Source organism: Canis lupus, chromosome 5 (genome assembly GCF_003254725.2).
Source record: "Canis lupus dingo isolate Sandy chromosome 5, ASM325472v2, whole genome shotgun sequence".
NCBI lineage: Eukaryota > Metazoa > Chordata > Mammalia > Carnivora > Canidae > Canis > Canis lupus.
In genome coordinates, this window is record NC_064247.1 from 51242442 (window position 1) to 51344538 (window position 102097).

General features: G+C 37.8%; 1 protein-coding gene across 3 annotated transcripts; it reads left to right on the forward strand.

Moving 5' to 3' along the window:
- The first annotated feature begins 5142 nt into the window (after positions 1-5142).
- OMA1 (OMA1 zinc metallopeptidase) lies at positions 5143-77079 on the forward strand. Of its 3 annotated transcripts, XM_025427800.3 has the most exons (10): positions 5182-5246; positions 6482-6573; positions 14514-15032; positions 18479-18707; positions 21462-21635; positions 21736-21843; positions 24727-24855; positions 29678-29752; positions 58372-58521; positions 76627-77079. In XM_025427800.3, exons 3-10 carry the CDS (start codon positions 14533-14535, stop codon positions 76837-76839), a joined length of 1578 nt encoding a protein of 525 aa, XP_025283585.1. In that variant the 5' UTR covers positions 5182-5246; positions 6482-6573; positions 14514-14532; the 3' UTR covers positions 76840-77079. The 3 variants fall into 3 exon arrangements, with proteins under 3 accessions (XP_025283584.1, XP_025283585.1, XP_025283589.1); XM_025427799.2 differs by lacking the exon at positions 6482-6573 and having other exon boundaries at positions 5143-5246; XM_025427804.3 differs by lacking the exon at positions 6482-6573 and having other exon boundaries at positions 5193-5246; positions 14514-14791.
- The last annotated feature ends 25018 nt before the right edge of the window (positions 77080-102097 follow it).

Genomic DNA, 102097 nt, shown 5'->3' on the forward strand with positions numbered 1-102097 from the left:
AAATGGAGACACATGTCAAGTTTTCTGGATTGATAGAGTCAACCTTGCAAAAGTATAAAATTCCTCAAAGTTAATCTAAGTTTAAAAACAGAAATAACAAAATTAAAATCCCAGTGCACTGTTGGGTGGAGAGGACTTGAAAAGTTGTTCTAAAATCCATCATGCATATGGGCAGCCCAGGTGGCTCAGGGCTTTAGTGCCACCTTCAGCCCAGGGCGTGATCCTGGAGTCCTGAGGATCCGAGGGATCAAGTCCCACGTCGGGCTCCCTGCATGGAGCCTGCTTCTCCCTCTGCCTCTCTCTCTTTCTCTCTCTTTCTCTCTCGAACAAATAAATAAAATATTAAAAAAATAAAAATAAATAAAATCCATCATGAAAATCAAAGGTATTAAGAAGAACCAGAAAGTATTTGAAAATGAAATTTATATTGTAAACTTAGAATGATTAGAATCAGGCACTAATGTCAGAACAAAGGAACAAAAGAGAACACCCCAGAAGCAGAGAATATAGCATATACCAGAGTGGTGCTTCAAGTCAGTCAGACAAAGATGGGTTCTTCAATAAACTCTTGGGACAGCAGTTGCCTTAGTGGTCCTCACCATGGGCATGACACCTGCATGTATCTTTCGTAAAAGCTCCACTGGCCTGATAATTCAGAAAATATTTTAAGTTATATTTTCTTGCCTGACCTTGTACTTAAATAAATTTCTGATAGAGATTTAAGAAAGAACAAAGTCATTAAATGCCAGAAGAAAATATTGGTAAATACATGATGTTGGGCTTGAGATAGACTATCAATACAGTCTCAAAGACAGAAATCACCATGAAAAGATGGATAGATTTGTTTATATCAAAAAATTTTTTAAGTTTGTATATCTGCATATGTAAATTAACAAGGTTGAAAGACAAATACCAAGCATGTTGTTTATTACATAAACGACAGACAATTCTTAAACATATAAAGTACTTTCACAAATAAGATGAAAAGGAATACTTTATACAAAAATGGGTTAAGGCATGGACAGAATATTTGCCAAAGAAGAAATCCAAATAGCATATAGCATGGAAAAAATGTTTACATCATTAGGAATCAATGGAATGCACACCAAAAGGACAGTGAGAAATCGTTCATCCTAGCAAAGTTTTAAATATTGGAAGTAATTTTAATCTTGCATTTCAAGGATGTTGCATACCAGAGTGTTAACAGTGATTAATTATCTTTGGGTAGTGAGTTAAAGGTGCTTTTCTCTTTTTTGTTTTATTTTTTCTTGGTATTACTAGTCTGGCTTGCAATAAAGGAATAATAGTTTGTGCTGACTCTTAGAAAAATGCTCAACTGAAATCTCTGGAGAACTCATCTCTGGGGAGTGAGCAAAGGATGCATCGAAGCAGTGACCTTCCTCTTGGGCCTGGCTTGCAGTTGGCAACCCATATAGCATCATCTTGGCCCCCAACTTCAGGACCTGGGGCCCGGTGGCTGCCATTTGGACAAGAGGCATGAGACCAAGACAGGGAAATCGCTCAGTAAGCTGGAGCATAACAATCCAGGAGGCAATTTATGAAAATAATACTCTAGAACTTGGTGTGACTATTCTCTTCAAGCCAAAAAAAAAAAAAAAAAAAAAAAAAAAAAAAAAAAAAAAAAGTTAAAGGCATCTCTGTTCATGTTCTGTGGGAAGAAAAGCTGGGTTGCCAGAGAAGAAATAAAGTAAGTGGAGCCCATGGATGAAGAAAATGCTGAGCTAGTTTTGTTGAAGTAGAACAGGGAAAGGAAGAAGCTACAGTTGTCTACACTGGGGTGATTTCAGATTCAGAACCTGTCAATTTCATCATTTGGAACTGCCTGGCACATGTTCAAGAAAAATGAAAGTTCACTTTAGTCAAGGTACCACCTGTCCATTGCAGCCAAATTTGTGACCCTTACCAAATCCTGTGGCCATTTTGCCTGGCTTGCAACCTGAATCAAATCGAGATCAGCAGAGAGCTGCATGGTCTGTTGAGCTTCTGTCTACACGTGGTTTTAAAACAATTTGAGCTTCACAATTCTTCAGTTACACTCCCTTTACCTCAGGATTCAGCTTCTGGTACTTCCTCTGGGAAGTGTTGATGAAAGTCTTTCTGTATCCAAGCATCTTCTACTTCTGGAGAAAACTGAGTTACCTTGGGTTGGGTTGCCTGGAAACAGACTCTGAGATTAAGTCTCTGTGTGCAGGGTTTTTGGATGCGATGGAGGGGTCATCGGAGATGACATCTATAAGTAAAGGACAGAGAACTGGGCAAAGGGAGAAGTGGTGCTACTCAGCCAATCCTATGGAGAGCTGTGGAGCTGGAGTTGCCTTGCTGGGTTGTCCTCAATTGAGGCACAAGGGCTTGTATCTCCTTTGTATCTCCTAAATCCATCAGTCACCGGATGCATGTTGTCCCTGGGGAGAAGGCATATTCTTGGATGAAGCAGGTTATATCAACCTCAGCCAAGGGAAGTCTCCAGGGAAGAAGGCAGCTGAATTGCCCTCGCAGACTGTTGGGGAAGAAAACAATGTCCTGAGGGAAGTGGGCTTGCTGGAACCAGAAGACAGACAGAGGGTTATACTCCACAGGAGTCCCAAAGACAGACCATACACAATGGCAATGAGAAATGTCCTCGTGAGAGAGGTATCATCATGCCTATGAAGTTCAGAGGGGGCTCTCTTCTGCAGGCCTGGGATGATGGGAAGAGAAGCAATCACAGGGCTTGGGTTGGTAATATCTTGGTTGGTAATGACAGCATCCTGAAGCAATAGAAACCAGGTGGTGGCTTTAACACGAGAAGCCTGGAGGCTGTAATTACTATAATAGCTGGCAAGTTAAGAGGGGCTGCACAGGGGACCTGATCCTCAGAGGCTTTTAAGGTATTTAATAGTACAAGGTGTCTCTAGGGGAAAAATAGACAGGCAGCCAGTAGGGTGCTGCTTAATATCTATTCAAAAAGAAGGCAAGAATAGAGAAGCAGGAGTCTGACAGTGGTTGCTCTAATAAAAAGGTCATGCTTCTTGCTGAGTTCTCAGATCTGAGTCAATCTTCAGACCAAGACCACAGAATCCATTGACTAAAGAGGGGGTTGGGTCCTTAGGCAACCTGCAACCCTGCAACCCTGAAACAAACATTTACTACAGTGATTACTCTATGGCCTATGACCATTTTCACAGCTAACTATATGTTGGGGAAACAAACACCCAGAAATTTTGCAGGACTTGAATGAGTCTTGTTACCCAGAAACCTAAAGTGTTATCATGGCCCCTCTGTAAGAGTGGGGACTTATGGAGGTCAGGTAATAAACAGAGTCCTGGATAACATCCAGCTTACCTTGAGTCCATGGGAACATAGACCCATCCACTGGTCTTACCTCAGCCCCTGAGTGCATAATTGGGACTATATATTGAGAGCAAGTTTCACATTATGTCCCTGGTCTTGAGTTCATGGTAGGGAAAACCAAGTGAAAGCCACTAAAACTGCCCCTTCCCTACTGAGTTGAGATAATCAGCCAAAGCAATATTTCATCCAAGGGGAAAGGATGATGATGGTAGAGATTAATGCCACCATTAAAGACCCAAAGGATACAGGGTAGTTGTTCCTCTCACATCTTCATTTAATTTGCCAGTCTGGCCCCTTCAGAAAGCAGGAGAATAGTTTATAGACAACTGTGGATTTAACTACATAGTAGACCTGATCATAGTCATTGTACCATTTTGGTGATCTGTCTTAATACAGTCCAAAGGGATCTGGACCACTTGCACATCCCAGAGAACTGCACCCCATCTGTTATACTGATAACAACATGCTAACCAGGCATCCTGAGCAAGAGATAGCTCGTATATTGGAACATTTGGTGAGGCACATGCACTTCAGATAAACCCATGAAGATTCAGGGACCTGCCACTTCAGATTTTTTGTTTTTTTTTTTTGTTTGTTTGTTTTGTTTTTTTAGATTTTTGATTTATTTATTCATGAGACACACACACACACACACACACACAGAGGGAAAGACATAGGCAGAGGGAGAAGCAGGCTCCCTGTAGGGAGCCCGATGCAGGCCTCAATTCCAGGACCCCAGGATCACGACCTGAGCTGAAGACAGATGCTCAACCACCGAGCGACCCAGGAGTCCCTGCCGCTTCAATGTTTAGGGAACCAATGGTCAGGGATCTGCCAGGATAGTTCCTTCAAAGTAAAAGACAAGTTTATAAAACACAAATAAGGGAGGCAAAGAAAACATTGCTTATAATCTTGTAAATCCTCTAAAACTGTTTATAGTGTTTATCAAGATGTTTTTCATCATGCATTGAAAATACATATAACGAACTGCTGTAGCATCATACCACTATCTGATACCTTGTTTATTTACCTGTTTGCTTGCTGACTGCCTAGATTTCCTCTCTGGGATACAAGCTCCAAGAACGTCACATCTCTACCTGGTTCCCTGCTGTACCCCTGGCACCTAGAACGCCCTTGGTGCTGGCTATTTTTTGGTGGCATAAATGAAACATACTCTACACATTGTTTTGTGGCTAGCTAGTTTCCAGTAACTTCCAGATGCTTCAGGTTATACTTCATTGTTCTCGAAATGTGCCATTTCAGAGGTCACGCGAAAGCAGAGAATTCTCTCTCCAAAGACTACTTCTATCATTGCAACTTCACAACCAAGAAGCTTTCGTCCTTTGGCAGCCCTCGAGTCTCCTTCGCTTTGGCCAGGACTGCCTGAGAATCTTGAGCAGTCGCAGCTTTGCCTGGATCATTCTTTTTTTTTTTTTTTTAAGGCAATATATAATGCTTGCTTATTTATTTATTTATTTATTTATTTATTTATTTATTTATTATTTATTTATTTATTTATTTATTTATAGTTGGAGTTCAATTTGCCAACATATAGCATAACACCCAGTGCTCATCCCATCAAGCCCATCAAGGATCATTCTTTGGAGGTCCTGAGAGTCAGGACAGGAGTGAGGACCAGCCAGCGCCGACCGCCCAGCCCGCAGCCACGTCCCTCCTCCGGCCGCGCGGGGGCGCCAGCGCGCCACAGTGGCTCCCGGTCCGCGGCCGCGGGGAGGGCCACTCTGGGCGGGTGTGGCGACTGCCCGCGGTGGGCGGAGCCAAAGGCGCCCGGGCCCGGGCAGAGGGCAGGAAGTGAGGGGGCGGGGCTTCTGGGGCGCGGTGTGCGCTTGCGCGGGAGCCCGGCCGGAGGAGTCTCGGCGTTCGCCGCTGCTGGGGTCTGTCCTGGCGGGGACGCCTCCGCCCTTGGTTTAGGAGTTGGGGTGGGAGAACTTCCAGGGGGAGGCTGAGGGGGGCACTTGGGGGCAGGGGCGTCCGGCGTGGGCGGGCAGGGGGCAGGGGGCGAGGGGAAGAGGAGGGGGGGAGGGTCCAGCCTCGCCGCCCCCATCCCCCCCCCACCCCCCCCCCCCCGGGGATGCGCTGCCAACCTGGGAGGTGTAAGCGCGCAGGGGGACTTGGTGTCGGGGGGTGCCCAGCCTCTCCCCTCTGCCTTCCTTTCTCTTTTGCGGCTCCTTTTTTATTTTTAAAATTTTTAAAATTTTATGTATTTTTTATTTTTAATTTTAAATAGTATTGACGCAGCGTGGGGTGCCTCGGACCGACACCTTCACCTGCGGAAAACCGCTTCTAGCGGCCTAAAGCGACTCGGGGGGCGGGTGGGGGGGGGGGCCCTGCCCCTGCCCCTGCCCCTGCCCCTCCCTTAGCTTCGCAAAGTCTCCTACCTAAACCCTGAGCAGCGAAGAGCTGAGCACGTCCGCGTCTCTAAACGGTTCTAGGCAGTTGTGATAATTTCTTCACGAACCTGTCTGCAAGAGGTCACTTTAAAAAGATTTATTTTTTTATTTTTTATTTTTTTAAAGATTTTATTTATCATTCATGAAAGACACAGAGAGAGAAAGAGGAGAGATACAGGCAGAGGGAGACGCAGGCTCCACGCAGGGAGCGCGACGCAGGACTCGATCCCAGGTCTCCGGGGTCACGATCTGGGCTGCAGGCAGGTGCTCAACCACTGAGCCACCTGGGCTGCCCCGCCCCCCCCCCCCCCCCCCAAAGAGTCACTTTTTATGGCTGTTAAATAATGCCACTGGCCTGTGTAGAACAGAGCAGCAGTTTAACTGCACCATGGAGCCTCAATGAGAAATTTTAGTCCAGGGTTGGGGGGGTTGCGATGAAGACCCCTCATTTAGAATTCAGGGATTGATCAACTATCACCACTGCCACCGATGCCGTGTGGCCCTCGCTCCCGTGATGCAGACTTAAAACATGCATCAGCTCGGCCACAGGGAAGGGGTGCGGTCTGACATTTGAAAGCTTGAAACCCAAGTCTGTCGCCCTCTTATTTATTTATTTATTTATTTATTTATTTATTTATTTATTTATTTAAAGGCTTTCCATCATGTGTACACTTTGCTTGAATGATTAAAGTACATGTCCTTTTTTTTTTTTTTGCCAGTCTGACAGCTGTTTCCATAGAAACTAGAGAAGAAATAGTCATTTTCAGCAGAGTTGTGAAAACCGTCTTCCAGGCTTCAGCCGTGAGCACCAGTGAGTGCTGTACTCACTCATTCTGAGACGGTACTTAAAGGAACTCAGGATCTGACATGTTCTTAGGCTAACCATCCAGATTGTTTAATTTTCCTCACCTCGTTAATTTTGCCGTCTTAGAGGTTTGCCAGCTATGTTTGTTGGCCTGCCACGGTTCTTTGAAGAGGATGTGTCAACCCTGATTCTTTTTTAGGCTGGGTATAGCCTGGTGTTGGCTCTTGGAAGGTGTATAAATAGATTTCTTTCCCCTTTCTTGAGGATAAACCATGCATCGCAAAATATCAGGCACTGTTTCTGTTCTAAATGACGCTTGATTGTCAGTGATACAAATGAAAATGTTTTTAGTTATGTTCATGTGATGTTTGGAGCTTTTGCTTATACCTTCTGGGAGAGACTATTTTTTTTTTTTTAAAGATTCCACATAAGTCTTGAGGGATGATCAAGAGTTGCTTGCTGTAATTACAGAGCTAAGCAGTGTAATAAATGTGCATAGAAATAGAGATGAGAGCTTTTCTGAGGGGTGTCGGTAAATCAGTGGGTCTGGAGCTTAGGAATGGGTAGGAGCTGGGGGAAGGTGCCTGGAGAAGTAGTGGGAGGTGGCATCATGAGAGGCCTGGTCTTCCATGTAGAGGAGTTTACTGAAACCAATAGAAACTGTTGGAAATTATAAAAATAGTTGCCTTTTTGGTTTTGGGGCTTATAAGAGTAATAATACATCCTAGTAAACATTTAAACAGCACAGAAATACATGAGATGAGAATACTAAATCCTTTACACCTGCCATTTTGCCACTCAAAGTAATCACAATGAATGGTTTGCTACGTTTTACTTTAGATTTTTAATTTCTATTTGTATATACTAGCATATTTCAGCATTACTATTTTTTGCAAATTGGGCAGAGATTTTTGTCTTCTTTATTTCCTGTGGTATCTCCAGCATCCAGAATGGCATGTGATATGGCATGTAGGAGGCACTCATTAAATATTTAATGAATGAATAACATCATTCAGAGGTCAAAAACTGAGTGGGATCTGGTGTATGTGTTTGGCCAAGGTGTTTAAAAACTTTGTTTTCTCTTGAAGTTTGTTGCCAGCATTTTAAAACTGATAACTTTAATAAAAAGTTTGAATTACTGTCTTTTCTTGAAAATATTGAACTGTTTGGTAACACTAAGCTCAAGTTCCATTACAATTGCACCTTCCTTGTATGGGCATGAATTTACGTTTATATCAGTATGGCTTTGCCTGGACCCTACAGACTGGACCCAACAGTGCACTGTTGACCACAGTAGCACTAGTCACCGATGGCCATTTTGTTTTAAATTAACTAAAGTTAATTAAAAATTCTGTTGCTCAGTCACACCAGCCGCATTTCAAGCGATATAGTACAGTAGCCATAGGTGGGAGATACCATATTGGACAACACAGACACATTTCCATAATTGTAGACATTTCTGTTGTGCAGGGCTGGTTTACACATCTGAGTTTGCCGTTCCTGACCTACAGAATTCTTGCAAGTAGCATTTGTTGTTATTTTTAAGGTTTGTGTCTCTTTGTCATTGCACAAATCTCCTTTTAAAAATGGCTGCATAGTATTTAGCATTGTAGGACTTCATCTGAGTTGTGGGAGTAGGATTCTGTTGTCTGATTTTGCATTTTAGAAAGACTGCTTTAGTTCTTGTTTGGTGGTGAGAAATGAACTAGGCAGATAGGAGGAGTTGGTTGTTTAATAGGCAGAGACATTGGAGGGTATGTAGTAATCTACAGCCTAAAGCCACAGAGCCCAGGAAGGGCTAGGTTGAGATAAATTGACATGACTGATTTAATGTGGATTGAGGTCTTTTGTATGGTAAAGTCACTGCAGAGATAATCCAGTACTAATCTGGAACTGATTCAGTGTTGAAAAGTGGGAATTCAGCTTTGCAAAGTCTAGAAGAAACCCTTAGCTAGTTCTAGTAAGCAGCATGTATAATATTAAAATGTTATCAGCTTACATGTAAAACAAGTGTAATTTTTATGCCCTGTAATTTTTTTTTTAAGATTTTATTTATTTATTCTTGAGAGACACACAGAGAGAGGCAGAGACATAGGCAGAGGGAAAAGCAGACTCTCTGTGGGGAGCCGGATGCTGAACTCGATCCCCAGACCCCTGGGGTGTGATCTGAAGGCAGACCCTCAACAGCTGAGCCACCCAGGCGTCCCTGCCCTATAACTTAAGTTTAAGTTTCTTAGATACAGAAACCCTTTGAGGGAGAATTGTTTGAGGAAGAAAGTAAAAGGTCATAAAGCTCAGTTAAATTTAGGAAGTACAATGGATTCTTGGGAACTAGGAAAGTATGAATCTTGCTCCCTCTCTTTCTTTCCCTGAGGCTTCATGATCTTTTATTTTATGCACATTGATTCCATTGTCCTTTTTGTTGATCCACTTCTCTTTTGCAAAGGTTTTTGTTTGCAGTTCTTGCTTGCAGATTGCTTTGTGTTACCATGACACCAACTATAACCCCAGTTTATACATGCCCTTACTCCTTTGCCTGATACTGCTTCACCAAAAGTCTTTTCTACGTCAGATATCCTAGCTCTGTGGCCAATGGCAGGGGTCACTGGGGAAGAGTGGCAGTCGGCCTATCCCTTAAATTGAGGTTTTAGGATGCCCTTATAAAAGGGGAGTGCGATTGAGCAAGTGTCTGAAGCTTACCTCCTATAGTAAAAGAATGTGGATTTGTGTTGTTTTTGCAGTTTGACTTCTAGCAGGTGACTTTTTTTTTATAAAAAAAAGATTTTATTTATTTATTCATGAGACAGAAAGAGAGACACAGGCAGATGGAGAAGTAGGCTCCCCGCAGGAGCCCGATGTGGGACTGGATCCCAGACCCTGGGGTCATGCCCTGAGTCAAAGTCAGACAGACGCTCAACCGCTGAGCCACCCAGGCGTCCCTGACTTTCTGTTTTTAAACCTTCAGTATACTTTCCCATTTGAAACCGTTTTTTCTGCATCTGCCCAAATGGCCTAAAAAATAATAGTTGCCTTGAACTATTCTGCTATTCATGGATGTCCTTTCTTTTTAAAAAATTTATATAGTGCATAACACTTAATGAAGAACTATATTGTCTGCTACTAAGTAGTCTTCTTAGGTACCTGTGCCCTTCTCAATTAGATAACATCCATGAGGGCAGGGATTGGATTTTATGCTGTATCTGTAAGTCACAAGTCACCTAGCCAACGAAGAACCTTACTAGCTACTAAAATTTAGTTTTGAAATGATTTCTAGGCTTCGGTTTGATTCAAAAAAAGAAAAGAAAAAACCTAGAAAGTATCTTGTTAATGACATCAGATTATTATGTGTCAAGTTTGGACTCTGATTTAAAATGGATAGTAATTCCAAAAGGTTAACTTGGAGTTAATGTTTACTTAGCATGCCCTTTATTCACATTATATGTTAATAATGCAAGGGTGAAATGTATAAAGTATATAAAAGTTTTGAGTGACTTTCAAATAGTTTGCTGTATAGTTAATACGGTTTTTTAAAACTGGTGTTCTTGGGATCCCTGGGTGGCGCAGCGGTTTGGCGCCTGCCTTTGGCCCGGGGCGCAATCCTGGAGACCCGGGATCGAATCCCACGTCGGGCTCCCGGTGCATGGAGCCTGCTTCTCCCTCTGCCTGTGTCTCTGCCTCTCTCTCTCTGTGACTATCATAAATTAAAAAAAACAAAACAAAACAAAAACTGGTGTTCTGAAGCATCTTTCTAGATAATATTGTCTAGTTTGAGTTAGATTTACATATTTTCCTCCAACTTTTATTATGAAGATTTTGAAACAGAAAAACCAAAAATATTTATTTATTTATTATTATTTATTTATTTATTTATTTATTTATTTATTTATTTATTTATTTTCCCCGAAAAAAATTTTAATGAACACATGCATAACCACAATTTAGATGGATGTTAATATTTAACTGCATTGGCTTTATGGGGTGTGTGTTTGTGTGTGTGTGTGTATTTGTTAATACAATTTGGAAGTAAATTTTATTCATCATAAAAACATACTTCAGTAAGTACTCAAGTGTAAGATATTCACCTACATAACCACATCATTATCACCTAATAAGCAGTACTTAACCTAAAATAACCTAAAAGTAAATCCATGTGCAAATTCCCCCAATAGTACCAGTTGTCCTCTAAAGCTGATTTTTTTTCCTTCAAACCAAGATCTATTCAGAGTCCATACATTGCATTTGATTGTTCTTTTTTTAGTATCTTTTGAAAAATAGCTTAAGTGATGTATAATTGATGTAAAATGAATTGTACGTATTTAAGCTGTGTATTATAAGTTTTGTCACATGTGTACACCTGTGAAACTAACACCACAATCAAAATAATGAACATACTCATTACCTCCAAACTTTGTAATTCCTTTCCTGATCTTCTTTACCTTCCTGTCCTCAAGCAATCATTGATCTCTCTGTAACTATAAATTATTTTGCGTTTTATACAGTTCTTATTATAGAGCTGGAATCATAGAATTATGCATGTTTTTGGAGGAAGTACGGTCTGGCTTCTATCACTTGATAGTATATAGAGATAAAATTGCTTTTGTATATTGCTTTTGTATCCTACCCCCTTGCTAAACTCCTTGTAATAACTTTTCTGTAGATTCCTTTGGATTTTTTATATAGATGGTCATGTTATATAAGTATATATAGGCATAAAGACCATTTAGCTTTTATGTTTCTTGTCTGGATGCCATTTATTTAGTTATGCATTTATTCTGTTCTATTGTTGAGGATCTCCAGTACAATATTGCATTTAAGCGGTGAGAGCAAACATCCTTGCTTTGATCCTAAACTTAGGCAAAAAGTATAGTCTTTAACCAATAAATATGCTGTTGGTTATAGTTTTCTGTAGATGTCTTAGTTTACTGAGAGGGTTTTTTTTTTTTTTTTTATCAGGGTTGAATGTTCGATTTTATCAAATGCTTTTTCTGTATCTACTGAGATGATCATGTGTTTCTTTTTCAATAAATAGGGTAGATTACATTGATTTATGAATTTTTTACTCAAATTTCCATTCCTGGAATACATCTCAGCTGGTCATGATGTAGTCTTTTTATGTATTGTTAAATTTAATTTTCTAAAATCTTTTTTTTTTTTTAAAGATTTTATTTATTGATTCATAGAGACAGAGAGAGAGAGAGGGAGGGAGGGAGGCAGAGACACAGGCAGAGGGAGAAGCAGGCTCCATGCAGGGAGCCCGACGTGGGACTTGATCCCGTGTCTCCAGGCCCCGGGCTGCAGGCGGCCCTAAACAGCTGCGCCACCAGGGCTGCCCTAAAATCTTAAGTTTTGTGTCTGTGTTCATGAGAGATACTACTCTATCGTCTTCTTGTAATTTTTTTCCTGGCTTTAGTATCATAGTAATGCTGATCTTATGGAATAAAATGCAAAGTATTCCTTTCTTTTCAGTTTCCTGGAAGAGTTTGAATAGAATTATTATTAATTCTTAAATGTTTGATAGAGTTGCCCAGTGAAGCTGTTTGGGCCTGGAGCTTTCTTTGTGGGAAGGTTTTTAAACTATGAGTTCAATTAAAAAAAATAGATATAGGGCTCTTCAGATGTATCCATTTCTTTCTGAGTTAGCTTGGTAGTTTTTGTCTTTCAAGGAATTGGTCCATTTCATCAAGGATGTCAAATTTAAGATTTTCTCTTCCACTGGTTTTAAGAAATTTGATTAAGATATGCCTTGAAGTAAGTTTCCTTTGTGTTCATTGTTTGTGTGGCTTTTAAATTTCATGGATTTGTAGGTTTATAGTTTTCATCAAAGTTGGAAAATGTTGGCCACTATTTTTTTAAGTTTTTTTGTTTACCATCCCTCCCCTCTTTTCAGGGACTCCAGTTATACATGCATTAGGCCACTTGAGTTATCCTATACTTCACTGATGCTCTGTGCCTTTTTTTTCCCTCTTAGTTTTCTTGGTTTCTATTGATATGTCAAGTTTACAAGTCTTTATTTCATTGTTACGGTATCTGGTATCTAGTCTGTTAGTCTCATCCAATGTAATTTTCTTGTTTAAATTTTTTTTTTTTTTTTTTTTTTTTTTTAGATTTTGTTTATTCATGAGAGGTACACAGAGAGAGGCAGAGACATAGGCAGAGGGAGAAGCAGCTCCCTGAGGGAGGAATCTGATGCAGGACTCAATCCCAGGACCCCAGGATCACGCCTTGAGCCAAAGGCAGATGCTCAGCCACTAAGTCACCCAGTCGTCCCTCATCCAATATAATTTTCATCAAAGACATTGTAGTTTTCTTGTCTAGAAGTTGAGTGTAGGTCTATTAAAAAAACATATTCCATGTTTCTACTTTAAATTCTCAGATTTTTCTTTTAAGTTTTTAAAGACATGGAATGTAGTTATAATAACTAATATCCTTACCTATCAATGCTGTCATTCATGTTACTTAGGAGTGAGTTTTTATTAATATTTTTCATAATCATGGTTCACATATCCTATATCTTTGCTGCCTGGTAATTTTTAATTATAAATTGTACCTTATTAAATGGTGTTTTTTTTTTTTTTTTTTTTTTTTTTTTATACTTGTAACTAATTTTGAGCTTTTTTCTAGGATGTGGAGAAGTTCCTTAGAAACAGTTTGATCATTTTGAGTATTCTTTTAATCTTTGTTAGGTAGGGTCAGAGTAGCTTTTAGTCTGGGACTAATTTTTCTCTGATGAGGTAAAACCCTTCTGAGTACACTGTCTGGTGCCCCAGGAATTCAAAGGTTTTCCACTTTGAAAGATAGAAATTGGCACTACACTCTGCCCTCCTTGAGCCCTGAATTTTGTTCCTCTAATCCTGTCAGGTGATTCTTTCCCATCTCCAGGGACTTTCCTAACATGAGTGCCCTGTTTAGAACTGAGATGAGTACTGGAGGCAGATTTTCCTGCACAACACCCTCTGGAGTTCTTTCCCTGCACAGTCTTCTCTTGTATTCCATTATGTGGGGTCTAGCTACTGTGGCCTGCTTGAACTCCCAGCTTCATCTCTCCAATTTAGGAGTGCTGTTGGGCTGGGCTAGGCTTCCCCTCTCTACATAGTGGCCTGGAAACTCTCCAGGCAGGAAGCAGGGGCAATTGTAGGGCTCATCACATTTGTTTCCCATCACTCAGGGGTCACTGGTCTTCATTGTCTAACGTCTAATGTGTTGAAACCATTGTTTTATTATTCTGTTTGTTCAGTGGAAGGATAAGTCTGGTTCCTTTTATTCCATCTTGCCCCCATTCCGAAGTGTGAGGATTATATTTGAAAGGATCAGGTTTCTATTTTAAAAAATACATTTTAAAACTTAGATTTTACTATTCCTTTACATGCTTTTTCCTCCTACTTACTGCCAGTTCCTAAAACCTGTGGTTATTTTTGCTTAATCCATTTCTTAATTCCCCTATAATTTAGCTGTTAAAATAAAAACAGACTTCCCCCAACTAAAACTCAAAAACGAAAAGAAAAAAATCCCAAGTTTCTAGAGTATGTGTCAGAGTAAAAAAAAGTGGGTAAAACCTGCTTGTTTTGCATTGCTGACAGGCATTACTGAGGGATGGTGGTGGAAACCTAAGGTAATTCAGTCTGAGATGTGTTAAGGAAAGAACAATTGACACACCTGTTTCTTTTTTTTTTTTTTTTAATTTTTATTTATTTATGGTAGTCACACAGAGAGAGAGAGAGGCGCAGAGACACAGGCAGAGGGAGAAGCAGGCTCCATGCACCGGGAGCCCGATGTGGGATTCGATCCCGGGTCTCCAGGATCGTGCCCTGGGACAAAGGCAGGCGCCAAACCGCTGCGCCACCCAGGGATCCCGACACACCTGTTTCTTAAGGGTTATGTTCCAGGCTTTGTAAATAAGTATTTTCCAGAGATATTTATAACTTATTTTTTTTGTGTGTGTGTTCCAGATAATCAAGGAGAAGAAAGATGAGCTTCATCTGTGGACTGCAATCTGCTACTAGAAACTGTGTTTTCTTCCGAATACATTTGCTGACCAACTGGAGAAGATGTAACACACTAACTGTGACCTCACCAGACTGTCATCAAGTACAAATTAGTCAGATAGTTAATAAGTGTCAGGGTCTGGAAGTGAATCAGTGTGATAGGTTGACTTTTCTGCCTGAAAATTTTTATTTCTGTAGGACTTTTAATAACAAACGACCGAAATGCCTCTTGAGCACGAGATGTAAGGAATTTGGGATGGTTACCCCAAACTGTACTGCGTGGAATGGCTCTTTTTCGAGACAGCTACTGATAAAAGAAGTTGCAGGAGTTCCTGCCCTTTCACTATTGCATCCTTTAAACTGTCTTCCCAAAAGAGACACCAGGAGTTTCCACACTTCTTCTCGGTTTCAAGCTGCTCCAGTTCCTCTCTTGTTGATAATTCTTAAACCAGTGCAGAAACTATTTGCAATCATTGTAGGCAGGTAAAAAGCTTTTAAAAAATAAACTTTTATATTAAAAACTATATTTTTTATTATAAACTATACTTTTAATGAAAACTTGTTAGATTTCCCATTTTCCATATTTAGCTCAAAATTAAGTTTCTGAACAATTGGTTCTACCCAGTTTTGTTAAGTATGATTTAGTAATCTTTTTTTTATGATTTAGTAATCTTGAAATAATTTACTGCATATTATTTTTTTAAAGATTTTATTTATTTATTTATTTATTTATTTATTTATTTATTGACAGCGCAGGGGGTAGAGAGAGAGAGAGAATCCTAAGTATACTCTGTGCTGAGCATGGAGCCTGACACAGGGTTCGATCCCATGACCCTGAGATCAAGAACTGAGCCAGATTCAAGAATAGAATGCTTAACTGACTGAGCCACCCAGGTGCCCTAATTTATTGTATATTATAGTATAAAAATATGATCTCTAAGAAATTTTATAGACACTTTTTAAAGGATTTATGTTTATGATTATAAGAATGAGAAATGTTGGTTATGGCTTGTGTGTAAGAACAGTAACAAACATGTTAAGTTTATGGAATCTGAGGCAATGGGTCATGAAACTGAAGAACTTCACTTATTTAAGAATGGGCTCCTTCCTAGCCAAGTTAACACTTAATTGCTATTTATTTTTCTTTTATTTAAAATTTTTTAATTAATTTATTCATGAGAGACACACAGAGAGAGGCAGAGACATAGGCAGAGGGAGAAGCAGGCTTCCTGCGGGGAGCCTGATGTGGGACTTGATCCTGGGTCTCCAGGATCACACCCTGAGCCAAAGGCAGATGCTTAACCGCTGAGCCACCCAGGTGTCCCTAATTAGTATTTATTTATTTCTTCTATTTCCAGCACATCTTTGTTATTTTCTCTTGGGTACTCCTTCATAATAATTACATTTTTATAGCTAAATAATACTTTAATTTAAACCTTCTCCCCTAAATAATCTTGTTTTCTCTTATTTGCTCCATGAAGATTGAAGAAAGATAAAGTTAAGCATTGTTTCTTCATCAAGCTTTCTTATATTTGAAGACAGGCCCTTTCTATGGGCCCTTCTGTGCCTTCCTCCTCCCATACTAACCAAACCAATTTTCTTTTTATCAGAAATTGAGAACTTGTACTCTCTAATGTATTGTGTTCCTAAGATTTGACATTGGCACTCAGAAAAAATACAGCTGTGTTAGCTCTTTTTTTTTTTTTTTTTAAAGATTTTATTTACTTATTCATGAGAGACAGAGAGAGGCAGAAACACAGGCAGAGGGAGAAGCAGGCTCCACGCAGGGAGCCCATGTGGGACTCGATACTGGGTCTCCAGGATCAGGCCCTGGGCTGAAGGTGGTGCTAAACCGCTGAGCCACTGGGGCTGCCCCTGTGTTAGCTCTGAATGTAAGTAATGGCTATCAAAGAAAATCAGAGCTAGCCTACAGTTAAAGCAGTAAACATTTTATGCAGGACTGTTGCAGTAGGGGAAGAGACCTAAGTATAGAACCAGAGTTAATTTTGAATACAGCATGGGTAAGTGGGAATTTATAGCCAAGGTGAGGTTTGGTGGATGGAAAATTAGTAAGAGAAAATATCAGGAGTACAGGGTGGTTCTCCCTGACCTGACCCTACGAGGCTTTTTGCTGAAGGCAGGTGAGGGTCAGACATCACTTGGAGGCTGGTGAATGATGAGGAACCTGATCAGATTCTGCGGATAATCAGATATGAAGGGTGGGGGTTCTGGCTAAACTGATTTAGTGGGATTCTTGCTGAAAACTGGACAATGAAGAGATGAGATACAGAAGTCCAAAGGTGAGGCCTAGTTGAAAAAAGTTCAGGGGAGCCTGAGTAGAATCTGATGGAAGAGAGAATCTTTGTCACAACTCAGCCCAGGTTCTTAGGCCAATGGCTCTTTTCATCCTTTTTAATCATTATTTTTAACTTTTTGTTGTTTTTACTATTATAATGACATTTTTAAAGCTGTGTTATCATCTTAATTTTAAGCAGAAAATAAGTCACATATAGTTAGTTTTTTTTTTTTTTTTAAGATTTTATTTATTTATTCATGAGAGACACACACAGAGAGGCAGAGACACAGGTAGAGGGAGAAACAGGCTCCATGCAGGAGCCCAATGTGGGACTTGATCCCGGGTCTCCAAGAGCACTCCGTAGGCTGAAGACGGATGCTCAACTGCTGACCCACCCAGGCATCCCTATAGTAAGTTTTAAATAGGAAATAAGTCTCTTCAGCTTGAAACACTTTGAGGTATTTTAAGTGTATCACTTAATAAAATTAAGATAACTTGAAGTTATTTTATAAGATGAATTTTGTCAAGAGAATGATGTATGTATCTTAAGTTTTTGTTGTGATTTCACAGATGAACTTATGAGGAAAAAGTTTGTCCCAGAGTTGAAAACATTGCTTGTCAAAATGTCTGCGAACCCTGATAACCAGCAGAGAGTATTGTTGCCTGGTAGGAAGTGGACCTCCTCATGTGTTAGCTATACAGTCTCTTATTTCCTTATTTTTAAAAAAGACTTTATTTATTTATTGATTCATGAGACACATAGAGAGAGAGGCAGAGACATAGGCAGAGGCAGAAGCAGGTTCCCTGCGGGGAGCCTGATGCTGAACTCAATTCCAGGACCCCGGGATCATGCCCTGAGCCAAAGGCAGATGCTCAACTACTGAGCCACGCAGGTGTTCCTGTTATTTCCTTATTTACAGTGTTTATGCTCTTCTCCTTTGTCGCGTTCTTGGGAGAATAGTGGGTTTTTTTTGCTAGTGAGCAATAGTTATTTCTAAAACTCAGTGCTGAGGTTGTTTCCTTAGTACCTTGCTTGAAGTCCTGGCAGATTGTGCCAGAATTCTGATGACTAGTAGGGAGGATCATGGTTAGAGGTATAGATTATTGTACCATAACCCCCTCAGAAGCGTGTTAGGGCAGTTCATCCCTATTAAGTGGTTAAGTACTCTGACTCTGGAGTCACACTGTCTTAGCTGGTTACGTCTGCAACCTTGGACAAGTTGCTTTGCTCAGTATTCTCTTCTGAAACAGGGTTAATGTGAAGGTTAAATGAGATGACCTGTATATAACGACTAGAATAGTAGTTTGCATGTGGTAAACAGTCAATAAATGTTAAACTAATGGTAGTTGTGTAAAATTGCTACTCCTTTAGTGTTCATCTTTAAAAAACTTAAAATTTAAGTGAACATTAGAATTTTTTTTAACATTAGAATTTTTAATTATAGTTCTATATAACTGATTACTTTTTCATTATTTAGCCAAGAATTGTATAAATTGAAAAAAATTCATCTACACGGAGAAATATATCACAAAAATTCAAGTGTTTGATGACGTAAACTCCTAGCATAAGATTAAGTTTTGGTGATATGTGCTGATACTATTGTCAGAACTTTGAATTTTTTTTTTGCTCTAGGGGCATAAGGAAATGGTGGCAGGCACTTCCTCCTAACAAGAAGGAGCTATTTAAAGAAAGTTTAAGAAAGAATAAATGGAAGTTACTCCTTTGTTTCAGTAGTTTTGGATTGCTCTTTGTAGTGTTTTATTTTACTCACCTGGAAGTCAGTCCTGTCACAGGAAGGAGCAAGTTACTATTATTGGGGAAAGAACATTTCAGACTTTTATCAGAATTGGAATACGAAGCAGTAAGTAGTATGAATTGTTTGTAATTGCTTAATATAATACTCAAAGCGGGAAAAATTTCTTAAGTATGAAAGAGGCACTACTTTTTTGTTAGTCTTTGATAGAAAATTAACATTTTCCTGAAAGGCCTCCAACCTTTCATACTCAGTATTCCAACTGCCTACCTTGCTTTTCTTCTCATTTCTTCCTTCTCATGACATGTCACCTTGAATGTCACTTTCTCAGGAAAGCCTTCCTTGATTATCCAGACTGGGTTAGGCAGGTTGGCTACAGTAGGCTTTGAGGGTATACTTCATACAGACTAAATTATAAATCAGCTCATTTGTTTTTTTTTTTTTTTTTTTTTTTTTTTTTTTTTAATCAGCTCATTTGTAATTGTGTCCAGTGGTGGCTATATTGGGGTCAGGACTCCTACTTTTATTTTCTTGCTTTTTTTTTTTTTTTTATTAAAGATTACTTATTTATTCATAAGAGACACAGCGAGAGGGCAGAGACATAGGCAGAGGGAGAAGCAGGCTACATGCAGGCAGCCCGATGTGGGACTCAATCCTGGGACTCCGGGATCATGCCCTGAGCCAAAGGCAGACGCACAACCACTGAGCCACCCAGGTGTCCCACCTACTTTTATTTTCCTTGCATACTGTGCTTTTCTTTTAAATCACTTATCATGAGGGTAACAACAATTATTTGCATAATTATTTATTTGCTGATCTGTCTCCTTTGTTAGACTAAGCTCTGGGAACAGAGGCCCTGTCTGTTTTATCATTTTATCTTAAGTACTAGCACAACATACAAAGTAGTACTTAGTATGTATTTTTTTGGATAAGTAGGTATGTAATAGAATTTTTATACCTTGAAAGTAATGTAGAATAAGATTTTTTCCCCAAAAACATCATTTTTGGCAATTTATTATATTTTTTGAATGCAAATTAAAGTTGTAATTCAGAAGTCTTAACTCCTTAGCAAATACAAGTTAAGCATTTTATACCACTAGTGAGTTTCTTGAGGATAGATCCTCTTTGACCAGTTCTTAGTGCACACATAGTATGTGCTCAATTAGTATTTGTTGAATTAAAGTCTCGTAGTCTCACTTGACAGCTTTGGTGTGGCTAAATCTTTGTATTTTTAAATTTCAGTTCAACTTGAGTTTGTCCGTGGAAAGTTACCATTAAAAAAGAAATAACAATGTGTTTTCACTAAAAAGATTGTTCTCAGTAAAGATAAGATGCATCTCTTCTAGTTGAGTTTATACAGAGATTGGAGATGTTTCTTAGAGTAGTCTTGTCTGAAGCAAGTTTGAGGAAAATGTTGTGGAAGGATTGAGTGAGATAGGCCTAGTGTTAAATCAGTATGTCTTCTACCATTTATATCATTTAGAAGCTTTAAAAAATTATATATATGTTTGTATGTGTTCTTTTTTAAAAGATTTTATTTATTTATTCATGAGATACAGAGAGAGAAAGAGAGAGAGAGGCAGAGAAATAGGCAGAGGGAGAAGCAGGCTTCCCTGCAGGGAGCCTGATACAGGACTTGATCCCAGGATGCTGGGATTGTGATCTGAGCCAAAGGCAGACGCTCAACCACTGAACCACCCAGGTACCCCTATTCTTTTTATTTTTTAATCTACAAATGTAATAACTTGCTTGATATGAAAATTCAGGGATGCCTGGTTGGCTCAGCAGTTGAGCTCTGCCTTTGGCTGAGGGTGTGATCCTGGAGACCAGGGATCAAGTCCCACATCGGGCTCCCTGTATGGAGCCTGACTGTCCCTCTGCCTATGTCTCTGCCTCTCTCTCTCTGTGTCTCTCATGAATAAATAAATAAAATCATTAAAAAAAAAATTCAAGCACACATTTTTATACAGATATTATAAAGCACTATAATTCTATATAATTTTGTTTCATCCACTTCAGAAGGGTTAATATATAATGTTTTTTTGTTGTTTCAGTTTACATTGGTGACTTACGCTTTTTAAAAATGCTATTGATAAAAAGACTGTTTCAGATCCCAATTCTACAAAATCATCTTTTTTTTAAATACATCTCAGGGAAGGTTATCAAGTTCTTGATCCGCATGTAAAAGAAGTTTTACATTTTATGGAAATTAAAGTAATATTTTCAAAACATCTTTAATTTTCCTAGACTTGAAAGGGTTTCTTATGGAATATAGCTTCAGAAAAAGTGTCTTCATTTGGTGGCTAGTCTTACTCAACATCGTATAGAGGAAATTGCATGCCCATTAGTTTTAAAATTTCAGTAATTTCCTTTCATTCTGTGTGAATGAAACACTTTAAAATTAATGAAATGTCTTTTTTTTTTTTTGGTAGAAGTTTAAGTTTTTCAGTAAGTATATAGGGTGTTTTTCTATTCAGTGGGTTATGAAAGTAATTTTCTTTTGTATTACACTTCCTTATGTGAAATCTCTGTTCCCCAGGCAATGTTTTGTTTTCTGAAATATTTAGGAAAGTAGAAATCATACTTAAGCATTTTCTTTCTTTATAGACTAATAGAAAAAGATGAAAGTTTTATTTCAACCAATTTATATGAAAAATATTGGTTAATAGAATTTATTCCATTTGCATTGCCTTTGCATGAATAATTCAATTTAAGGATTTGAGTGTTTAGAATATGTAGATTTTACATAATTAAAAATTAAAATGTTCAACAGTAAGTAGCTATATAACTCTTCATAAAGCAATATAAACATTTTGTGGAGCTAAAACTCCTTAAAATAAAGATGACTTTTTAATCTTTCAGTGGATGGAAGAATTTAAAAATGATATGCTCACTGAGAAGGATGCCAGATACCTAATGGTTAAAGAAGTAGTTAATCATTTGATTGAATGCAATAAAGATATTCCAGGGGTCTCTGAGATCAATTGGATTATCCATGTGGTCAATTCTCCAGATGTAAATGCCTTTGTGCTTCCAGTAAGTAAAAGTACTCACACTAAATTTTTAATTGTTAAATTTAATGTCCTTGTTTTTTTAAGGTGTTCCAGTTGCTTACATTATTTTCTTTATGGTACAGAATGGACAAGTGTTTATCTTCACTGGACTTTTAAATAGTGTGACTGATAGCCATCAACTTTCCTTCCTTCTGGGCCATGAAATAGCACATGCAATACTTGGGCATGCTGTAAGTACCTAGAATGAATGTTTAGTTCTTGAAATACTGCTTTGAAGTTAGCAAGTCAAATCTTTTAAAACTGAATCTTTTCAGTTTTGTTTTTCTTTAAAAGATGGAGTTTTAGTTTTTAGTCATTGACTATGTTATCTCAAAAAATAAGATTGGCTAATTTTGAGAATTTTTATAGTCTAGTATTTGATACCTGGATAATTAGTGTTTCTCTTATTTTTTTTTTTTTTTTTAAATATTTTATTTTTTTATTTTTTTTTTCAATTTTTATTTATTTATGATAGTCACAGAGAGAGAGAGAGGCAGAGATACAGGCAGAGGGAGAAGCAGGCTCCATGCACCGGGAGCCCGATGTGGGATTCGATCCTGGGTCTCCAGGATCGCGCCCTGGGCCAAAGGCAGGCGCCAAACCGCTGCGCCACCCAGGGATCCCAATTAGTGTTTCTCTTAAATACTATTTTTATCACCTGTGTCTTTTGCAAAGAAGTAATTATTCTCAACCTCTAATTATTTTAAATTAGATTTTAAACTTCCCATAATTATTAACATACTTGTAGTCTGTTGAGAAAATTAACTATATGAAAGTGATATGACTATTTAAGTGGTTAAATCCTTTTTCTTGCTTTTTTATTCATTCTCAGAGGATGGCTTGGAGCATTTCTGAAAATCTCTGGAATGATATGTCATATATAATTAATGCAGAGTAATAATAATGATACCTTGGCATTTTACAGTTTGCTGAGCTTTTAAATACAAACCTTCTCAATTATAATTTTAATACCATCCTCATTAACTACGTATTTAACATCCCTATATTACATATGAGGAAACTCATGTTTAAAAAGATTCTAGATAACTGGAGTAATGTGTCCAACTGGCGAATTGGGACTTTAATCCAGTTCTTCTGTTTGCAAATCCAGCACTGCTTGCTTTTACTGAAGTTACCTGGATATTGGCAGCACCTTTTTTTTTTTTAATGGATCATAGAATTCAGGTTGATTTATTTTCCTGTGAATACACATCTGTTTGACTTGATGGGTCCAAAAAAACCAATGTATTTGTTTACTCATATATTAGTATTCATTAAAAATAAGCATGTCTCTTTTGTCCACATTAATTAGAGAAATTAATTAGAAATATTTCCTGATTGAAAACATGAAGATAAATAGTGAAAGGATCATGAAATATTATGTTGGAAATGCAAGTAACATTAATTTTAAATGAAAATGATAATGTTATGAATTGCTGTAAAAATCATCTCAAATCCTGTCTATTCCTTAAAGAATTAGTAAATTGAAGTGGGCCACGATTTTACTTTTCTGAAGCATAAATAGGAGTTATCTCCTTCATTTCTTCTGTGGTACAGAAAAATGTAAAAAACATTTTCCGTAAACAGATATGCAGAAGAATAAATCAAAATAAATGGTCTTTCAAGAAAGGGCTTCATCGCTGCAAAATCAATCAATTTTGGTCACTTTAAAAAACATTTAAGAGATGTTCATATTCTGTATCTTTACTTTTCTGGCCTCTATCTCAGTGCCTCATTCAGCACACTGTTGTCATTCCTATCAGTGGAGGAACGCTAATTAGATAAGATATAAAAAGAAAATAGCGGCCTTAAAAATTGAAAATAGTTATTAGTATTTCTTTGTAGAGATCTTAGCCCTTATCAGCACTATATTTTCTCTTTTAGCAGTCTCCAGTTTGATTCATTATAGCCTTCAGTGTTTTTTTTCTTCATTCCACAAATACATATTTAAAAAAGATTTTTAGTTTTCTAAAACTAATAGGAATTATATTCTTTAATAATTAATAACAAGGATTTTATCTTCAATAATAACTTTATCTTTTGTAGTTTTACTCTTTTGTGCTAAAATAATTCCATAATTGTTTTTCATGACACACAGTTTGTATAATGAAGCAAAGAATGCTTTGTGAAGGCAGATTATATTAAGAGAAGTGTTCTATGTGATTATTTTAAGTTGTCAGCCATGTTTCATACATTCAAGTAATGATTCCTGTATGAACAATGTCAGCATTATATTAACATTTATTTATCAACTTAAATAGGGAACAGTGAACAATTCAGTATGTTAAACTTGTAATTGGAAATTACTACTCAAAACAACTATTTTAACTAAAATTGGTTATTACTGTAAATAAATATAAAACTTCACAGAAGTTGATTTCCTAGTGAGAAATATCAGAGTGATAATTTTGCAGACTTGCCTAAATGAAACATTTGGTCTTAAAATCCAAAAGACTTTTATTTAAAATAAATTTCCAATCTTCTTCTGAATTTTCCTTGTTTTAACTATTTCATATGTTAGGTAGTGTTTAGTCTGTCCAAAGGTATAATCATAATGAGCACATTTGTTCGCTTTAAAAACAATTTAATGACTACATTAGAAACTAAAACTTCCTGGGGTTTGATTTCTAGTCCTTTTACTAATAGCTTTGGGAATTTTGACAATTCTTTTAGTTTCTCTCCATCTTAGTTTCTTTATCAAATAGGGATAATTGAACCTATTTCACAAGATCTTATTATACTTATTAATATAAGAACCATAGGTTAATGAACTTATGTTCATATCTTTGAACCTGTCATTGTTCAGTTTCATCTATATGATGTAGGTGGCTCAGTAAATGTTAGCTGAATGAGTGAATATATATAAACATGTAAGCAAGTATGTAAGCAAGGGATGGAATAAATAAAGCACATGAAGAAAAAGAACATGTGATCTTAGTTGGTGAAGGTCAGTTAAATGTAATTATTTAGTGTGATTATACATGATGAACTAGAAGATGTAGGTATATGCTGTCTTTTTTTGTACATATTCTCAATTTATTAAATGTAATTTTCATTATTTTGATTATTCTCAGGCAGAAAAGGCTAGCTTGGTTCATTTATTGGATTTCCTAGGTCTGATTTTTCTCACAATGATTTGGGCCATTTGTCCTCGAGATAGTTTGGCACTTTTGGGCCAGTGGATACAGTCTAAACTACAGGAGGTAAGTATGAGACAGTAAGTTGAATTTGTAATGGCCTGTGATGAGGATATTTTAAATATTACTCTAAAGTAACAGATACCTATTTTCACATACCATGAAACATAGCTACTAAATTTTAGTGTCTTATGTTTTCTCATTTTTAATAGGTCTATATTTTTTAAAGATCTATTTATTCTAGAGAGTGAGCATGGTCGCCATGCACACACACACACATGAACAGGGTGAGGGGTAGCAGGAGAAGTGTTAGAAAGAGAATCAGATTCCCCATTGAGTGTGCAGCCGATGGGGTTTGACCTCACTACCCACAAGACCATGACCTGAGCTGAAACCAAGAATCAGAGGCTTAGTTGACTGAGCCACCAGGGTGTCCCTTTAGGGGATATTCTTATTAATGAGCATTCAAATTAGAAAATACAACATCTTTTAAATGATGTGGGATAGAGGGTTACAAAGGCTTAGCAACTTTTGGCTAACATGATATGGAGGGGATATAGTTATTGGTCTTTTTTTTTTTTTAAGATTTTATTTATTTATTCATGAGAGACACAGAGAGAGAGAGAGAGAGAGAGAGAGAGGCAGAGACACAGGCAGAAGGAAAAGCAGGCTCCACGCAGGGAGCCCAATGTGGGACTCGATCCCGGGACTCCAGGATCACCCCCTGGGCCGAAGGCAGGTGCTAAACCACTGAGCCACTCAGGGATCCCCCTAGTTATTGGTCTTAAGGAGAAAAAAGCCTTGTCACAAATCCTTTCCCTACTTCTGTCACTTTGCGTTCAGACTTTTCATTTTTGTCTCTCATAGTGACTGTGGTGTACTTATTAGATAACTTCCTTCCCCAAATATTTACATTCTGATGGGGAACTTTTAAAACCTGTAAACTTTTATGGGCATGATGTTGCTGAAGCTGCCCTCATCTCCTTCCTCCCAGTTAAACTAGAATTACCTGGAAAATACCAAAAGGGTAGTTATATTAGGTGTTTGTTAACTTTATTTTTAGTGCTTATGTATAATGATAATCGTTGCAAAATTTATTGAGGTCATTTTGTTCAGCACACTTCACAACTGAAAGTAGGTCTTGCAATCTTGATAATTGCTTTAACTATAATTAATTATTTTATTTCACATCTTTCTTCACATATTTCCTCCTGTCCTAGGAGGTTTGGTTATTCAGGAACAATCTGTTATTTGTTTATTTAATGATTTGTGGAGCACCCATCATTGTGCCATTTGGGTGCTGTTTAAATCTAATGTGTAAAATTCTTTGAGACAAATTGCTTTTGAAATCGGATAACTAAGCCTTTTATCCAGCGTTACCATATTGTTTGGCTGCTTCAATTTATATTGAAATAAAGGTTCTTAAAAGGAAAAAAAAAAGAATGGTTATTGTTTAGGTTACAGGATCTCGTATTTTGAATTTTATTTCTGTTATTGATATGCTGGGTAAGTCATAGGAGTTTGTGTAGTTTTCTCCCCATTAATTAGTATGTAGATTTTTTTTTCTGTGATGTAATCTGAAGATTCTGTCCTAAGAAAGATAACTTGTAGCTGTTTCTCTCTTGAAATATTTGATGAATCCTGCCACTTCGTGTAATTCTTTAATAATTAAACTAAAAGTAGAGATCACTTCTCTTTGAATGTTTTTTCCCTAAATCAAGGCTCCTCCAGTTATTTTGGTGATAAGGATATGTTTCTCTAGAAGCCTTGCTCCAAGGAGATGCTGATAGTGAAGTCATAAAGGGAGGGGAATTGGCTGACATTCATTTGCCAGAAAAAGGAAGAAACAGGGGACTTTACATAACCATTGGGGGGTCCTATTTTTGTAACATTAAAAGATTTGGGTATAAGGTAGCAGTCCTTATAGAGTGCTACCAGGTAGAGTTTTGAAAACTATTAGTAATAATTATGGTAGCTGTTTATGGAGTGCTTATCATATGTTAGGCAGTAGGTACACACTGTAGATTAATTATGTACAGGGGTTAAGAATATAAACTGTGAACAGATAGACCTGTTTTTGAATTTAGGCTCTGTTAGTCCTAAATTCTTTTTTAAAAAAATACATATTTTATTGGAGTTCGATTTGCCAACATATAGTATAACACCCAGTGCTTATCCCATCAAGTGCCCCCCTCAGTGCCCGTCATCTAGTCACCCCATTGGCCTTCCTGCCTCCCCTTCTGCTATCCCTTGTTCGTTTCCCAGAGTTAGGAGTCTCTCATGTTTTGTCTCCCTCTCTAATTTTTCCCACTCATTTTCTCTCCTTTCCTCTATAATCCCTTTTACTATTTTTTATATTCCCCGTATGAGTGAAAGTAGACCTAAATTCTATATAACTTGGGTAGATTACTTTACCAATTGTAGGCCTCAGTTTCTTGGTCTGTAAATTGGCATAATACTGGCTAAACTCAAAGCACTGTTATGGGTTTAGTGATGCATTTTAAAGTAAGATCCCTCAACCTAAGCACTATTGACATGTTGGGCTAGATAATTCTTTGTTGTGGGGAATTGTCCTGTGCATTGCAGGATGTTTAGTTAGCCTCTAAACATCTGACCTCTACCCACTAGATCCCAGAAGCACTTTTAACCGCCATCCTTCCTCCCCTACAGTAGTGACAATCAAAACTGTCTCCAGGGGCACCTGGGTGGCTCAGTCAGTTAAGTGTCTGACTCTTGATCTTGGCTTAGGTCATGATCTCAGAGTTGTGAGACTGAGCCCCACATCAGGCTCTGTGCTGGGTATGAAGCCTGCCTAAGATGCTCTCTCTCCCTCTGCCCCTGCACCACCTGTGTGTACTCTCTCTTTCTAAAGAAAAAAAAAATGTCTTCAAACATTTCCAAATGTCCCCGGGGGCAGAATCATATCCAGTTGAGAACCAGTGATTATAGAACGGTTAGCACAGGCCTTAGTACAAAGTACGGACTCAATAAATAGGAGCTGTTATCATTATTTGCTCATTTTATCCTGTCTGTAACCCCTGGAGGTTGGTGCTGTTGCTACTCCATTTTACATATGATACTACTGGGCTTAGAGGGGTTAAACAATTAGCCAAGGGTTCACAGTTAATAAGTGTCAGCATTTCGACTTGAGTGTAAGATTCTGTCCTTTTAAAGACAATGTTTTTAACCAGTTACACTATCAGTAGATTTGATGGAAACCTGCAGATTGCTCGTTGAAAGTGAAGACTGATACATAGTTCATCAACCTAGAAAAGACCTGATCATGAAGGAAGAAAGTCATATCTGGTAGTCATATACTGTGGATCAGATTGATTATATTATTTCTGGACATCATTGACGTGTAGCTACCTCTGAAAAAGTATTTCCTCTATTAATAACTCTGTTCTCAAAAGTTCTGACTATTGATCCCTCTCCTACAAATTTTAGTACTTACTGAAAATAAGAATTTAACTGGAAAGCATTCACATAAATACAAGTAATTAGGAAAGTTAAAAATACGATAGCTATTTATATTTTTTTATTGAAGTTGGAAGAAAATTTTGTTTCCCTAACCAATACCTCAAAAAGAAAGATGGAATTAAGATAATTTATCAAGGAAAGAAAATTCTGCTATTTGGTTAATTTCCTAACTGAAATAAATTCTCTAGTGGTGTCAGTGGTTATTATATAGCTATATTTTTTCAATTTTCTTTTAAAACTGCACGATCAGGGGCACCTGGTGGCTTAGTGGTTGAGTGTCTGCCTTTGGCTCAGGTCCTGATCCCGGAGTCCTGAGATTGAGTCCCACATCAGGCACCCTGCAGGAAGCCTGCTTCTCCCTCTGCCTATGTCTCTGCTTCTCTGTGTCTCTCATGAATAAATAAGTAAAATCTTAAAAAAACAAAAAACAAAAACGATAAGATCAGAATGTTCCTTGGCCATATTAAAAGCTTGCATTAATAAGCTTTCTTAGAGGATCCTCTACACAGTAGGTAGAGGTTGTAATTGGGAAAATAGAAGTACAGGGATCCCCTGCTTTCTGAAAGTTCTTGTTATGTCACTTTCAGGCTTTTTTCATAAAAGCAAACATACTCTTTGGATTCTTTTGGTTAGTGAAAACAGGTACTAATGTAGGTCTTTAGTAAAAGCAAAGTAGAGTGAGGCAAACTTTTGGAAAGTGGGGGATACTTGTAATGTAGTATTCCTCTCCCATTATCCATGGGGTGAGGGGATGGTGGGATATATTTAAGACCCCTAGTGGATAGGCTTAAAGCCTCAGATAGTATCCAATCCTATATATACTATGTTTTTCCCTATAAATACATATCAGTGATAAAGTTTTAAAGTTAAACACAGTAAGAGATTAACAACAATAACTAATAATAAAATACAAGTTATTAACCACACACTGTAAAAAAAGTTATGTAAATATGGCCTCTTTCAAAATATCTTACTGTACTCACCTGCTTGTGATGACATGAGATGAATGGTGAAGTGAGGTAAATGATGTAGGCATTGTGGCGTAGCATTAGGCTGCTCTAAACCTGCCAGTGTGTCAGAAGGACCTTGTGCTTCCAGACCCCTGTTAACTGTGGGTGACTCAAACCATGGAAAGTGAAACTGGATAAAGGGGACTACCATACTCTCTGTGATACTATAGACTCTTCTGTAGTCTGTAGGCATAATTTTTTAAATATTCTTTTCATGTTTTTAAAATATTAATCTGATGGAAGGAAATAAAGGCTGCCCTTTGAATGTTAATCATGGAGAGTGTAAAAACTCTATCCTAAATGTTCCATGAAATTAATTTTAAAAATCTCACTTTGGCACTCCTTTTGTTGTAAGATAAATATCCTTAATAGAGCTTCTCTTTCTTATCTCTTCTTAGTATATGTTTGATAGACCGTACAGTAGAACATTGGAGGCTGAAGCTGACAAAATTGGACTACAGCTAGCTGCAAAGGTAAAATGCTCAGTAGTTGAGAAAACAGAATGTCCTTCACACAGTACAAGATAAATGTACGTCATCTTAATGAGCTGTGGCATGAGCCAAGAATGAGAGTTGGGCTGTATGAAATTTGTCATTAATACCTCTTTAAATTTGTGCACACTGTACACTGATAGACTATCTTTATTTTACTCCTCTCCTTTGTTTCACTGATCTAAGGGTACTTTTCGAGTAAAGTCCTGTATAATGTTCCCCCCCCCGACCCCCTGAGAAAGGTTTATCGCTATGATCCTAGATGAACAAATTGAATTTTTACCATTTAAATAAACAGTAGAAGGACAGGCTTATTACTCTGTATCTTTAAGACTGCTTTTGTTGCAGCAAATGACTGACCTTTGCTAGCCACAGAAAGCAACTCTAGGCCTTTACTATGATTTAAGATGGCTTTGTTCATGTCTCCTTTATAAGGGCACTGCATGCCTGCCTGCTATTTTTATCATTTGTGATAACTGAGCATTGTTAGTAGAATTTAATATTGGAAGTAAAACTGCATTTTTTAAAATGGTTAAAAAACAATGCCACTTTGTACATTAAATTCAAATTGTACTTGATTCTTTGTTGTTTCCAGTAGTTATTAAAAGTCCTAGCTATTAAAAATCACTATTATTTGAAGTTCTTATTATGAGTTTTATGGATTTAATTTCATAAATGAAGATACTGCTCATTCACAAAAGCAAAAGTAGTTATTTGAATGTTATATAATGAAAGTTAAGTGAATTATCTCGCTGTTTAGATTAAGAAGTTCCTGAATAGTGGGCCACAGATTGGCTATAACAAGAGTTTCCTAACTTTAATGTACTATAGTCTATGGAATTTTCTCTTTAAGGTATGTTTTATGTTCTGGTTAAGAAACCTTTGCCTATTTCAATAAATTGTTACTGTTTTACTTCCAAGAAGCTTATTTTATTATCTTTTTAAAATATAATATTAGGAAGAAATCTAAATTGTTTTTTTTTTCCCATGTAGATATCTAATAGCCTCAGCACTGTTTATTGAAGAGTTATCTTTTCCCCACTATACTTCAGTGCCCTCTGTTGTAAATGTGGGAGGCTATAGAGAAGTCCATTTCTGGACTCCCTATTGTGTTCTGTTGTCTTTGAGCCAATACCACACTGTCACTGTAGCTTTGTAGTTAAGATGTGATATTTGATAACTTCTGTCCTCCAGTGTGGTTCTGCAAGATTGACTTGGCTATTCTTAGTCCTTTTCCTTTCCATGTAAATGTCAGAATCAGCTTATCAAATTACACACTTCTACAAAAACATGCTTGGGATATTGATTGGAATTGTGTGAATTTGGGGATGGTTGAGTACTGTTAATAATATTGAGTCTTCCAGCCCATGAGGAATATATTTCTCCATTTACATAGATGTTCTTAGATGTTTCAGCGCTGTTTTCAGATGGTGTGTGTGTGTGTGTGTTTATAGGACTTACACATCTTTTGTTAAATGTACTGCTAAGTGTTTGACATTTTTTGATGTTATCGTCAAGTATAACTTAAAAAATAAACTTCCTATGTATAGAAGTGCAATTTATTTTTTATAAACTTGTATCTGGCAACCTTGCTAAAGTCACTTAATTCTAATAGTGTGTAGATTCTTTTAGATTTTTTTACATACATGTTTGTGTTACCTGTGAGTAATGACAACTTTAGTTCTTCCTTTCCAGTCTGTGTACTTTCTTTTTTTACCTTATTGCAATGGCCAGAAACTTCAGTACTTCAACTTCAGTTGATGGTGAGACTTTTATTTCTTCATGCCCTTAGGGGGAGAGCATTCAATATTTCACCATTCTGATATCTGATATAAGTTTTTTTTTTTTGTAATCTGACTTTTTAGAAGAGTTGCCCTTCTATTTCTAATATGCTAAGAGAATTTTTTAAAATTATGAGTAGCTGTTAAATTTTATCAAATTCATTTTTTTGTATTGAGTATATAATTTTTCTTCTTTAACCAGTAAATCTGGAAAACTACATTTATTTTTATTTTACACATTAGGACAACTTGCTATTTTTGAAATAAACCGATTTTATCAATTATATTATCCTTTCAGTATATTACTGAAGTCGGTTTGCTAATGTTTTGCTTATTAGAATGTTTGTATCTCCATTCATAAGAGATACTGGCTTAGAATTTTCTTTTCTTGTAATGTCCTGTCATGTTTTGGTATCAGGATTATGTTGGCCTCATAAAATGAGTTGGGAAGGGTTGTTTTTCTTTTCTCTGGAACAGTTTGTATAATATTAGTGACATTTATTTTTTAAATGTTTGGAGATTTCATGAGTAAAGCCATATGGACCTACACATTTCTTTGTGGAATGGTCTTTAGTTATGGCTAATCTCTCTAACAGATACAGAACTATTCACATTTTTCTGTGTTGTGCTAGCTTTTTAAAAAAAATATTTACTTAGAGAGAGAGAGAATGAGCAAGGGAAGGGGCAAAGGGAGTGAGAGGGAAAGAAGCACACTCTGCACTGAGTCCATCGCAGAGTTTGATCTCATGACCCTGAGACCATGACCTGAGCTGAAATAGAGAGTTGGAGGCTTAACCAACAGAGCACTGAGGTGCCCCAGTTTTGTGTCAGTTTTTATAAGTTTTGTTTTTTATAGAAACTTAGGTTTTATTTAAGTTCTCAACATTATTGGCATAACATTTGTCAATATGCATATATATCCATATTTGTATTTTATATATTTTTTATTGAAGTATAGTTGACACACAATATTGCATTAGTTCCATGTGTATAAAACAGGGATTCGACAACTCCATATGTTATACTCACCGTAAGTGTAGCTACCGTCTGTCACCATGCAATGCTGTGACAGTACCATTGACTGTATTTCCTATGCTGTACCTTTCATCCTGTGGCTTATTTATCCCATAACTAGAAGCCTGTATCTCCCACACCTTCATCTACTTTGCCTGTCCCTCATGCCCCTCTCTTTTGGCAACCTTCAGTTTGTTACCTTTAGTATATTTTTAATGTCTGAAGGATATTGCATTCTATATATGTATTTTATTTATTTATTGAAAATCTAATTCAGTTTTATTTAAGGAGTTTCACATGTTGTGATTCCTTCCACTGTCAATCACTTTAGTTCTTCCAGAGTTTAAGTCATAATCTTCAAGGTAGCCCTTTTCTAAAGTCATGTGGTGTGCCTGGGTGGCTCAGTCAGTTAAGTGTAGAACTCTTAACTTAGGCTTAGGTCATGATCTCAGGGTTGTGGGATCAGACTCTGCGTCAGGCTCAATAGAGAGTTTGCTTGAGATTCTTGTTCCCTCTCCTTCTGCCCTTCCTACTCTTTGCTCACACACTCTTTCTCTCTCTCTAAAAGTAAGTAAATGAATCTTTAAAAAGATGCTTTGCTCAGTCCACAGTTCTTTTAGTTGGGCTTCTTTGATCTCCACTTGAATATGCACGTGCTTCAGAAATTCACCAGCTGTAATTTTTGGGATCCAGTGTCTTCAAGCAGTTTCCTTTAGGGCCACAGTTAGGGTCTGAGTAGATGGATCTGCCTAGTTCTCCATTTCAGACACCCTCTAAACGTGAATAAGTTCAAACTGTATTCACTCCTAAACTGTCACACTCTAGAATAGTAAAGATTGTTGGGATATGCCAATATCTAAGATTAAAATAATTTGTTAGTTCTTTCATAGTATTAGCAGATCTGTCTTGTGGTTCTTTCCCACAGATAACTCACGTTTCAGCATGTATATTTTCTGTCACGTCTTGTGAGCTCACTGATCTTACTTTCACTTGTGTCCATTCTGCCATTAAACCTGACTTTTAAATTTTAGTTATTATACTATTCCATGCTAGAATTTCTCTCTGATTCTCTTATAAATTACAATTCTCTGGGGAAATTCTCTATTTTGTCATAATTTTATTCATATTTTTTTGAATATGTTAATTGTAGCTTTTTTTTAAACATTCATGTTTATTAACTATTTGCATTCTCTCTGGGTCTGTTTCTATTGTTTGTTTTTTGCCTTTGGTCTTGTTCTTGATATGCTTGCTCATTTTTGATTGAATCCTGGACATTTCATATAAATAGTACTATTGGCTCTGAATGATAATTTCTTCTGATAATGGGGATTCTCCCTTTAGCCTGGAGGACTAGAATAGTCCAGAGTATTTCAGTCAGTCAGAGCCTGAGCTGAGACTTCATAAGTTTAAATTTACCTCTACTTCACCTTCATTCATAAAGGTGTTGCTGTTCAGGGAAGTCTACTGAGGCATGTAGTATTTGCTAAGTTCCTTCTGTGTAGTGGTTTTTGCACTTCAGTTTTTCATTTGCCAGCACCATGAGACTGTTGAAATGTCTACTCAGTTTTCATCCATTTTAAGTGTCCTTTGCAGCTTAAAAATTGATAGGACACCTTGGTGAACTGACATCAGGTGGTGTGTTTGCCTTCCTATGTTTCAGATCTTAGCTTCTCAAGTTTGGCTACCTTGTTAAGCCTGAAGTTTTGGCTCTCTAGCCCTCCTAGACAGCTGAAAAATCTCCTTAGTCACCTCTTTCTGCATGAATTTCTTTAGAGTTCTGCTTATATTCTCAGCCTCTGGCTCTTTACTGCTTAGAATTTAACAAATTTCTTTGAAAGCAAGAGCAACTCATAGATAAGACTCTCCTCCCTGAGCTTTCCTTCTGGGATTTTTGCTTTTCTAGTCTTGGCTGACTTGGTAACTTTCCAATACCTTTGAACAAATATTATTTATACTTTATCCAGATTTAAAAAATTTTTTGTTGAAGTATAATTGGTATGGAACATCCTTTTGATTTCAGGTGTACATCATATTGATTCAGTATTTTTATACATTACAAAATAATACCCATGAGAAGTGTGATTACCATCCATCACCAAAGTTATTACAATATTATTGGCTGTATTCCCTATGCTGTACATTATATCCCCATGACTTATTTATTGTATAACTGTTAGTTTTTACCTCTTAATCCCCTTCACCTATTAGATTTTCTAATTATGTTTGATAGTAACATTGTTCTGCTATAATTTATTTACTCTGTCACTGCTAGAAGAGGCAGTCCCTAACTTAGTCTTTTTAATAGCTACCTAATATTCTGTAATATCAGTAAGTAATTTAGTTATGTATCTATTCATGTGCTTTTGGATTATTTCCAGGTCTTTTGTCATTGTTTAAATTGCAAATTGGCATCCTTGTACACATATCCTTATGTTCCTTGAGCTTTTTATAGCAGGGTGGCATTGCTGACATGCCATTTTTATTTTTAAAAGATATTCTCAATTATTATAGAACATTATGGCAAATCTTAATAGTGACATATCAGAATACCATTTTTCTAATACCCACATCAGCACCATTTTAAATATCTTTAATTTTTGTTAATTTGGACAAAAAATGGAATCTTGTTGCTTTAAAAAATTTGCATTTTCTTGCCTAGTAGTAAAGTTGAGAATATTGCTTCATTTTTTTTTTTTTTTTTTTTATTGCTTCATTTTTATTGACTATTTTATTTCTTCTTTTGTAGATTGCCTTTTTTAAAAAGTTTTTTCTGCATAGATTTTTAAAATACATATTCTAGGCCCTACACTTGGAAATTCTGAATCAGTAACTAGATGATGAAACCCTGAATCTCAATATGTTTAGGAACTTCCAAGTGATTGTGCTCTCTAGACAGGTTTGGAAATTACTACTTTGAGTGATCAAATGTCAATTTTATGTTTTTGGATGACTCGGTAAATTAAATTTTCTGTTTTATTTGAGAAAGAAGAATGAAATTAGAAAATTTAGTAAATATTGATATTCCTTTGATTACTTTAAAATATATAAGCTATATATTTTTTAAGAGAATATATCTGGGTAGATAAAACTATGATTCATTTTCTAAAGCACATTTAAATATTATGGACAAGGTGACTTTTGCCAGTTGTGACATCATACTTAGTTCAAAGGAGAAAATGATACTGCTTACAGATGTTAAGTTATGAATCCATAGTGATACCAGTAATATCTTTGTTATGGAGCCCTTAGGATATAAAAAACGCCATGTCTGAGTATAAGTATTCATTTCCTATCAAAAGGAAGGAACAGTGTAAGAACCTCAGATATTATATTGATACTACCATTTATTCTGTAATATCACCTGTTTTGATGATAATGTCATTATCTGTGATTTAACACCATATTCTAATACCATGTTTAGTATGCTATATATATTGTCTGATCTAATCCTTTAGTAACTCTGTGAAATAGTGATTAGTATCATTATCTCCATCTTACTGATAAAGGAACTGAAGCCCAGATAGGCTGTGTTACCTTCTTACAAGTACAAAACGGTAAAGCCATGACAAACCCAAGTGTGTATGATTTCAAAGTCTGTGCTCCAGTTTTGTTTCTGGTGTTATCCCTTTACCACAATTACATTTCTCAAGCTCATCTTGTTTCCATGTTATTATATCCCATGCATGCTTTTCCATCTTTATGTTGTTCTTTTAGTAGCATTTGACACTATTAACCATACTCCCCTTTAAAAATATGTATGTATTTGTGTTTTTAGCTACACATTTCAGTATTGTATAGAAAGTAGTTTAATATTAATATTGTAAACTCATAATGGGAAATAACAGCCTTTACTGCCCCTCTACCTTATACCCTGAAGTGAAAGTCACCTTAACTTTAGCTGTTTACCTTTATGTTTTCACATAATGTGTTTATTAATTTAATTTCTTGACTGATTAGGTTTAGACAATTCATTTCTTGTTATGGAAGATTTAATCTTTTATAACCCAGTTAATGTTTTTATGTGTTTATTTGCTATCTGTGCCTATTCCTCCATGGTTAAGTATTTTTCAGTTTTTTTTTTTTCTTCATACTCTACTAGGATTGTGTTTTCTTACTGTTGACTTTGGAGTGTTCTTTACGTATTCTGGATACAGTCATTAGTTGTATGTGTGATTTGAAATTGTTTATTCCTTATCTGTGGTTCATCTTTTTAAACAAAGTTATGTGTGCTTTCTTTTCTATTTTTTTCCAGAGAAAACATTTTTAATTTTGATGAAATCTAGTTTAAGATACCCCCAAGGAAACTCTGCTAATTTCTCAGGCGAACTTCTTTCTGAAACCTTAACCCACAAATTCCAACTACTCCTGTAGCCCTAAACTCTTGTCTTCTAACTCCTTAGCTTAGCCAAACTTACCATGTTCTGCTTGGGTTTCACCCCTTTATATTGAGATCAGGAAACTGCCTCTAGGCAGAGAGCAGGAGCAAATCTGGGGATCTCAGTACTCAGTGTTTCTCTTTTTTTCAAGAATGACAGTCTTGTCTTGCCTTTTGTCCAGTACCTGAAAATGTTTGCTTCATGTAATCTGTCCATTTTTATGGTTATTTGTGGTGGGAGGACAAGTCCAGTGCCAGTTATTCTCATGAATGGAAGTGTATACACCCCCACATTCGTAGCTCATGATTGTCCATATTTTACACAAATACACTAAGAAACTTCTCAGAAGCTCTGCATACATAGGTTGGGATAGTGGACTCCACTGTAAGATGAAAAGACAGTGAGCTAGCTCTATCTTTGGGAATTTCTACATGGAATATATGTAGGCCCTTTCTCTGTGGCTGTTCAAGTGTCTTTGCGGAAGAATCCTATAAAATTGGCTGTTGTTATTTAGGGGATAGAAAGGGAGAGGGAGGTGGGGTTATCCTTTTATTGGTGAGACTCTTCCTTATTCTCTTTGTGAATCTTACACCTCAGCCACTTTCTCTTGAGTACCAAATATGGAACCTTTCTGGAGTCCCCATGATGTGGGGCTGTCAGCTGCCAAAGAAGCAATATGTATAGTGATAATGAGCGAGCTCAGAAACTTGACTGCCTCAGTTTGAGAATCTGCTTTGCCAGCTCTAGAGTATTAGCTGTGTGATCCTGGGTGAATTTTTTTATCCTAGAATTTCTATACCTCAGTTCTCATCTATAGGACAGGAATAGTAATAAGACCTATGTTATAGAATTAATATAATTAAAGTCCCAAGAGCACTAATCTATCTTCTAATCATTTATATTTAAATGTATGCCTGTGTTTCAGCTGTAGTCAAAAAATTAAAAACAAAACAAACATATAACTGCCTGTTACTTCCTCTTTCTATTTCACAAGTATCCTAAACCTAATATATTCAAAATATCCTTGATTTTCCTTCACATCTACTTCTAGTCATCCTTTCCCCAATAAATATCCACCTTCTATTCAATTGTTTTTGAAAAACATCTGGAGTCCTTAATACTTCCTTCTTTATCATTCACATTGAATCTATTACCACGTGTTGGTAGTCATGTCTATAAAATATATCTCAGTGTTTCTATCTCCACCATTAGCATTTTACCTGAACTGTGCCAACCTCATGCCAGCTTTCATTGGCTCCAATCACATTTTCCTCTACTTTGCCATAAATTATAATTAGGTCCAGTCAGCTAGGATATTTACTTTCTCAAGGTAAGACCTAAGAGGACACTGGCCAGCATTTGCCATGAGATTTTTCAGATTCTATTTGATTGGCACTTTTTTTCCCATATTTGTTAATATATGCTATTAGAAGACATCTTTTTTTTTAAATTTTTATTTATTTATGATAGTCACACACACACACACACACACAGAGAGAGAGAGAGAGGCAGAGACACAGGCAGAGGGAGAAGCAGGCTCCAAGCACTGGGAGCCCGAAGTGGGATTCGATCCCGGGTCTCCAGGATCATGCCCCGGGCGAAAGGCAGGCGCTAAACCGCTGCGCCACCCAGGGTTCCTAGAAGACATCTTTGAGACCTAGGTGACACTCTTTAAATTGATATACATAGCCCTTCTTCAGTCTATTATGTTGATTTCTGTTTATTAATTCAGTGTGTACTTAATGTGTATGTATCATTTTCCAGGATGTAGGGATTATATAATACCTTTATGGAGGTCAGAATTTGAGTAAAAAGCAGAGACATTCAATAAGCAATTTTGTAGTTTAAAGTATTGTGATAGAAATACATAGGATCCCCTGAAAAAGTAGAGCAGAGATGTAACGTAACTAGGGATGAGAACTTGGCCTAGAGATTAGACTGAGAAAGAGATGCTTCTAGCAGACATCTGAAAGCTAGGTGGTAATTATGCTGGTGAAGATGTCGATGGGGATATTTGTGGCATGGTGGACAGCATGTTCAATGGCAAAAATAATTGCTTAGTCTAGTAGTTAAAAATGCAGTGTGCTAAAATGTGGAGTTCAAGAGCACCAATGTCAAGAGATAAAACTGAAAGTTAGAGACTTGTTAGCAATTTTCAGAATTTTATATCTTACCCAGCATAGTGGTTGACACCTTGAACTCCAGAGTCATACTGACCTGTGTTTGACCTCTTGTCTCTTTCCCATGATTGTCAGCAAATCACTTAACCCTTCTAAGTCTCTTTTCTAGTCTGAAAAATGGGAATAATGATAGTACCTACCTCTCGTGGTTACTTGATTCTTACTTGTGTCTTGTATCCTCTTTTTGGACATTGATGCATCAAACTTTCTTAACTTCTTGCCATTTAATATTCAAATCACAGAGCATAATAATCTTATTCCTAATTCTGTCCTTATTAGTCAACCTCCTCATTATAGCCTGACTTCCTTTGTACCATGCCTAAAAGGGAGAGAACATGATGACTAGAGGACACAGATGCCCTGTACCCTTCGTAGTTTTGGCAATTATAGTTATTGGCACATATTAATAAGTTGATATTCTGCTTTTATATCAGCCTTGTGAACTTGGTTAATAGGAACTGTTTCTGTGAGATTGAACTATTGGTCAGTCATGTGCTATCTATCCCATTAGATTTATGAGATTTTATGGCCAAGGACTAAACAGAATATGGAAAATTCATTAAAATCAAGTTACTCAGGATGCCTCTTTGAAAATAGGCAGCTTGCTGCCTTTAGAGTGCTCTCTAGTTGCTCTTTGTTATTGGGTGTGAGTTTATTTTGTGTTTTTATAGTTTTATTTTGTGTTTTATATTTTTATAGTTTTAATTTTTCATTTATAAAACATTTAATTTATCATTATATAAATTATCAGAAAGACTAATACAAGGTTGGTAAAAACTGGTGACTCACAGAGTAATTACTAGTAGATGTCCTTACTAGCTGGCAATCAAATTACATATTTGATTTTGTATGTGTCTGTATTCTGTGTCATTATAAAGATAATTTGACACTTCACAGTCATTTACATAAATGGCTGATTTCACCAGCAGCTAAATCATTTTTATTTTTTAGTATCTGTTTCTTAAATATGAAAAAGGAAACTGATTTTGTTTCAGTGGTTTTAATGCAGGAGCAGTCTTTTTTAGTAGGGCACTTCTTGTGATTGTCACAATGTTTAGGGTAGTAGAGATTTCTGGTGTTTAATTGGCATGGGATAGGCACTGGAAGCAGGGATCTTCAATACCCTGTAATGGCCTAGAGCCTTCCAAATGGTAGAGTTGTCCAGCCCCCCAAATTTGTAAGTGTTCCTGTTGTGAGATGCCAGATGGATTTTTCAAGTAGCCTGCATAACTATGCAGAGAGCACCATCTAGTGATGGAAACAGGTAATAAACAAAATCTATTTTCATGGCAGAAATAAAATCAAAATTCTAAACTTTCTGTAAATAATAGGTAAAAATCATAGACTTTTGGAGCAGGAAGGAAAGCTGGAGATAATCTAATCAACCTTCTCTTTTTACAGATAAGGAAATTAGGGTCCAAAGAGGTGAAGTGATTTGTCCCATAACATGCACCTAGTTAGGAAGAACCCATGCTAGGATGCAGGTCTCAGAGTTTTCCAGGTTGGTAATCTGAGCCTTTGTCATAGCATACTGACTATTTTTGTATTCAGTTTGGGTTAATATCTTAGGTGCTTTGCTTAGTGATTAAAGATTAAAAAACAGGAAATGAGGAGAACATCTCATTTACTAGGTGTGTTATAATGTAAATTTTCATAAAGCATACATCATGTGTTACATATTATTTGAACTTCATTATATCATGTAGACAAATGAGACAAGCTTTGTGTATTCACTTAATTTTTTAGTTGCAATGATTTTAACTCTGTTGAATCTTATGATAGAACTTTAGGATAGGGAAAATATGTACATGAAAGTTTGTTAAAACTTTATTGTATTGATGAACTGACATGTTGACAATCAAAAGATGCAAAAAACTTTAAAATGAAATGAATTTACAAAATGATTGAAGTCTTCTTATTTCTCTTTATTAGGGCATATAAAATAGCTTTGGTAAGTCCAGGTTTTTTTGTTTTGTTTTTAATGAGGTATTGAGAATGGTTTAGCTGAAACCATCTTGATGCTATGTCACATTCATTTGGAAAAGAGCAATTTTTAAGTATTGACTGGAAAATGTTGTTTGGACAAGAAATGGGTTCTACCATAAAGTGAGCTTTAGTGAGTGATGTCTTCAGAGGTATTGGGAAAATGATAGTATGAAAGTGAGAGACTGGGAGAGCTGGTTTCCTGGTAGATGGTGGTGATAGTGATGACAGCAGTGCTGGTAACACTGATGATGCTATTCACAACAACAGCAATACTGTTAACTAACGTCCCTGTACGTGAGGGGCCCTGTTTTGTTTGCGTGTGTTAACTCTGTAATTTTCCTAACAGCCCTGTGAACTATAGGTGCTGTTATCATCCTCATCTTATAGATGAAACTGAGGGACAGAGAAGTTAAGTAACCTGACAAAGATCTCTCAGTAAGATTTTTCCCTCCTAGGATAAAAATACATGTTTCTGAAATGGAACTTTCTATGATATTGTAATGCACCAGGAACAATTTTGGTTTTCTGCAGCACTGCCCCAAAGATAATCGTTTGAAAAAGTGTTTGGTCTCTCTAAATAGCCTCAGTATATTCTTCTATCTCTAGGAGTCCAGCTACCCTTCTGCCACAGTCCTTTGTAGTATTATCTCAGGTGACTATTTTACCCACCGCATGTCTGTGTGAAATACAGGAGAGGATGTCACAAGGACTGACACAAGTGTAGGCTGTTAACGGCATTCTGAAAAATGACTCAGAACTGCTAATGTCAGATTTTACCCCTTAGGGTTATGGCTGGCAGGAGTTTTGTTGTAGAGTCTATCTAGAGTCTATCTGGGTGAATAGAAATCAAAATTCAGAGCTACCTTTATTGTTACATTTCTAATGAAAATTTTGGCTACAGGTAGGATATACTAGGTCTGGATTTATTTATACGTATTTTTTCTGGTATTGTTTTGACATTGGAAAATATTCAAATATAAGAATAGCTCTTCTACTATTCTACTCCTATGAATATCATATCCCACTGAGTTTCTAATTGAATAGTAGCAAATTCTTTTTGCATTAATATGTCCCTTAATGCATATTCATGCATGCTGATGTTATAGGCTGAATTAAACTAAATCCTTCTTTAATTGTAAATTTGTGATATCATCACTTATGACCAGACCTAACATCTTGCAAAATTGGTTGCTCACCGGGGGAAAGTAAGAGTAGAAATAGTATCTACTGTGTTCCGGGTTAGACTGACTACTTTAGAAGAGTTACCACATTTAATCCTAATGATCTACTGCTTTCATTTCATTTTGAAAAATGAATCTGAGATTCCTGGAGACTAAGTTATTGGCCCAAGGTCACAAACACTTCAACCATTCTACTTCTGTTCAAATTGTGACCCTGTCACTTACTAGTTATGTTACTTTCAACAAATTACTTGATCTCTGTAGGCCCTGGTTTCTTCCTCTGATCTGTAAAATGAGTGTAATAATAGTACTTACTCTCAAAGGTTTGTTATAATGATTCAATGGGTTAACATTTGTCATACGCTTGGAATAATACCTGGCATTTAGTGCCACGTAAGTCGTTATTAATTAAACAAAATAAATAAGTGGTATTTTGAACCCAGTCTTTCTGTTTCTAAAATCTGTGCTCTTCCCATTGTCCCAGTATAATGCCTCAAAAAGTGTTCCAGGACCAATGTATTTTACTTAACGTATTTTCTTATATTTCCCTTGGCCAACTGTAACCATTTCTAGTTCTATTTTAAGAAGGAAACCTTGTCTAGGAATTATCCCATCTTTTCTTAATGTACTTTCAGACACTTTGTAAATGCAAGTTCCTTACTTTGTGATAATTTTTAAAAGTTTATTTTAGAGAGAGAGGGGGAGAGAGAGCACCCAAGTAGGGGGAGGGGCAGGGGGAAAGGGAGAGAATCTCAAGCATACTCCATGCTAAGCTTGGAGCCTGATACAGGGCTCGATCTTGAGATCACAACCTGAGCCGAAATCAAGAGTTGGACACTCAACCGAGTCACCCAGGCGCCCTGCTGTAATTTTTATTGAGAAAAATGAATTAGGTTTGTGATAGGCTGAATATTTTTTTAATATTTCTGTTTTGATATATAATTATCATTATCTTTTTTTTATTGTGGCAAGAATATTTAACATGAGATCTACCATCTTAACAAATTTTTAAGTGTGTAATACAGTACTATTAACTATAGGCTGTGTTGTACAGCAGATCTCTAGAATTTATTCATCTTGTATAACGGACGCTTTCTGCCTTTTGAATGGCAACTTTCTTTTTCTCCCTATTCCCAGCCTGTGGCAATACCATCTATACTCTGCTTCTGTGAGTTTGACTATTTTAAATACCTCACATAAGTGGGACCATGCAGTATTTGTCCTTTTGTGACAGGTTTATTTCACTTAGCATAATACCTCAAAGTTCATCCATGTATTTGCATATAGCAGAATTTCCTTCTTAAAAACTGAATAATATTTCATTATATGTGTATGTCACTTTTCTTTATCCATTTTTCCACTGATGGGTGTTTAGATTGTTTCTGTATCTTGATTGTTATGAGTAATGCTACAGTGAACAGAAGAGTGTTGATATTTCTTTGAGATGTCAGTTCTTTTATATAAGTACTCATCAGTGGGATTGCTGGATCATATAAAAGTTCTATTTTTAATTTTTTGAGAAACCTACATACTCTTTTCTGTAGTGGCAATACTATTTTACATTTCCCACTGACAGTGTGCTAGGGCTCCACTTTCTCTGTGTTCTCACCAACACCCTCCCCCTTTTTTTTAAATCATAGCCATCCTAACAGATGTGTGGTGATCTCTCATTATGGTTTTGATTTCCTTTACTCTCATAGTTACTGATATTGATGATTTTTAGATATACCTATTGGTCATTTGTACATTGTTTTTGAAGGACTATCCAAGATTTTTGCCCAATTTTAATTATTTTGTTTTTTGTTGTTGTTGTTATTGAGTTCTAGGACTTCCTTATATTAAATATTAACCATTTATTAGGTGTATCATCTGCAAATCTTTTCTCCCATTCTGTAGGTTGCCTTTTCACTCTATTATTTCCTTTGTTGTACAGAAGCATTTCCATTTGATGTAGTCTCCTGCATCAGTTTTTGCTTTTGTTGCTTGTGCTACGGTGTCATATTAAAGGAGTCATTGCCAAGACCAGTGTCATGAAGTTTCCCCCCTATGTTTTCTTTGAGGAGTTTCATATGTTTCAAGTTCTGTGTTTAAGGTTTTAATCCATTTGGTTTGATTTTTGTCTGTGGTGTAAAGTGAGGGTCCAGTTTCATTGTTTTACATGTGGATATCCAGTTTTCCACTTAATGAGGAGACTGTCTCTTGCCCATTGTATATTTTTGGCACTTTTGTCAAAGATGGCTTGACTGGATATGCTTAAGTTTATTTCTGGGCTCTCTATTCTGTTCAAATGGTCTGTATGTCTGTCTTTATGCCAGTATCATTCTGTTTTAATTACTGTAGCTTTGTAATATATTTTGAAATTAGGAAGTATGAAGCTTTTACCGTTGTTCTTCTTTCTTAAGATTATTTTGCCTTTTTTGGGGTCTTTTGTGGTACTTTGTGAATTTTAGGATTTTTAAAAATATTTTATTTTATTTTTTTATTTGAGATATAGAGAGAGCATGAGCCAGGGCAGAGAGAGAGGGAGAAGTGGGTTCTTGTTGAGCAGTTAAGCCCGTTTGCCTTTGTCTCAGCGCATGGTCCTGGGGTACCAGGATCGAGTCCTGCATCGGGCTCCCTGTGGGGCTTCTCCCTCTGCCTGTGTCTCTGCCTCTCTCTTTCTGTGTCTCTCATGGATGAATAAATAAAATTTTTAAAAAACCCAAAAAACAAAAAACCAGCTCTTAGTTTTTTTATCTTCCTATGATTATTATTATTATTACTATTATTTTAGTCTTTATTCCATTTATTTCTGCTCTGATCTTTATTGTTTCCTTTCTTCTAATTTTGGACTTGCTTTGTTCTTTTTCTAGTGCCTTTAGTTGTAAAGTTAGATTAATTATTTGCTATTTTTCTCATTTCTTGAAGTAGGCCTGTATCACTATAAATTTCTGGCTTAGAACTGATTTTTTTGTGACCTAAAGATTATGAACTGATTGTGTTTTTGTTTTCATTTGTTTTCAAGTATTTTTAAGTTTCCTCTTTGATTTCTTCATTGACCCATTCATTGGTTCTGTTGTAGCATGTTGTTTAGCCTCCACCTGTTTGTGTTTTTTTTTCAGTATTTTTCTTGTAATCGATTACTAGTTTCATATTGTTGTGATTGAAAAGATGCTTAATAAAATTTCAACCTTATTAAATTTTTTGAGACTTGTTTTATAGTGTAACATGTGATCTATGCTGGAAAATGTTCCATGTGCACCTGAAAACAATGCGTATTCAGCTGTTTTTGGATGGAATGTTCTCTATCTACCTGTTAGATCCATCTGGTAATGTGTCTTTAGAGTTATTGTTTCTTTATTGATTTTCTGTCTGGATGATCTGTCCATTGATGTAAGTTGGGTATTAAAACCCCCTAGTATCATTATATTATAGTCGACTTCTCTCTTTATATCTGTTAATATTTGCTTTATATATTTAGGTGCTCCTATGTTGAGTGCATAGCTATTTACAATTGTTACATCCTCTTATTGGATTTATCCCTTTATTGTTATGTAATGCCCTTCTTTATCTCTTATTATAGTCTCTGTTTTTTTTTTTTTTTTTTTTTTTTTTATAGTCTCTGTTTTAAAGTCTGTTTTGTCTGATACAAGTACTGGTAACCAGCTTTTTTTTTTTTTTTTTTTTTTTTTTGGCTTATCTTTGCATGGAGTATCTTCTTCCATCCCTCATTGTCAGTCTTTTTTTTTTTTTTTTTAAGATTTTATTTATTCTAAATAAAGGAAAAGGAAGGATATAAACTTCCAATTATGGAATGAATGAGCCAGAGGGAAAAAAGGCATAGCATATGAAATACAGTCAATGCTATTGTACCAATTTGCATTCCTACCAACAGTGCATGAGGGTTGGTTTTACCCCATATCCTCACAATACTAGTTATTTCTTGATATTTTATTTTAGCCCTTCTTATAGGTATAAGGTGATATTTTCATTGTGCTTTCTATTTGTGTTTCCCTGATGATTAGCAATGTTGAGCATTTTTTTCATGTGTCTATTTGTATGTCTTCTTTGGATAAAGGTCTATTCGTGTCCTCTGCCCATTTTTAAATTGGATTATTTGGAGTTTTTTTGGTGTTGAGGTATATAAGTTATGTATTTTGGTTATTAACTCCTTATCAGATATATCATTTGTAAGTATCTTCTCCCATTCAGTAGATTGACTTTTTGTTTTGTTAAGAGTTTCCTTCTCTGTTCAAAAGCTTTCTGTTTTAATGTAGTCCCAATTGTTTATTTTTGCTTTTGTTTCCTTTGCCTTAGGAGACATATCTAGAGAAATATTGCCGTGGCCAGTGTTAAAGAAATTACTGCCTGTGTTCTCTTCTAGGGTTTTTATGTTTTCAGGTCTCATGCTTAGGTCTTTAATCCATTTTGAGTTTACTTTTGCATATGATATTAGAAAGTGGTCTGGTTTTATTCTTTTGCATCTTGCTATCTAGTTTTCTCAGCACCATTTATTGAAGAGACTATCTTTTCTATATTGTATATTTTTTCCTCCTTTGTCATAGATTAATTGACCATATATCCACGGGTTTATTTCTGGACTTTTCTATTCTTTTCCATTGATCTATATGTCTATTTTTGTGCCATATCTTCATTTTTAAATTCTTTTTTCTTTTTCCTCTTCAGCTTGGTTGCTCTCAATTTTCCAGTCTTTCAGATCTCTGATCTGTTCTTTTATATCCTCTAATCTGCTTTTTATTCCCCCTAGTGTATTTTTCATTTCAGTTACTGTATGCTTCAGCTCTGATTGGCTCTTTTTTTTTATATTTTCTATTTCTTATTGAAGTTCTCACTGAGTTTATCCACTTTTCTCATAGTGTGGTGAATATCTTTATGACCATTACTCTGAACTTTCTCATATCAGATAGATTACTTATCTCCATTTGATTTAGTTCTTTTTCTGGGGTTTTGTTTTGTTCTTTTGTTTGGAACATATTCCTCTGTCATCTTATTTTGTCTTATTCTCTGTTTGGTTTCTTTGTATTAACTAGTCAGATATGTCTCTTGGTCTTGAAAGTAGTGGCATTACGTAAAAGGTATCATGTAGTGCCCAGTAGCTCAATTCCCTTGGTTACCAGAACCAGGTGTTCTATGGGTATCATCTGTGTGTGCTGCATCTATTCTGCTATTATGGCTAAACTGTGAGTACTGATGATGTGTTGGTGGCTGGAGCTGGCCTTAAGCCTGCCTGTCAGCAATGACTGACTGAAACTACTGTGGGCACACTGATGGACATGGCTTGCCTCTGATACAGCTGGCTGAGGATTGGCTGTAGTCACCATGGGTATGCTGGTGGATGGGGCCAGCCCTAAACCTTGCTGTCTACTGTGATTGCTTGGATGCCTTGGTGGGTAGGGATTGCCACTGGCATAGCTGACTGAGAAACCTGGCAGTAGATACTGTAGGTATGCTAGAGAGTGGCATTTGCTTCTACCCTCCCCTGGACAGGAGTCACATTAGAGGAGCACTGCTCCTGACCAGGCTGCTTACTGTATGGCAGGGCAAGTGCTGCTTTGGAGGAGTGACTACTGGGATAAATCTGTAGGGGAGTGCTGCAATGGGGCAAGTGATACCAGCAAGGTGATAGAAAGTGTCAGAACTGGCTCCTGCAAGCATCCAGATAGCAAGGCTAAAAAGAGGGCAAGAAAATGGAGCCTGTCGTCACTTCTGTTCCCAGAGAATTCTGCAGACTTCTGCCTCTGTGGCAAAAATCCTAAAATTAGACTGTAAATCTCCTTCATGTGTAACAAAGACACTTTTCAAATGGGTGCTTCTGTGCTGGGTCTCTGAGTAATATAGTGCAACTGGCCTTTTAAGCTCAGTGACGTGGTTTCCTATAGCCTTCTGGTACCCTTGGAGTTAAGCCTTGTTGATTTTCTTTTTTCTTGTTTTCTTTTTTCTTCTTTTTCCTTCCTTCCTTCCTTCCTTCCTTCCTTCCTTCCTTCCTTCCTTCCTTCCTTCCTTCCTTCCTTCCTCCCTCCCTCCCTCCCTCCCTCCCTCCCTCCCTCCCTCCCTCCCTCCCTCTCGCATGAGAGAGAGAGAGAGAGAGAGAGAGAGAGCGCGCGCGCGCGCGTGTGCGCGCGTGTGAGAGAGCAAGCACAAGCAGCTGGAAGGGCAGAGAGAGAAGCAGGATTCCTGCTGAGCCGAGAGCCTGATGGGACCCTGGGATCATGACCCAAGCTGAAGGCAAATGCTTAGTTGACTGAGCCACCCAGGTGCCCCAACCCCTGTTGATTTTTAAAGGTAGATATTATGGGGATTTGTCTTCTTGGTTTAGGTCCTTATGGCTTGAAGTGCCCAGGGTTGGGCCTAATCCCAATTCTTCCTTTTCCATATTTGTTATTTCTCCTCTTTACTGGTTGCTGTGCCAGAGGTTTGGTTCACTACAGTGTCTATGCCCCTCCTTCACTTCTTGTTGTAGCCTTCTTTTTATGTTTTTAGCTGCGGAAGATCTGTTCTGCCAGTCGTCAGGTCATTTTCACAGTTAGTAGCAATACATGAAGTTGTTGCCTTGATATATCCATGGCAGGAAATAATCTTAGGATCTTCCTCCTCTGCCACCACCCCCCCTACCACTCTTCTGTTGTACAGTTCTTTCAATGTGCTGTTGGATTTGGTTTGCTGTTAGTTTGCTGAGGGGTTTTGAATCTGTGCTTATCAAGATATTGGATCTATAGTTTTCTTAGTGTCTTTGTCTGGCTTTGGTAGCAGGATAATGCTGACTTTGCAAAATGATTTTGGAAGTATTCCCTCCTTGTCAACTTTTTTGTGTGAATTTAACAAGAATTGGTGTTAATTCTTCTTTAAATGTCTGATGGAATTCATTTGTGAAGCCATCTGGTTCTGGGCTTTTCTTTTTTGGTAGATGTTTTATTCCTGATTCAATCTTCTTTCTTGTTTTAGGTCTTGTCAGATTTTCTGTTTCTTTATGATTTGGTCTCAGTAGATTATATGTTTCAAGAATTTATCCCATTTCTTCTAGATTATCCAGTGTTAGGGCATGTAACTTTGTAATGGTCTCTTAGGATCTTCTTTATTTCTGTGACTTTGGTTGTAATGTCTCCTCATTCATTTCTGATTTTGTTTGAGTTTTTTCTCATTCTTTTTGTCTTGCTAAAGGTTTGTTAATTTATCTTTCAGAAAGTCAGCTTATTAATTCATCAGTTTTTTCCTATTCCTTTTTCTATTCTCTTTTTTGTTTATTTCTGCTATAGTCATTTCAAAAAGTAAGCTCTTATTAGTTCATCAGTTTTTTCCTATTCCTTTTCTATTCTCTTTTTTATTTCTGCTATAGGCATTTCAAAAAGTCAGCTCTTATTAGTTCATCAGTTTTTTCCTATTCCTTTTCTATTCTCTTTTTTGTTTATTTCTACTATATAGTCTTGGTATTTCCTTCCTTCTACTAACTTTATATAACTTTTTTTTTTTTTTAGATTTTATTTATTTATTCATGAGGGACACAGGGAGAGAGGCAGAGATGTAGGCAGTCTCCTTGTGGGGAGCCTGATGCAGGACTTGATCCCAGAACTCCGGGATCATGACCTGAGCCAAAGGCAGATGCTCAACCACTGAGCCACCCAGGGGCTCAAATGTTCTGTAGTTATTCTATTTTAAGCTTATAATAACTTCAGTTACATACAAAAATTCTATACTTTTACTTTTTATCCCCCCCACTTTGTTATTGATTTCAGTTTACATATTTTTATATTGCATATCCACTAACATATTCATGTAGTTATTTTTAATACTACTGACTTTAAACTAGAATTAAAGTGATTTGCCTACTACTATTAGAATATTATAGTATTCTGTACTTGTATACATATTTACTTTTACCACTGAGTTTAATACTCTCAGTGCTTTCATATTGCTGTTTATAGTTCTTTACTTTGAAGAGTTTTCCTTATAAAATGTTTCTTGTAAGGCAAGTCTAGTGGCAATAAAATCCCTTAGATTTTATTTGAGAAAGTCTGTTTTTCATTTTTGAAGGACAGTTTTGACACACTATTCGTGGTCAGCAATTTTTTTCTTTCAGCACTTTGAATATGATATTCCAATCCTATCTGGCCTCCAAGGTACCTCCTGAGGAAACCATTGATATTTTTATGGATGTACATATTGATTCACTTTTCTTTTTTTTTTCCAAAATTCTTTCTTTGTCTTTGACTTTTTAAAATTTGCTTGTAATTTATCTAGGTTATTGATTTCTTTGAGTTTGTCTTTCATGGAATGCATTGGGTTTCCTGCATCTGGTTATTCATTTCCTTCCCCTGAAGTGAGAAGTTTTCACCTATTATTTCTTTGAATAAACTTTCTGCCCCTTTCTCTCTATTTCCTTTTTTGGAATTCTGTAATGCATATATTGGTCTACTGGATAGTGTTCTATAACTGCTTAAGTTTTCTTCAGTCTTTTATTTATTTTTCTTTTTCCTTTTCTGGATAATTTCTGGTGACTTGTCTTTGAGTTCACTGAGCCTTTCTGGATCTAAGTCTGCTATTGAAATCTTCTAGCAGTAAATTTTTCAGTTCATTTATTTTTCAGTTCTAAGATTTCTCTTTAGTATTTTAAAATATTTCTTTTTTTTTAATTTATTTTTTATTGGTGTTCAATTTACCAACATACAGAATAACCCCCAGTGCCCATCACCCATTCACTCCCACCCCCCGCCCTCCTCCTTAAAATATTCCTATCTCTGTGATAGTTCTCACTATTGTTTATGTATTTCTTCCGACCTGGGTGACTATCTTTATGAGGGTTACTTTGAATCTCTCAGACAAATCATATATATGTTTCATTAGGGTTAGTTTCTAGAGATTTAAGTTTTTCCTTTGGGACATATTTCCCTGGTTATTCATTTTTCTTGACCCTGAGTTGGTATCTTTACATTAGAAAAACTTTTCAGTTTTCATGGACTGGCCTTGTACAGGAGAAGGTCCTTACCAATTAGCCCAGCCAGGTATTTTGTGGACTTCAAATCTTCATACCAGTCCAACCCCCTGTCTTTGTTCTTAGTGGAACCCAGACATCTAAAGTTTGCCAGTCTCTGAGGAGCCTGGGTTGCTCAGTCAGGTCAGTGTCCAGCTCTTGATTTTGGCTCAGGTCATGATCTCAAGGTGATGCGTTTGAACCCTACATTGGGCCTCTGTGCTGGGTGTTGGAGCCTGCTGAAGATTCTCTATCTCCCTCTCTCTCTCTCTGCCTTTTCCCCTCCAAAATAAATAAAGTATACCAGGTCCCATCAGTACTCTGAGATAGGTGAGATAGTAGGCAGTTTCTCAGGCATCATCCAGAAATGTTGGAACATTAGACCAATGGTTCACTTTCTCTCTTTCCCAGGGAGGAGAAGCTCAGTTCTGGGGAATTTTGCCTCTCAGTCTGTGTTGAGGGATTGTGGCAAGGAGCTGTTCCAAATTGTCCTACTGGCTTTGATATGTCTGGTTTATGGTGGCCCAAGGTGCAGGAGCCTCTGAACTAGTTTCTGAATTTCTCAGGAAGGGAATTTATAATCCCTACCCTCAACACAGTGCCATACAATTTGAAGGAAACCTCAGTTCCCAGCTTCTCCCTAGTGAAGGAAGAATTGGACCGTGTGTCCAACATTCCAACTTTTCCAGGGCTGTCCAAGGAACTGGCTTCTTTTTTCAGAGCACTGACAAGATGCAATATAAGCTAGGCCTGGAGGCTGGTGAGAGTAAGGATAGCAATCTGAAGTAGCACACAAAGAGTTGTAGTAGCCCCTCCCATAGCTCAACACAGAGCAGTGAATGCCAAAATTCCCCAGTAGACCAATATATGCAGCCATAGTTTTTACTGCTTCCCATTATAGCAAGCCCTGCCCCTCTGGCCAAAGTGACTTCCAGGGGACTTAATCATCTGGTAACATTCCTCCCCCCAGCTTTCCCACTTCATTTTTTTTTCCACTTTTTGGTGAGGGGAGCCAGATACTAAAGACTAGAACTTTCTAAAACAACTGCGTATTTGGGGAAAATTAGAAAGTGACTGCACATGCTTAGAAAAATCCTGAGGAGACAGATTTATGCCACAGGCAAACCCTAGGCACAGAGACAGCAGTAGTCAAAAAGAAAAAAAAAAGTAATAACAAAACAATAACAAAAATAACAAACTTTGAGGAAAGAGTGGAATCTGATATCCAGTGTTACATTATTAAAACAATTAGACTTAAAACAATTGTCTTAAAGATGCTTAAAGAACTAAAGGAAGGCATAAGTCAAGAAAACGAGCAAAGTGTAAATATCAGCATAGAGATAGAAACCCCAAAAAAACTAACAAGAGATTTTGGAGCTGAAAAATACAACAAAGATGTAAAATTCACTGGACAGATTATTAAAAGGGAGATTTGACAGGCAGAAGAATCAGTGAACCTGAAGATAAGACAATGGAAATTACCAAAGCTAAGAAACAGAAAAAAGAAAAAAAAAAAAGATTGATTTAAGAGACCTGGAGGACATGATTAGGAGGACCAACATATACAATGTGGGAGTCCCAGGAGAAGGAGAAAGAGAGACAGAGAGAGAAAGAGGCAGAGAGAATATTTTAAGAAATAATAGGTGAAAACTTCCCAAATTTGATGAAAGACATGAATATAAATGTCCAGGAAGCTCAGTGAACTTCAAGAGAGATGAACCAGGGAGACCCACACTGAGATATTTTATAATTAGACTTTAAAAAGCCAAAGACATAGAGCAAATCCTGAAATAGCAAGAGAGAAATGAATCACATTTAAGGGAGCCACACTAAGATTATCAGTAGATTTCTTATCAGAAACTTTGTGGTCCAGAAGACACTGTTTGCTATATCCAAAGTGCTATAAAAGAATATAACTGTCACCAAGAATCCTATGTCCAGCAAAACTGTTTTTCAAAAGGGAGAAATTAAGATACTCTCAGTAAAAAAAAGTTGAGGGAGTTCATGACCACCAGAACTGCTTTGTAAGAAATGCTCCACGGGGTACCCCAGATGGCTCAGTGGTTTAGCGCCGCCTTCAGCCCAGGGTGTGATCCTGGAGATCCAGGATTGAGTCCTGCATTGGGCTCCTTGCATGGAGCCTGCTCTCCCTCTGCCTGTGTCTGTGCCCCCCCTCCCCTCTCTCTCTCTCTCTCTCTCTCTCTCTCTCTCTATGTATCTCTCATGAATAAATAAATAAAATCTTAAAAAAAAAAAAAAAAAAAGAAGAAATGCTCCAAGGAGTCAGGTGAAATGAATGGATAGGAGACAGTAACTCAAAACTTTATGGAGAAATAAAGATCTTAGTAAAGGTAAATATATGGACAATTTCAAAAGCTAGTATTATTGTAACAGTTGTTTGTAACTATGCTTTTTTGTTTCTATACAATTGTATATTGTAAAATAATTTCTTTATTGTATTCTATACAATAAAGAAAATACCTTTAAAGAAAAAAAAAAACAGTAGTATAAAAGCTTGTAAGCTTTTTTACTGTAAGGTTAGTTTGTAACTCCAAATCTTGTTTTCTGTATAATTTGGGAGATTAACACATTTAAAATAAGTATTTATTATTATTATTATTTTGGTTATACAATGTATAAAGATGTACTTTTGTTACATTAGAGACTGAAGAGAATGGGGACAGAGCTGTGAAGAAGAGTTTTTATATGTTACTGAAGTTGAACTGATATAAATTCAAATTCGACTTATAAACTTAGAGGATGTTAAATGTAATCCCCATGGTAATTACAGAGAAAATAGCTATAGAATATGCACCAAGGATATGAGAAAGGAATTTAAACATTTCACTACAAAAAAAAAAAGAACTAAACAAAGAATATAGTATTGTAGGAAATGAGGGCAAAAAAAGTAGAGGACATATAGAAAACAAATAGCACAGTGTTAGAAGTAAGTCCCTCTTTATCACTAATTACTTTAAATGTAAATAGATTAACTTTCTAGTCAAGAAACAGATTGCTAGAATGGATAAAAATACATGATCCAAGTATATGCTGTCTATAGTAGACTAATATGTGATTCAAGGACATAAACAGGTTGAGAGTGAAAGGACTGAAAAAGATATTCCATACAAATACTAACCAATAGAGAGTAGGGGTGGCTATACCAATATCAGACAAAATAAACTTTTATTAAGAAAGATTACAAGAGACAAAGAATGGCATTATATAGTAATAAAAGTTTCAAACAACAAGAAGATATAACATAAAGATTTATGTACCTAATTACATACTGTCAAAACATATGAAGCAAAGACAAGACTAAAGGAAGCAATAGTTATAATAAGAGTTGGAGACTTCAGTAGCTTACTCAGAATAATGGATAGAACAACTAGATAGAAGATAAATAAAGGACTTAATGCAGGAAAACGACTAAGAGATTCTTTATTCCAAAATAACAGAATGTACACATTCATCTCAAGGTCATATGGGATATTTTCTAGGATGGATCATATGTTAGGCTACAAATTCTCATTGATTCAGGTATATATCATTGAGTGTGTCTTCTCAGATCACAGTGGGATGAAGTTAGAAATAAATAACAAAACTGGAAAACTCAGAAAATTCTGGAAATTAAACAGTACACTTTAAAAAAAAAAGATTTTTATCTTTTTAAGTATAATCTCTACACCTAACATGGGGCTCAAACCTACAACTCCCAAGATCAGGAGTCTCATGCTTTTTGACTGAGCCAGCCAGGTACCCCAAAACAGTACACTTTTAAATAACCAATGGATTGAGGAAAAAATCACAAGGAATTTAATAAAAACTAGACAAAAACAAAACAACAAAACAACATACAGAAAGTTACGGGATGCAGTGAAAGCAGTGCTGAGTATGAAATTTATAGCTATAAATGCTTACATTAAAAAACAAGAAAGATTTCATATAGAGAGCCTAACTTACAAATTAGTGAATTAGAAAAAGAAGGAAATAGTAAAGATGAGAGCAGAGATAAATAAGAAATAGAGAATAGAAAAACAATTAGAGGAGAATCGTTAAGATCAAAATTTGTTTTTTTAAAAGGTCAACAAAATTGCCAAAGCTTTAGCCAGCTGAACTAAGAAAAAAGTAAAGAAGACTCAAATTACTGAAGTCAGAAATGAAAGTATAGAGATTACTAATGATTCTATAGAAATAAAAGGTTTATAAGAAAGCACGATGAAAGTTGCATGCCAGACATTGGATAACCTAGAAATTAACAAATTCCTAGAATCAAAACCTTACCAATCCTAAATCATGAAGAAATAGAAAATTTGAATAGACCTATAACTAGTAATGAGATTGAATCAGTTATCAAAATCTAAGAATAAAGTCTGATAGCATTCCTGGTGGATTCTACTAAGTATGTAAAGATGAATTAATATTAATTCTCAAACTTTCCCAAAAGATTGAAGAGGAGGGTATACTTCCTAAGCTGTTCTTTAAAGTCAGCATAACCCTGATACAAAGACAGACACTCCAAGCAAACTATAGACCAATATCCCTTAAAAACATTGATGCAGAAATCCCCAACAAATACTAGCAAACAATTCAGTAGCATTTTAAAAGAATATGCTCCATGCCAAAGGGAGATTTATTCCTGGAATGCAAGAATGGTTCAGCATATAAAACTTGATCAATATAATATGCCACATCTAACAAAAGGAAGGGAAAAAGAAGCTTCACATGATCGTTTCAATTGATGTAGGAAAAAAATTGAGAATATTTAACACTTTTTCATGATTAAAACTCAACAACATAGGAATGGAAGGAAACTACATCAACGTAATATGAAAAACCTACAACAAACATCACACTCAGTGGTAAAATACTGAAAACTTTTTCTGTATGTCGGGGGCAAGAAGACAAGGATGCCCACTTTCACTTCTATTCAACATGGTACTGGAAGTTTGTAGTTAGAGCAAGAAAAAGAAGTGATAGGTATCCAAATTGGAAAGGTAGCAGTAAAATTATCTTTGTTTGCAGATGATATGATCTTATAGGTAGGAAAGCCTAAAGACTCCAAAAAAAGCTGTTTAATAAATTAATTCAGCAAAGTATCAGGATAGGTGTCAGCACTCAAAAATTCATTTCTATATACGAACAATGAACAATCTGAAAAGGAAATTATAAAAGCAATTTCATTTACGATAGCCTAGGCAAGAATAAAAGATTTAGGAATTAAGTAGGTGAAACACTTATGTAGTGACAACTAAAAATTCATTGCTGAAATAAAACATAAAGAAATAGACATCCTGAGTTCATTGACTGGAAACTTAGTATTTTAAAAATGTTAGTAGTACCCAAAGTGATCTATAGATTCCACGCAATCCCTATCAAAATCCTGGTGACTTTTTTTTTTTGGTAGAAATAGAGAAACCAAAACCAAACCTAAAATTCATATGCAATCTTAAAGGACCTGAATAGCCAAAATAACCTTTTTTTTTTTTTTAAGATTTTTATTTATTTATTTATTCATGAGAGACACAGAGAGAGAGAGACAGAGATACAGGCAGAGAGAGAAGCAGGCTCCATGCAGGAAACCCGATGTGGGACTCGATCCCAGGACTCTAGGATCATGCCCTGGGCCGAAGGCAGAATCTCAACCGCTGAGCCACCTGGGCATCCCCTAGCCAAAATAATCTTGAAAAAGAAACTGGAGGACTCACACTTTAGATTTCAAAACTTACTACACAGCTACAGTAATCAAAACTGTGGCATTGGCATGAAAGATGTATAGACCAATGGAATAGAATAGAGTGCCCAGAAATGAACCCTCACATATATGATCAAATAATTTTTTGTCAAGGATGGAAAGTGGGTAAAAGTCTTTTCAACAAATGGTGCTGGAAAACTGGATATTCTCAAAAGGAATTAAATTGGACCCTTACATAATACTGTAAACAAAAATTAACTCAAAATGGGTCAAGAATCTTAAGTGTAAGACCTAAAACAATAAGACTTTTGGGAAAAAAAATGTAGGACCAAAGCTTTACACATTGGGTTTGGTCATGATTTCTTGGATATGACACCAGAGGGACCGGTAACAAAAGAAAAAAATAGGCAAATTGGACTCTATGAAAATTTAAAAAATAATTTTGCATCAAAAGACACCATCCACAGTAAAAAGATAACCCACAGACTGGGAGAAAATATTTGCAAATCATATATCTGATAAGGAATTAATATCCAGAATACAGAGAACTTTTAAAACTTAACAACACAAAAGATCTGATTGCAAAATGGACAGAAGACTTGAGTAGACATTTCTTCAAAGAAGATATATGAATGCCACTAAGCACATAAAAGATGCTCAACATCATTGATCATTAGATAATGCAAATAAAAACTATAATGAGATACTACTTCATACTCATTAGGATGCCTACTATCAAAATGACAGAAATTAACAAATGTTGGTGAAAATGTGAAGAAATTGGAACTCTTGTACATTGTTTGTAGAAATATAAAATGGTAAGCCACTGTGAAAATGATACGGTAGTTTCTCTCTCTCTCTCTCTCTCTCTCTCTCTCTCTCACACACACACACACACACACACACACACACAGACAAATTCAATTACCGTACAATCCAGCAGCTCCCCTTCTGGATATATTTCTCAAAGAATTGAAATCAGGGCCTTAAAAAGATATTTGTATACCCATAGCAGCATTATTCACAGTAGCTAAAATGTGAAAGCAACCCGTGTCCATGGACCAATGAATGGATAAGCAAAATATGGTATGTACATATGAGATATTGTTCATTCTTAAAAAGGAAGGAAATTCTGCAGTATGCTATAATACTGGATGAATCTTGAGGATATCATGCTAAACGAGTAAGCTAGTCACAACAAGACAAATACAGTATGATTTCCACTTGATGAGGTACTTAGAGTAGTTAGAATCATAAAGACAGAATCTATAATGGCCTTCACCCAGGACAGGAGTGAGAGGAGAATGGGGCATTATAGTTTAATAGAAAATATTTTTAAAACACAGTGATATAAAGATAAATTTAAAAAATGTTCTCAAAAAAATTCTTATAACTAATTTTTAAAAATTAATTCTGGTTTTAGGCTTGTGTTGATGTCAGAGCCAGTTCTGTGTTTTGGCAGCAGATGGAATTTGCAGATAGCCTTCAAGGCTATCCCAAGTTGCCAGAATGGTTATCCACACATCCTTCTCATGGAAATCGAGCTGAGCGCTTGGATAGACTCATACCTCAGGTGAGCTAACCCTGTATAAGGCAAGACCTTGTTTTTACTATATCATTTATTTTTAATGCAGTTGCTTCTTGTACTTAGAAAAATTGAGTTCTACTCTAGCCTGTCAAATATTTTGATCACTATAATTATGGATTATCACTTTTCAAAGGCTTTGACTGATGAGTAAAAATCCTGCTTGTCCACAAGTATTGGAGAATAAATTGCAGTTCAGTTGACTTCTTGGTGGTGAAGATTTAATCTTTTTAGAATCATACCTTTCAATTTTAAACTGATTTGGGGAAACTCTATAACTCAACATATTGATCATAATTTAGTCTTTTCTTGGTGATTTAAGCTTTGTTAAAAAGCTTGTTAAAAATACCAGTTAAAGAATTGTGCAGAATTTTGGGATCAATTAATTATTAATTTTGATAGTGATGCTAGAATTTGTTTTCTTAGAAAAAAATCTCTTTGTATTCATTTGCTCTTTGGTTATTTATTTGTTTGAGAAGATACACTAAAGCATGTGCTATTTGGCACTCTTTCTTTTTTGGTAGAACTCCTGAATGGATCAAGTTGAAGCAGTTTTCTCTGAATTAGTTGTTACTATCTTCTGAAAATCTTTTTGACTTAGCATCATTCAAAATGTTTTATGTAGTTATCAGTACAAAATGGACGTCAGATATCTTTAAGCCAGGCTACATCTCTCTTCCATTTCACTTGAATTAAATTTGCTGGTTGGTTTTAAAAGCAGAATATTCTTTAGGATTTTAAGAATTGGTATTGGTCTGTTTGCTAAGGGATAAAAACAGATGCAGGTGTATTATAAAAGTATCTTTCAGTATGACTTCAAATTCAGCTTAAGAAATATTGGGTACCTACCATAAGAAAGAAATGATGCTAGTAGGTACAGGGGACACAAAGAGGAATAAGACATGGTTCTCGATATTTTCATGCTAAGATAAGTACAAATTGATTCTTAATATAACAGGGAATGTGACATCATAAGAAAAGTAGAAATGTAGTGGAATGCAATTTTTTGGAATGAGAAACAGTCACAAGATTCATTCATTCATATAATCAGTATTTGTTAATACTCACTTCTAATCTTCTACTTTGTGTTCTATTGCCAGAGAATGAGCAAGGACAAAACAAAACAGTCTTTGCTTTCTTGGAGCTAACATTTTAATTAGATAATTCAGATAATAAACAAGCAAACATACTTGTAGTATATCAAGTAGTGATAAGCATGAAGGAGAAATATAAAGCAGGCGAAAGGTAATAGAGAGGGCTGGGCAGCAGAGAAGGTTTACTAGTCTGTGTTCATGTGTCAAGGGTGTCCTCACTGAATAGAATCTGGAAAAGCCAGGGAGCAAATCCTGTAAATATATGGAGGGAGTCTTTTAGGCTAAGGAAGTAACAAGTGCACAGGACCTAAAATGAGAGTATGTTTGGTGTGTCCAGGGAATAGCCAGGAAGACATGGAGGCTGAATGGAGTAAAGGAGGTGAGGAGAGTGGCTGAGATGTAGGGGGACCAGACCATTAAGGGTCTTCTAAACCATTGTAAAGACTTAACTTTTGTTTCAAGTGGTGAGGAAGGCTAGTAGAGGGTTTTCAACAGAGGAGTATTCGAATTCAACCTGACTCTTGTGTTTTTTAGTGATCACTGGGGCTCCTGTGTGGAGAGTGGACTATAGTGCGTCAAGGGTGCAATCAGGGAGACTATTTAAGGAGGCTCTTGCAATAATCCTAGTAAGACATTAGAGAGGCAGAAGAGAGCGAAAGAAGTGGTCAGATTTTGAATATATTTTGAAAGGAATGATGACAACTTCTCTACAGTTTGGGCATACTTTGTACCTTTCATGAGCATTGAGGATAGCCAGACATGGGCTCTTAAGACCTTTCCTAAATATATTTCGATTTATACTCCTTATTTGGAGAAAAAATATTTGAGAAAGAAATAGCAGTGAAATTTACCTGATATAATATATAGTAATCATTCATCTTAAAGGGCAACATAGGACTGGGATCATATGTATTTCATTAGTAATGATGTGTACTGAAGCTCACTGGCTCTGAGAGTCAGTCTTCTTAGTGCTACCTAAGACCCAGAGACATTGTACTACTCTGGGAACTTTAGCCTATCTCTAAAGTCATAATAACCACATGGTTTTCTTTTAGAATTTCCTTTCTTTGCATTTTTGCTCAGTGAACTTCTAAAAATATATGATTTACTTAAATTGAATAATGAATTCTAGCCAACTTTCTTCATCTGAAGCCTGTCCTAAATTCTGTAAAAAATGTGGTTTAGAGAAATCTTCAGAATAATAATGAATTGATTAGTAAGGACGAGGAAAAGTGGTTAGAGAAACAAATATGTTATTTGGGAACCAATGATGAAAAACACTGGGAGATTTTTTTTCTTCTAAAAATAAACTATCCTAGTTCAGAAACTTAATTTGAAAACCTCATATCATTTCTTATATTTTCCCCCCAAGTGATTAAATTCAATTTGAAAGTAATAAGACTCTACTACAATATTGGGAATAATTCAGTGGTTGAAGTGAAGCTGATAGTGCAAGAGTATATTGTTAATTAGAATACATAGTCATAATTCAGAGGTTGGAATTCCCTATCATCAACAGTCTAATTTCTGTAATGAGAGAAAGTGATTTCTCAGGCAGTATATAGAATTATGTGAGTCTATAGCTTTTGTTGTTGTAGCTAAATTTTATTTAAGGTTTTTTTTTTTTTTTTTGTCATCGTTGTTGTTTTTACTTCTGTAAGTACAGTGTTCTATTCTGCCTAAAGTTCCTGTCCTTTGTGTTGCTGACCATATGCCTGAAGTGTTGTACATCTCAAAGGTAGTTAGGAATACAGCACCAGAGCACAGAGAAATCTAAGTGAGAGACGAGGATTTCAGAGTCACCTGAAAAAGGTGATAGTTGAAGCAGAGTAGATGAGTTCACTTAGGAAGTAAACAGAGAAAAAATCCTGGACAGAGTTAGCAGTATAAAGTAGTTTGCATATTTAACTGGTAGGAAGAAGATTGAGCCTGTAGTAAATCAGATTTATAGAAGGAGAAAAGATCAAGAAAATCAGGAATGTAAGATTCTTTAGTTCTATGAGAACAGAGATGATTTTGATTTTTTAAAAAGTTTAATTTATTAAAGATTGTGTATTTACTACTTTTTATTGGATTCCTTGAATGTAATCAAAGAAATGCATTCTTTCCTGCCATAGTATATCAACATTTAAGATATTTTAAATCTATACTTTATGCATTCCACAAATATTTATTGGTTATGTGTTATGCCAGACCATAGTTGTTACAGGTATCATGAAGAAAAAACACAAAAAACCCCGCCCTTGTGAAGCTTATGTAGTAAAGGGAGACAGACAATAAATAGCATTAATTAGTAATGTATAGAATGAATCACTGATATATTGTGTACTAGTTAGTAATGAATGTTAATAAGGAAAATAATGTAAGAACGATATATTTAGTCAACTTAGGCTGCCATAACAAAATACCAGAGACTGGGTGGCTTAAGCAACAGAAATTTATTTCTTCATAGTTCTTAAGGGTAGAAGTCCAAGATCAGGTTCTGTCTTAAGCAATAGCAATTAATTTTTTCACAATTCTGAAGGTTGGAAGTCCAATAATTTTCCAGCAGATTCAGTTTCTGGTGAGATCTTTCTGGCTTGCAGATGGTTGCCTTCTAGAACATTGTGCCCTCACCTGGTGGAGAGTGAGTGTTTTGGTGTCACTTCCTTTTCTTATAAGGGCATGCTAATCCCTTCATGAGGGCTCCACCCTCATGACTTCATCTAAACCTAATTACCTCCCAACGCCCTATCTCCAAATACTGTCATGACATTGGAGGTTAAGGCTTCAACATAAGAATTTGGGGCAAGGGGGAACCATTCAGTCCCTAATGGATAGGTAAATTGTGAGCAGAGGTGGTCGAGGTCCTGGAATAGCTGTTTGAAATGGGGTTCGTCAGAGAAGGTTTCACTGAGAAGATGGTATTTGAAGGAAAAAATGTAATAAAGAATGAGCCCTGTGGCTTCCTAGGAGAACACCCTTCCAAGCAGAAGAAATAGTACCAGACCTTGAGGTAGGAGTGAGCCTGGTGTATTTGAGGGACAGGGACAGCAAGGAGACCAATGTAGTTGGATGCAGTAAACAAGGGAAAGTGGAGAGTATGGGTTTTGTAGCCAGTGTAAGGACTTTGGCTTTTGCTCACAGATGGGACACCAGTGGAAAGTTTTGAGAAGAACACTAAAGGAGTAATGGGATTGACTTAATGTTTGGAAAGAATGTAATCTCTAGCTCCTACAAAACACTAAAATCATATATATATATATATATATATATATATTTTTTTTTTTTTTTTTATTATAGTCACAGAGAGAGAGAGAGAGGCAGAGACACAGGCAGAGGGAGAAGCAGGCTCCATGCACCGGGAGCCCGTGCGGGATTCGATCCCGGGTCTCCAGGATCGCGCCCTGGGCCAAAGGCAGGCGCCAAACCGCTGCGCCACCCAGGGATCCCTAATATCATATAATTTTGAAGTGTTTTAATATAGTATGTTTTTCAGAAAATAGACTAGTTCCTCATTTTGTTTTGCTTTGAAAATCAAGAAAATCCCCCCAAGTTAGAAAGAAGTATACCCTTGCTATTTTTTTAATGTGTATTCTGAGATAAAGCATTTGTAAATTCCTAGTTAAATATAATCCTGTGATCCACTAACATTTAAAAATGATAAATATAGGGTTATAGTATTAATAATATTTGTGGTTAATAAGATGATATGCTGTAATTTTATTTACTTGAAATAATCAGTTAAATTTAGGAAACAAATATACCACGCATTTTGGTTACCATAACAACTTAGGTGAAAAATTGAAGAACAGATGTTATATCAACCTGTTGATGTTTAATGGTATGACAGTTTTAAAATTACACTTAACACTGTTCAGATTTTAAATTTATGTATAACATAAGTTGTCCTTGAAAGAAATCCCTTATTTAACTTTCTTTCTATAAAGATTGTTATAAAATATGGATGAATAGATGTGAATAAAGGAAATGGTATGATAACCCAGGATAGAGATTTACTTGAAAGATTTATTTCACAACCGAAAGCATTTAGACTGAATTTTTCTGTTTCTCATTGCCTTACTCTCTGCCATCTTTTTCTTGGTTGGGGGAAGGAGATAGAGAATGATAGAATGTATAAGAAAAACATTTAATTTGGCCTTACTGTTCCTTAGGGTTATGTTATAATAATTTTTAATAGGATTTATTTTTTAATAACTCTTAGAACTTTCAATGTTAGCCTTATTTGTAAACTCGTGTTTAAATTTTGATGTTCAAATTTACTGCATTCAGTTTTTATAGATACTGGCAGGCTGTAAATGCATTCATTTTAATCTCATTTTATCTTGAATTCTTTAAACTTTCAGGAAGCTGGAGGTTGAACTCTTGTAAATCATTCTTATGCATTTATAATTGGACAAAGTAAATGCATAAATCATTAATATCATACATCTCATGAGTAGAAAATAGGAGTGTTTAACATTGAAGTGAAATGTTGTTGGCCAGTGTACACAAACATACACTGTTCACCTTACAGAATTTCATTTTGTCTGACATGGAGAGTGTTGAGGAAAAGGCAAATATCTTAGCAGCTACTGTAATTGAATTGGCCTCTGAATCATATAAAGCCAGGAAGCCTGACAGTAACATTGTCTAAAACCTTAAAAAAATATTATGGTGCATGTGATGTGTATCTACTTGAGGCTGAAGTGAATGGGCTATTAGAAAAAAATGCTTTTAGGGGGAAAAAAGTATGATATTTTTAGAAAAATGTGTTAAAAAATAGAGGTGATTTTTTTTTTCTCTTGAAATGACTTGTTTTCTACTTTCAAAGGAAGCTTTTAATCTAATTATAAAGCTTCTCTGGCCATTAATTTTTTTCTCCTCTTTTCTTTTTTAAAACCTAATTAATATGGCTTATTTTTTATGAATAAGTAATTGCTGTTTTACTTGATATTTAGTGCCTAGAAGAATCCTGATGTGTACTATCAGTTGTTTTTATAAATACTTCAGTTGTTATTGGGAATAAATACAGCCATTTCATAATATATCATTCTCCTATGCCAGGAGTGGTTGATTATAAGATTTATTTGAAAACTTCTTCTTATTTATCATTCAAGAGGAAAATTGACCTGTGTCAAGGTGGCCTTAATTTAAAAATTTTTCTATTTATTAAAATTTTTCATTATTTATAATTAATTTTAGACCACTTCAAAAACTAGTCAGACTCCAATATCCATTGCAGTTTATGAAAGGAACTGAAATATATTAGAAGGCAATTTTTTTTTTTAGGATTTTAATTATTTATTCATGAAAGACACAGAGAGGCAGAGACATAAGCAGAAGGAGTAACAGGCTTCCCTCAGGGAGCCCAATGCAAGATTTGATCCCTAAACCCCCAGATCACTCCCTGAGCTGAAGGCAGATGCTCAACCACTGAGCCACCCAAGTGTTCCCGAAAAAAAATTTTTAAGGTAAAATCATGACTTTTTTTTGGTAAAATCATGACTTACACAAAAATAAGATGAGGGATCCCTGGGTGGCGCAGCGGTTTGGCGCCTGCCTTTGGCCCAGGGCGCGATCCTGGAGACCCGGGATTGAATCCCACGTCAGGCTCCCGGTGCATGGAGCCTGCTTCTCCCTCTGCCTATGTCTCTGCCTCTCTCTCTCTCTCTCTCTGTGTGTGACTATCATAAATAAATAAAAATTAAAAAAAAAATAAGATGAACAAAATCTGAGATTTTCTTTACCTATTAATCCTGAGACAGCCAGTAATATGTTATAGCCAGCTCACAGGAGAATTTCAGAACCATAGGTATATAGACAATCAGGAATGATGAACCAGCTTTACAGATAGATGCAAAACTGATGTATTCATGAGGCAATGATCAATTGCATTCCACCAGACAGTTCACTTACATTTCTAAAGACAAGTATTATTTGCATCGTTATTAGTTTTCTACAACTTAGGGAGTTGTAAAACAGCTCTAAGGCCTTGAAAGGCAGAGGTGACACTTGATAGGATATCCAGTGATCCTTTTTGCCCATTTCAAAGTCTTTTACAGTTTCTTCTGTTTTTATTTTCTTTTGTCATCCATTTGCTTTTAAGTAAAGACATTAAATCAAATCATCCTGACAGGCCAATATATAAACAGAAGTTTTTGTTTTGTTATTTGTAAGTAGCCACATAGCGTTTTCCTGGCTGTATTACTATTCTGTCTCTTAAAGTAACAACCTACTATTCTCATTCATTTCTGTTAAATTTGTTTCTGTTGAGTTTTTGATTGAGGTTATTGATGCATTTTAAAATCCTAGGCTTTTTTTAAAAAAAGTACATGCTTGCCTACAGAAATTAAGGGAGAGAGCTTGAAGTGCAGTACAAAGAGATTGGTTTCATTTTTCAGGATGTTGGGGAGAAAAAAATTGTATCTACCCTTCAAAGATTCTTCTGGCTGGTCTAAATTAAATTGACATGAGATAGACTAACAGGAGAAAAACAGGTTTAATTTTGTACATATGGAAACCCCACATTCATGAGATGTTCAAAGACAGGTAAAATGAAGTACATATGCCATTCTGAGCTAAGGAATGGGATAAGCACCCTGGGCTTCAAAGGGGAGGAGAGCATTTCACAGGGCAGTTAGAAGAGCAGATGTTTGGTAATGAGGTGTTTGCCCTGCCATATAGATGGGTCACTCAGATAAAATTTATTTCCAGTAATAACTCTTACTCTGGGAAACACCCCCAATTTATATTCTTTTAGGTAGTTAAGAGAGGAGCAGAATCTTCTCTTGAGCCCACAGGGGTTGTTGAATGCCTTCAACTCAAAATAGTCCACATACTAAAATGGCACATTTTAGGGAGACTTTTTCTGCGCCCCTTCAAGGAAAAACATTTAAACCTCTCATGAGTTATTTCAAACTCAAGGTGTAGATGTAAAATCAAGAATGAAGTCACAGAAATGAAGAAATGACAGGTGAATGGAGGATAGAGAGGAAAAACATCTTTAAAAATTTTTTTATTATAAATCTTAAAAACACATGTAAAGATAGAGAATAATTTGAATAATTAATGAATCTCCATTTCCCCCTTATCTTTGTTAGTATCAGTCTTTTTATACTTTTACTTCATTTGAATCTTCTTATTTTTTCCCATTAGTATTTTAATAAATGCTTGACATGATGCTTTCTCCCCAATTACTCCAAAATACATTTTAGAAAGTAGTATCATTTTCATCCACAATTATACTATTATCATTCTTAAGAGAATTTATAGTAATTCCTTATTAAAAATAAATATCCTGTCCATATGCAAATTTTTTGTCTCAAAATACAGTTTTACCATTGGTTTATTCAAATTCGAATCCACCAAGTCCATGTGTTGCATTTAGTTGTTTTGTCCCTTACATCTCTGACTTCAGAACAGTGCCCCCCTCCCTTTTGTTTTGTTTTTAAACATACCATTGACTTGTTGAATAAATCTAGTTTCAACATTCTTTATTTATGTGATTACTTTTTTGTGATATCGTTTAACTGCTGTTAAAAAACAAAGTTCAACTGAGTAAATTTAAAGACCAGATTGGCTTTATTCAGTGATTTGTGAATTAGGCAGCAGCTGGTCTAGCAATAGAAAGGAGCTCCAAATAACTGAACAAAATGGGAGACTTCTATAAGCAGAAGAGGACAGGGACAAGGAAAGAGGGGTTACCCATATTTCTTTGGGGGTTGAAAGGGATCTACTGGAAGATTACCTTACTAAATGCTGACTGGGAAATTCTAGATTTACTGGTTTAAGATTCCATTTCTGGAAGAGGTTCAAACTGCAGTTAGGTTAGCTATTAAGTCTTGGTTTGCTAATGTGGGGCTTACCACAAATGAGTCTGTTTTGGGACTGTTGCTCCTCTCTTCTTTTTTTAACACTTGTTTCTCTGTATACCTGTAAACAGAAGTTAAATTTTGGCAGGAATATTTTATAGGCAGTGTAGCTATGCTTTATATTGTTTCACATCAGGATTCTTTTAATTTGGCTACTCCACATTTAATGATGCTACATTTACCTAGGGGTTGGATGGTGATAGCCTGCCTGGTCCTTCTCTTGTCAACATGATTTTCCCTTGTATGGCCAGCAAGTGATTGTAGGTTAATGATTTAGCGCTCTGTAAATATCCAGTTTTTCAGCAACCTGAGAAGTTTTTTTGATTGAGGGGAACTGTCATTGTCCTCTGTCTCAAAAGGCTAACCTGCATGTGTGTCTTCAGGAGGAATCTATGTAAAAAAAGAAAGAAGGGAATCAGAACAGCCAAATCAAATCTAATGGAAGAAAAGATGTTACAGCCACATTTTTCTCCTATTCAAGAATAGATTTAAGAGATAGATAAGAGATTTAAAAAAAAATAAGAATGACAGTGAGTACATAAAGGTTGAAAAGAAAGATGATTGTAGGTTATTGTATTTAAAAGATATTTTGTGTGTGAGTGTCCTTAACTAATAATATCACAAGGACCCTCATCTAAACTAAATCTAAGAATAACAACAGAAAGCCTCTGAAATGCCCATTTCCTTCCTGTAAGGTAAGCTTCAAAGAGTAGAAAAATCTAAAACAAAAACAAAAACAAATTTCAGGTATAATTTAAAAGTTTTCCTGCTTAGGAGAGGATAGCCTAGGTGCCCCCCTGAAGCTGGCATGAGAAGGCTGATTTAACTACATTGAAAGTGACAGAAGAAGAAAGAATGACTTCTAAGATACATCTGTTCTGGAAAATTGCTAAACTTATGAATACAACAAACAAGCTGTAAAACTTTCAGTGAAGGCTGTAAAGAGCAGAACTGATGCCCCAAGCAAAGGCTCGTTGATGCTAGGTATAAAGGAACATAGCACAACCAAATTAAAACACCCAAAGCTAAAAAATAAGTCTAAAAAAATGAAGGAACACTGAAAAGACACAGGAAATCAAGCTACATAAAACTGTGGAAAAGACGACCAGTACCTTCATTTATGTCTTAATTTCGTTGACTGTGTTTTCTATAACACATCTCATTTAGATGTGTTATAGATTTAGATAACATTTCTTAAGATGGATTTTTAGAACCCCAGAGCATCATGCCTGAGATGCCCTGAAATGACAATGCCTAGACATTTAAATTGTCAAGTGTTTAATCTTCATCACAAAGATAGGATTTTATAAGTTGCCAAGTATAAAGAGAAAATATAGTCACATATGAGTAAGAATGACTTTACATCTTACCTTTTAGACTTTGGAGAAGTCTAAGCATTTACGGGAAAAGAAATAAAGCCAAAAAAAAATAGTGGCAGTAATACACTTTGGTATGCTATCTAGCCAAACCAACTTTTCCTTCTTTAAGATAGAAGATCCCTTAATACATGGAACACATAAAACAGTGAAGTACTTAGTAGCTAGCAATTCTCTTTGCAGAATCTATGATGATAAAAAATAGAATTTATAGTTTAATCTGTTTACAAATGATTATGATTCTAGCTTGCCCCGGGCTATTCTTAGAAAACCACAGATAGAGTAAGTAGTTAATAAAGAATTGAATTGAAAGTATGAAAAAATAAGATTCAACTGACACAAAAAACTAAATGCTACGAAAAAGATGTATTTTTTTCCCCAAATGTACATACATCTTCAGAAAAATACTGGTCTTAAATTGGACAAAAATACATATACTTAATATGAAAATATTATGGTTAAAATTATCAGAACATAGTACATTAAAATTAATATAACAAAAATTAAAATATGGTCACCCACATGAAAATTAAAATAAAATTCTTGTGTGTATAAGACAAGAAAGAAATGCATAGACAAGAAGAGCATGCCTTAGAATCAAAGAAAATTGTAATGGTTGTAGTTATATTTTCATGGATTGCTGTCAAACCTATATGTAAAGAAAAAAATTATCAATTTTATGTCTGTATTAGTAAAAGAGAAAAAGAGAAAGGAAATCAAGAAATATAGTGTACCTCAGACAGGGAAAATAAAATTAAGCAGAAATAAACAAAATTATAATAGTTGATTGTTTCAGAAATTTTGTCAAAGTGAAAATTACTAAATCAGTTAGACAAAGAGGATCAGGAGAAGAGCTACGATAATTAACATACAGGAAAACCAAAATACTTGAGAGAATGTTATTTTTAGGTAGATGATGTTAATTAATGGCTCAGGTCAAAATCAGAAGTAATTAAAGTGTGTGCATGCATGAGCATGTATGTGTGAGAGAGAGAGAACTGCCAGAGTGGATATAGCTAGAAGTAGAAATTGTAACTAGAATGTACCTCCTCAAATTAATTTTTGAAGAAAGAGGTAAGGTATAATTAAATCAAATAAATAAAAACAACTGTATCAGAAACCCAGAGTCATAACAAATTAGCAAAGGAAAGAGCACCTAGCCCTGATGGGGATTTACTTTGGAGAATTTTTGAAAGTTTAAAGAACAGTTATTCAGTGAATAATTAACTCTAGCTTCAAAATATAGAAAGGGGCATTGTTAATTATCTGATTCATTTTATGAACATTTTGTTTTGACAAATTGATAAAAATACCACCTTTAAAAGAATTTATGGACTGGGGTCATTAACCAGCAAACAGTACAGTACTAGGTGACAATAATTATTTACTTGGAGCAAGTAAATTATCCTCAAATACATGGGTAGCATAATAAAAGCAGTGCTGTTAACACAGAGGAAGGAACTCAGGACTCATTTTTTATTCCTTCTCTATATCTTGTCTACTGCCCCTTCTCCATCACCATCATCCCTTACCTGGTTTGACTGCAGTCATATCCTATTTTAATCTTTTCCATTTTCCACCTCATCCCCCAACAGCCTGTTTGCAGTACAGTAGCCAGAATGATCTTTTAAATGTCATTTCCCTACATAAAACCTTTTAGCAGCATCTCTTGAATTTAGAATAAAAATCCCGACTCCTTGCTCAGCCTTTAAGTCAGGTAATTTGGCTGCTGCTTCCTTCTTCAGCTTTTTCACATGCTCCTCTCCCCCAGATTGTCCTGGATTCCAGTTCTTTCATACTGAGCTTGTTTCCTCCTCACTGCTCCCCTGCTGACTCTGCAGCCTGAAATATTCTTCCCTCAGCTCCTTACACAAATGCCATCTCCCTTCAGAAATTTTCCTTGATTCCCCCAGTTTCAAATAGCCCTTCCTCTGTGCATTCTCTAACAAAGTTCTCGGTTTTGTCTCTTCACACACTTAACTAAAATGCTCTTGTTGACTTGCTTATTGTCTGACTCCTCCTCTTAAGAATGTAAGGCCCTTACTCACTGCTATATCCTTAGTGCCCTTGACAGTGTCTGAGATGCTTAATGAATATTTGTTACATGATTGCATGATAGGTCATTATAGGCAAGATAACTAAAATAATATTGGGTTGAAAATAGAAAAATAGGGCAGTGCAGTTGAGTAGCAGTTACATTCCCTCATGGGAGTTTAGCATATAGAAAACTAAGAATTGATAATGGGAAAAGGATGCTTAAGTAGTATAAAAATAGCAGTGGTCTTGGGAGCTTTGGGTTTTAATTCTGACCTGCCTACCTAATTTTGCAGAAGTTATCTAATCCAACCTTCAGGTTCTTCATCTGTAAAATTGCAATAACATTATCTCTTGGCTGATGTACGTACTTGAGTGTGTGTGTGGGGGTAAGGTCCTGCTTCCTTCCCTCTTTCCTTCCCTCCCTCTCTTATAAGGCACTTCAATAATAAACATACTCCATTGGGACCAAGATTTCAAAAGTGCTTCATACCATAGCACCAGTTGAGATAACGTAAGTAAAATACCTGGCACAGTTCAGGGCACATAGGAGATGAACAGTATGGTAGTTTCTTCCACCTCTAGTGGGAATCTGTAGGCTAACCGATTCTGTAGTTAACTCCAGTCTTCCTTGGGATTCTTAGAATTTGTGTGTGTGTGTGTGTGTGTATATTTTTTTTTTTTAAGATTTTATCTATTTATTCATGAAAGAGAGAGAGATTGAGAGAGAGAGGCAGAGACATTAGGCAGAAGGAGAAGCAGACTCTTCATGGGGAACCTGATATGGGACTCAATCCTAGGACACTGGGATCACGACCTGAGCCAAAGAGGGACAGACGCTTAATCACTGAGCCACCCAGGTGTCCCAGAACTGTATATTTTTATTATTAGAGTACATTCTTGCTTTCTCTTAGACTCTCAACTCTTGAGAGTGTCTTCCCTATGACATTTATCATAATGATTTATTCATAGCTTGTGTTCTATAGGTGTTTCTTTAAAATTCAGCATGCATTTATTAAGTGCCTGTTATGTGCAGTGCATAAAGTTAAATGTAGAAAACAAAGTAAAGGCAATGGAAGGGCATATCCTTCTAGTTGTGTATAGTGGGAAAATATTGCTCACTTTTAAAGAGATATTTAATAAATGTATTTAATAAGACAGATTTGAATTTATAAAAATAAAATATGTTGACACCCTGAAATTTGGTAAAATAAATGTGGAAAAAAAGGAAAGTAAGAAATAAAAATATTTCACCAACATAGGTGATAAAATCTTACTATGCAAAATAGATGAAATTTGATAGAAATGTATGTGGTTTGTAATAGGGTTTTGTTAGATGGAGGAGAGAAACAAATCACACATGTAGAAATATTAAGAGAAAACCTTTATGAAAAATAAAAAAAGAAAAATACATAGTTTTTCTAGCAATTAAGCATAGCTTATACATCTCAAAAGGACATTTATTTAGTAAAAAATGTATTTAAGAAACAAAATATGGTGCAAAAAAAACTAGTACAAAAGCATTGTATAAAAGCATCAAAAGCAAAAACAACAAAAGTGGGTTTTAATCCCTTTTTTTCTAAGCCCTTTCACTTTTATGCCCCTCTTAATTTTTTTTTATTAGACTGTTTTTAAGAGCAGTTTTAGGTTCACAGCAAAATGTCATGGAGGTACAGGAGAGATTTCCCATATACTCCTTGCCTCTGCTAGGTTCCCCCACTATCAAAGTCCTGCACCAGAGTGGTACATTTATTACAAAAGATGAATCTACACTGGCCCATCTTCAGGACCCAAAGTCCATTTATATGAGGGTTCACTCTTGGTGTATATTCTGTGGGTTGTGACAAATACAATGACTTGTATTCACCATTACAGTGTCACACAGTAGTTTCATTGCTCTAAAAATACCCTCTCTCCCTGCTCAGCCTCGACAACCATGGGTCTTTTTAGTATCTCCATAGTTTGCCTTTTCCAAAATGTTACGTGTGTAGCAGGAATCATATGTTATACAGCCTTTTTAGATAGATTTTTTTGGCTTAAAAAATTTAAGTTTCCTTCCTGAGTTTTCCTGGCTTGATAGATCATTCCTTCTTAGTGCTCAGTAATATTCCACTATCTAGATGTAATACAGATCATTATTTCTCCATTTACCTACTAAGGTAACCAAATTCTAAGGACATTTGGTTTCTCCAAGTTTGAGCAGTTATGAATAAAGCTGCAATAAACATTTGCCAAGCAATTTTTTGTTCCCTGCCAGTCACTTAACCTCTTTGGGGTTCAGTTTCCTCAATCTGTAAACTGTACTTGATGATTTCTAAGGATTCTGAGGTTTGAGATGATACAGTTATCTGGATAAAAATCATGAAATACTATGTTATACTGATTATGAATAACTTTTGTAGGCCTTTATGCTGAAAACATTATAAGTTGGCAAAGCCTTCCTGGTAGAAAGCAATCTGGTCCTGTATAAACTAAAATTATACTCTGTTCTGATCATTCTGTTTTGGGGGTATACTTCAAGTAAACCCAAATGGAGGTTATAAAATAACATTTTTTCTTTAAGCAAAGATTTTCATAGGGTAATTTGTTATTTATTTTTAAATACTGTATTTATTTAGAAAGAGAATGCATGCATGTGCACACAAGTAGGGGGGTGGGATACAGGGAGAGGGTGAAGTCAACTCCCCACTGAGCAGGGAGCCCTATGCAGGGCTTGATCTCAGGACCTGAGATCCTGACCTGAGCTTAGGCAGCTGCTTAACCGACTGAGCTACCCAGGCACCCCCATAGGGTAATTTATTAAACAAAACAAAACAAAAAAACCTATGGAAACAATTCAAGTACCCTGTAATGGGGAAATGCAGGGTAAATTGTGTGAGGGCAGGGGCCATGACTATTCAGACTGATATGTGCTTAGCACCTCACTCAATGTGGTGTTCCAAATATTGGCTGAATGTGAAAATGCTGAAAAAGAACTTAGGGGAGAGAGAAGACCTTTCACTGAATATAAAAGATTATATGGCATTCTGCTTTTCCTTTCATTTGCTGCTTCACCTCTCTCATGGCTTCACTCAGCTGTTACCAGCTCTTACCTGCTGGACTCCATACTTGCCCCTTTACTGACCCCAGTGAATGTCTTAGGCATGTGATATAGCAGCCATAATGTAGTGGCTTCTCACTTGGAAAAGGACATCACCGTGGTTGGAAAGGAGTAGACCGTGTGTCCCCATTTTGCCAGGGCAGTCTCAGTCTGTGCTTGAGGTCTCACTGCAAATCGTAATAGAATCTTCCACTCTTACAGGTGGCTGGGTTCAGACAGCAGGGCACCATTTAGCTGAGGGTCTGTCTTTTTGTTGTGAAACATTTGCTTAATTTTTCAGTTCGGTTTACTTTAATAAACATTTTTTTTTTTTTAATGCTCAGTATATGATTGTGAGATACAAAGAAAATTCAGATAAGGCCCAGTCACCACAGAATTTCACTTTAATGCTTTTTCCTCTTTAGTTTATTTTGGTAACTCATAGTCCTTTGGAATCAGAAGTGTTCCTAGGTCCAAGCTTCTGCCCTGGCCTCATCAATTTTTTTTTGGTTTGCCTCTGGCTTCATGCCTTTCTCTCCCTTGGAACTTAAAGGAATACTCTTTTAAGAACCTGTGCTCCTACCACGTGGCACTCTGGGTGTTTGGGATGATGGAATTCCTCACTCAAACCCTTTTGAGCTTGCTCCTAGGCTCTCTTCCCTTGGATACATGTACACAAGACCCCTCACAGTGCCTGCTAAACCAGGGATGGGAGAAGAAGGGAATGGATGGCAGGTCAGTGGCAGGAGGATGGCCAGGCTCCCTGCAACCTTATATGTTGCAGAATTCAACCCTGCTTTTCAGGGTTACTTTCAATGTATATTCTTCAAAGTAGGAGAATAGAACATATTTTTTGTAGTAGTTTATTAGCTTGACTTACCGCTTTCAATATTTAAGCATGATATTTGAGCGTCCAGTTACATTCTTGCCATGAATCCCACAGATATCAGGGGCAGGCCCACTCATAGTAAAACCTAGAATCCTTACCATGACACATGAGATCATACATAATCTGCTCTTGCCCCTACCCTGCTCACTGCAGCTGCGCTGGCTTCCTCATTGTTCCAGAACAGTCCAGGCATGCTCCCATTTCAGATCTTCACACTTCCTGCTGCTGCCTCTTGGAATGCTCTTCTTCCAAGTACCCATGTGACCTCTTCCCTCATGTCCTTCAGGTCTCCCTCCCTCCTCGCTGCACCACCCCTACAAGCAGCACCCCCTCCCCACTGCCATCATTATTTTATCAGTGAAACCTCACCGGGCTAATCTTTCCAAAATTTTACTAACCCCCAAATACTGACTGTCTCCTTCCCTGCTTTACTTACTTCCCTTAACATGCATCACTATAAAAAGTTAGAATAAAAAACTAAACTAGGTCCCTCCCCTAAATATCTTTCTTTTAACCCCCATTAGATATAAAATGTTTTTTCCTTAAAAATTTTCTATTTTAGAAAAAAAAAATTCTATTTTAGTTTTTATGTCTTTTTTGGTATATTTTTTTTATTGGAGTTCGATTTGCCAATATATAGTATAACACCCAAGTGCTCATCCCATCAAGTGCTGCCCTCAGTGCCCATCACCCAGTCACCCCATTCCCCTGCCCACCTCCCCTTCACTACCCCTTGTTTGTTTCCCAGAGTTAGGAGCCTCTCATGTTGTCACCCTCTCTGATATTTCCCACTCATTTTCTCTCCTTTCCCCTATAATCCCTTTCACTATTTTTTATATTCCCTGTATGAATGAAACCAGAGTTTTTATATCTTAAGGTCATTTATGTATCCACTTTAAAGAATCACATAGATCTCCAAGTCTAGTTATTTAAAGCTGCAGTCCCTCTACCTTGCCCTAAATTTTTTAAGGGTAACCATTTTCAGCTCTCTTAAATGATACTTTTGGTATTTCCCACCATAACTATATAACAAACATACTTATATTGCTACTTCCTAACTTTTCAGTTTTAGGCATTACCAGTTTACTTACTCTGTAGGGGATGAGAACTAAGCTTCCCCTTACCATTGGGGCATACCCCATGCACATACACACATGGTCAGCTGTCAGCTTTCCCTCTTCCCAGTATTTAGTTGTGATTTTGGATAGGTCAAGCTTCGGTGTTTTTAAAACTGTTAAACGCCCCTCACAGCTGAGCCATGTTGTATACTGTGACTACTTTTCCTATAGCATTTTATTTTTCCTGGAATTAAAAACTATCATTATTTTGATTTGTTTACTTTCCTAGGTTATTAGCATCAGTGCTCCCTCGACTGCCCTAGTTATGTGTATCTTCTTTGAGTATGTTCACATTTCTACATGCATTGTTTTCTTTTCTGAGTCTTCAGCTCTTTTAAAATCTGGATGGATGTTCTTACGATCAGGCCTAGCTTGACTAAAATCATAGACACATAAGAAGTCTTGTTTATTCCAATAGGACATCAGTCAGTCACTTCAGATATTCATTACTGTGTGAACAAATAATGAAAATGTAACTATGTTTCTTGAATTTCTGTATGGTTCTCTTTCATGTATTGTAATTAAGACACCTTTTATTCCAAAAAATACAGAATGTTTTCTTATATTTCATTGTATTACAAAGAGCATATTAGGAATTACTGGAAAAATTTTAATACATTTATGTATGTATATTTTTGTATTATTTCTAGGCTCTTAAAATTAGAGAGATCTGTAATTGCCCACCACTTTCAGGACCAGACCCTCGATTACTATTCAAACTCAGCATGAAGCATTTTCTGGAAGAATCGGAGAAAGAAAACCTAAAAATCACTGCTGAGAAACAGAAAATGGATACTCTTACCATTCAACAACAGAAGCAAATACCCTTAACATACATAGTTGAGAAAAGAACTGGCAGTTGAATTAAAATTTATGAGACACAGGATATATGAAGAATGTATCAACTCTTACCATTTTTATGTTACTTTTTAAAAAATGATGTTTGAGATAAAAAAATGTATATTCAGGGTCAAATCATGTATATTACAAGTATTATCTAAATTCTTCAAGGTATTTTCATGAAATATTGATGTATTTTAATCTATTTTAAAATATCTTCAATGAGGAAAATGTCACAGAATAAATTTATATTCCACATTTTACTCTGTCTCATACTTGCTTTTCATTTGGAAGGCAGACCTCTAGTGGATGAAAAATCAGAATGTGCAGTAATTCTTAATGTAGAGAGAGTTATGGCCGAGCATAAACTGGGATTCAGAGTCTGGGTGGTTATGATGAACTGGGAAACTGACCATCTGAAGTATCCGTTTGCAGAAATTGACTTGCACTAGGATAGGATTATGTGGAATAGGGGACCTTGGGATGGAGAATTTCCTGGCCCTCGCTTATGGACTCTGAGGGGAAAAGGGCTATCTAGGCAGAAGCTAAACTGTTTCCACAGGAGGGAAAAGTAGTGACCTTTGTGGTCCAAGTGACAGAGTGAGAAACAAAATGGCAAGAGAGGGTCGCTTCCTTGCAAACATAGTGTGCCACTGACAGTCCAAAGTCCTAACAGAAAGTTGTATCATCTTGGCTCCTTTACAATAGTATGATTTGGGAATCTCAGGGGTTCTCAGAGAAGCCAGTGACCCCGTTCTCATTGAGGGAATACCCAGGAGGGGCAGGAGAAGGTGCAGCCCCCAAGTTGATCTCCCTGGGCAGCAGACATCACCTAAGGGCTGGAAGAAGATGGGGCAGGGAGCACAAGGCACAGCCCTAGCAGTGCTCAGAAATTACTGTTACAGAAGTCTGGAAATAAGTTTCTAAAATGTATTATTATTTGTATAAAATTATCTGTACTCCCAAACTGGTGAAGTCTAGTGATGTTAAGTTTCTATTCACAAGAGGGACATTATTCTTGAAACACGTTATATTAAGTAGTTTATTGGAGAATTAAAAGGGAAAGAAACTATCTTTTATTGACTGTGTACTATGAGCTGGGACCCATGAAGGAGGTTGCAGCGGTCTCCTTTCACGGTGAGAACCAGGCTTGGAGAGGTTATGTAGTATACCCGGTGTCTCTCACCTAGAAAGAGCAAACCTAGATTATCTGACTGCACATCTGTCCATCTTCACAACTCGCAGGTACCTAAAACTAAGCTATCAGAGAAACAGGCACCATCTCCAGGTGTGTGTTAGCTTCCTCATGTATGGCTTCAGTCAGGTAAAAATCTAATTATAAAATCAGGATCACTTCTCTGCAAGATGTCATTTCAGGTGTTCCTTCTCAGACCCTTCTACCAAAAACTGTACATGAAGAGCCTGGGTGAGGCAGGTTAGCAGATAAGAATCTCTCCCTCTGCCTGTAGAAGCTGGTGACTCCTCATTTGGGATGTGTCCTGACACATTTCCTTAGACAAAATAGGTACCTAGCTGTTAAGAGAATTTCAGGGGCTCTTTAAATTACCAGAGATTCCTGGTAAGGAATGTCTTGATCTGTACATAAGACAACACTTGCAAGGAGGAGATTCAGATTAACTGTTCTTCTGGTCGTTGTTCACACTCTGACCATGATTGCAGTTCTGTCAGAGGCTCTCCATAACATGTAAAGTCATTTGGAGAATGTCACCTAGAGGTAAACAGTAAAACACACCGTTAGATTTCCCTGTAGATTTCCTAAGAAAATAGTGTAGTGGAGGCCCTAGTCTATTTTTCCTTCCATCCCATTATCACATCTAATTGTACTGTTCAGACTTTCCAGGAAACATATACAAGTTGACAGAGCACAAAATATATAGAGAATACCTTATAGGGAATATAAAAAAGATATATTTTTTTAACCCATGGGATCAATAAATGTAAAAGAAATGTTACATTTCAGCTCAGGGTTTTAGGAGAACTTAAATAGCAGTTGAAATGTAATATAATATGTATACGCAAGGTCTAAGTTGTATATGGAAAAGACCTAAGTTCTGCATTTAGTTGCATACCATTACTGTCAGGGCTTTTCATATACCCAGAGGATTTAGGTGTCATTGGCTAGTTGCTCAGTTGTTAGGAGCATGATGCCAATAAATACAGGGCACAAATTCAATCTAATCTCTCTAGAACCTGGGCAGTTGTACAACTGTCCTCTGAAACCAAACGAAAGAACAATATATATATTTACTGCTATGTCCCTAATACCTAATAATTTTTGGCGCACTGTGGGTATTCAATTAGTATTTTACTGATACTGTACACTCAACATCATCTGGTCAAAGAATAGTGAAAAACAAGAAAAGAAAGAAGAAGGAAAGAAGAAGAAAGAAGAAAGAAAAGAAAGAAAGAAAGAAAGGAAAGAAAGAAAGAAAGAAAGAAAGAAAGAAAGAAAGAAAGAAAGAAGAAAAGAAAAAGAAAGAAAGAAAGAAAGAAAAAGAAAGAAAGAAAGAAAAGAAAAAGAAAGAAAGAAAAAGAAAGAAAGAAAGAAAGAGAAAGAAAGAAGAGAAAGAAAGAAAGAAAGAAAGAAAGAAAGAAAGAAGAAAGAAAGAAAAAAGAAAGAAAAGAAAGAAAAAAGAAAGAAGAAAGAGAAAAGGAAAGAAAAGACACCTTATGAAATCTGTCTCTTTGTAGCCATGGGACCCTGGGCAAAACATTTCACCTCTGACCCTCACTTATTCATTTGTAAATGGGGATAAGAAATCTTACCTCATAGACTGAAATGATGAAGGCAAATGATGTACTGAAAGCATTTAGCATAATGTGTAGAGCTCCAAACAATAAAAATAGCCATGATTTATTGAATGCTTATTTTGTACCAAGCACGGTGCTAAGCATTTTTCAAACACTGTTGAACCTCACTGCAGCCCTATTTGTGATAGGTAGTCTATTACCCCCCATTATACTCCAGGAATCTGAAGTTTAGAGGGTTAATGAAATTTGTTCAATGTTACTCGATGTATTTAAGATTATTTTACTTCCAAGAACAGAAAAAAAAAAAAAAAAAAAACCAACTCAAGAAACTCAAGAAAATTTATTGCCTTACCTAACAAAAAAGCCCAGAAGTACACTAGCTTTGGACATGATTTAGTCCAAAGGATCATGATATCAGAGCAATGGTTCTTTTCCTCTGCAATTTTTCTCAGCTCTGGCTTCACTCTTCTCTGCTGGTGTCAAGATAGCTGTGCAGCTGCCAGAGTTACATGCTTCATTCACATCCCGTTGAGAAGAGTGGCTCACCTTGCAAATACTGAAACAGAACCCTCAATACTAACTGCACCCTCTAAAGAGCAACTCAGAAGCAACCACAGGGGATGGGGTGATCCTGCCTGGCTGGAGCTGAGGATGGTTACAGTCAGTGCCAACATTTATCCTTTTTCAGCAGGCACAGAAACAAGATCATTCTTTGTAGATTTGGTCCAAAATCATATTTAATCTGAGCAAAAACAAGGTAACATAAGTTTTATGTTGACATGGTAGTAAATCTGCATTAGAATATGGGCTTTATCATTTACAACCTGAAGTATCTCCTACCCTCCAAACCACCCTATGAAACTGGAAGGATTAGTGGTGGTATTTACTTAGGAAGGAGAAGACTCAAGCTTGGAAGGATTATGCAAGTTATCCAAGATGCACCTCAAGTCGATGGCTGGACTGGGATGAGAAGGAAAGGATTCTTGATTTGTAATCCAGTGCTCCTTGAGCAATACCAAATTCTTTGGAGAGGGAGGTATTACCTACATTTTTTATCTGGAAGCTCAGAGATACTAAGCAACTGTGTGCCCAGCACTACTCAGCTCATAATGGCAGAACTGAGATTCAAACCCTCATCTTCTGACCCCCAAACCTGTGCTCTACATCCAGTTACTACCACTTTAGTTGGCAGATCTCATAAAGGAAGTGGCAATGAAAACTGCTCATTTCCCTTCACCCCTCACTTGTGAACCGTAGGGCCAATACCCTCCTTTCTCTTAAAAGCATTCATTTTAATACTCTATGACAGGTGGTAAAAATATTCATTTTAAGAGTATTGATATATATGAGGGATACAATTCCTGTGAATCATCTTATGACATGTTTTTATTAGGGTCTGGAGAGCTCCTTAATCTGTGCCGAGAAATACCTCTCACTTTATTACTGGAAAGAACTATGTCAGTGTAGAGCCCCTAACTTCTAACAGAAAACCAGTAGCCTTCAGAGGTAGGCCAGTGACTCCCAGCGTTTCAATCATCAAGGACTCCTTTCACCTGACCTGACTGCATGGATTTTGACAGCACAGAGTTCTGTCTTGAAGAGGTGGAGAGTCTAGATTCAAGACCAAGGCTTCTTGGGGTGCCAGCTGTTTAGGGGTTGAGTTAGTTGGGCATGGGGTGTAAGTCACAGTGTGGTCCTGCCCCCGTGTCTCAGAATTTCTGTGATATCATCAAAGACCAATCAGGACCTCTGATTGTCATGTGATCTCTGGTATTATCAAAATTCCAGCCAAAAGAAAAATTTGTGATTTTAATTAGTCTGGGTGGCCTAATTATGTGAGAGAAAATATAAAATTTTTAGTTAGGCTCTCTGAAATATTAAGCATAGCTGGCAGAGTCCCAGTGCCATCAGTGAGGACCACAAGGGGCCTGGGACCTCATCCTGGTCAACAGGGATCTAAAGTCCGATTGCTTTTTTTTTCTTTAGACTATAAAAGAAAGTAAAATTGACATGTATTAATTTTGACCAATATATTAAAGTAGAACTATATTTTTGTGGGTTAGGAATAATGGATGATCTACCTAAAGGTCTATATTTAAGGATGTCTTTAAAGTAATTACTGTTTTTGTACAGAAACCAACAAGTTGAATTTTATTTTTTCTACAACTATTCCTCTGATGCTATAGTAGCCTTGAGAGAATCAAGGACAATATGACTAGTCTTGTTTCTGCAGGGATTGGGGGAGGGGGGAGGACATGAGATAGTAACATCTGCCCTGATTACTTCCCAGGATTATTATGGATTTTGAATATAGTTATGTGTGTATACTTTGTACAGTATCCAAACTGCTATACTTCTGCTGATTCTTATATTCTAACATTGTTTTAGTCTGGGCTGTAAGATTATTAGTTAGGAGAGATCATTTCCAAAAGGATGGCCATTGGCCTGATCTAGTACAACACAAAATTGAAGATATGTAAGACAAAGGGAAGCCTATTTATACCATGTTTTGTTTTAGTCCAACTTATGAGTGTGTGTGTGTGTGTGTGTGTATTTAACCCAGTTATTCTATTAATCCTATAATGATCTTTGTCTAGAGAGTGTAACTGGTTTCCATCAATTTCTACTTTCTGATGCTTAAGTCAACGTCTTTCTGGCCAGCCCACTCTTCAGATGATGAACTGAGAGAATGAGGATTCATGTTTGGCGAGTCCTGCTAAGGACAAGACCCCATATCCTTTCTCTCCCTTTAATCCTCACAGCACCTCTTCAAGGCATGGGTTATTTTACCAATTAACAGGGAAATGGAAGCTCACAGGACTGTGTAACTTGGCCAAGGTCACACAGATAGCCTAGGAATTTAACTAGGTTTATGATACACAGAAGCTTTTACTGACTTTGACTTGCTTTGTCTCGCACAAAGTAAATGAGAGCGACTGTTAGGGCAATGCAGGAAACATTTATTTGGGGTCCTCCTTTGTTCTAGGGCCCAAATCTTTTCTCTTGCTCCATAATCCCTGACACTTTCCATGGTCTCCCCTCTCAACACCATCTTTCAACGCGTGCAGTGAGCCAACCAGCTGAATGAAACAAGTTCATTACAAGGGCACAGAAGCCCTCAGGAATGCAAATCAGCACATAGTAAGTGCTCACTGACAAGTCCAAAGACCGAAAGAAAGAATGAATGGATACATATGAATGAATACAGACAAGTGAGCAATAGGGGTTATCTGAATGCTTGAGGCAGTTTTGGGGTGAACTTTATAAGGCAGTGAGGGGAAAGCCTCACCCATGTGCCAGGGTATATCACCTCCTCCCAGAACCCAGCTTCCCACAAACACTCCATAGCAGGTGCAGAAAAATCCTACCAGGGCAGCCCGGGTGGCTCAGAGGTTTAGTGCTGCCTTCAGCCCAGGGTATGATCCTGGAGACCTAGGATCGAGTCCCACGTCAGGCTCCCTGCATGGAGGCTGCTTCTCCCTCTGCCTCTCTCTCTCTCCTCTCTGTTTCTCATGAATAAATAAATAAAATCTTTAAAAAAAAAAAGAAAAATCCTACCAGTTCTCTACCTTCCACTCACTCATTCACTAACCCTATTCTCTGCTTTATTTATCTTCATAGCACTTATCCCTGTCTGAAATCATAGACTTATTTGACTCAACAACTACCCAAAGTTATTTGGGTCGCTAGCTTTGATCTGAGCTGATCACAAATACCCAACTCTTTCTTGTCAAAGGAACTAGTTTAGGAAACCACTGAGCATTTGAGGTCTGAAGATTGGGCTTCAGAGCCTGTCTTCCTTACAAGCTCTATGATGGAATAAGCCACTATGCCTCTCAGAGCCTCTGCTCATCCTCACTGGAATGTCGTGGAGACAGATCATGTCTGCCACATTGCACGGCAAGCCCACCCTCCACCTGGGAGCCACCTGGGGGTTGGAGCTCTGTTGCAGTCATCTTTCTTACTTACTCTTTTTTTTTTTTTTTCTTACTCTTGATCCAAAGCACTGCTCAAGATGCATCTCTTCAATCAATTTAAGAATATAATAGTGGCTAGCATTGCTTTTCAAAGTTGTTGAGCAAACTCTTCACTGTGAGTCTCCCCATTCTATCAAGCAGGCTAATATTCTCCTTAGGCTTGCCCTTAAGAGCTCAGCATCTACAATGAAAGCCAGATGAGGCTGGCTCATTCTAAGTGAATTACTTTATTCTGTAAGACTCAATTTTCTTCCTCTGGAAACTGGAGGTGGTAATAGTTGGGGTTTCATGGTGGTGGGTGGGAGGCCTAAACATATGCTTGGAGCTCAGCCATTTCCTCAGCATGTAGAGGATATGTGCATCAAGAGTACATAGGACCACCTGTGAGGGCCCTCAGGCCACCCAAGATCATCTGCAGCTGGGGTGGAGAGTTTCCAGTACCTTTCTCACCCTGCTGCTTCCTTCTCTGCTGAGGGGTTTCTCTGGCACCTCCTGATTTTGTTCAGCCACCAGCAGGGGCATCTCAGAAGAACAGGGCATTTAACTCCTGCAGAATGTCTCACATCCAGGGGATCAGTGTCAGTGGATAAATGTCTCATACTTTGGGATGATTCTAGGGTATGTTCCACAGTTTGCCAGTAGGTGGGACTGGGACCCCCGTTACCCAGAACTTTAACCTGCTCATTGATACATACTCTGTATAAGCTTCTCTTCCTTACCACTCTCTTCATTTACTTCTCCACATGTGCTTCCCAGCAATCGCTACCAAATGACCTGGTGCCCACCTACCCTACCTTAGTGCCTACCTCAGGGCCTGCTTTGAAGGGAAACCAAACTGTGAAGGTCACTATCAAACTTGTTATTATTGAATCCCCATAACAACTCCACTTAACAGAAGAGAAACTCAAGTTCAGAGAGGTGAAGTAACTGGCCCATAGTTCCACTGCAAATAGTTCTTTCAAAAAAAAATTATTTATTCATGAGAGAGAGAGAGAGAGAGAGAGAGACAGAGAGATAGAGAGAGAGGCAGAGACACAGGCAGAGGGAGAAGCAGTCTCCATACAGGGAGCCCAATGCGGGACTCGATCCTGAGACTCTGGGATCACGCCCCCCAGCTGAAGGCAGACACTCAACTGCTGAGTCACCCAGGTGTCTTCACTGCAAATAGTTCTAATAATCCCTATCTCTGGGGATTGTTTTGGGGAAGTCAAAAGTCTATGAGATATAAATCGGCCTTGTAAACAGTAGTATTGGCATGAGTTGCTTATTGTCCCTTCATAGTGCTACCTCTTCTAATGGTAGTGACATGGACAGTGATGCTCAGATACCCAGAGTAGCCATAAACATGCCTAAGTACAATAGCTAATCATCTCTCCTTCAGGCCACACAGTCAATTCCCAGAGCAGCCTCTCAGTTTGAACCTATTATCTGTGATTCATGGGCTCTGGATCTAGAGTGACCCTAATAGCCACCCATGCAGTGGGAGTTTTGACTTGGAAATCATAGTCCAAGCAAAAAGTGGTATTTACACAAATGTGACAGCTCGTCTGGGAGCAGGAGAAGTTTATTTAACAGCCGGAACAGATTGCAGAGTCACCACTCAATGGCCTCGTCCAGAGCACAGAAATCTGTCAGGAGTCGAAACGTGAAGGAAAGGCAGGCTGGGAAGACAAACCAGTCTTGAGGAGCCTGCTTAGCAGCATTCAAACTTATTCTGGAGAGGACATTTGGGTTGGATTGTTCTGGAGATGTGGTCACTAGGGCTCAGCAAGATCAAGTTACTGACAATAAGATCAGTAATCAGAGCAATAATAAGAGTCACCATTCATTACTGAGACCTCATACAAACCAGGCCCCAAAAGCACTTGACATATTTATTTGATTCCTGCAACAGTTCTGTGAGGTGGCTATGATTGCCCCGCTTTATATATGAATGAAGAAATCAGAGCCCAGGGAGCCTCAGTGACCTGGTGCAGACATCATGGTTTGGACTACCTGAGCTTTTGGGCCCCAGATTAATGCTACCTGGAGGTGTTAGGTGTCAGTATATTGGCTTTTTGGTTGGTTGGTTGGTTGGTTGGTTGGTATATAATGCATGAACACACAGTGTAATGTAGAAAAATATCTTTCAAATCAGATGACCTTAGATTAATTATTTTACTTTCCCAGGACTAATTTCACTCCTCCCAAATATTTGGTAATATCTACCTCCAGAGCACCTGTAAGAAGGCAGTGGGTTTATGCATGTAGTATTTTTCCCTCTCAACTTTGTGGCTTGTAGTCCACTTCCAAAGATGATGTTCATTTTTTTTTAAAGATTTTATTTATTTATTTATTCATGAGAGACACACACACACACACACACAGAGAGGGAGAGGCAGAGACACAGGCAGAGGGAGAAGCAGGCTCCATGCAGAGCCTGACGTGGGACTCAATTCCAGGTCTCCAGGATCATGCCCTGGGCTGAAGTCGGCACTAAACCGCTGAGCCACCCAGGCTACCCTCAAAGATGATTTTCAAAGGAAAGTTTGGGACCAAAATCTGAGAGGAGGAGATTCATTTCTTTGAGGCCAGGCCTCAAATTAGGAGATTTTTGTTGTTGTTGTTGTTGTTGTTGTTTTGGTAAGTCAGAGTATGTCAAGAAACAAACATAAGAATATTTTTCAACAAAATCATTTGTTTTCTACTCAAGGTAACATTGGGTATTAATCAGACATTACCTGCTCTGGTTTCTCTGCCCTCTGCTGGTGACATCTCTCTCCTTGAACTATTTCAAATGTCCCAGCAGAGCCAGAAAGCCCTCCTCACCCTAGGCTAGGCGTCACTGACATACAAAGAGGGCAGACAGAGCTCCCATGGTCAAGCTCATGACTGGCCACTGACTTTCTCCCTCTTTTTGTTGGTAAGTTATTGATTCAGGCTAATTTTCAAAGTGAGATTTAGGAAAAGTAATAATGATAAATATAAAAAAACTAAAAAAGCTAAAAGTTAAAATTAAAAGGACAAACCCTGAATCTAAAGATTATGTTGGGACCAAATATTCCAAGGACAGGAGGGAAACACTTCTGGGAGAAGATAGTATGGTGAAGACAGATGACACAGAAATAATTATTTTACTCCTATTAGGACCAAGTTTAATGGTCACACAAGGTATAAACTGCACCCTCCAGGGGGCACCATTCACTGGCATAACAATGTAGATAACACCCAGGATAGTTGTGTAACAAGGCAGCCCTACCTATGACCCCTTTATCCTTTCTGCCAGGGAGCATGATCATCAAGGTAGAGCATAATTTAACAATGAACTCAAGTTCTTGCCGGGAGAGGAGATGGTCAGAGAGAAGTTGGATACTTTTATTAGCTTTTATAACAATAAGAGGCAATTGTAATAGTCAACACAGAGTAAAACGTGTCAGAGACTCTACTAAACACTTTGCATATGTTCCCTTTTACCCTCAACTACAATACCGTTGCTGCCCAGCCAATAGCCATTATTCCTCTTCTTTTCCAGCAAAACTTTGTTCTGTTTAGGTGGCTGTGTCCTGCCCATTTAAGGCAACCAAGGCAACGTTATCCATCAAAGACAGTGATTGATATAGGAGTTAGGCATGTGACCAGATCTGGTCAATGAGGCATAAAGGAACATGTAATATTTTCCAGAGATGGCAAGTACGTCCCTCCCTATATAAAACTCTTTTTTTTTTTTTTTTTGTAACTTCTGACTTCTATTTCTGCTTTGCAGGTGCTGTGTTAAGATATGATGTGTGTTACTGCTGTGGCCTTCTCATGAACCTGAGAATCATGAAGATGCCAACCAAGAACCCTAATATTACCTTGTTGCTGAGCCAACATTGGCACTGCCTCCCTTGAAACTCTTTGTGAAGTGAGATAATTGTCTTTATTGTTTATGCCACTATTAATTGAGTCTTCTTTTACTTGCACTCAGAAGAATTCCTGCTGATAAAATATTACTGGTTCCACTTTCCATTTTATCAGTTAAATAATACATTTTGCAAGTTAAATATCAATGTCACAGAGATAGTAAGTGGCCTGGCTATGCTTTAAGCCATGTCTGCCTGAGCCTAAGCTTTTTCTTTCTGCTACTCTTCTGCCTGGAGCCAAGACTAAGGTCTAGGGAATTACATTCCAGAGCAATATGCTGGCCTAATCAAATAAGAAGAGCTCTCAACAGCAGACAGCTCCACTGGGTAGGGAGGTCTCTGTCCCTGGAAATGTTCAAGCCAAGATGACCATCTATAAGGGTTGTTGGGGAGGAGAGTCAGGCTCTGAGCAGACAAAGTAAGGAAGATGGACTCTCAGTAAGAGGCAAATGTTCCATAAATGTGTTCTGGAATAGAACCAAATGAACCCAAAAACCAGGTGAAAAATAAGTTGCAGCCTTGGCTGACCAGGTTTTCTCTCTGAGGAAGTGGCTTGTCAGGCATTTGTGCTCAAAGAATGGGCATGATAGATAGCTCTGCTCCTGGGCCGTGGGGGGTCACGGTGTCATGAGTGGGTGGGTGAGGGGTAAAGCTCAGGTGAGTCTACATCAGAGTCCTAGTTGTGCTGTTTCTTAGCTGTGAACTTCAGCTTCCTCCTTTGCTGAACAGGAAGAATGGACTTGGTGTACTTCACAGGGCCACTATGAGGATTAAAGGAGATGACCATACACTTCCACAAACATTTATTGAGGACCTACTATGTGCTTAGCCTTCTATTGAATCCTGATGTCTGTGTAAGCTGTAAAGAACTTTCCAAATTTAAATATTAAGTATTCTTCTTTATTTTTAAAATATGTGCAACTTCTCTCTCCTTCGTACCCCACCAAAGGAACAAAAAAAGGACCTCATTCATCTATTTTGAAATAAATTGAGCTCTTATCCAGGAAAATAGAAGAAATGACTCCAACAGACAGAGTTTCCAGCAAGACAAATCCCCCAATGGCCTCTCTCTGCCACCGCTCAATAATGGTGTTTGCTATAAATCAGAGAGCTTCTTTATCAAGTGCCTTGGAAACGCTTGGGACCGATTTAGCCCTAGAGTGAGATTAATCACAAATGCTGCTTTAGAAAGAGTGATGGGTATGAATAAGAAGGTTCAGTGGACATCATTTCGATTTACCCCAATTGCTATAGATAGCTGCAGTTTACAGAACTAGGGTTCTAAGTTTTTAAACATTTCTCAGTTCAAGAAAAAATATTGCATCCAAAAATGATCCCTAACAATGATCTAGAGGGACAGAGGAAGAAACTAATGGTTTTGAAAACACCTACTATGTGTATCAAACATTATGCTTATATTATCTCTTTTAGTCCCATAACAATTCTGTGAGATAGGTCTGGTTATCCTCATTTTACAGAAGAAAAATGTGAGAGACCTATAGCAGTGAGATGACTTGTATAAATGGCAGAGGGAAGAATGAAATGCAGGTCTCTTTGTCTCTAGAACCTTAACACAGAGCCTCTTGGAACCTTAACTGTAGATTCCTGACAGCTGAGCTCTGCGTAGCCACCAAAAAATAAATGGAACTGGGTTACTGAGACTTCTGGCTCCAGCAGTGATGCTTGAAACAGTCCCTTAGGACCCATCTTTAATCACTCTTTCTATGATGGCCTTCTCAAACATCTCATTTTTTTTTCCCCAGAGGTAGAGGATGAATGAATGAATGAATGAACTAAAGTCTGCCAGACAGAGTAAGAACTTACCTTCTCTCGTTTATTTATAGTATGGCAGTCACACAAAATGTGGCACCATTCAGAACCCCCCTCCCTGCTTCAAGAAAACCTGTGGAGAACATCGGTGACCAATGCTCCGGCCGTCATACCACCAGATCCACCATGGACTACCTCAGCCAGTGTCTGAGCACAGCAGGGGTGCCAGGGCTGGGTTGAGCCACTCCTGCCTCACATGAGGATGACTTTTGCTCAGGGGCTTCCTGTTGGCCTTACTGAGTCTCTTAGAACTGTGCTACAGTCAGAAGCTCTTCTGATTCAATCCTCCTTCCTCCCCACTCCCTTTGCACATGTATGTGTCAGACCTTCACGGTGGTCTCAAGGCTCTCCTGCCTACTCCTGCCCCCCCCATCACTCATGTGTTTTTCCAATGACTCTCTTGTACATCTAATGCCGTCTTCATGTCTGCTTCTTGGAGGACTCTAAGGGACAGACTTAGTGATACTATTTCCCCAACTCACTGTTTACTGCCAGGAAACAGATCAATATGGTGATATTGTTATAGAATGGAATACTATAGAGGAGTGAAAGTGAATGAATTAGAGATATAGGTATCAACATGGAGACAGCTCAAAAATATAATGTTGAGCAAAAACCAAAAAATGGCACAGAGTGATACGTACAGTATGTAACATTTATATACAAAGTTTTAAAATGTGTGGGAGAACTTCATTTGAAAAAAAGGCAAATGATGGAAATAAATACCTGGAGGGCAAAGAAGAAAATGCGTAAAGCAATGTGATACATTGTTTGTAGATACACATACATGTAATAAAAGTATAAAAACACACCAGGGAATGGTAAGCATCAAATTCAGGAGAGAGGTTACCACTGGGGATAGAAAAGAAAGGAGAATGCAACCAGGTTTTCTATTTTGAGCTGGAGAGTTGGTACACAGTTGTGCATTGTACTTATGCTTTTTATATGCCTGAAGTATTCCATAAAAAATTAATACATATTGAATCATACCCAACAAAGTGCCTCTTTTAAAAAAAATGTTAAAATGATTTGGAACTGGCTTTAGTGGAAAATCTTGGATCTGTGTTGTCACATGCCAGCAGCTGGGTCTTAGTCTATTGTGTCTGTTCCTTGTGTGAGCAGTAGTTAGTTATTTTTGTGCTTGTTTCTACTCTCTCCCTGTCCCAGACTCTTGCTGGACCATGAGCTCTAAGAAAGAAGACTCTCAAATCCTTATTTCTGAATCCCCAGTGGCTATGACAGTAGCAGGGGAGCAATATGTGTACGTTTTTATTTTTTTTTTTAGATTTTTTTTACATTTTTAAAATTTAAATTGAATTTGCCAACATAGAGTGTAACACCCAGTGCTCATCCCATCAAGTGCCTTCCTCAGTGCCCGTCACCCAGTTACTCCATCCCCCCACCATGCTCCCCTTCCGCAACCCTTTGTTAGTTTCCCAGAGTTAGGAGTCTCTCATGATTTGTCTCCCTCTCTAATTTTTCCCACTCAGTTTTTAATAATCAAGAGATAAGAAAATGGGATTGTAAAAAGAGAAGGCGGGGAGAGCAGACGGCAGAGCAAAAAGAGCTAAGTGCTTCAGCATAGCCAGGGAGGCAGAGCTTGCACCTCCGTCTGAGCACCACCACATGTGTGCAGCAGGTGTGCAGTGAGGTGTCTCAGGGGCCGGGTTGGAGGGCCTGACATATTTGAGTTCCTACTACTCTACTCCGGCCACTTTATTAAAGTCTTCATGGGTTTTATTCTTAATCTGCCCCCCCTTGGAGAGTTGGGAATCATCACCCCTTTTTACAGATAAAGAAACTGAAGCTTGGTGAAACTGAGACCCTCCAGAGCCTCCCAGCTGCTAATTAGCAGAACTGGCTTCATACAAAAACCTTTGTGATCTCAGTTGTCCACCGTGGGACTCTGCATCCTGGTAATGTGTTTGTTTTGCACAAGGCATGCCAAGTCTTCCATTTATTAATGGGTTCATTTATTCAACTCTCCTACCTTGCAGGCAGCGCTGCACCAGGCACCAGAATACAGTGATAAACGGCACAGCCTCAGACTGCCCCTCAAAAAGCCCCCCACCCAGCGGGGCATACAGAGGCATAATCAGGTTGCCGGTGCCGTAGGGGGTGTTGCATGATAGGGGAAGGTTAGGGGGCAGTGGTGCATCACCCAGAGAAGGTGTCAAGTCTTCCTAGAAAAATGACCTCCGGATAAGACCCAGGAAGAGTCAGGTGAAGGCAAGAGAGAGTGTGTGACAGGGGAGGGAAATTATTCCTTCAAGAAAGAATAGCCTCTCTAAGGTCTGAAGATAGGAAAATAAAGTAAATGACAACTTTAAATGACAACCATCTGGGAATCCTCCCTGAGTATCCCTTTTGTCTGCCCTCCAGGGGCAGGATCCTGGGCTTCAGGGACCTTCCCTGGGCACCCACTTTGCTTCTACTAAGACCTACCCACCCCAACTGTGTTAGGCCAGGTCCTCCGAGATAGCAGAGAGCAGAAACTGAGACTGGATTACACGCGCAGAAGGTTACTGCCTGTGTGGCTGGGGGAGCTGTAGTCCGTGATGTCAGTCTGATCCCGAGGGAGGGAGAGAGGGAAGGAAGGTTGGCTGGGAATGTCTTAGACAGTGCTAGGTTTGGCAAGGCTCCCTGGAGTTCTTGAGATAAAGGTTCCCATGAGAGACCCGAGTCCCCCAGGAGCTACCCCAACGTGAGTGGCCCTGCCTGGCTCTGCCCCTGGTTGGGAGAGGTCAGGGGCCAGCATGGCACAAAGGTGGTGCTGGGTTTCAGAGAGCAGTTGGTGGGACCAATGGTCAGTTACACACTCTGAGGTTGGACATCCAAGAGGCATGTCTTGAGGCCACCCGCCTTGCGGTCCTAGGTTTTTCATCCCAAAGCCTGGCTCGTCCCTTGGCCTCCTATTTCTGAATTGCAGCAGGGAAAACACATCTGACCAGAGGTGGCGTAAGGTGGTGCTGAGGAGTGTCGCTTGGAGCCACCCCCAGCTCTGCCACTTACCATCTGGGTACCTCAGCCCCCCAGTTACCTCATCTGAAACTGTGGATGATAGCACTTCCTATCTCATAGGATTGTTGTAGGAGTAGATGAATTAAAATACATGCTAAGTGCTTAATAAGCATTATCCATTATTTGAGTGGAGCCATTTTGATTCAGAGGGTGTTTCAGTGCATCAGTTTGACAGGGCTGCCTCAAAATGTAAAAACCCAAGTACCCCTACAAATGCTGTGTGCCAGACACACTGGAGCTTCACTCTGTCCTTAGCTCTTTGCCCATATATCTGCAAAGCTCTCCTGACCATGAGGCTCGGTTTGGGGTCCTCTGATCCTGAAGCCTCCTCTCCCATGGAACTTTTCACAATGTCTGGTTGCAGTTTTGTCATTTCTGTCATTTCCTCTGCTACACTGAGAGTTCCTATGGGGTGGGGACAGTGTCCTGCCTGCTGCTGCATCTTCAGAGCTTGGCATGCTGGCTGGTCCCAGCCCTTGCCAGGCTCAGACACAGGCCATACGGCCTGGTCTCCCAGGACATCTACCTGAGAGGGGAGCCAGGCTGCCATCCTGCTCATGCTCTAGATGCTGAGCTCAGTGCTCAGGGGTGCTGTGTCTGCCCAAAGGGGGCACGGTGTTCTAATTTGCATTCACACAGAGTTGCTGACAGATCACTAAGCTGGGCATCATTGAGCTGCACCTACCCAGAGGACAGCCCTTTTCTTGTTTGAAAAAGGTTCTGTGTCAACTAACAGAAGCTCTGCCAATCAGTAGGGCTCAGAATGTGTACAAGAATATGGTGCAGTGCCTCACAACGTGTCAGCTCTCCTTCTAGAAACTTCTGGATAAGCCCTTCTGAGTCTATTTCTGCCTGTGTAATATGAGGGGTTTCATTTGTGTTCTTCTAAGGAACTCTTCTGCTCTGACATTTAAGGATTTGTGGGAGCAGGTGTTTGGATCTTACTAAGGTGTGAGAACAGGAGCTGCCCCAGGTGGAATTTAGGACCACTCATGTCCTCTCCTGGGCAAAGGTGAGCCTTGTTCATCCCCCTGGTCAGCTCCCTCCTCTGCCAGGGAGGCTGCCTGACCAAGCCCACATACCACATTTGTTTCATGCTTTATAGTTGCCTTTATATACCTTATTTCCTGTAACTCTCCCAACTACCTAGTGATGTTCGTGTTATCATCTCATCTTATCAATGAGGGAAATGAAACTCAGAGAGGTTAAATAACTTTCCCAAGACCACAGAGTTCAGACTTGAACACAAATCTAGAAAGTGGAATTCCTACCCACTTTCCTTATACTGCTTGTATTCTTTTCTCTGCATTGCATATTTCATTCCTCCATTTGTAATATAAGAACATGATTCCACTTCATTCTAGTTCCTCCCAAACACCTCATGTACACAGTAGGCACTGTCTAAGTGCTGTCTGAGTAAAAGCCAACATACTTGAGATGTAATCCCATCATATGTCAAACTAGAAAAGCCCTGTGCAGATACAGACCCCATGTGGGTGTGACAGCACTCAATCTGATACCTTCTATGCATATGCATGGTGCAGCTGGTATGACACTTTTAAGGAGACAACTCTGTTTATAAAAACAAAACCCAGTTCTCCTGTCTGTGCCTGCCAGGGGCTATGGATTTGTTAGCCAGGTGCTCTGCTTCCCCGTTTCTGCATAGCATTCTTTCCCATTCTCCCCTCTCCACAGCCCAGGCTCTGCATCTCCTCTCACTTAGTATCCACAACTTCCTTGACCCCTCCAGCTGGGGACCCAGTTTCTTTCTTCTAAACTTTCCTCTTCCCAGCTTTGGAGGCATTCACCCAGAATCTCCCAGAGCCAGTTCCTCAGATGTCCCATGGGCAACCCCACAGTCTGCCCCGTTTCAGATTCTTGGACACTACTGAGACTCATTTATATCTGTGAAGCCAGGGACTTACACAGATGGGTCCACCCGGCCACACATATTCATGTCCACTGGGCCAAGAGCAGAGACAGAGGCGTGCACTTGTGCCCTTGGGGGCAAAGAGCCCATGTACAAACCCACCAGATGCAAGTGTACACAGGTGTTCACATAACCATGTGCATTTGAGACCGAGTCTGTGGCACACATGCCCCTCAGTATGTGAACACCAGTGTATGCAGATACAGCTCCATGTATGTGGAGACACACATGCATGGAAGGACAAGGAAGGCAGCCTTAGCCTCCTCCCCCCAAGGAAGATTCCATCACAGCATGGAAGATACAGGCTCACACCTCCTCCTTGGGGCCAGCTCTGCCTTTGCCAGGTTGTCTGGCCTTAGGAACAGAGCCAGAACTTGTGGTCCGGGATTCCCCAGGGGCCACACACTGGCCTGTCACCTCCACATTCAGCCACTCCTCTCACCAGGCACTCTTCTGCTCTCAGCGGGGAAGGTGCTAAGGCTTGAGGTAATTAAATCTCTCACTTCGCTTCAGCAACATTGATCTATACAGGGACACATTCTGACTCTGAAGGAACAAAGCTTTTAATTTCCTGGCTGGGATATGCTGTTCTTAGACTTGTTTCATGTGTGAGTCATAAGTAAAAATTACAACACATGCTCCTATCTTCTGAGAGTGTGATGGCTTGTAAGGCACTTGTGTACAATTTCATTTGAGTCTCACGATAAGCCTATGGGAAAGGTGGTAAAAAATGGTTAAGTCCATTTTATAGATGAGGACAGTGAGGCCAAAGCAGCAACAACAGCTACCACTGACTTCCTACTACTGTGTGTCAGGACCTTGTTCTAAATATTTTGTATGTTTCAATTTTTAAAAATTCTTACAATAATACTAAGAGGTAGGTCTGTCTTCATCCCTATTTTACAGAGAAGAAGTTAAAGCACAGGAAGGTCATATGAACAGACTGAGGTCACCAACTTGGTAAGCAGTCTGGCTCCATCAGATGCTGTATGCAGTTAAAGGGACTTGGCACAGGGTATTTGTCTTTTGGGTAAAAATCTAAAGCAATGACCTCCTGTGCTCCGACCACCAAAGACCATATATAGAATTTTCATACATCCCCAACTCCACCCTTAAAAGATCTTATTCATTACAAAACTCTGTAGTCATTAAGAAATAGCTTATCTTATGCCATTTCTCTGAGACTATTGAAGTTTTGAAAATAGCTTGGGGATACCCTGAACCTCCAAAACATTGCTACTGATTAAGATGCCTGGGGATTGAGGGGGGTCAGGTCCAGGCTGGAGACACCTGAGATATGGGAGAGAATTTAGTTCAGGTACTTCCTTCCTAGGATTGACCTGGGTTCAAATTCTGCCTCTGCCATTTACCCCTTGTGTGTCCTTGGGCAAGTAACATACTTGTCTGAGTTTTGGTTCACTTTGCTGCAGTGTCAGATGGGTACGATAGCACCCATCACTGTAGCATAGCAGAGTGATCACAGAAGCCCTATGACACCTCCATGTGAGGAAAGCAGTATTTGTAATTGTCAGAAACATGATACAGCCAGCAGAAGTATATGAAATCAGTTACATAAATTGCAAACTGTATATCAAAACTCTATTTGTCCTGAGACACTGTGGAAATCAGCACATTTCTCACAAGATGGAAAATAAGAACAGAGAAAAACCAGGAGCTCTTTGGAATAACTCAGCTGCAGAGAGACTTCATTCTCTTCACAAGCACTCTGTTGAGGCTCCCATTGTTTCATCGATAATTGTCTGCCTCTGTGTCCCTTGATGGACACCTTCGACTCTTTCAGCTATTTAGTAGTTTAACAAGAGTCAGTTGTGGTTTTCATCCTCAAGTTATTGTGCTTACGTGAAAACAACTTTAGAGTAAATCTTGCTTTCTCCTTGCCAATCCCTGAGTAGCTCTGGCTTTCCAAAGCCTCCATCGGTGGTGTGTCTCCATCCTTGCTCTCTTCTTTCTCACCCATCTTGCCTTTTTCTTACTTAGAATTGTTTCAGGAGGATAAGTGCAAGTCTCAACCATGTCAGGAGAAATAACTGGTTTCTAGGTTAATCTTTTTTGATCTTGAGTCTCTATTGGTCTTGGAATTTTGATACATTGGTACATCTAGTACCATATTTATGCATATTTATCTGTTTATAAAGTATATTGTTACTTCCCTACTAGCATTTTATGGATAAGATATACACAAATGGAGGTTTCTTTTTTTAAGATTTTATTTATTTATTCATGAGAGACACACAGAGAGAGAGAGGCAGAGACACAGGCAGAAGGAGAAGAGGCTCCATGCAAGGAGCCCGATGTGAGACTCGAACCTGGGAATCCGAGATCATGCCCTGAGCCAAAGGCAAGCACTCAACTGCTGAGTGCTGAGCACTCAACCGCCATTCAGGCGTACCAACAAATGGAGATTTCTAAGACAGTGCTTTAAAAAAAAAGTGTGAAATAAAAATAAACAATAATTTTAAAATGATTTATTAACGAGACAAAAATATTTGCTCACACTAAAATAATACGTTTTTGAAAATCTTGGTTTAACACTTTCTGAGATAGTTATATCAAAGTCCAATGTTCAATTTATATCAGAGGTTGAATTTGATCGTATTAGTTGTAAGAGACTACCAACAGCTGGTTTCATCACAGAAGATGTTTGCAAAAATGTTGCAAACTCTTGAATTTTTGAAAAACCATTGCATATCTCATCTTTACTTTAGACAACTCTTTTAAATACTTAGCTTTGTGATGACTAGTGAATCTCTATTTGGTATAGAAGATTTTCATTATCTTCACTCAGATCTAGCATTTCAGATAATATACTCTGTAAATTCACTTAACTGTACATTTGCCAAATATAATAAACTATGAAATATTGAAAACCAAAAACTGAATGACTCCATGGTAGCTCTTCTGCATTGTAAGGCACAGTTTCCTCAGGATCCCTCGCAAAGAGTAGGTAACAAATAGAGTATCAGAGCTTCAGTGTCCATCTGTATGTTACATCTTAGTAAACCTTAATGTTTTACTTATTTTACATTTAAATATATAAATAGAGGGCTAATATGTTTTCCTCCAAAGCTTCCATGAATCATTGTGCATGCTGCCTGTGTAGGTCAACCTCATTTTGGAGACCACTGGGCTAGAGAACAATGAGATTCAGGACTATGGACAGCTACACACTCAAGTGGGAGGGCACCATATTTTAATAATCTATCTTTGACACCTATCTGCTGGGATAGTTGTGAGAAATAAATAAAATGGCATAGTAAATGTTCAATGAATATTAATTCCTTCCTTCTCCTTCTCTGCTACTCAGTTTGAGGCCAAATGAAAGAAAGGAGATGGATTCAGGGAAGATATTTTGGCCAGAAATAAAACAATGCAATTTTGGAAGTGTTTCTGTGTGGGTGTTTCTGGTGCTGTCCATACACAATGTCCCAATTAGGAGAAAGACCTGAACAATAAGTTCATATTCTAATACAGATGATGTGCCCTTCCTGTCCTTGCCCCAAATATATACATATAATGTTAGGCTTTTGCTACCCTCCTTGACCTGACTCAAGCTCCTGGATGGTAAAGTGGTATTTGTGTATATAGATTTTGTGTCTTTAACTCTGGTTGATCTATCCATGCATTCTGCTTGAAAGGAGCTCTGGATACTAAGCCCAGTTCACATTTGTGGTAGTTTTAACATATATCCACAAATTCTTTGATATTTCTCTTTAAGTTGTGGAGCTTAGTTCATCTCTTGGTCCAGTGTGGGCTGGATCTAGAGACTTGATTTTAATAAGATACAATATGGAAGAGTGACGGTTTGTCATTCATGGGATTGGATTATTTAAAAAACTGTGATTCTCCCTCATTTAGTATCTCTCTCTTTAGGGTAATTGCCATGAGGAAAACTAGCTTCCATGTCTTAAGAGCACTGAGGGAGCCTTGTGTAGAGGCCCATGTGGTAAATATCCAATATGACCAGTCAACAGCCCGAGAGAAACCAAGGCCTTCTGCCAACAGCCTTGTGACTAAATCTTTTTACAAGTTGATTCTCCTGTCCTGGTCAAGCCTTCAGCCAATAGCTTGGCTGCAATCTTGTAAGAGATCCTGAGCCAGAGCCATCTAGCTCAACTGCTTCCACATTCATGACACTCAAAAACTAGAAGATAATAATATTTGTTGTTTTAAGGCACCAAGTTTTTGGGTAATCTGTTACACAGAAAAAGGTAAATAATAAAATATTCAAAATCCTGGGCCCACTTCCTTTGTTCCTCACTGACTTTAATTTTTGCTTTCTTGAGTTTTTGAAAACAAATGATTTCTGAATTTATTTCCCATTTCTGGTGCCAAACCATTATTATTTCCTCTCATGTTTATAGAGCTCAGTTTCCTCATCTAAAACAACAACAGCTACCAAATATTGAGCATCCATCCCATTCTAAGGATGTGCATACCTCTATTATCCTGCCATTCATCTCTACTAGCATATAAAGTGGCCATTTGACTATTCCCACATGATGAGTAAACCAAAGCTCAGGGAGGTTAAAAAAAAAAACAAAAAACCTGGCCCACATTAGTATTTAAACACTGACAGGTCACACTACAAGCCATATGCTCTAAACTACTTTGCCTTTCTATACACAACTTTGATCCTGGTTCCTTTCACTTACTTACAGATTTTAGGGGAGGAGAGTCCCTGATTCCATAACTCACCAGGTGATCACTGTTTCCTCTTCTCTAAAATAGGGGAAAGAACATCCACCTCAAAAGGTTCTATGGGGGCTAGATGCAAGAATATATGCAAAGCGTCCACCTGTTCCACTAAACCAGTGCTGTCCAATAGAACTGTCTGAAAGTGTTCCCTGTCTATCCATTATGGTAGCCACTAGCCACATGCATCTGTTGAGCACTTGAAATCTGGCTAATAGAAATGAGGTATTCTATTTTTCATTGTATTTAATTAATATGGTTTATATTCAAGTAGCCGCTATGGTAAGTGGCCACCATACTGGACAGCATAGTACCAAACTGTAATCTCTAGAAAGGTGGGGACCATGCCTATTTGGCTCACCATAGCATATTCAGCACTTATCACAGTGTCTGACACAAAGAGGCACCTGTAGTTAATTGTTGAATGAAAAAATGGATGAACAAATGAGTGAATAGTCCATTGCGGGCATTTGATAAATAGTATCTATCAGCTGGGCAGAACATTGATGTTTAGCAGACCCCTCCTGCCTGTGTGCTTCTCACCTTTTTCTCCCCTCATCAACAGCAGCCAATTATGCTCTCCTGCAGAAATGTCATTTGAGCCAGGAATTGGACAGAGACTAGATTTCAGGTGACTGAGGGGGCTGAGGGAGAGAAGGCCCCTACATCTCTAATGGGCCACAGAGGACAGGAAGCCCTCTCCTCATCCCTCCAAGGCTGACTAGAAAGTTTGTCTGTAACAGAGATGGTTAAATTAATGATGAGGCTCAGTGACAGGGAGGCCAGAGCAGCCCCCTAAATGTCACCTTCGTTATTTTTCAAGCCAACACGATGAACTGCCTTCCCAGTCAGCTCCCATGTTGTTACTGTTCTGCCTCAGGGTGGAGGGATTTTTTCCCCTAATCCCTACAACATGAGTGGTGTAAGTTCAGCAAGGGCAGGAGACAAGATGCACAGGCCACTTAATAAGGGGTTTGGCTGTCACTGAGAAGGAGCTGTTGTGCAGACGTGAAGAGATGGTGGGGTGAGAGTGGCCTGGTGGGACTCCCTTCCTGGTTACCTCTCTGTAATGCAGCATCTGTCTTTCCAGTCTTGGGAGCGAGAGAGCACCGTCTGACACTCTGACCCAGCACTGGGTTATTGTTGTTGTTTTTTTCCCCCTCCTTGCTACTTCTTCTCTAGATCAATATTCTAGGTGTAAAACAGAATGAGGCATGGCTGGGAGCACAGTGAGCTCTGGGCCAGGGGTCTGGAAACATAGCTAGTCTGGACTCTGATAGCACTAGTGTGGCTGACCTCCGGCAATTCACTTCCCATCCCTGAACCTCAATTTTCCACTCTGCAAAATGGGAGAGGATTGGACGTGGCAATCCTGACAATCTCTCTAAGTTCTAAGTTTACATAGTAGCTAAAAGTTTGGACTTTGAAGCTACATAAACTAAGGTTTGAACCCTGGCTCTGCTCCTTAGCTGTTACTTAGCCTCTCTGGGACAATAATAATAGAATCTGAAAGGAATGCTGTGAGGATTAGATGAGGTAATGAATTCTAGTGGTCTCAACCCTGGCTGCATAATAGAATCACCTGGGGTGCTTTTAAAAAATAACAGCGTCTACAGCCTCACCCCCAGAGATATGACTTAATTGTCTGTGGTGAGGTCTGAAGTGCTGGGGTTGAAAAAAATTGGCTGCTCAGGTGCTTCTGAATCATACTTAAATCATACTTATGGCCTAATTGGGGGAGGGGGTTCGTAGAAAGCAGAAGCTTAGTATTTGGTGATTCAGTGGATATTTGTAAGATTACTTGTGTCACCTCTTTCTCCAAACCTGGCTGTCTGGCCCTAAATTACAATGCCAAAAACTAGCCCCAGGCATGTGAAATACAAATCCCCATCAATACCTCCTTCTCCCATCCTTCCTCCCTTTTCCCTAGTCCTCAGGACCCTCCATCCCCACAGCTGGAGTGCTCTGGACCATCATTAGTGCACTTCTGGATTCTTTAGGAGCCTCTTAAATTATCTTCCCACTTCCAGGATTCATTCTTAGATGAATCAGGAAGACACTATGATTATGAACATAGACTCTGGTGTCACACTGGGTTCTAATCCCAGCTGAGCTATTTATAAACTGTGGCTTTGGATGATTTCTTAAACCTTTCTGTGTTCACTTCCTTCATCTGATTACTAGGGACCCAAGGATCCCAATCTTTGTTTGAAATCAGTTTTTCTCCTCTGCACAACCCTCTTACAGTGTTGCCCTTTTGAGGAGAAGGAAAGAAAATTGAACAATATAAATACTAACCATAATGTGGAATATTTTCCATGCCTATGTCATTTTGTCTCCCCCAAAGCAAGCAAGATACATATGCCTATTTTGCAGAAGACAGATGCAAGGCACAGAAAAGTTATTTAACCTGACCAAAATCATGTAGTGAGTAGTCAGGGTCTGTCTGACTCCAGAATCCATGCTGTGGGCTTCTGATGTAAGAACAAGGGCCATCGCTTTGGGGACGTTCTTCTGCTTTGATCGACCTCACAGCTCTGGGAGGGATACCTATGGTGTGGAGCAGGGAGAAAGGAGATACCCACATCCCCCCACTTGTTTAACCACAGCTTCTGAGCCAGCTTTGTTTGGTGACAGATATCAAATTAGGGGATATATCTGTGGCTTTTTTTTTTTTTTTGGAAAGACAGGTAGGAGGGAATAGAATGGTTGAGTGACCAGCCTGAGATTTCCCAGCAAACTGATGAAGAATTAAATATAAAAGCATTCATTCCCACTTTTGGATATCAATAGTGAGGTGGTTTAAAGAAAGAGAGGAATTTGAGTTTTACAGAATAAACTAATATTTGAAGGTAGGAAGAGTGTATGATAAAATATCTCCTATCCTCAGAAAGGAGGACAGCACTTTATTGTCACAAACTGGGTCTGGAGGATTGCTGTGTCTGAGAGCAGAAAGAAGGAAGTCTCAGACAGGTCTGTACCAGACATGAAAGGCAGCAGCCTCTCCATCAGGACTTGGGTGAGGAGGGAGGGTCCTGAGGTAGTGGGGAGGAGGAGGCTGACACCCAGAAGGCAAGAGATGTGCCCCTCAAACTCTGGTTTCCTCTCCTTTCCTGCCCCAGCGCCTGCTTGCCCTTCACAGATGCACCCTCCTGCT

Coding starts and splice junctions, on each gene's coding strand:
- OMA1 (XM_025427799.2), top strand. CDS start 14,533: ATGAGCTTCATCTGTGGACTGCAATCTGCTACTAGAAACTGTGTTTTC. Junction 21,844..24,726: donor ATGCAATACTTGGGCATGCT/GTAAGTACCTAG, acceptor GATTATTCTCAG/GCAGAAAAGGCTAGCTTGGT. Junction 24,856..29,677: donor TACAGTCTAAACTACAGGAG/GTAAGTATGAGA, acceptor ATCTCTTCTTAG/TATATGTTTGATAGACCGTA.